The sequence below is a fragment of the Talpa europaea genome, assembly GCF_964194135.1.
Source record: "Talpa europaea genome assembly, chromosome: 2".
NCBI lineage: Eukaryota > Metazoa > Chordata > Mammalia > Eulipotyphla > Talpidae > Talpa > Talpa europaea.
The window spans coordinates 29,125,871-29,270,049 of record NC_140068.1 but is presented as its reverse complement, the minus strand read 5'-3'; the positions used below and the strand labels follow the sequence as shown (position 1 = coordinate 29,270,049).

The 144,179-nt window shown below is 37.1% G+C and overlaps 1 protein-coding gene across 1 annotated transcript; it reads left to right on the top strand.

Moving 5' to 3' along the window:
- Positions 1 to 51,739: 51,739 nt before the first annotated feature.
- RSPO3 (R-spondin 3) lies at positions 51,740 to 129,159 on the top strand. The gene is made up of 5 exons (XM_084228194.1): positions 51,740 to 51,913; positions 82,752 to 82,943; positions 83,957 to 84,103; positions 89,314 to 89,511; positions 128,947 to 129,159. The coding sequence occupies exons 1-5, from the start codon at positions 51,817 to 51,819 to the stop codon at positions 129,138 to 129,140; spliced, it is 828 nt and encodes a 275-aa protein (XP_084084320.1). The 5' UTR covers positions 51,740 to 51,816; the 3' UTR covers positions 129,141 to 129,159.
- Positions 129,160 to 144,179: the final 15,020 nt, after the last annotated feature.

The window sequence follows — 144,179 nt, the reverse complement described above, 5'->3', positions numbered from 1 at the left end:
AACTCCTCAGAATCTACTTCTGAAATATCATCCTATTTACTTCCCAAGTAATAATTCAACATTCTAACCAAATTGGAAAGCGTATGGTATCTTTTCAGAACTCTAATTTTTTATAGCTTGGGATATTATTTTCTCTACCTGGAAAGCATTTACCATCATCATTATATGCCCAAAATCTACTTAGATTACAAATACTAGCTTAAATGACACATTCTCCAAAAAACTTCCTGATTTCCCAAGAGAATTGCAAAAAAAAAATATCCATTTATACCAACTTGTTTTGGAAAAGGGTGGATTTAGATACAAACATTTAATCTTTTTTCCTACTAGCTTATGGGGACAGAGGTCATTGCTGATTAATCTTTATATTCTGGAGAAAATATGAAATATAACTTGAAAATAATCAAATCCAATCACTGTCATTGGGTGATGTGTGATTGAATATTTAGTACAGAGTTTATAGTTTCTATATCAATTTATTTTTAGGAATTCATTTAACAAATATATGTAAGACCTTCACAGGAAAACTTATAAGGAAATAGTTAGAGACTATTCTCTATTCAAAAAGAGACTTCTGAATCTGTCCAAGATAAAGTAAGAGGGACAGACCAGATCTAACCTCCCTCCTTAAATAACAAAAAACCTAGAGAAACAGATGAGAGGTGGCATGGCAACCCACATGACTCACCTGCTGCTCCCCTCAGCAGTGTACTTCTGTCAATCTGCCTGTTCTGCTCCCCACTGTCTCTGGTGAATCCTCTCACCCTCCGCATCTCTGGCCTGTACCCCAGTTCTTGTATGCAAAATAAATCTTTAAAAAAAAGATTTAAAGATATATTTATATTGAATTCAAACAAAAACACTTAAACCTACATGACATTTATGAGACATTGGGAATTTTTACATTATTCAAGAATTATAGTTAATGCTTAAGTATTCTTAACATCACAGCAGTGACTATTTATTAATTTTAGTTTTTAGAAATATATACTGATCTGTAATTGTACAAATTGGGTAATGCTACAGATAAAACAAATTTAGACTTAAAGTAATAATTGTTAAAGCAGATCTATCTATAATGAAACTGAGTTTTTAAAGTTATTTCTCCTATACAAGAGGCTTTTGGGATATAGTAATGTCCTATTTCTTGTCCTAATGATATTTACATGGGTGTGATCATATTGGCATTTGGACCGAATAAGTCTTCATTGTGGGGAGCTGTCCTTGCATTGTTATTGAGATGTTTAACATCTCAGTCGTCCACTTACAGTTGTGACAGCAAAAATGTCTCCAGACATTGCCATATGTCTCCTGTGGGGTAAAAGTCCCCTGTCTGAGAACCACTCCATCAGTCTTCCAAACATGAGTCTTTCCAGCTCCTATTTAATCTCCTTTTACTATGGTGTCATCTCTTTCCTAAGCTTCTTAATTTCATTTCTGTCCTTACAACAAAAATATGAATCTGATTATCCTTTTTAATCATTATTTTCCAAATGTGTATGCTATTTTTAACTTACATTTTGTTATCTACTTTTCCTTGATACCTTGTTGATATCTCTCTAATTAATCATTCAAATCTTTTTTATTGAACTGATGATTGTTTAAATTACTATCCATTTGAAATCAAATTGCAGACCATGTCTTCTTGTATACATTTTTTTTCTTTTTGTCATGAGCGCATTTACAGAGAATATTATTCTGACTCTGGTAATGGTTTATGGTCAGAGGTGTAAAAGTATCATCCGAGTCATGTCTATCTGATGATTTGGTCTATAACTGTTTGAAGATACTTCACTTCATTAGCCTGAAAAATCAATGCAAGTTTCATTTTTCTTTCCAGAGTCTAGATTAAGAAGGGGTATTATCTTTTCCTTGGGCAAGAAATATTAGTCCATATTTTCTCTGAGGTGTACTTCTAATTTAGTTCGGGTTTGTCAATCTTCTCTCCTACTGCTGACCCAATGATTTCTTCAAAAATACCACGCAGATAAAAACATTGTTTTATAATTTACAGACAGATTAGTGGTAATAAAAAGTAAGAAGAGTGATGAAAATAATAGCACAGCAGAATACTTTCTTATACAGAACAGTAGAACAAAATGTAAATTTTCTTGTTTTCTGTAAATAGTTTAAATTAATGAGCAAAAGAATTTCTATTTACCTTTCTCCACAAGGTTTTACATAATACTAGACGAACTGTCTTACAAAATAGGTTTTAGTGTCATCTCTTCTAGCATCTAGCAGGAAGGCCCAAGTCTAGGTCTATACCCTAACTATGCTTACTGTTATGTGTATAGCAGATAACTAACTAGATATTCTAGAAATCCAAAATAGGCTTTCTAGCATTATAAAAAGTTGTGTCTCACTCTAATGATTCCTAGTGGTCCTCTGGCAATTGGCTTAACATGTTCATTCTGGTGCTCCCGGGCCTAGAGTCCACTCAGAGGCTTCGACTTTCTCACTTTGGCAAACATGGGGGATAATGTCAATTTCTTGAGCCATAAACATGATGCTAATCATAGCACTAGCTGACAGGACAAGAGCAAAAATTATAAATGACCTCATACAATTCAACTTCCTTAATGTAGCCTTTCCAAAACACAAAAATGACAAGATAGGCCAATCAACTTTATTGAAGATAGAAATTTTGTGTATTGCTGTCTTTGGCATATATTACAAATAAAGACTACTAATCCATTTCCTATTCATATAATTTGCTGGGATCTATTTATCTATTTATCTATGAATATGATAATCTGACCTGAATTTCTAGAAGTTTGGTGTCTTTATTTAAAGTAAGGAGCTAATCATTTTTTAAATAAGAATTGTGGGGAATAAATTTTCAAAACATATAGCTCAAGAGTAATTGTGATTATAACTGATTATGATATGAGTAATTTTCACTAAAAACAAAGGAATCATAATTCACATTCTAATTCTGATAAGATGGTTAATTTTGATAAATCCTACTTTGTTCTATAAATGCTAATTTATCCTGCAGGCTAATTGGCAAGGTCTTTTTATAGGTCTTGGCATCATCATATGTAAATTTTTGACTATGCATATAGATGAGCATACACACATATGCACTCACTCATATGAGTGAATGAGTATTGGGTATTTCTGTTCAATTTCATTTTTGGTATATATCTCTAGCTCTCTATTACCACATTGATATATATAATCTTGGTTAGGTTTTTATTCCCCTCATGCTACTCTGTGCTGCTTATCTTTGCATTCCCATGTTTATTTCAGTGCCTGGGACACAATAGATACTCAATAAATGCTTGCACAATGAAAAAAATCTGCCTCCTCCATGCTATTAGTTTCTCACCACCAGCAGTTTACCTCATCTATGCAAAATGAATGGCCACTTATACCACTGAAAAGTGTAAATCTTTTATCCTTTTTCACCTTGCTCATATGTGCAAACATTTTTTTTTTAAGCTGATAGTACTAACCACCACCTAGTGGCTAGAATGGGAAACTATCTGATTTGATATATGTTATTTGGCACATTTAAGGGATTACTTGGAACAGTGAGAAATAGAGGTTATGGGGCCTCCCCGGTGGCGCAGTGGTTGAGCGCTGGGTTGCGAAGCTGCCCACAGCCTCTGCAGCGCCGGTTCGATCCCCGGCTGCTCCCCGGCCACCAGAGGAGGGTCCCACATGGCGCGCAGACCTCTCCTGCCGCCCACTGCTCCCCTCAGCAGTGTACTTCGGTCCTTCTGCCTGCTCTGCTCCCCGCTCTGGCTCTGGTGAATTCTCTCACCCTCCCGTGCTTCTGACTGTACCCAGTGCTTGTATAAATAAATAAATAAATCTTTAAAAAAAAAAAAAAAAGAAATAGAGGTTATGAATGACAGCAGGAGCAGCAAGTAAACCCCAGCTGAGTCCTCACCTTAGGGAGGGCCTTAATATAGAATTCCAAGTCCAAATCTCAGCTATCACACATACTCTCTGAATGACCTTTGAAAGATTATTTAACTTTCTTGTCATGGGTTTTTTGTCTATAAAATTGGTGTAAAAATAGTACTAATATGGACCTCCCTGATAATAATATCTACACTGAGGTTCTTGTGAGGAATAAATATAATAACTCATGAAGAAATTAGCATAGTACCTGGTATTCGATGAGATCTCGATGATTGATTACTGTTTCTGGATTGCCCTAGTTCATCCTCCTGGCTAGATTTGATTTTGTTTGTTTGTTTGTCAGTTTGTTTTGTTTTGTAAGATTTATTTATTTATGCATATAAGAGCTGGGGTGCAGGCCAGAGATCCGGGGAATGAGGGGATTCACCAGAGACAGAGCGGGGAACAGAACAGGCAGACTGACTGAAATACACTGTTGAGGGGAGCAGCGGGTGAGTCAGGAGAGGTCTGCTGTACCTTGTGCATCACCATCCTGGCCGGGGATCAAACTCGTGCTACAGGATCTGCAGACAGCTTCATAGTGCTGTGTCTTAACCCCTTGCTCCACCAGGGAGCCCCCCCCCCCCCCGGCTGGATTTGAAGCCACCCCTGATTATGTTTACTATACCCATTTTTCTCCAATTTAAGTACCAGTTTCCATTTTCTGCCTTTGACTGCCCTAGTGTCTGCTTTCCACCTACTCTGTCCTTTCCTTTTGTAAATCCAGTGCTTGACTTATCCTTTCTTCCCCACAATATACTTTCTTGCCTGAGATTTGTGCTGCAGTGAGGCTCCTGTATTTTCATTTTTATGACAATAACCACAATTCCATTGTGGATAATTTCCCCTTGTTTACAAATATACTGCTGTGACCCCCTTACATCTTATGTGTCCCTCACTGCAGGCTCAGTTTCTTCAGAAAAAAATATCAGCCCTTTTATTTATTCCTTTCTTCTATCATATCATCATGGTTACTAGCTATGTGTGGCTCTGGGGAACATTACCTGTACTAAAGAAAGGAAAAGATTAAGAGTTTTAAAATAATATTAGATCTAAATTCTATAAATGCTGTTAATCTTTAAGAATCTTGAAAATATTCATGAATCCATTTAAAAACCTCGTAATTTGCCAGTTTCTAACTCATCTAATTTAAATGTTTATTTCTTTTTTTTTAAAGATTTATTTATGCATAGAAGAACTGGGGTATAGGCCAGAGATGTGGGGGGGTGAGAGGATTCAACAGAGACAGAGTGGGGAACAGAACAGGCAGATTGACTGAAATACACTGCTGAGGGGAGCAGCGGGTGAGACAGGAGAGGTCTGCTGTGCCATGCTGGTCACCTCCCTGGCTGGAGATCGAACTCATGCTGCAGTGGCTATGGACAGCTTCATAGAGCTGTGTCTTAACCCCTTGCACCACCAAGGAGGCCCTTAAGTTTTTGTTTTTTCAAGTACTAATCTGTGGAGAAATATTTTCAAACATTTCTTATATCATTTTATTGTGAAAAATGGAAAATATTTTTTGTAAATATTTACACTCTAAGTATATGTTTTATTGTATAAAAGGGGTATTTGTACCGATCCTGGAAACCTAACCACCACAGTAAACATTGTTATCATGGGCTAATGTAAGCCAAATGAATTTATGGTACACAACTTATTTCTAAGTTCAGAACTGATTAAAGAAGAGCGAGAATGATATCTGAACTGGATTATTCAGGCCTAATTCTGCTTGGCATGTCATCTGTTACCTAAATTAGTTATTGAGCAACTTGATCTTGGTTGTTCCCCAACCCACCCCCCACCCCCAGAAACAACTATGTTCTGAAATTCAGTGTAATAAGAACAGCACAATCAGATACTTTTTACACAGATTCCATCATGCATATTTTAAATATATTACTTAGTGATGACAGTCTTTGGTTCAGTGGGGTGTTCATAGTATTTTGCATCCTGGAAACATAACTCATGGTCATATAATATGTCACAGTAGAGGATCAAACTGGTTATTCTCTGGTTTATTGCCCTACTCAGGTTTATGAAAACTTGTACTCATACATTTGGATAAAGCTGAAGTTACTATCTTATTGATAACTACAGCTATCCAAAGTCTCATTCAGTTGGTTTCCTTCTCAAAAGGGACATTCTTCAAATCATGGACCAAGATCTAATCTGATGAAATGATAGACACCAATCCTATTTTCTTCTGATTTTGTTCTGGGGTGGTTTGCTTGTCTTCCCTTGGTCCTCACACGATGAGCTATAAAGTGGCTCCAGTATCAGATCCAGAGTAATTACCCAGCGTTCTGTCCAGGTCATAACAGATAAGATCCTACAAATTTACTCAGCAGTCACCTTGGCTTGTGACACTCTTGAAAATAACATGGAGTTTGGAAATATAGGTTTATTTAGTGGTTCTAATAAGTCATTAAAATCATAAAAGGTATCCCCAAGTTAGATCTAGAAACAGAGCTATTAGAAATAAATTCAGGGCCTCCCTGGTGGCTCAAGGGGATAAGCACAGCACTATGAAGAAATCCACAGCCTCTATCTACAGCATGTGTTCCATCCCCAGTTGGCCAGGGAGCAACCCACATGGTGCAGCAGACCTCTCCTGCCTCATTCGCTGTTCCCCTCAGCAGTGTACTTCAGTCAATCTGCCTGTTCTGTTCCCCACTCTGTCTCTGGTGAATTCTCTCACCCTGCACATCTCTGGCCTGTACCTCTCGTATGAATAAATTAATAAATCTTTAAAAAAAAAAAAAGGAAAGAAATTCAGTCATAAGGTTTTTGAGATGTAGATTCTTTCTTAAAATGTCAGAATTATATACCCAAGGTCTCATACTGCAGAATTTAAAAACTGTTAGTGGCACTTCTGTTAATATCTACAGCCAGGAATGTCATCTGGGATGCTGGTACTAGGTTCCTCAAGATTTTCCTGGATCCTGTTATTTCTGTAGTTATAATTTGAAAATGTATCGTATCAATACGATATTTATTAGTTCAAAAAAGAACTAATAAAAACTCTGTAAGAAGGGACTATAATGATCTGGAGAAAATATTCTCATTAGAGCCCAGGGAAAGAATATTCCACTAGTTTTGGGTTTAATTCATTAGATTTAAAGTGCCACTATTTAAAAAATGATTTCTCTACTTCTATCAAAGTTGTTACTCCTGTACTCCTCTTTGTGGGAGCATCCTTTGAGTCCTTAATCCCCATTACCTCATCACCCCACAATGCACATTTGAAACAATCACTCCATAGTTGTTCCACCTTGATCTGTCTCTGTTATAACATTATTAGTGGTCTAGGGGTTAAGTCTGAGTGCTATCACCACTACAGCCTGAGCTTGATCCCTGGGCAGGGAACTGGCCCACATATGGTGCAGCAGACCTCTCCTGTCTCGCCCACTGCTCCCCTCAGCAGTGTATTTTGGTAGATCCACCTGTTCTGCTCCCACTGTGTCTGGTGAATCCTCTCACCCCCCACACCTCTGACCTACACCCCAGTTCTACACAAATACACACACACACACACATATATATATATATATATAATTGCCATGTTAAAAAAAAGAACATTTCACATTATTATATGTTAACAACTAAAAAGTAACACTAAGTTCCTTGGGGCCATTGTTTATTAAATCCCTATTGCCTCAAACTATGTCTGGCAGTAGGAATGAACTAGTGATGAAAAGCTGTTAATAAAGAAAACTAGAAGTTTCAACTTGGTCTTGAACTAATATTAGCAGTTCAGATATAATTTATTATATTCCTTTATAGCATTTTGGACTTTTCCTTACTATTCCTTAACACATTTGTCATAAAATAATTATCAATCAAGCTTTTGTTTACTGAGTGCCTTCCCCCACATATTATGATGCATTAGAGCATCTGTCTTGTTCATTGCTGTGAATTTCTGGTTTCCAAGACAACTTAGTAAGAGTTCAATAGATAGTTGAATGAAGCAATGAGTGAATCAATGAGTTTAAATCATTACTTAACTACCTGCTGTTTTTTTAATTGACTCTAAAACCTATATAAAAACATATATGTATATTTTAAGTCACACATATTATATAAATAGGACTATCATATATAATATTATATATTATGTTATATAATATCTGTTATTTAACGTATACTGTACATTATGCAATCTGGCCCAATCAGATAATTTGTGAGGCTGAGCAAAAAACATTAATGTGGAGTCCTTTGGGGGAAAAATGACATTAGGAAGCCAATCCTGTGTGGAGCCCCTGTTTGTCTGTTAAGTGGTCGGATACAATGGTCTTGTAAATGTCACTAGTATCAGCTGCCAGGTGACTTCAAGATCTGAGTTAAGTTGGATCTTGAAGACTTTGATTAATAATTAGTTTGTGTCCAAAATGTTATCTTTCAGATTGTTATCATTTGAAAGCCATTGTCATTAAATTGGTGTCCTTGGATTAAGTCTATGACTTTTAAATTCAGAAATCATCTTTCCACAGTACAATAAAGGTTAATTTCAGAAAAGGAAGATGATGTTCATATAGTTCATCCTGTAAAATACATTTCTTCTTCCAGCTGAGAGTCCCATAAATGAGTATGTTCTCCAGGATTTGTAGATCATGTACCCACCATTCTAACATTTGTAACATCCACCAAAGACTGGGCATTTGAAAGCAAAGCAGAGAAAACCACATTTATTCATATGTATTGTGTGATTTAAACCTCAAAGTAATCTCTAAACAGGATAATATGAGCCCTTTTTTATAGGTGAGGAAGGAAAACCTCAGAGAACTTAAATAATTTTTCCAGTCACCTATCTTATTAGTGGCAAAATGGGACTTGGAACCTAGGTTGTCTGTGTCAAAGCCCAACATTTAAGTCTCCTGAGGTGTTATAATCTTCTAAAAAATGTTGAAAAGATTTAAATTAAATAGGGAAATAATATAACTGATGCACAAAAATCAAGGTTTGGTTGTGTTACAGTCTAGTGAAATATAATTTAATTTTGGACTCCATTTTCCCACTGAACCATACCGTAACTAATAGGCAATATTCTTTTGTGAATCAGAGCCTTAGCATTTGCGTTTTCTTGTGGTTACATTATAAGAAATAATGTGCAATGTTTTGATTTCCTTGTACCCACAATCTAAGCCATTCAAAAACAACAAAATTCCACAAAGGAGGAAAAAATAAATCTTAGAGAATTTTGGAAAGAACAGTATCAACTTTTTATAGCAATCATAAGAAAATCATCTACATTCGTATCAAATATCAGGTTTCCAGCACAGGAAAAGAAAACTGCAGTACCTGCCATTTTAAATTACTCCCTGTCATGTTTTTATTCCTCCTCTTCCCCTGGGATGTTAACGTCTTGAAGAAATATGTGTGCACTCTGAAAATATTTCCTGAAGTCAGTGGATTCCATATGTTCCTAGGGAAACAAATTATTCACTCCGTGGGTCATTCCTGGCGACATTTAGATCTTCTAATCAGTGCATTCAGGCCCTATATACTTTGTATTTTCAGAACTCTCTTAAGTAGACCTATACCAAGCTCAAGAAATAGTTGCATTGATTCAAAGCTCCTCTTCCACTGAAAGAACACATAGGAATACACATTTATACTCTCTTGCATACATACAATCATATACAAATGTGTTCTTTACCGTTTAACTATATTGTACATGAAGTAAGAAAGATGAAATAGTTATTTTCAATTAAGTAAATGATAGTCCCAATTCCAAGGAAAAATTCAAAATGTACAAGAAATATGCTCAACATCCTTCATTCACAGACAGAATTGATCAGAGGGAGGTAGGTAAAACTAACAAATGGAGGATTGTTGTTTGTTTCACTTATATTTAGTCTTTTGGAGGGGAGCTCATTGCTTGGTTCATATGCTTGTTTTACAAAAATAAAGATCAAAAAGGGGTGAGTGAATTTTACATTTCTTTAAAAGACAACCACAAGTGTATAGTTCTTGAAATATTTTCATTTGGCTTCAGGGTGTTACTCTCTTCCTATTATCTGCGTGATGTAGAGTTTCCCCAGATTATTTTCATTGGGTCCTCTTTTTTGTTATCCTTAGAAATTTCAATAATATCAGAGGCTCCAATTGCCACTGATAATATGTAAACTCCCATACATATAAGTCGTTCATTTAATGTACATAGATTTTTTGGGACACTTATATGTCCCAAGAATTTGCGTTATTTATTTATTTTTAAAGATTTATTTATTTATTTATTTATTTATTTATTTATTTATTTATTTATACAAGCACTGGGTACAGTCAGAAGCACAGGAGGATGAGAGAATTCACCAGAGCCAGAGCAGGGAGCAGAGCAGGCAGAAGGACCGAAGTACACTGCTGAGGGGAGCAGCGGGTGGCAGGAGAGGTCTGCGCGCCATGTGGGACCCTCTACCGGTGGCCGGGGAGCAGCCAGGGATCGAACCGGTGCCGCAGAGGCTGCAGGCAGCTTCGCAACCCAGTGCTCAACCGCTGCGCCACCGGGGAGGCCCGAATTTGCGTTATTTAGTTGGGAAAATATAGTCATCACCATCTGTCAACTTCAAGTCAAATATTGAAGTCATATGTTAAATATGCAAAAAATACCAAAAACTGTATTTGTTTTGCCACCAAAAATGATGCCAAGAAAGGAAAAATAAAGAACAAGTGATAAAGAACAAGTGAGAAGGATGAGGGAAAGTTTAAGTTGAGATCTTAAGAATGAGAAATATCACAACTATCAGAGATCAAGGAGAAAATTATTCCAGTTTCTGACATGGAACTTTCTCATACCCTGATCTTTCCCTGAGCTCTGAACATGCTTCAACAATTGCCTAGTGGCGAATCCATTTGAATATTCTCTACCTTCTTTGATTTTAGCATGTATATAACTGAACTCTTTAATTTTCACACAAATCAAATTGTTCTGCTTTTCACAGTTTGTCTTGATCTTTGTTAATGGTATCACTATTCATCCAAACTTGCAAGAATCTTCCTTGTCCCTCACACTTTACGTAATCCTCAGAAAATCCTATGAATTCTACTCTACCTGGAAGTTACTGAGTAAGTACATTTTGTCAATGAATGAATGACTCAACAAGCCAGTGAGTAGAAACTTCTCTGGGCCTCTACCTACTAATGAAAAGATTCTAAATGCCACCACTGGGACTCCCTGGTGGCACAAGGGGTTAAGATGCAATTTATGAAGATATCCGCAGCCACTGCAGCAAGAGTTCGATCCCCAACCATGGAGCTACCCACATGGTGCAGCAGACCTCTCCTGTCTCACCTGCTGCTCCTCACAGCAGTGTATTTCAGTCACTCTGCCTGTTCTGTTCCCCACTCTGTCTCTGGTGAATCCTCACACACACACACACACACACACACACACCCCTCTGGCCTGTACCCCAGTTCTTGTATGCATAAATAAATAAATCTTTAAAAACAAAATAAAATAAATGCCACCACCAAATCTAGCTTAACAACAATAATACACTTTATCATCAAAATATGTATACTCTGCCTCTCAAAACAACTTAAACTACTTTTTGTTGAAAACATCACAATATTGAAGAATCAGGAGAGAAACTAGTTCCCATTCAACATCTTGCCATTCAATCACACTTGGTCAAAAACCAGTTCTTAATAAAGGGGATTTGGAAAAACCCACATTTTTATTTATTTTATTTATTTTTGTATTGCATTAGTTTTTATTGTAGTAACATTAGTTTACAACATTCTGAGATTTAGGCCTGTAGGTTCATACCACTTCAGAAGCATATTACCAGACCAGACCCAACACCAAAGCATCAATAATCTACCATAGTCTGTTGGGAGTCTATTCCCCCTCCTCCTCTAGTAATCTCAATTCTGTAGTCATATTTTTAGAATTTGTTTAGTTTTTTCTGTTCCTTTATTGCTGGTTTTTGTTTTGTTTTGTTTTTTATTCCACCTATGAGAAATCACCTGGTATATTCTTTCCCCTTCTGACTTATTTCATTTAGCTAACCCCCTTTAGTTCCATCCATGTTATAATAAATGGCATGGTTTCATCCCTTTGTGTAACTGAATAGTATTTCATTATGTCGGTATACCACATCTTCTTGATCCTTTCATCTATCACTGGAAACTTGAGTTGTTTTCACAGCCTGTTATTATAAATAGTGCTACAATGAGTATAGGAATGTGTATGTCCTTGAATTAATATTTTTGCATTCTTTGGGTAGATACCTAGGAGGGAAAATGCTGGACTATATAGTAGATGTATTTGTAATATTTTGAGAAAACTCCATACTGTTATCCATAGAGGCTGGACCAGATTACATTTGTACCAACAGTGTGACAGGATTTCTTGTACTCCATATCTTCACCAAATCTTATAGTTTATGGTCTTTTTGATATGGGCTGTTCTTTTGGGCGTCATGCAGGGCTGCTGCCTCAGCAACAAACTCTGGGGAGGGGGGAGCTGAAACAATGTGGGGCAAACCCTTGAACAAGGAGAAACACTGTGGCAGTGCACAAACTGTAAAATCTCAGATTAACTCCAGAAAAGAGGGATAACAGATATGCCACAAACACTACCCAGCCCTCCCCACCCCCAGCACATTACAACCACCAGCAGGAAACTGCCCCCCCATGGACATCCCCCCCTCTCTAGGGACTTACCAACTGTAAGAACAGTTCTCAGTGCTTATAGAAGCCAGCAAATGCCAAAATAAAATAAAATAAAATAAAACCACAGTGACACCTGCCAGAAAAGTAATACTAGTCCACCTCTAGGTAAACTAAGCTCACATTTTTATATTAGGAAGCATTGTTTCTGGGCAAAAGCATCAAAAAATGAGAAAACAATGGCCCCCCCCATATATGCAATAGATATATTAGCTACAATATAGACAGCTCACAGATTGTAGGCCCACGTGTCTTCCCTGAACTGTCTTTGACTTGTATATCTACACTGTATTTCCCTTAGAAGCAATCTTCCATATTTACTAATTCAGTGTTTGTGGTAACCTTATTGAACATAACTACCACAAGTAATGTGAACCAACTACATATAGTCGAAGCTTGTAATACAATTTTTTACAAAGTCTTTTAAATGTTAACCTGATATTATTCCACTAGAACTTTCTAAATAAGATCTAGCTAGACCAAATGATCACATGAAATAAATCTATTTTGCTAAGCTGCTAATCACTGATGCTTCTGAAGAAGCAAATAGAACATGTATGTAACTTCTCTCTTGCTTTTGGGTACTCCCTTCTATTGGATGTGGTGACTGAGTGGTATCTTCCTAAGCAAAAGTTACAACCTTTATGAAAATTAATTCTTTTAAGGACAATAACAATATCATCCCACTGGTAAAAATATGTTACATGAAAGTCTGCAGGTGTTAGATCCACCAGTACAACTGGACTCTTAAAGGATTTTTCTTTATTTTTTTATTCAGTGATTTTGAAAAGAGAACAGGACTTGAATTAAAAAGATTTATGTTTGGAATCCTTGCTTCACCAATTGCTAGCTATAATTACTCAATGTCTGAGTTTCCTCACACAAGAGAGAAAGATCTTCTTTATAAGACTGTTGTAAATATAAAAGTAAATTATAGAGAGAGCATTTGTGAACTATCAGGATTATACAATTATGTCATATCTGATTTAATCTTATCTAATGAAATAATCATGTCATAGTCAAATTCCAAAGGCCTTTCCTTTGCCCTATTTGACTGAAACATTTTACCCTGTTGACCAGCTTCTTCCTAAAACAATATCCCTTGTTTTTTAAGACTGCATCATCTCATTTCTATCCTTTCATCATTGTACTCTGTGGTCGTTTCTGAAAGGATCCAGATTTGAGGCAGGGTAGAGGGTGAGACATGGAAGAGAAAAGAAAGAAAAGTTTTCTGAATTAGAAAACCCAGGTTCAAATAAGGCTCCGCTCATGGTACAGGGGCTTATAAAATTAAGTTTGTTTCTATACCTGCAATTTAATATTAAAAAATGATTATCTTTAAAGACTTTTGTATAAGTAACAGAACTCATTAGCTACATTGCCCTTGAAATGACCACATGATTTAGCTCAATCACTCCTGAGAGGCCGCTTATCCTGTCAACTGAACACATATCCCAATTTAAATCTGTTTAACTTTTAGTCTAACTCAAGCTTCTACAACATGTCTACATCTCAACTCTTGCTCTGGGTACTCTGGAATTTGGAGTTTATCATCAATAAACACTATATTCTCAATCTCATTATCAGATCTGGGATAGTTTGCGTGTCCCTTACTTGATGACTTTCATTCACAGAAATGAGAACAATATTCCCTCTTCCCTTTATTGCCACTCCTAATCTCCAAAAAAAAAAAAAAAAAATTCTAGCTTCTTCCAAGTATATTTTATCACATTAATATGTGATAACCCTTCTTTGTTGCAGATGTTTATCATCCTCCAGCCCACTCCCTCTAATTCACTAAGTATTTTATTACCTGAAGAGAATGTTTATTAGCTCTGTACTACATTTAATAATTTCAGTATCAATCCAAGACCTGGCCAGTAGAATTGTTGAGTTCTCTCTCACTCTGTGCTGTTCCTGTGCCATAAATTTAAGCCAGGCTAAATTCTGTAATATTTGCCAAATATGCCCTGTGATTTCCAGTCGCAGGCAATTAATAAGGTTCTTTTATCTGTTGTGGAGCACCATCCTTTTTCATCTTTATCTGGCAAACTTCGACTCAATCAATCATTGCCTGCCCCAAAGGTCATTTTCCTCATGCAGTCTTTTTGGATCATTTCATTTAGCTGTGAACACTCCTTTGAAAAAAAATATTTTGTCATTCTTATTAGAATTAGTCTTTAATTATACTCTTGCATTCTTGCCTATTCCCCTATGCCTTATGCAGATGTTTGTTATTATTATAGTGAGTCTTCAGATGGCAAGGGCTGCTTCTTGTCCATAGTGGCATAACTTGATGAATCTAATACAGTCATTTTCCTAAGTTCATGCTCAACGATCCTTGTTTACTTAAAGAATTATAACTTCTGCCATGATTGTTAATAATTAAAATGCTTTCAATATCAAATGACTTCTGGTTTCATAAAGAAAATGGAGTCAGGCAACGTGCTAGAGCAGCATCTTTCTTGGATTCTGAATACCTACCACAGTGCTTTTATACTTCAATACTTTGGGTTAAATTAATGAATTTTGTTGTTTCTATAGGTCAGAGTTTCCTAAGACTAACACATTTGAAGTAATGTTATAGAACAGGGAGAGGGGCAGCCCAAGCCCCGCAAACCTGCCTATTCTAAATGGGTTCTGCCATCCGCTGCATCAACATAAAACATAGGAGACTTTAATGGGAAGGATCTTTAATAAAACTAGGAAACCATACAGGTAAGGCAAAGAGTCTAGTTTCTAAATGAAGCATCCAGAGTTACCCATCCCCTCATGGGTAAAAGTCCATCCAAATGGGATTGGCCCAGAACAAGGCCCCAAAGCCTGCTACAAGTCTAAAGCATCTTCCAGTGGGGACCCACAGAAAAGGGTCACAAACAACCAGACAAGCCCGGAAGGAAAAGAGCAAAATCAACATCAAGATAAAAGCTGCCATGGTCACCTCCCCACGGGTCTCACCCACATCTGTGTCACCTAGTCCACGACCAAAAGACAAGCGCAGTTTCTTCACGTGTCTCTAGGCTCCATGCGCCTCCTCCAGGTCTCCTTCTGGCTCCATCCTGCTTCCTTCCTCAGTCTCTTCTGCAGCTTCTTCTGTCCCTGCTCAGCTCCACCCTCCCTTGGGTGGGACAGGGAAACTTCCCCTTTCCTGGGGACCACCCTGTTGCAGTAAGACATACCCATGAAATGCCCAGCAACTTGCAAAAGTCTCACAAGAGAGTAATAGCCCTAAGTAAAAGTGGTGGCAATTGTCTAACATTGTAACTTAAAATCTTACCTAATCCTAAGAATCATCTACAGATATTGTAAACTAAATGCCTGCCTCCCACCCCAATTGTACTATTTCTACACAACCAACCATTTGAATAATTTATAATTTGGGGAGGAGACTATTTTGGAAATGTAGGAGAAGTAACTGAGAGCTGCCTCCATTTCTTACCAGTATATAAAATCTCTAAGCTCCATTCAAAGAGGTTATACATACATGTAATGTAATATATCTATATACTTTTTTTAAAATCTCAGTGTCTGCAACTGATGATTTGAACACCCATCTAGGAAGTATATTTGTGGTAGAATCATTGGGCAATTTAATGATTATTACAGAAAAGGCAGGAAATTTAATTTAAAATAGATTTACATAATACTTATGTGGCAATTTTGATATATGAAACAAGAATTTCCAATTTGGTGTTTTTCCTAAGATTTGTGGAACTCAAAAAAAAACTAGGAAATGTTGGTATGTATTTGATATTGTCTGTTTTTGGCTTGTCATGTATAATTGTGTCATGTAAATAGGTCCAAGCCAAGTAGAGATAATTTAGCAATGTAAAAGTAGCATGACAGTGAAAAGAGATTATTTAAGGTCACATAAGATAGCCAACTAGAATTTCTGATTGTCAATCTTGGGGTTAATCACAGTGGAATAAAAGTAAATTTTACTTAGCTAATCCACATGTCCTCCATTTTCAGAGAAAACAGAAACCACACCTTGTTCTCAGAAATTTAATAACTGAGAACTGAAGTGAGATTGAAATGTCAAGTTATATTTTTCATATTAAAATTAAAAGCATTAGACAAGGGGCAAAAATGCAGAACATTATTCAGTTAACTAATCTAAATTTGGGGCTAATTCTGCCACTAAATTGCTATGGGAAAAATGAAAGCTGCCTTTTTTAAATATGCCATCTTCAAACACTGACTATCTTTTACTTAAATAGTAAATAATAATAATAATAATAATAATAATAATAATAATAATAATGGAAGCAAGAGTTAGATATAAGAAACTCTGATTTCCAAAGACATTTGTTTAACAAAAACAATTTGAGCATCAAAGCACTCAGAAGCCAAAAAATAGACTGCTTTAGCCCTTTGGAGTCATGATCTAACATAGAAGGCAGGAATGTTAAGTGAAAAAAGTGAATATTAGACATCAAGTTTGTATTCCTCTAATATGAGAAATGATTATGAAAAATATGAGAAAACTCTCTGGGGTTTTGTAGCCACACAAATTTTAGGAAGAAAGAAAATGTAGTTGAGCTTGAATAATAAAAGGAAAGATAATGAATCATAGATTGACATTCTAGGAAGTGTTCTGTAGTAATAAACTCTATTTTTTGGCAATCACAAGGCTTCAGGCCCATTGAGAGATGTGATGTCTGTAAGCCACTTAGCCCAGGTTTCTCATCTGAGAAATAGGAAGAATAATACCTGCCCATCTTATGATTATTGGGAGGATCAAATGAAATAATTTCTGCAGAGGTGTTCTGAAGACAACCGCAAAGGGCCATGAATATGCTTGGGAGTATTTCAAAGAGGAAATAATGTGAACAAAGGCCCAGAGAATTAATTTGGTTGGAGACAAAGATTTATTGGGAGTAATGTGTAGTCAAGATAGATATAATTAAGGTCAAATGATTTTGTTTACAAAATTGAGGGGGCAGGAGACAAGTCAAGCTGAAATTTTTTCTGCCAGAACTATGCAGATGAATCAAAAGTGGAAGGAGAGAGCAAATTGTAAATAACAAATTTTCAGAAATAATTTTAAAGCAATCTGTGCTAGAATATTGTCTATAATAATGAAAAGGAAAAGCTGCATCTAGAAGACTTTGTGATGACAGAATTAACTGGGCAGAGTATCTTGTTGCTAAAATGAAATATTACAAGAAGACACCCAAGATATCATATTATTGTTGAACCATGAATAGAAATGGAAATGAGAAAAATAAAATTCCTTTAAATATTAAAGAAAGAGGGGAAAGGCAATGAAGTAGAAAAAAGAATGGGCATAGTGATAAAATTTGTTTTAATTACATTGAAATATTAGAAAAATAAACATAAAGTTTGGGTAAGAGAATTACTGAAGTCCTGACTATAGACTTGATAATGGGAATCCTAAGAAACTGATTTATTTGTATGAGAGAAAGGAAGGTGTGTAGGCTATGGAAGGGAACCGGTAAGAATGAAAATTCTTAAGAAGTAAATGAAAGATGAGAAACAGGAGACAATGAGTAAAGATTTCGCTATTTCAGTTATTTTAGCAATTTAAAATTTCTATAGAATTAAAATGCTCTTAATTAATAAAAAAGAAGCCCTTAAATGAATCTTTAAAAGTATCTGAACCATAAGTTGTAGTGTTTTGTTTTTTTAAAAAAAGATTTATGTTATTTATTTATGCATACAAGAACTGGGGTACACACCAGAGGTGTGGGGGCTGGGGGGAGGGTGGGTGAGAGGATTCACCAGAGACTAGTAGGGAGCAGAACAGGCAGATCTACTGAAATACACTGCTGAGGGGAGCAGCAAGCGAGACAGGGGAGGTCTGCAGTGCCATGTGGGTTAGCTCCCTAGCAGGGGATTGAACTCATGTTGCAGTGACTGTAGATAGCTTAATAGTGCTGTGACCTAATCCCTTGCGCCACCAGGGAGGCCCCTAAGTTGTAATGTTTTTTCAGTGTGTTTTTAAGAAGATAAAGGATGAAGAATCAGGGAAAATAGGAAATTAAAGGAGTTCCTGAAAGAGACTGATGAGATTTTTTTTTAAATTATATTGAGAATATAAAAGTTCATTAAACTTTTCTCTATTACTAAATGATGTCCTTTTTTCCCACAGTGGCACCTCAAGATAGGAGGGAGCCTTTGAGAAAGAAACAAAAAGAAGCTACTACAGCTCTCTTTAGCCACTGGACCAACTCTCCAATGTGCCCAGGAACCACTGCTAGTTGTGGAGGCGAGAGGACCAGGGAAGGTGAGTGAGGCTGAAGGATTGTGGTTTTAACTGGAAGGAGAACTCATTTCATAGAGAGCTTATTAGACACACCATTGTAGCTGCTTTTCTATATCTTAGTGAGGTAGAGAATACTATTCTCATTCTTTGAAAAGCCACCCAGAAGTTAAATAATTTGTGAGAATTCAAACACTTAGTAAGTAGCAAATCTAGGGATTTGAGTATAACTATGTCTAAATCCAAGTCTGTAATCTTTCTCTAACTCTTTCTAAACTTATCTGTAAAATGAAATTATGGGACTAGCTATTCCTTAACAACTCTTTCAACTCTAATATCTCCACTGTTTACTTTCACTGGACAACTCACCTTATTCTTTCATCACTGGTAAAGCAGTTTTAAATTAAGCACTTTGATTTTAACTATCGAACTTCCCTTACTTTCTGAATTCCTTCATGCTTCATACTCATACTTCTTCATTTACAAATGCATCCATAACTTAGTGAACGTTTAGTAAATATGACATTTGTCATTTTGAAAATTAAATTCTGAGAGAATCTTTGTCTATTCCCTGAAAAGTAGTAGCAGAGGTTATAAATTAACTGAAAAATGATCAAGATAGTAATGAATTTGTGTTGAGAAATTCAGATGATATCATTTCTTCTTTTACTCCAGGGATATACCAAAGGTGTGCTTAGGAATTTTGTTTTCTGCAACAGAGTTTTTAAAATAAGTCATATCTAGGGGCCTTCCTCCTGGCCCAGGGGTTAAAGTCTCAGTGTTATCAAGCTATCAAGCTGCAGCAAGAGTTCAATCCCCAGCCAGGGAGCTGGCCCACATGGTGTAGCAGACCTTTCCTGTCTCACCCACTGTTCCCCTTAACAGTGCATTTCAGTAGATCCGCCTGTTCTGCTCCACACTCTGTCTCTAGTAAGTCCTCTCACCCCTCCCCTGCATCTCTGACCTACGCCCCAGTTCTTGTATCCATAAATAAATAAAAATAAATCTTTTTAAAATAATAATAAAATAAATCATATCTACAAAATCATATCTACAGAAATTTCATGAAAATCTACTCTGGTCTTCTCATTTTACACATAAAATAACCAAGGCACAGTAACATTAGGGTGGTAGAATATTGAGTAAATGCATGGGCTTGGTTGGGGATGAGACTGTTAAGACTAAAGGTTGACTCTTATTAGCGTTGGTTTCTATGTCTGAGTCTCTGTAAAATGATGCTGGAAAGTGGGGTTAATGATAGTACCTATCTGACAGAGTGATTGATATGATTAAATAATTTAATGTATATAAGTCACTTACCATAGCTCCTATCTCAATGTTAATCTCATTAAATGTTATTGTTATTAACACTGCCATTTTTAATCATCACCAATACTATCAATAACTTCATCATAATCATCATTGTTATTTAGGGTTAGTAAAGCAACATTTGAATCCAGGTCTAATGAATCTTACCTTAATATTCTTTCACTTTAGTTTTACTCCACAGAATTTCAAGTTCATGATACTGCAAAAGACTATGGTTTGAAAAAATGCCTTCCTCTTGGGTATCAGTCTCAACACTAGAAATTCTGTTTCTGTATATATGGCACTATAGGTTACTTTCCACAACTCTGCCCATACCACAGTTAACTCAGATGAGTATTTTGGTAAAAAGACAACAGCTCTTCTTCACAAATGCAAATACCAATATGATAGAGTTGAGTCAATAAATACACCATCATTTGAAGATACATTGAAGTTGACATTTTTCATCAGTCTGTGGCACAACTACTCTCTAATCCTGTATTTTTTGGGTGATAATAATAATAATGCCCACTTCCATAGTACTGCAAAGCTTTTAGAAAATACTTCACTCACATATTCCTTTTGATTCTCACTCATCGATGTGCAGTAGAGAGTGCAATTATTATTCTCTGTTTATAGATAAGGATAGTGACATGAAGGAAGGATTGCTTAAAAAACTCAGTTGCAGCAGCCATGCCCACAGTCAAGCACAGAAATTCCAACTCCAAGTGCAAGTGTTCTTAGCAGAGGATAAACTTGACACTATTTCAATTAAGTAAGAACACTTGCTGATTGATTTCCTACATTTGCAGAAAATTATTCACAAGACTCTCAACAGTAATGTTTATTGTCAGAACAGGTTCAAGTATGAAAGAGTTGCTAAGTGAATTGTTAGAGTAATTGAAATACACTAGCATCCTGTGAAATAAATTCGTAAATTTACATAAGTATTAGCCTGTCCTTTTGTAGTCACTGCACTCCTGTCAGAGAGAATTTGAAGTCAGAGCTAAGACTCTTCTGGAAGGCCTGGATGGGTGCATAGCAAACTTTCTGTGAAAAAAAAAATAAGAAAAGAAACCCCACAGAGCAAGCAAGCAATGGTCATCTTTCTAAGTTGTTATCAAGACTTCTGTGCAACATCTGATTCTGCAATCTGTCATTGCCCAGAGCCAAGAAATAAAGAGACAGAGGAGTCAAGTCCTCTGTAGAAAGCAGCGGAGTTGTTGGGGGCTTTGTTCCCTTCCTTCTGCCAAATGGGATGGGACTCTGGCAGCAACACTTTTAATAAATCGTGAAAACATTTCTAAAAGCCAAGAAATTACTTCATGAGGGAGAGGGAGGGAGAATAAGAAGGAGGCGCTGGATCCCTGGAGCAATCAATTTATGTGCTATGGTATGAGATTTGATTATCTTTATCTGATTTGTATAACTTCAAATATTATTGGTCACAAAATATACTGCATTTCTAAGATCTCTGACTCACTTTTTAACCCAATTATCTATCTCTGCGTACTGGTTATAAGTTCAATTTCCCCCAACTAATTTAATATATACTAGCTCCCCTGTCCCTAAGAGTATTAGCTTGTCTTTTATTAAGTAGCATTGTCTTTCACTTTTTAATTCTTCAATGCTAATTCATTTTTCAATATCAAACTAACACAATAACAGCAGGTTAGAGTAAAAAAAATTGTATTTGATTAAGGGAGATGTGTATTAAAGCCCTGGTTGTGTCATTAATTAATTTATGACTTGGACCAAACTATTTTTAATCCCTCAAAACTCAGTTTTCTCCTTTTTTCAGAAAATGTTTATTTTACTTTCTATTAATTTAATATATAAATACAAATGAATTTCTGACTTTCAAGAAATCCACAGGACTCCCCACACTGTCAACCACTGAGGTGGTATTCTTAAAGTTACTATACTCTTTGAACTCTAACAGGAGAGTAAAAGAATCTAATGTTTACAGCACATAGAGCTAAGACCATGTTTATTCCAAAGTGTTCTACTCCCAGTGAATTAAATAAATTGAAACAAAATCAGTAAAGATTTTATGATTTATTCATATCTCCTTGTTAGTAACAATTAGCTACCAAAACCTACTGAACCAGCAAAAGCAGTAGTAAGATGGATGTATATAGGGCCTCCATAGTGGCGCAAGGGGTTAAGACACAACCCATGAAGCTACCTGCAGCCACTGCAACACGAGTTCAATCCCCGACCAGGGAGATACCCACATGGTGCAGCAGACCTCTCCTGACTCACCCGCTGCTCCCCTCATCCCCTCAGCAGTGTATTTCAGTAGATCCCTCTGTTCTGCCCCCCACTCTGTCTCTGGAGAGTCCTCTCACCCCCTGCACCTCTGGCCTGTACCCTAGTTCTTGTATGCATAAATAAATAAATCTTAAAAAATAAAAGAGGGATGTATATAGCAATATAGGTCTGCATTAAGAAAGATCTCAAATAGTCTAATCTTACACAAAAAGAAACAAGAAAAAGAACAAAGGAAACCAAAAGTTATTGGAAAGGATATAATAAAAATGAGAGAAAGTAAAATAGAACTCAAAGAATTAAAAAGATCAGTGGAAACAAAAGCTAGTTCTTTGAAAAGATAAACAATATAAACAAGCCACTGGCTAGGCTCACAAAGCAAAAAAGGGAGAAAACCCTTGTAAATAGAATCAGAAATGAAAAAAATTATAATTATTATTTTCAAATATTTAAAATTGAATATTATATCCATTAAAATATTTCTTACAAAATATCTATCTCAATCAGGAAAACCCATGTCATAAACTTTCACACTTCCTAGGTCCTAGATCGTATTTGAAGCACTCAGGATCAGGTTACATGACCTATAAGAAATAACATATTCTCTATATTTTTTAAGTCATATATCTGACCCATACTGAAATAGCTTTTTTTAAATTTTTTTTATAGAGGCATGTTTTATTTATTTATTTGTTTGTTTGTTTGTTTGTTTTTGTTTATACATGCACTGGGTACAGTCAGAAGTGTGGGTGGGTGAGAGAATTCACCAGAGCCAGAGCAGGGAGCAGAGCAGGCAGAAGGACCGAAGTACACTGCTGAGGGGAGCAGCGGGCGGCAGGAGAGGTCTGTGCACCATGTGGGACCCTCCTCTGGTGGCCAGGGAGCAGCCGGGGATCGAACCGCGCCGCAGAGGCCGTGAACAGCTTCTCAACCCAGCGCTCAACCGCTGCGCCACCGGGGAGACCCCTGAAATAGCTTTTAAATCAAGACCGGGATATTTATTGAAACGGTTTTCAAAATGAACCTCCAAAACTATATTACTACTTAGTGCTTTTGAATATGTAATCAACCCAGAAGATGCAGATCAAGCAAAACTCAATGACCATCTGGTAGGTTTCTTACAGAAGGTGTTTGCTTTGCTTTGGGCAACGTCTTATGTCTTTTCATAAAAGCTGGTGAAAACCAGGTGTAGACTTCTTCCCTTCTCAGGCATGAGATAGAATTTCAGGAGAACCTACTGGGTCAGGTTTGCTTTGCAGAGCAGTGGACAACAGATGTAAGCCAAGGAGTAAAATCTACTATTATCACAGGATTACCAGTCACTCTTAGAGAAATATTATTTAACAGAAGATCTGAAACACAACTATTAAGACAGACAGGAAATTAGGCAACAAGTCAGGAGCTAAAGAGATCATAAACAGGTCGGAAATCAGAGTGGAAGGTGGTGGCATGTAATGAAAAATTATGATATTGCTATTGTTACAGGGCAGGGAGAGGGGCTCTCCAGACCCCCCAAACCTGCCTGCTCTAAATAGGTCTGCCATCCACCACATCAACACAAAACATGTGAGACTTTCATGGAAAGGAACTTTAATACGATTAGTAAACAATACAGAAAAGACAATATAGTTTCTAAACCAAGCACCCAAATTTACCCATCCCCTTGTGGGTAAAAGTCCACCCAAATGGGATTGGCCCAGAGCAAGGCCCGAAAGTCTGCCACAAGTCTAAAGCACCTTCCAGTGGGGATCCACAGAAAAGGATCAGAAACAATCAGACAAGTCTGGGAGGAAAAGAGCAAAATCAAAATCAAGATAAAAGCTGCCATTGTTAACCTCCCCACAGGTCTCACACCTGCATTTGTTTCAACCAGTCCGTGACTAAAGCAAGCATAGTTTTTTCACGTGTCTCTCAGCTCCATGTGCCTCCTCCAGATCTCCTTCTGGCTCTCCATCCTGCTTCTTCCCTTCCCCCGTCTCTTCTCCAGCTTTTTCTCCTCTCTTTAGCTACACCCTCCCTTGGTTGGGGCAGAGAACCTGGAACTGCCCCTTTTCCTGGGCACCCCCCTGTTACATTATGTTGGCTGTGAATGAATGAAGCAAACCTGCCATGATTTTTTTTTTTTAATTTAACGGCAAGTATATTGATCAATTTAAAGGAGTTATTAGGTTGGACATTTACTATCACAGATAACCAGTGGAAAGGACAAAAGTGTCAAATCCTCTTAAGATGTTCTGGCCCTGGGGCCACCTTTGCATCATTGCTCTGACAAAATAAGTAATAGGCTTCACAAACTATTCAATAATTTAAGTTTATAATATAGAGAGCAGAGACACATCTCTGACAAATTTTGTTTGTCCATCGTCTCTCCTATTTTTTCACATCCTGTGAGGACAGACATTTTCTATCTTTTTTTTCAGACTGTCTTTTCAAGGATGTTTGTAAAACACAGAGCCTTGGAAGATAAAGAAAGTGTTTCTCACCAAAGCAAAGGGCAGCTTTGCCTGCTGTTTTATGTGATGAAAAGTGTATTCACCTTTAGAATTGAGGGGGAGAAATGGTCACTGTCCATTGTAGAGACTCGGGTTCTCTAATCTTAGGACCCGTCTCTAATACAAGTCACTGAGTGAACAGGGAGAGCCTCATTCTTGCACTGCCTAGTGGGAACTGGAATGTGGAGAACAAACACAAGAAGACACTGACACTCTGACCACTGCTATTATCCAATATAAGAGTCTTTGCTTCTAAAGCAAGAGTCTTGTGTGTTGTCAGCAACTATGAAACTATGGCCCAATAATCGTTAGCTTGCAAGGTGTATAAAACTTTAGAAGAAAAACTAAAATGACTTACTTGTAAAAGGACTATCTGGATACTTGTTCTTTTTAACTGCCTTCTTGTGAGAACTTTACCATAGGCTTTGGGAGAACTTGAAAGGTTGTACTCACCACTATGTGTACTTATTATAATGCTTATCTAAATATATTTTAGATACTAAAAATACTGACTTTATGTAAGTTTACTTCAGAAGCCTATGCATATGTACAGAACAGGTGGATCGACTGAAATACATTGCTGAGGGGAGCAGCAGGTGAGTCAGGAGAGGTCTGCTGCGCCATGTGGGTAGCTCCCTGGCAGGGAATCGAATTCATGCTGCAGAGGCAGCAGAGAGCTTCATAGGTTGTGTCTTAACCCCTTGCACCACCAGGGAGGCCCCCTAAATTCATTCTTACCTAAAGATACATTGAGGATATTATCTCCACCCTAAATGAGATATTCTTTTAGTTGATAAAACTTGAGTCTAAAAGTTCTATAAATTATGATCACAAAAAGGTGTAGGTCCCTCACCTACACATTTTTGTGATCATTCACTTTTTTATCCCTGTGGACATAGTATCTGTTCCAAAAATAAATAAATACAAGTTGGAAAAAAATTTCCCTTTGACTTTGTGTTTAACTCAGTCATCCTTGATCTCTACTCCAATATCATTAAGTTCTTTTTTTTTTAAAGATTTATTTATTTATTTTATACAAGAACCGGGGTACAGGCCAGAGGGGTGAGAGGGTGAGAGGATTCACCAGAGACAGAGCAGGGAACAGAACAGGCAGACTGACAAAATACACTGCCGAAGGGAGCAGTGGACACTACAGGAGAGGTCTACTGTGACATGTGGGACACTTGCTGGCCAGCCTGGATCGAACCGGCACTGTAGAGGCTGCAGACAGCTTCACAGCACAGCTGCTCAACCACCTGCACCACCAGGGGAAGCCCTAAGTTCTTTTGTTTTTAAATGTCCTTGGCATGTTCAGCACATTTGCAAGTCTCAAATGGTAAAATCTTAGAATTGAATCACAACAGGGTAATCCTCAGGGAAAGGGGAGGTTTCAGGCTCTCTGGCCCACCCTCAGGAAGGGTGGAGCTGGGTAGGGAGGTGAAGCTAGAAAAGACTGAGAGAAGGACTGAGAGGTGAGAAGACCTGGCTGAGGAGAAGCAGAGAGAGATGGTAAGGAAGAAGACTGGAGGAGCCACATGGAGCAAAGAGACATGTGAAAAAGCCATCCTTGCTTCTCAGCCTGGAACTTGTGCTGAGAACTTGGGGAACATGGAAGGAGACAATGCAAAGGGACAGAGATATGGATGATATTCCTGCCGGGAAGTTAACAATGACAGCCTTTATGTTCACTTGAATTTTGATTTTACTGTTTTCCTTCTAGATTTGCCTGGTTCCCAACCAAAAGGTGCCTTAGACTTGTGGCAGGCTTTCAGGCCTCAATAGCTCTGCTTTGGACAATCCCTGTTTGGCTGGATATTTACCCACAAGGGGATGGATAACTTTGGGTGTTTAATTGGAAACTATTTTATCTATTCTTTCTCTTCTCTTCTCTCTCTCTTTTTTAAAGATTTATTTATGCATTCAAGAGCTGGGGTACAGGCCAGAGGTGTGGGGCAGGGGGAAGAAAGGCGGGGGTGGGGAGGATTCACCAGAGACAGAGTGGGGAGCAGAACAGGCGAAATGACTGAAATACACTGCTGAGGGGAGCAGTGGGCGAGACAAGAGAGGTCTGCCTCACCATGTGGATTGCTCCTTTGCTGGCCAGAGATTGAACTCGTGCTGCAGAGCCTGCAGATTGCTTCATAGTGCTGTATCTTAACCCCTTGCACCACCAGGGAAACCCCCTTCTCTTCTCTTTATTGCACATTAATTGTATTAAAATTCCTTTCCATTAAACTACATTTAGAGCAGGAAGGCTTGGGGATCCCAGGGTACCCCTCAACCTATTATTTTTCAATTATCAGATCTATACCACTTGTTTGTCCAAATCAGTAGTGTAAGCCTTTTATTAAAAACTTTAGAGAATATAAACCATATCTGTATGATGCTCGTTATAAAGATTCCTTGAAATCTTTAAAATTTTTATAGCTTTAAAGTTATCAGAATTGTATTTCAATTGGGCAGTCACCCTGGAATATAGTTTGAGGAAGATACAGATGGAGATGATGAAGGGAATAGCTATAATATATAAATATGAGGAAAGACACAAAATACAGGAACTTGAGTAGAATGTAAAGCAAAGAGGAAGAGTTCAGCGAGTACCAGAGCAGTCCATGATGAGAGGAAACAGAAGGGGGAGAGGTGACAGTGTAGGTGGTGGCCTGAAGCAGACTTGCTAGTATTTCCCAGGCTTAGACTATTCTCTTTTATCACTTTATTGTTATAAACAACTCAATCAATACAAATACAAAACCCTATTCCATTCAACAAATCCTTGCCAACACTCAGTACATTTCAGTTTAAACACAGCACATAGATGTTTACGTTCAGTAGAGAAATTTGAGAATTTTCATCAGGATATACAAAATTTGAGTCTGGAAGTCTGTGGTCTAAAAAGTCCTCCTACTCAAAAGTAAAGGCATTATCACTAACAAGACTGTTCAAGGACTGAAATATTTCTGAGACAATGGGAAACAAGGTACTCACCCCATCTACTCTATGTGTGAATCAAGCTATCTTTTTGGCTACATAATATTGGCCAAGATCAGGTTTATGTGCTTACTTCTTGGTTTCACACACACACACACACACACATACACACGGAATTGTTTATTTCAATAACTGTACTTTGGAATTTATGGTTTTGATTTTTTTTTTTTCAAGACTGCCTGCAAGGGCCCTCTGTAAGTAGGTTTCTTATTTCTCTCAATGGAAGTTTTCAATTAGAATTTACATTTTAAACTGCAATTTTCCTTTTAGTTTATAATTTTTTATTTCACTATTTATGCAATAAAAGTCATTGATCACCTACTGTAGTTAAAGTATTTTACTCAGCACAGAGTACAAAATGATGAATAAAACAAAATCCCTGCCCTAAAGGACTTAAAGTGGGCAGTTATCTTTGGAAACAGACCATCACAGAAACAAACACATATTGCTACTCTAACAAAAATATTTATGTTGTTAGCTGGTTTAACTTGCCACATTTATTAAGCGATTTGACCTATCAGAATAAAAGACATCATATATATCATCATTACTACAGTTTGCAAAGCTGAAAGTGAAGCAACATCACAAATAAGTTAGGCTCATTATTTTCATTCATTTTTATTAAATTGTAAAGTACTAGAAATAGAAAAGGCAGCCTGGATCAAAAATTAGTTATAATGACATAACTGATAGCTTTTCTATTTTGACTATAATCCTGACTCTCCCGTCATGTACTTGGTTATTTTGACTTGGTCATTCTTTCTGCCTGTGTGAAAAAGTTGCTAGGTCACACTCATCTTACTGTAAATTCATTGCCTTCATGAAGTTGCATTTGTAACATGTGAATCCAAGGGAAATTTCAACAAGCATAGCCAAGATAGAGAGAAAACATAAATGTCGAAGATCCATTCTATAGTCAAGGAACAGTATATGTCATCAGATTCATTTATTGTTGAGGTTCAAGTTTATGATAACTACCTTTGTTGTTATGTACAGTATAATTCCTACATTGACTTATCAGACATATTACAACTAAGAAATCTGCATCAGATCTACAGAAGTGAATCTTGGCCATGTAGATAAAAATGAAAAGCGTTGGGCCTCTCCTGGTGGCGCAGCAGTTGAGCTATGGGCTGCGAAGCTGCCCGCAGCCTCTGCAGTGCCGGTTCTATCTCCGGCCACTGGCGAGGGTCCCACATGGCGCGCAGACCTGTCCTGCTGCCCGCTGCTCCCCTCAGCAGTGTACTTCGTTGGTCTGCCTGTTCTGTTCCCCGCTCTGGCTCTGGTGAATTCTCTCCCCCTCCCGTGCTTTTGACTGTACCCAGCGCTAGTATAAATAAATAAATAAATCTTTTAAAAAAAAAAAAGTGTTTATTTTGTACCGTACTAAAATCCTATATTTGCCCGTTGCTTCAGATAATCAAGCCACCTTACGTTCATTCATATATGAGCTGCATTTAATATTTGAAACAGCACTAAATGGGAAAAAAAAAAGTAAATGAAATCTGAATATAAGCATCTAATTTTCACCATTCTTTGCAACTATTATCTCCTCCAAACTTATTTTAGTAAACTGCTAAGACACCCAATCTTTAACCAAATTAGGGTGTCTGGTCCCCTTACCCATCTTTTCTCTACTAGAGTATTAACTGGTTGATTATCCCAACATACATTGTTTCAGTTGTTTCTGTATACAGTATATGCATCCATAGCCTCACACTTTCATTATGTTTGAACAAATCCATGGTCCATGATGGTTTTGCAGTACTTACCTATTACTTGTATCAAATCTAGCTTCTTCTTTATTAAAACCCAGGAAACAAGGATACAGTTGCTTATTGTGAAAATTGTGGTCCCTATAAAATTCTGGTTTCTGGCCTCAACTAGGTCTACAATGTTGTACTTGACCCTGGCCTTTGCCCCTCCTTCCGGTTCATTATGTTAGTGACTCCAAATTTTCACGTCTTTCCTTTGGCATTATGTTCTGTCCCACCAACTGCAGCCCTCACAAATGATTTCCTCCTAAAAACCTCCCTGTCTGTTTTTATTGTAAATGCACATTCACAAGAAAGCTTCAGGGAATTCGATCTTTCCCTCCATTTGCTTTGTTACTATTTTGGAGAAATCCGTGATCATTTCTTTCCTGGACTATTGAAAATTTCTAACTTATCTTCTTGACTACAGTTTTGCCTTTCCCTGTCATCTACTCCCTTGTATACAATATATCTGTTCACTCTAATCTACTTCCATATGTTGGTAGCTCCCAAACTTGCATCCCCTGTATTGACTGATCTCCTAAACTAAGATCCATAGCTCCAACTACTTTCTAGATGTGCCCAAATAGACATTCAACAAACTCAATATATGTAATATGTCAAGTACTGAATTTTTTAATTTCCTGCCCTGCAACCACCTCATAGCCCCACTAACCACTCCCACCCCTGCCCCATCCCCACCACTACCACACACACTAAGTCATGGGATCAATAATGCAAGTTTAAATCTGTTACTCATTGTAGGTCCCTTCTTATTCACCAATCTCCCCCAGGCATTAAGTACAATTCATTGCTAAGAATTGTTTTACCTCCCAAATATTTCCTGAATCTATCATCTTCTCAGTAATCCTCTTAGTAATGTCTAAGTGTTCATCATTTTTGGTTATAATCTTGAATATAGTCTACTATCCTGCTTCCTCAATCTACTCCCCATGGATGTATCTATCTTAATGACAGATAGAGCAATATTTCTAAAACATTATATATATCTATATCTATATATATGTGTGTGTATACATATATAAAATTCAGTATGAAAAGTCTGAAATCTGATTAAGCTCACTATTCACCATCTGAAAGAAATGAGAAGATAAATTAACACTGGGATTTAAGACTGACAGTAAACTAACACCAGATTTTAAGAACATTTAGGAGGAATCTCCACTAAATGTAAAGTCAGTGGCACTCACCATAAACAGGAGGAAAGAATATGCATTTGCTAAATACTAAACACATGTCAAGTAATCCAATTAAATCCTTTGTATAGGAAACTAATCATCACAACTCATTTGGACCAGCAGTGTACTAGCCAGGATTACCTGTAAGTCCCTGGTGGTAGTTGCAGATTTTTGAAGCTGAGAGAGAATTTCTTCTATCCACTTCCCAACCAACCATTAGGCCCTCTCTTTCTATATCTTATTTAGTACTGCAAATTCTAAGAAACGGTTTAGGGAATAGAGATAGGCCCAATAGTAGTGGCATGTTTATTTAGAGAATGTATACTTCTTACAAATACGTTATAAAAGGTGTAGGTAGAGATAAGATATGTGGAAGTGGGGGTTATAGATTATAGTTTTTAAGGTACTCATGTGCTCAAAATGACATATAGCAGCCAGTGGAATATAAAAGCAGTTGACATCTTAGTAGCTTAGTAGCAACTCCAGATAAACAGTTGCAGATAGTGAAAACTGAGAAAAACCCCCATGCACCAATCAGCTATTATGGCCAAACATCTGAGAAGTAGACCATTTTAAGGCAAACAGACTCTGAAACCAAAGGGCAATGCACATAGCCAATGTGATGGCAAAACCAAGAGTAAATAAATAGAAAAATAAAATAAAACAAGAAAATTGGACTTCTGTGTAAAACATGAATGGCAACCTGAGAAAGATTACATTAAATTTAAAGTCCAAAGGGAAAAAGGAGGATTTAGAAAAACTAATTTAAAATGTAAATATTTGGTATTTTAAGTAAAGCATACTAAGTCAGAACGTTTATAAAATGGAAAAGAAATACATAAGGGTGAGATGAAAAGGCACAAAAAATAAGATATAGATGACACAGAAAGGATTGCTTTTTTAAGTTAAAAATACAATAATAATAAAATTTCACTTGCAGATTCACTGAGAGTTTCACTTTTCTATGTAATGTGCATTTTTTTAACCTTGGCAAACAACACTGAATAGAATTATAAAGACAAAAAGAAAAATTCATTAGTAATAATTTACAAAGAGTTCACTATGTTTTAAATAAGTGCCTTATTTTTATGCCTCAGCTCTAAAGTAGCTTTTTTGCACTCTAAATATTTTTTGTAGTTTCTTTATTATTGCATATAAGACCTAATCTTTTCCCTTTTCTAATTCAGGATCATTAGTGGGTTTTCTAAAGTCAATAGCTAGATCTCTGTGTTAAATGTTCCACAATAGATATGTCTGTAAGCCTTCAAAGTCCTCACCATTTATCCTTATGAAATTTTGGTAAGACAAAGAGGGAAGGTCTTTTTTCTCTTCCTTTATTTCTATCCTTGATATAAACTGTATCCAGAAGCTCATAAATACATGAGGAATAAAAACCATGCAGGATAAAGACAGCAAAGCTTGCCAGGAACACTTTCATGGATGTAAGTAGCCCGTTGGTTACTATGGCAGCTACTCTTTGGCACTAAATATCTTTTAAGGAATTATCTTGACACTGGCCTTATAAGTCTTTGTAGATAAAAGTAATAGCTATGATGTGTTCAGTTCTAGATTCTTAAATTTTTAAGGCATTACTGTCCGTATTCCAAGATATTCAAGCACTAATACCATCAGTTATTCATTTTAGAAGCTTCAAGAAATATTTGAGCTCAGTATGTATAAACTCAGTCAGTTAATTTATACTTCCTGGCAATTAAAAGAAAAAGAAACAAAGAAATAAGGAGGGAAAGAAGGACAGGAAGAAGAATGGAAGGGAGAGAGGGAGGGACAAAAGAAATCTATGATACTGACACAAATCTATGACACAAATCTATGATACTGAAATACTGAGTTTAAGTCAATTCTATGACAACCTAATATAATTTTTGTCCTCCTTATTAATATTGTTTATATTATGTTATATCAATTACTACCACTTACATCTTCATCAATAGTATAAAGAGTCAGCTAAAATTGAAGCTAGCTCTGACGGCAAGGAAAAGAAGAAACCACACATGTTACAGGAGCAGTCAGCTGCTCCTTAGGAAAGCTGCTCCTTATTAATGACTTTAATATTCAAAATATCCCCCTATCTTTTAAAGGCACACCTCAGACTGTAAAAGGATTGCCCAAGAAAATATAGAAACTGTCAAAAAAATCTTTTATTATGTGATTCTAATCAAAATTTTATTGTGAAAGATTAAAATACCTTTTATCTCTGTCACATCAGTAGTTTGATTTTATATAAAAACATCTCCATCCTACAATGAAGATTTAGACCTGGAAGTTAAGTTATTACAAAATCTTTGCAGTCTACATTCTGGTTAGATAGCGCATACTCTCAGTTTAATAGAACTCCAAAAGAAGCAGTTGAGCAGAACATAAATGCAACATGCAGAACTAAATTCTGGGCTGCCATGAACTCTTACCTGAGCTCATTCTTGCAAATCATCTTTATCCCTTTCTGATACTGTATTTCTATCAGCTCTTTAACAGCAATCTTTTTGACCCTTTCTGACTCTGTAATTGGTAAATGTGCCTTCTTTGCTTCATTGCCAGTAAGATACAATATTCAGATGTAATTTTAGATGAGGATAAAGTCTTATCACTCCAGTCATCACAGTGGTTCAGATGACACAGAATGAAGGCGTTTAGAGAAAGGAAAGTTAAGCAATTTGGATGAAGCTCTGCCTTCAGCCCTGGAGCTGAGAGGCAAGAAGAACACACCTAAGCAGAAGAGGAGGAAGGACACTCTGTCTGTGCCCACAGATAAAGCCATGAGTGTTCATGTCATGATAATGTTAAGGGCATGTTGATGTATCAAGGCCCACCTACCCAAAAATTTCAACTCTACCACTAGACATTTCATCCTTCAGATGTTATGCTTTTGTGATGACCAACGGAGGAATCCACATTATACACTGATACACAAAAAGAATGAAAGGACAGCCCCTTGAACACAGAAACACAGAAAAGTTAAAATAGAGGAAGAAAGGGGCCACTGAGAGGGTAAGTAACTGTCAGAAAAGTAAGGGAAAAAAAAGAATTCCATGTATGTCACTTTTTTCCCTAGATAAAATTCCATAACTGATTAAGGAAAAGGAGTAGTGAGAATCAAAGCAAACAAAACATGTATTGAGCACCTAGTATATACATTTTTATGCTTAAAGCTACATGGAGAAATGTAGAAATCAAACTACTAGAGAAGGAGATGTAATGACAGATACCAAAGGTACAACAATAGGAGACTGTGAAGCAAAAACTCCTAATACATTTTATAATAAATTTGGAATTTTTAACTCCACTTTGAAGATTTGATTCTGTCATGATTTGAAAATAAACTGGTAGATGAGAAAAATGATGGTTACTCATCATCATCAAGGTCTACATTTATAGGAAATTACATGAAAATGTTACACAAATCTTAAAAACAGTCATTCAAAATCTGCTGAGTAGAAACCAACTTAGAGTTGCCAGAGAACAAAATTGAAGCTATATGATTTCTTAGTAATAAATATATAAAGTACAGAAGAAAAAATAACAAAATATTTTTTTCCTTCCTCGATATCTAAAAAGAGAATTTCTTAAAATGACTCCCGCACAAACACAAGAGTCATCTCATCATCAAGTATGAAGTCCAAGGAATTGCAATTAGTGATGAGCTCCATGTCTCCTTAAATAACTTTTCAAAAACTAGGCATTCTTTCAATAGAATTCTTTTATTCACTCTGTCATCAAATTTTGTTGAACTTCTTCTATGGGCAAGCTATGAAAAATGAAAAATGTCAAGATTAAACCACTGGATTCTTACACTTCAGAAATTTGAAGAGTTGTTGAAGAGGTAAGCCATGTCCAAAAGACAACTATAAAGCAAGGCAAAAGATGTTAATTGGCAAAAGGAAAATTATAGCAACATGCCAGGAAAGTTCAGAGGAAGCAGAAGTCATTACACAGTGTTGAGGGACAAGTTATCATTTTAGAATTTCATTTAGAATTTTAAAATTTCACTTTTTGTGGAGCACACAGATGTCTGAATCAGGCCCTAAAGAACATGTAGGATTTCTATATAGATAGAAACTGAAGGAATTCCAAATGAAAGAAACAGGGCAGTAAAAGGGTCAAATGTTAAAAAGCCCAAGATGTATTTAGGGGAAGAACTTATTGTCCAGTGTATATTTAGTGGTGATAGAAGTAATTACAAATAAAATTCTTGACTTCCATGATTTTTCTTGGAGTTAGAATTCATAGATTTTTCAAAAGAGGATAGTGCACAAATCATAAATTATCTTCATAAAATCATACCGTAAAAGCACCTTTAGCTCAACTATTCTCTATTTTAGCAGAATTGGAAAACTGAGTTTCAAAAGGATAAATTACATTGTCGGGTTTATACAGCTAATTTATGGCATTGTTGGAGTTTATTGTTCTAGTCTGACAGGAAGATTTTCCTTGGTCTATAAATATGCCCTCACAGCCTACCTCTCACTCTCTCCCCACTTATGCCAAAATGTGCATTGGTTCAGAGGCTGACCCAAGTAACCTGTGGCCAAGGGGAAGGGTATTTTTTTTGTAAGGTATTAATTGGTTCACACAGGAAGTCAGTATCTACCATGTCCTCATTAGCTCCTTGTTGTAATAAACTCTTGATTAACTAACAGGGTTAAAATTGTATTGTCACCAAGAAAAGGAATTTTAAAAAAGAACCAATAGCAGTTGAAATGCATTAAACATAACTTTCTTAGATTTGACTCCCTCTAGAGTATGTTAGAGGAAAAGACTTGATCCACTGAATTCTTTTTCAATACGCATTCTAAAACATGGGAAGTTCTTAGTACAATATTTTGCTTCCCCCACAAAATCCACAAAATTCTTTCTTCTTTAAAAAAGGCAAAAACAATTGAGTCTTCCTTAATAGACAGAGCTGAAATGTTTCCATTGAGTAAACTATTGATTCTTATCCAACTCACCTACTAGTACCAGTCAACTCTAAAGTGAAGCAATTAAATACTGACTGTTTGGTTAGCTTTAAAATTTCTACTTCACAGTAATAGTTTTTGTATGATATAGGGAGTGCTTTTTTTTAACAAGCTATCATTTAATAAATGATATCCAATCAAATAAATCTTTATTTCTACTATTTAAAATTCACTAACTAAACTGAGCGAAGTTCAGTTTTTGATACATAAATGAACAAACAGGCCTTCATAAATATGCAAATGCCTTATGTTCTATTGTGAAAAGATATACACTTATGAATTTCATATTGGGAAAAAAGGGAAATCGGGGACTGGTTTATCCTGAAATCTTGGCGCTTGAATATATTTAAGAAAGATCTTTCACATGTTTTGCATTTTCAATCTCAGGTAGAGCTACTCAACATAAAAATTTTCTCAAAATTATCAAAGCACTAAATATCATACATCAAACATAATAGAAACATTTATGAAATCCCTAATGGGAATAATACCCATCCTAGGAAAATCAAATTATGTTTGTTTCCCTTCCTATTCTATCAGGGTTCCTACAGAGAGTGTATAAATACTTTAAAAAATAGTGATGATAGATAGGTAGACAGACAGATAGACATATAGAGATACAGTTATGGATATATATATTTTTTAGTGAATTTTGTTTAATGAGCTTCTGCTATCCTATGTTGTGAGATATTACTATTATAATATTGCTTTAGTACCTACCACTCCAAAATTTAAATAGTTTACAGATAGAAACTTGTAGATAATATGGGCAAAAAAGCTATAAAATCTTAATTTGAAAATATCTTAACTCGCATCCAAATTTACACAGGAATTCTCTGCAGGAAAACACATTTCATTTTAGGTAGCTCCCATGGTCCAAAATGACACCCCTGTCATTCTCTCCCAGTAGTGCCTTTGCCCGTTAAACAAAAAAAAAAAAAAGCTCTTATTAGACCTTGGGTCCCCAGCTATTAGTTGATAAGTAAAGTACTTTGGCTTGTCTACTAATATTAATAATTAACTTGATTGATTAATATGCTATAAAGGGGCAAAGGAAAGTCATGCTGGTGAGAACCTATAAGAGATTGGTTATTTATTTGGATACTGTGGTGCATTAAGAGTTCATTTTTACTTCTTTGAATACTGCAAAGCAGAAGCTTACTGCCTTTCTACAGGATTGAGAAAAAAATCTTTAATTTTTCACAAGTTGCAAAATGTAATGACTAATCCGTATTATATTGTATGACACAGTTGCGAGATGGTTCCTGATGTCAAGAGACCATTTCCCATTCCACAGACTGGACTCTCTTGACTTTCTATTTATTTAAGTGACACTTGTTTGAAATTCTGGGTGCTTCTTATCCTTTTAGTCACACACTGCATCTGGGAGTCTCTGCTCTGGCACTTTTAGCACCTCATTAATTACTAACTGTAGCTAAGTCCTGCTGTTTTGCAACTCCCCTGCCTTTGTTGGGAAATCACAACCCCTTGCTAGAATGAGAAGGCCGGACAATACTTATCTGCCAAATGTCCAGCTTGGGTGCATATTACAAAGGCTAATTATCCCTAGATATGCAAACAAGATAAGATTACTCCTTTTGTCTCTGAAGTGCCTTTAGGTTTAGCACCGGGGGAAATTCCAGGAAGCATTTGCATTCAAGTAACTAATATTCAGAGAAGTTAAATGATTGTTAAAGTTATAAATGAGAATAGGTGAGGAGATAGAAAACCACCCCCTAGTTCAGAGTTCACTAAGGCACCTTGTAGAGGAAGAACCAAAAGCAGGATGCCCAGAGGCAAAACATACTCAACTTTAGCACTTACTGTCTGAATCCCCCAGTTAACTCTCAGTATATACTCAGCTCCATTGTTGCTTATTTTGTGTGCATACAAGTTCTAAAACTCCTTCCCCCAATAAATTTTAAGGCCTTTAAGGGAAGGAAGTGTTACCCTCTATTTTTTTTTTTTTCTGTAGCACCTAACAGATTGCTCCACACTTCTCTTTATGGAGATGCTTAAATCCATGGTGTCATCCCACTACAAAATTAAGGAAATAAGTATAAGCAATTCTTTCAGTCAATGCAAGTTCCTCAAAGCACATTCAAAAAGTTAGTTTTAAATGAAAACTAACAATTTTTGAATAATTTGTCAAGCCAAACCTGGTATCAAGATGGCAGAAATATTGAACAGATGCAGAGCACGATCCTCACCAGCATTAGAAATGTGGTGTTGCCATTTGTATCACATTGAAAATGAAGAGTCTACATATTCTTGAAATTAATATTCCTCAATCAGGGGGCTAAATGGAGTAAAGGAATCCAAGGGATAGCTTCCCAGAGTCCTCAAGAAAACCTACTCATTTCCTCAAGAAAACCTACTCATATAGAACCTTGGACTCTCCTTCAAGTTAAGCCATTCAGATTTGCTTTCTCTCTTCCTGTAAAAGCTATTGTTATCTTCTCTGAAATGTTCCCCTTCAGCACTAGCCCTTCCCCAAACAAAGAGATTAAGAGTAGTTGAGAATCTTTCACTCATCTAGGTGCAACAGTGGCCCTTGTTAAAGATAAAGGGATGCAGGTGATTCCAGTCCCACCTTCACCTCTGATACCACCCTATCAGATATTTTGGAACCTGTATTTTCTTTTTTAAAGATTTATTTTTTTTATTTATACAAGCACCGGATACAGTCAGAAGCGCGGGAGGGTGAGAGAATTCACCAGAGCCAGAGAGGGGATCAGAACAGGCAGACTGATGAAATACACTGCTGAGGGGAGCAGCGGGCATGGCAGGAGAGGTCTGCGCGCCATGTGGGACCCTCACTGGTGACTGGGGATCGAACCGGTGCTGCAGAGGCTGTGGGCAGCTTTGCAGCCCAGCGCTCAACCATTGCGCCACCAGGGGAGGCCCTGGAACTTGTATCTTATCCCACATTCTCTCCTTTCCATGTTTACCTCTCTGCTATGTGGGTTCATTCCTTCTTGTCACTCGGTAAAATGATATAAGCGCACTGAGACCCAAAATGAGCACTTATGAGGTCACCAGGTAAAAGATATGGAACATGATATGGATTGCCAATGTTTTCCAGACTTCCTTGTTAATAAATGCCACCTCTCCCACATGCACATTATTTATCTATTTTTAGGTTCCAGGGGCAAGTATGATGAATTAGCATAGAAAAGAAGTTCGAGAATAACTTGCCAACTTGCCTAACTGAAAGAACTAGTAGGTACACGAATTTAAGAATATGCCATAGGGCCCGGAACATGAACTTTCAGGAATTGCTGCTAAATATAAATCTGAACATTCTGAAGGCATACACACACACACACACACACACATTCTGGGGTATATATATATATATATATATATATAGTGTAAATATGTGTGTTTGTATATAAATATTATATATGTAGTATATGTGTGTGTATGTGTACACATTGAAAGGAGAGAGGGGAAAATTTGAGCCTAAGTCTTTCCTTTGAATAGTAGTAACATCAGCACCTGAACTTTCCCTCTATCTTCCTCAGATCAAAATCCATTCAAGTCTCAAAGACTCGCACCTTGACTGAAACGACTTAGTTCTGCTCATTTCTCTCTAGTCTAGAATGATCTTTCTCTAGGGTTAAGAGAGTATATATAGCACAACACTCTCATTGTTAATATATTATTTTATATCATCTTCATGACCAAATTATGAGCCTCTAGTGACTTGTGTCCTGCATTCTTTTAATGTTACTTCCACAACGTTTAATAAATTTGTGCTTGCTATCCATACAGTACACACTCAGCACCTCTCACGGACTGGTGCTATGGAAACAGTAGCCAAGTGATTTTTATATATTGCAGTAATTTGAAAAAATAAATAAGTTTAAGATAGTTACTCTTTTCCCCTTAAGTAAGACTACCTATAGAAATAAAACAGGGCTAGCTTATATAGCAAATTCATATTAGACTTTGCTTTTATAAAAATAAACTTGGATTTCAGTAACAAAGCAAAGTATTAGATTTTCCTTCTATTGTTAGGATTGGTATCTCAAAAAATGTTGACAGATTTTTTTTTTTTAGCTTTTACCTATACATGTTTCAACGGCATGTGAATCCAAGGTCAATCAAAGCTCTGTGAGTCTCTGGAAAAAATGTTATCGTAACTTTAAAGAATATAAATTACCTTGGTTTAGGGACATCTCCAGAAACAACACTTTTATTAGAAAAAAACATTCTAGGGCCTCCCTGGTGGCACAAGGTGTTAAGCACAGCACTGTGAAGCTATACACAGCCTCTACAGCATGTGTTCCATCCCCAGTCGGCCAGGGAGCAACCCACATGGCGCAGCAGACCTCTCCTGACTCACCCACTGCTCCCCTCAGCAGTGTATTTCATTCAGTCTGACTGTTCTGTTCCCCACTCTGTCTCTGGTGAATCCTCTCACCCCTCCCCCAACCCCTGCACCTCTGGACTGTACCCCAGCTCTTGTATGCATAAATAAATAAATCTTAAAAAAAAAAGGCAGGGAAGACATCCCCCCTCCTCATCATGTGAGAACCCTACCCTCTCTTTTCTTTGTAAGATTTTTTTATTTATGCATACAAGAGCTGGGGTACGGGCCAGAGGTATGGGGGGGGGGTGAGAGGATTCACCAGAGACAGAGTGGGGAACGGAACAGGCAGATTGACCAAAATACACTGCTGAGGGGAGCAGCGGGTGAGCCAGGAAAGGTCTGCTGCACCGTGTGGGTAGCTCCCTGGCCGGCTAGAGACAAACTTGTGCTGCAGTGGCTGCGGATAGCTTCATAGGTTGCGTCTTAACCCCTTGTACCACCAGGGAGGCCGTCCACTGGTATTCTTTAATGAACGTGAAAAATTCCATTGTTTCATCTTTCACTTAGGATCTATTGCCCACTACCAGTTAGGATCTATTGCATCTTGCCCTACAAATTATACATTATTTACTGCCTGGCTAATGCAATGATATTGTCTAACTTCTTTCCCTTATTTATTCCACTTCTGCATACATTTGCTAGGGTCTGTGATGACTGAAGGAATCCAGAATCTGATCTAAGGAAAATCTCAGTAGCCCAAAGGTTTGTTTCTCACTCATGCTGTATGTACAGCAGTCAGTAAGGGGTAGGGAGTAAGAGGAAACTTTATTACCATCACCTAGGCACTTAGTCTGATAAAGGATTCATTTTGTCATGTTCTTCTATGGTCATCACAGCATTAGAAAGGGAATGTGGTGAACCTGACCTTGCCTTTGAAGTTTTTATCTTAAAGCAAATAGTGTCGCTCCTGCTCTCATTTCTTTCAATTTATATATTTTATGCTTGACTTTAAAGGAGGCAGGGTGAGTGAGGAAATAAAGCCTTTACATGCATCCAGAAAGCACAGGGGAAACCAGTTATTTGTTGAACAATCCCATGGCTACCACACAAGGTCGTGCCAGGGCCAGCTTTATAGAGAAAGTCCCTTTGCTCACCTTTTACCCACACTTGTTATATGAGATGTCTCTAGCTCTCAATCAGAGGTATATTAGGTCCCACCAGCACAGGAAATATTTTTAGTTCATGCTCTGACCTTTGATTATAAGTTCGTTATTGGCATTTTACACAAGGTCCTACATATCCATAACAACCCTAACCCTCCTATATGAAAAGGGACATGGATGATGAAATGTCAAGAAGATACACAACTGTGACTTCTTTGTCCTACTCAACCACTCTCTTTCCTACAGTTCCAGAGGGTTTCCACTTCTTCCCTCTGACAAGGAAATCTTTGAAGTACTGATTCCTTACTACCCTATGACTTTGAGTGAAACTTTATATTTGAACCTCCAATTTTGCTTGAATATTGAAAAGAAAGTTTTGGAGTTTAGAAATCATCTATTTCAGCCTTCATTTTCTGGATAAATTTTCTTCTTTCTTATGTCACAGGGCATGTCAACTCTCAGATGGGTCTGTGTGCAGCAATTTGTAGTTACACAATCCATTGTGTAATCTTTTATATGATCTCTTCCTAATTAAAGGAGTTCAATCTATATTTTTATTAATGCTTGATAGGGTTACCACTAGAGATCTAAGTCTGTCCTTGAGACATTTACACTTCCCTTCTGCTGTTGCTTTTTGTTGTAGCTTCTGTTTCTGCGTCACACTTTTATCTCTCATAGCCTCTTAGCATCCTTATTAGACTCAAGTCTCTCCACACTCCCATTTCATAATGTCCTGTACATATCAGACATTATTCCCTAGTCAAATGTCAGATGTTTGTTAAGAAGAAAACAGTCAAATTAAAATAACTTACTCATCCTGACCTTTTTGTAAAAAGATATTTAAAATTTAAAATAATTAAAATACAAAATAGCATACATATAATGATGTGAATAAATTCAGCAATGAGAACAAACAGATGAAAAACACATGTACACATACACAGAAAAAAGGAAAAGCAAGCTATATATAGGATTATAATTATTGGGGAGACATCCCAAAGTTATTACTTATCTTTAGAAGCCAGACAAGCCTCAAATTCTTAACTATTATACTATGAATTTTTTTTTAAGATTTATTTATTTTTATACAAGAATTGGGGTACAAGCCAGAGATGCACGGGGGTGGTGAGAGGATTCACCAGAGACAGAGTGGGGAACAGAACAGGCAGACGGACCGAAGTACACTGCTGAGGGGAGCAGCGGGTGAGACAGGAGAGATCTGTCCCACCATGTGGGTTTCTCCCTGGCCGGCCGGGAATCGAACTTGTGCTGCAGTGGCTAGGAATTTCTTCATAGGTTGTGTCTTAACCCCTGCGCCACCAGGGAGGCCCTATACTATGAATTTTTAACAAAAAATAAAAGATAACACTTTTTTTTTTAAAGATTTATTTATTTGTGCATATAAGAGCTGGGGTACAGGCCAGAGCTGCGGGATGGGGGGTGGGGGTGAGAGGATTCACCACAGACAAAGTGGGGAGCAGAACAGGCAGACTGACTGAAACACACTGCTTAGGGGAGCAGCAGGCAAAACAGGAGAGGTCTGCTGTGCCATGTGGGTTGCTCCCTGGCCAGCCGGGAATTGAACTCGTGCTGCAGAGGCTGCAGACCGCCCATAGTGTGGTGCCTAACTCTTGCGCCACCACGGAGGCCCGATACCACATCTTATATAATTTACAGCACAACTAAAAAGTTAGTCAAATAATCACTGATAATGAACATTTACCATAAAGTTACGTAAAATCAATGTACCATTCTTTAAAAAAAATTTTATTGAAGTACCATTGTTTATGTAGTTGTTAGTATTTTGTAAGTACAGGCTTTCCTCCTGCCAGGGATAGTCACTGTACTATAACATCACCTATAGTCTACCACCACAGTCCAATGTCCTCTCCCCTACACCATTCTTAAGTCAGGGAACTGGTTAACACAGAGGAAGTAAATTCATTAATTTACTTGCTTCCTTTCCTAACCCCTGAAGGTGAGTCTACTTCTGAGCAAAACAATTATATTTCATTAAATCTTAGAATCATGGCATTTAGTAAGATAGGGGCTTCAAGTTCCTGTGCACTAAAATGCTATTCTTTTGCCAATAAATAGTAGGCAAAAGAAAGGCCTCAGAGCAAGAAGACATTTACAGTTGTTCTTTCTTAATGAGGTGACTTCCATCTTGTATTCACAATTCTCAAGTAACTTATCTCCAGCTAAGAAAGGAAGGAAAATAATAGGCTAAATTACTCGAAATGAGGGAAGTCATTGTGACTTCCTGCAAGATCAGAATGCCCCATTTTTCCTTATGTGTTTCAAGCCAGAATGGCTTTCTGCTTATAGATTTAGGCCAAAAATTCATCCCAGAAGTGGCCTGGAGCTTTGCACTGATTTTATATTCTATGACCTCAAGACTAGTATTGAAACTCAACCCAAAGAAAGAACTAATCTAGAACCAAACACTCTTTACAGACAGGGTATGTGATAAACCTCAGTTTCACACAATTTTTATTTCTATTCAGTGTCCATTTTCTGACCAATGTGAACTTTGTATAGAAGTCAATAACCTAAGCATTAGCTCTGTGATGGGTTGAAAGTAACCAAAAATTCTTTGAGCTCCTCACATCGAAACATGGAATCTGCTGGGTATGTTCTAGAATGTGGGCTGGCTCTGTAACTTGCTTTGACTGACCAAATACAGTGAAGGTGACACTAGAGGACTTTTAAGGGGCCCTGCAGCTTCCCCTCCCATGCATCTAGAACACAGAGAATTGGTGCTCAGAGGATGAAAACCAAATGGGAAAGCAGTCTGCCATCTCTCCCAGCTCAGTAAGATCCTGGTCCCAGCTGACTTGACAGATAAATGGACCTTATGAGTGATCCCAGGAAAGACTAGGAGGAGAATCAGTCAACCAATAAAAATTAAGAGAAGACAAATAGTTGACATTTTAAGGCACTAAGTTTAGGGATGGTTTGTTACACAGCACCATGGAACAGATGTAAACTCCATGAGAGAAAAGCCTTTCATTTCCTTCCATCTTCTTGCAGAATATTCACTGAGCAATTTCACCTTTAAACACACAAAAAAACCCACCTGCTAAAATGGAATAAAAGGGCGAGCATGCTAGTGTTCAAATGTCAGGATCACCAGTCAGCCAGAGTCTTTTCAATTCTTCATAATGGCTTAACATCCCTGACATCTAGGGCGTAACCCAGAGGTCATTGTGAAATAAAAATGTTTCTAGGAATCAGGGATTATCTAGGAGAAGAGGAGCAGAAGAGCAGAGCTGAGCTGAGCTAATCCTTTATCACTAATATGTCAGCTAGGAAGTTTCAGGGCAGGGAACTTCTAATGTGGTGGTGGGGGGAAGCTAGAATGTAGAATGAATGAGACTCAGCAGGGGACATTTGGTAAGGCTGAATGAACAAAACACTGGTGAGAATAGTTGCAAAGGAAAACTGGAATGTGTGGGGAATGGTAGAGCATGCGGGTGGCAAGGAGAATGACAGGCCAGACAACTGGGAAGACTGACACTCATTTTTTTGTTGGGTATGTAAATATACTCAGATACTTCTAGGAAGTAGTAGAAATGAATTGTCATTTTTCTCCCATGAGAGGAATTCAACCACAGTCTAGCTACAGCCAACTGGTCAAATCATTAACCCAACCCACGCAGACAACCCACACTGGTATCAGCCATTACCAACACTCCCACATGGTCAATACTGAACCACATTGAATTGCTAGAGGAGAAAGAGGCCTGATACAACTCTGGGAGTATGGCTGCCTCCCTAGCCAGCAGGCAGCCAGCCGTGACCACTGACCTCCACAAAACAAGGGAGAATAGAGCTTATTCCTCCACCTCGGAATCAATGCCAGTCTAAAGCAAAAGAAGGAATCCTTCTTTATCCACATGAAGCTTTACCATCAATCTTTTAAATGCTGTTGCAATACATCTTAGAGCTTATCTCCCCCACAAATAATTGTTCCTCTTTCCTCTTGCCACAGCATACACATAGAATTTATCACATAGCACTTATTATAAGGAAGCTTTAGTGGTTTATGCGCCTGTCTCTTTCATTGAGAGTTTCTACTTGAGGGCAGGGCCCTCAGCACCACATTTTGTGTCTCTCAATTCTGACAGGGTGTTTGCCACATGTTCAATGAATGCAGAGGTAAGAGTAACCAGCTGACCAGAAGTAACTAAGTGCATCACTAGTAATAAATGTGACCATAAATGATAGGTAAGGATGTAAAGGGAGAAAGGTGCTTTGTTTTTTTTTTAAAATAGAGCAGCTTTGAAGTGATGTTTCCTCAAACTTGTTAAACATGCCCTTATGTGCCTCTATCTGCCATTTTATTTGTCAAAAACTATAACATTGTTTTTAACCAGAGCACCAATACAACCAGTAAAATCATTCCTTCATGACTACTATCTTAAAGACAATGCATCAGATTTCATTTCTTTTTCCTAGCCTGGAGTTATTCATATTTAGTAGGCTCCATCCATCAACAAACACTCATGGGATAAATGGATGACTAACTGACTGAGGTGCCACATTTTACTATCCTTTCCAATAAGGTACCCTTACTAACGTGTGGATGGTACAAGATTCATTTTAGGCCTAGCAGGAAAAAAATGAATAAAAAATGGCTAAGTCAAAACATGCCTTAAGATCAATGTCATCTTTCATCCAGACTGCCTTGCTCCTTCTTTTCCTGTTTATCAACTTGTTTCTGAATTGCCTAGCTACAGTTTTGAACATGAACTGTGCTTTGCTCCTTACCGTTCTGATTCTAGTTATTTGATAAGCCTTCTGGTTTGTAACCCTTCAGCCTCCCCTGATTCCCTGCCCTTCACCCAACTCAGTTTTAATCAAAGTACATTACTCTGCAAAAGCCAGATGACATAGAAGAAGCAACAATGGCTTTAAATCAGACAACATAGTTTCAAGCACCCGTTCCAACATGTATGTGTCACTTAAGGGACCTAGCAAGAATTTTTAGAAGATAATGTTACAAAAGGATTATTTATAATAGTACAGATTTACATTAAGCAGCAGGGAATGTTGAGGCACCCAAGGACCAGAAACAGTGGAAGCCATTTCTACTCTTAGGTCTAAAGAGGCAGGGAGAGCAAATATTTTTGTTGAGAGAGGGGTTCGAGCAAGAGTCACAGAAATGGGGCTGGTTGACAGAACTAGAGTCCTCCTCCCACCCCCAAAGCCACTTCCAGAATGATACCAAAGTTGGGAGGGAGCAAGAGTCCTCTTTCCTCTCAATCTCTGATCTCCTGCTGTGCTCCCATTGACTGAACTCTACCAGAAACCAAAAAGAAAGAAAGCTCTGAGGATTAGTCCATAGAAGTCAACATCTAGGGGCAGGGAGGGCAGAGAAAATAAATGATGGAGGTAACACAAAATAACCAGAATTCTTTCTATATAAATTTAAGCAAGCGACTTTGTCTTTCTGTTGTCTGCTGAATCATCTATGAAATCATGCATTTGAGATTATTTCGAGATAGTATAGGCCAAAGCAACTGCACAAATATTGTTCATTATAATTATTCTTCATTTGACCTTGCACTGCACTCTACACCTTATTGTGCTTTTATGGCTTTGGTAGTAACCACAGCCACTGATGCTTCATTGCTGACATGCTGAAGAGTTTTCTGGAACAAAAGCGAGAGATAGATCTTATATAAATCATCACTCGAAAATGTGAATAGGAAAACGTAAGGAGTCACATGATATGGAAAGTTCTCATTCCATCAAATCCATGTTCCTTCCTTGCATATGATTCCAGACAACAAATCGAAGTCTGCGTAGTACCTCTATGAGGTGCACAAGCCCTTTTCCCTTCTGTATCTAGGAGCCTGCCCAAAATATGAAGCTTAAAATCTGTTCTTCCTTGGCCCAAAGTCTATAAACACCTAGAAAAATTAAACTCATCCTGGACCTATTTTGCTAGACCGGAGTCATCTAGGATTCTTGTAATGGGTTAGGCATTTCCAGAAAATCAACGAGTTTGAAAGCAGATTTCTAAATCTGGACCTATTCAATTAAACACAATTCTGTAAATGAAAGCTGTGATGTCACATAACTAGAAATAGCTTTGACATTTGCAATTACAAGTCTGTCTTTCTTTTTTGGAGATATTTTCATTTCTTTCATAGCTAAAAGGAACTCTGGAGCTCATTTGGTAGAATTCCCTCATATTTCAGATGAAAAAACCTGGAATACAAAAACAGATACAAATAAGGACCTAACCTTGATGCCCAGATTGCTAGTCTAGCACCCTTCTTACTGCAACACATATTCTCTTTATATTTAAGTTCTATAATCAAGCAAAATTTTCTGGGCTATTAAATTCTCTATATTAAGTATGGCTGGATATTCACTTTTTAAATGAGCCCAGCAATTAAATGATTTGTGAGAGAAAGAACTTTTTAAAAATAGGCACAGCAGACAGTGCTCACCACAATTTTATAAGTATCCCATAACTTCATCTGGAAGGAAGAACATTCTTTCTTGTTGACAGAAAGTAATCCATCATGGGCCTTGATTTTCTCATTTTCCTAATGCTATATAAACATTTAATCATTTTAAAAATTGCTATAATAATTCTGTCTTCTTTATTTCTCTCTCTAAAAATAGTAGTTGTCCTTCATGTACTCATTTCAATGGCTTTTAAATACTGCTGTCTGCTCTATATTTCAGGGATGACTTTGAGCTGTGTCAGTTACACAGGCCTGGCCAGCAGTACCCTGTTTGACTTACTCACTCAGATGTCTCCAGATCTGAGTAACTGGAGAGTTGAGCATTTTCAGGATCTGCATGTTAGCTGTGTGGTATAATGACTGATGTCAGCCCGAACTTTGCCAAATATCTCTCATCACTACTAGTTATATCCCATTCCAAACTATTGGGCTTGCTCTCTCTTTCTGGAGCACACCCCCTTTCACATATTTGCAGTATGGATTCAACAATATGACAATCATTTTCTTCCCTTAAAGTGCCACTGCTACAAAGGACAAAAATAACTTGTTACTGTTGTCACTGCCTGGTGGGGAGGGAGAGGGGAGTAATAAAGGAGAGATGAGACATTGTAGTAACTAGTCTGCATGTATTTAATCCCCTATCTTTGTCCAAACACTATTCTATTCTCCTGGCTCAACTTCCTTAAACTTCCTGGGAATTGAGTATTTTCTGGAGAACAATAACAAGCAAATGTTGACTTCTATACTGAGCCTGTGGTTTTTATCATGCTTTTAGACTCAGGACCTAGAAACCACTGGCAATCACAAGCTTCTGTAAGTATTATTTTCTTGATTAAAATAATATTAATAAAAGCACTATGTTGCACAAAATAGGCCAAGGCAGGCTTTCCATAAGCTGCTAGGGCAATTGAGGGAATGTAAGACTTGGCTAGGCAAGTAAACAGGCATTTAATAGTACGGGAACATGGATCAGGAAAAAGTTTTTCTAAAGCATAGCGTCAAGAGAGAAAGAATACACTCGCCGTTTATTTAATGTTTTCCTTATGTTTCCTCAATACAGTGCTTATTCCTTGACAAGCTTTTCCTGCCCACTGCATCTAGTACTTCTTTTCTGAGATGGCTCAAGAACTGCAGCTTCTCACTGTTTGTTTATTTATTTACACTGCCATTCCTGCTCTCATCCAAACTAACATATGTCTGCATAACACAGTGAAAAGTAAATGTCTTTCTTCATGTTCATTTCCCTGAAGTTGTTCACCAAATTGCTTTTTTACATCCCTTTTGCAATCTCATCCCATCCGGCTCAAGTATCCTGGATTAGAAAGGCCGTCTCTGGAGTCCTTTTCAAAGGGAGCCTCCCACAGCCTTTAAATCCCCCACATTTTATGGTGCAGATATTCAGGATCTGAGGCATTAAGTAAGAAGGAAAGCAAAACTGACAGGACAGGCACAGAAAAATAGAGTAGCTTCTTTTTTGGATAATCATTATTGGAATTGTTCTGCTATCTGTAACTTTTTTGGTTCAATGTGATAAACTCAGTCTTTTGCAAGTATGTCCACTAGGTAACAGATAAAAGAGGAGTATGTGTGCGTGTGTGTGTGTGTGTGTGCGCGCACGCACACGTGATGTACAGAAAAGAGAATTCTGTACAGAAAGAGGAATGTTGCAAATGGGAATTCTTAAAAATAAGCCAAAATCATAATCTTCCCCATAATATCAAACCTAAAAAATATATCCCTACCTTCATAGTTCTAATACAGTTTTGCAAGGTTATAAATAATATCTTATGAAGGAATTAGGTTGAAAGGCTAGTGTCAGATTCTCATTTTTAGCACTGACAATAATGCACATTTCATTTGCCTTCCTCGGGCATGCAGGGCATTTCATCTCCTTCATCCTCTTTTCTGTGATGTATAACAACCACAACATTGAAGTGTTCAGAGAAATAAAACCATCTGAAGCACTGCAAGCTTGCAAAATAGAGTGGATAGGAGATAACCCTATCTCCTCTCACTTATCAACACATAAATTGAAGCTAATCCAGTAACAGGGATTATATGGAGAAAAGAGGAAAGAGTACAAATCTTTTCTAAACCAAAATTATTTGTGGATAAGAATTAGCAAGGCAATTATGAATCAGGGACTTTTTCCAGGTGACTTCTCAGAAGTTTGTGTCCGTGGAAAACTGCAGTGCTACAGACGTGCAGTCCTTCAGATACTCTGTTAAATACAGCATGCAGAACAGCTTTATATTAAAATCACTTTGGGGGTCTTGCAACTTTCAACTTCATTAACTACTGGTAAAGCATCGACTTGTGCTACTGGCGAAAGAAGGTGGAAAGCTCACCATTGACTAATAAAAGCCAGGGTGTGTGCACCTCTCAGAAGTGCCGGCCCTCGGTTCTGCCACCCATAGGTGGCCCAGGGAACCTTATTTTCTCCTGCCTCTGGGTCCCCACTTGAGCTAGGAACAGAAGAAAGTAACGGACCCTCCCCTCCTCCCCAAGAGGGAGAAGAATCTTACTATCACCCCTAGTCCCCCAGTTGAGAAACCAAATTACACAGCAAATCCTCTCCTGGAGATTGGGAAGCAGAGGGTGAGACAGCTCCGAATTAGGGCAAGCTGCCTGCAGAGGGGAACTGCTTGAGGGGAGGGGGAATCTTCCCGAGCAGCACAATTGAATTTCCAAAAAGGATGACCTTAAGCTCATACACCTCTGCCTTCGCTCCCCCCACCCCACCCCACATCGCTGACCCCCCGCCTCGGGCTAGTAACTCCGACAGAGCTGAGCGCCGGAGTCCGCTGAGCTTCCTCCGGACGACCAACCCGATGCCCGACTGCTGCTACTTTCATTGGAAGAGATGGAGAAAAGCAAGACAGGAAGGGTTCAAGAAACTGGGAAGAAGTACGCAGCCAGAAATCTCCCAGCCATCTGCCAAGAAGAGGGGCGAGGCGCGCGCGGGCGCGGGGGGTGGGAACGCAGGGGCGCACCGCCGCCGGGAGCGGGGTGCGCCCGGCCGGAGGCTGCGGAGACCGGTGGCCTCCGGAGCGGGGGGCGGGGGTCTCGCGCCCGCCGGACCTCCGGCCTCAGCACTCCAGCCGGAGCTCGCCCCCCTCTCCCGGCAAGAGCGGCCCTTCGGAGGGACTCCCCTCCGCATGTAGTGCTTCCTCCTCTCTCCCCAACTCGCGCTCGCCCGCCTCGCTGCGGTGCCCAGAGATGCGCTGCTGCAGACTCGGGACCCCTTAGGCGCCTCTCCGCGAACCTCCGCCAAATCACAACGCCTGTACTTTTCCAGCTCCCTCTTTCCCTCTTGAAATTGAAAGTTATTGAGGTCGCTCAGGGTTGTTGCTCCAGCAGTTTCCTTCCCCGCCCCCGAGCTCCCCCCGCCCCCCGCAGCCATCCACGCTCTCCCCCTCCCTCGCCCCATCCCTCCTCCCTCCCTCCCTCCCTCCCTCCCTGCCTGCCTCCCTGCCTGCCTCCCTCCCTCCTCCCCTCTGGGGTGCTCCTGAGAGCCCAGCCCGGCACTGAAGCGGCTCCTGCTCAGGAACGGGAGAAGCAGCTTGGGGTCTCTCCGCCGCCCCTTGGCCATGGCCGCGGCGCCGACGGCGCCCGCTCCCCTGCGCTCCCCGGGCCGCCGCCGCTGCAGCCGCCACCTCTGAGCCCACCGGGCCGCCCCGGCCGCCCGCCCGCCCGGATCCTGCTCGCGGCCGCAGCCGCCGCGCACCATGCTACCTGCGGCCACTCTGGCGAGGCCGCTCGCTGCTCCGGAAACCCTCGCTCGCGGCGTTGACAGCCACCCTCGCGGAGCCGCGGCCGCTCAGGGCTGGGACAATTTGAAAGTACAATAGTTGTTCTCCCAGTTCTCCCGACCCGCTTCGTGTGCCATCCCAGCAAGCCTGTCGGATTTAAGTGGAGAAGTCCGCTGCTCGCGCTCGCTCGCTAGCTCGCTCTAGAAACGCCTAACACGCACATATATTTCTGAACCATTCAATCTAATTAACAATCAAAAGAAAAAGGAGAAAAGGAAGGGAACTATTACTGGGTTACTATGCACTTGCGACTGATTCCTTGGTTTTTTATCATTTTGAACTCTATGGAATACATCGGCAGCCAAAACGCCTCCCGGGGAAGGCGCCAGCGAAGAAGTAAGTGCAGGGTTTGTTTTTACGCATTTGCTCCCTCCCGCCGCGTTCACCTGTCGGGTCGCTGGGCCTGTCCTGAGTCAGCGCCCACGGCAGTGGTCCCCCCGCCCTCAACCCACGCCTCCAAGAGGAGGTAACAGTTTTAGCTTCTGGATCCACCGCGTCTCTCACGCCTTCCCCTCGGCGCCCCTCGCTTCTCCCGCATCCTCACGCGTGCCACCGCCGGGAGGACCCGGCGCTCAAGAGGCTCCCGCCCCCTCGATCACTTCAGAGCGCCACAAAGTTCGGTCCTTCCTGAGACTAGTTCAATGGATTTGTGTTTCCCTTCCAAGGTTCAGATGGGCTTTCGAGCCCCAAACTGCCCCGTAGCCTGGCGGGTGGGATGCCCCCGAAGGCTGAGAAAACCTGAATTGAGGGGGGAGGCACTGCCGCAGCGTGCGCTCACCTAACCTGGGTGCCCCGCGTGGGCAGACAGTGCCGGGCCCTCCCGCTGCGCCGGGGTGACGGGGAGCTAGCCCCGGGGTCCGCCCGGACCCAGCCCCAGCGCCTGCGCGGCCTGCGCCCCTGGCCACTCTGTAGTGGATCAGAAGCGCGCGCGAGGCGCTCTTCGGGTTGGCGTGTCTGCGCGCTTGCAGACCCGCTAGTGGTCCCACTCCCGGGGGAGAGCACCGCTGAACCCAGCCAGAGGGTGGGAGCCGGAGGTGCCGGGTTTCCAGTTACAATCTTGCTTGTCACGCGTGAGCGCTTTTACCGTCTCAGACTCTTTCAAGTGGGTCCCCTGGGGTAGACACATACAGAGGGTGGGATGCCCCTAAAGACTCTCGCGTGCATCCTACACGCCCCTTACCCGGACTCCTGTTACTTGGAAGGTTAATTTGTGAAGGCTTCTTAAGAAAGCGAGTTTGCACCCCCCCACCCCCAAGGGCACCCTCAACTCAGGTTTGTCTGTCTGAAAGGTGTTGTCTACTAGAGAAGAGCGTGGAGAAGCTAGGAAGGCTCCCGGTAGCTCTGCGCGCTAGCCACTTTGGCGTCTGTTCCTGGGAGGGAGTTCTGTTGCAACTTGGGGGACGACCCAGGGAGGCTACATCGTGGGGGGCGCCGGTGTGGACTGGGAGGAAGAAATCTAACTTTGCGGGGCGCTGAGAGTGAGCTATTACCTTGACTCTTCGGACCTACGCGACGAGGGAGCTGTAGGCTGTTGGTGGCCTCTTGTCCCGCGCGCTGAGCAGCCTCCGAGAGCCAGCGGCGAAAGCCCTCGGGGCAACCGCGGGTGCGGCACGAAGTACACAGCACCAGCTTGTGTGAAATGGAGATTTAGCAATCGCTTCTCAGTTGCTGTTTGTCTCTGCCCTGCTCGACTTGAGGGTCCCTTGAAAGCTACCTTTGTGTCGTTCTCCTTGAGTACACAAGGTTTGATTCACCTGAAAATTTCCTTTTAAAAACGTGGCTGAGTCTGCGCGCCAGGGGCTCCGGCCTGGCCTCCCAGCCTCTAGAATCCCGTAGCAAGGGGCACGAGGGTGTCAGGGCATCCGATTTATTATTCTTGGACTCTTGAGTGGTTTGTATTCTGCATGACTTCTCCACCAACCCTTTCACTCAAACTGTGGGGCCGCTCAGAGGGGTCGCCTGTGACTCGAGCATCACCCGCATCCTGGTGGTCCCCGCCCCCTCTCCGTGCAGGGTCCGACCGTGAAATTGAGTAGTGTCGGTGGGGACCGGATGTTGGGCACAAGCCCAGATTCTTACTTTCCATCACTTTTTCAGCTCGTGCCCGTCAAGAGCCCACAACCCACTCCCTCTTTCACACCAGGGAGGACCCCGGGCCCCATAATTGTTGGGGCGGGACAGGGTCTTAAAAGTTAGAGGAGTCTCCGATGGCAGTGTTGGGATCCCAGTTTCTGTAAGAAGACTTGGGAAAATCTGCCATCCATTCGTTCCCACCTCTCCCGGAGAGGTGGACGGCGCGGGGAGCTGCGGGCTGACGGCTCCCCAAGACTGCGGGGAGCCATGGGATGGCGCACCCTTAGACTTGGACTAAAGAGCAATCGCGGAGTCAAAAGACAAACAGCTCTGCGACCTGCCTTACTCGTCTGAAGTCCAAGTCAAAGGCGCCCTCTGGTTGTGTGAAGAGGGTGAGAGAGGGAGTGGGTGGGATTGGGTTGAAATTCCAATTATTCTGGGGGAGTGGGGTTGGGAAAGCGCTCTAGTAGTGGGGGACTTACTTGTCTTACGCCTTCGCACTTGATTTTGCATTTGCGGCTGGATTTGCTGGTGCAATTCTGGGAGAGGGGCGACCCCTTGCGTCCTCGGAGGAGACAGACGAGACTTTTGGCAGGTGCAACATGGTTTTTAGAATTGGCAAGAGGTGGAGGGTACTGAGAGATCCTGGTTAAATGTCCAGAAACTCAAGGTCAAATTGCATGTGTTTATACTCGTTTCTTTGGAGGTCTGAGAGAAACATATAAATAAGCCTTTTCTCAATTAGGAGCTAGGAAAATGTTTTTAAAATGAAAAATAAGATTGTAGTCAAAGGTTTTATGCAGTCTTTCTTATTTCTCCTTCAAGGGACAATAAATAAAATGAGTATTCAAGAATATTATTTCTGGCTTGTAACTAAATAGCTTCACTTTCCAAAACTTTTAAAATCATAACAAAAATGTGAGAGAAAGAAAATTAAGGGATAAATAAAACTTATTTTTCATTTTAAAAAATGGTTTATTGAATGTTTTAGTAAAGTTTACCCAAAAAGGAGTCTCATTTGAAGTGTTAAACATAGTCAAACTGAGGAGTCACTGTTAATCCTCGGGTACAACAATTAAAATAATACCAATATTTTCCAGTTTCCCTAAAACGATTTCTATAAGATTTGTCTATATTATTACAAACTAGTGATCTTGTTTCTTATTACAAAAACCACTTTAAGCAAGATTTCTCTAAGTTAGAAAATGACTATTAAGTTATAGGTGCATATAGACAGTAATTTTTTTTTTTACCTGTGAGGATTCATATAAAGATCCTAGAGAAGCTAAATTAAATTTATTCAAGAAAAAATGTAATACAATCTTATTCAAATTTCCCCAACCAGCAATGTTTTCAAAGGTAAATTTTAACTGTATGGGATGCAAAATCAAGAAACCCAAGTTGAGTTTTCAACTCATTTCCAGCTCAGCTTTTGCAAGTTGGTACAGTCAGCTTCTGAATACCTATCTCCTAGTCAAGCTAAAGCTATAATTACCATACTAATAATCACAATACCTTAATATTACACTGATTTTTATTTGAATGATTCACTTGGACCCCTAAACAGCATGTTGAAATATAGAGGTGGTATTAATATTCCCGTTTTACAGAGAAAGAACCTGAGAAACTGAAGCTAAGTAACCTACACAAAATTATACAGGCAGTAAGTGAAACATATCTCCTGCTATTTATAATACATGTTGATCCATAAAGAAGTATGGAATATGAATTATTACATATAATTTTCTCTAGACCATTATTTATTTGATATGTTTGAAGAATAAGTTGTTCTGGTTGACTGAGAATTTTTGAACTGTTATTTTTATGTATTCATTAATGATGGATGTCATAGAGTTAAGAACTAAGTAACAATAGTGACGCATGCTAAATACAATACATTGTTTGGTAATTTAGAAGATATTGTAGAATCATACTTTGCCAGAAGACTATTGTTAGAAACATCAGATATAATTGTAGTATGCTTTTAATGTGATGTCATCAATTAATTGGGTTTTAATTGCAAGCAATTCCAAATAAATGGAAGTTTTGAAAAGTCATTGTACATATAATAATTACAAAGCACACATTGCATAATCACAAAACTTTTAAGTCTTTCATAAAGATATCTGAAAAAAGGAGCAAAGTAAAAGGCAAATAATTGTAATGTTGAAAAATACTAATTTATTGGAATATACTGTTCATTAATCATGGCATTGTTTCAGGTGTTGAGTTATTCTTGGAGATTTTGATATCTTCTTGGTGTTTGTACTGCAAATCCTGGAAAATGTAAAATTAGGTGTAAGATGGCAAAATCTTCCAGTTTACAATGCATATTATAATATTAATTTTAAATTGAAATGTGTTGTAAATATTTGGTACAATGCAATTTTCTTTCCTGTCTACTTTTATCACCAGTCTAACTTGTCTTTGAGAGAAACACTTTAATAGCTGGAGATGAGTAAAATATGCTGGAGAAAGTATACTTTGCAACAAACATATCATGTGATATCTTTATGAATCAGAACACATATTCAAGTTCCTAGGCAGTAATGGTAACATCTAAGGACAAGCAAAAGGCTTTTGGGAAGGGGGTTCCAATTTTATCAGCGTTATACTATCAGAGTTGTTACTTAAAATATCCCTTTATTATATAAATTTAATTCTCTGTTTATTACTTCAGTAGAAGGATTTGTACTAACAGTAAGAATGATAATTTTTAAATATTATCTTTTTACTCCCACGTTATTCTATGGAAAGTAACTGAGAATATAAGAATGAGTGTGAAATTAACTTAGTGCCATAATTTCAATATTTCATTAAGTATGAAATATGAACAGTATTTCAACTTGTAAGGAGATCATTTTGCTAAATCATTTATCCATTCACTATTTCCCTGGCACTTAATATTCTACAAATTAGGTCCCCAGAAAGCGATGAATAGAAATTACAACATGTAGTTAAATTTGATTTTCACGTTATTATGGGGAAACCCTTGCCACACTACTCCATAATGAATTTATTAGTCATCTGATCATTTTAGACTATTGGAATCTGGACAAAGATCTCCAGATTGCTACTAAATGTTTAAAATATTTTCTAAGTAGACGCTAATCTTTTTTTTTTTCAAATCTAATCATTCTTTTAAATCCCATGTATTGTGATAGAACCAATGATCCCTCTACCATAAAAAGAATGAATTATCAAATAACAAAACTGTTCTATATAGTGATTTACTAAAAGTCTTTCTCCCCTGTATCTCTATCCAAATGTTTCATTTTGGACATAGTCCTAACCTCTTTTCTGATTTCATCAGTATTCATTTACCCCATCCCCCCAAAATCCTTTTCCAAGTAGTGAATTCTTGAAATGCCATCAGAGTGGGTATTATGTTTCATGAAATGTAAGAATCAACTTTGGTTACCATTAGGAAAACATCATTCAGTTTTAAGAGCATGGTAAGGATCATGCAAGACAGTGTGTTGAAATTATGTTTTACTTGGTTAGGACTATTTCTTTCCTAACAGTGCATTATACACTGGCATTCTTTTGTGAATCACTATTTGAAAAAAAATGTTGCATCATAAATTATATAGATTCTTTTGTTTTGCTTTTGATTTTGAGGGAAAATGTGGGTTGCTGTTGATTATTAATTTTTGTTAACACTTAAAATGATTGGATTTTCCTAAAATTTACCATGTCTTCAACACCCATTAAGTTTGAAATGCTTTACCATTATATCTTAACAAAATATGTAAAATACAAACTATTCATCTATAAAAGATGCTATCCATTTTGGCTGTTTATTTAATTCCACCCCTTACATCTATATATTCAGCAATATTACTAGCTTTCTGATTAAATTACTTAGCTAACAATACTTAAAAAATGGAGTGTTCTATTCTCAAGGTTTGTGGGGGTGCTGAGAATGTACTAAGTGCCATTTAGTACTAAGAAATCCCATTTCTGCTCTAACATGAAATATTTGAGCAATATATCTAAATTATTTTCATGTGTGAAAAGGTTGATAACTTCATATTTTAAAAATATGATTGCAGGTGCCTCTTTTCTGATAAGAGCATTTCTACTTTATTTGTACACTTAGCAAGGAACCTAGTTACCATTTACTGTGACCAAACTTCTGGGATTTTTTTTGAGGAAAAAAATTCAATGTTACTAGAGAATATAATTCCCCCATTAAATATAAATTTAACAACTTTCAACTGTCTTGATGCTTATATAAGAATATTACCCAGTCTTCAATACATACACTACCTTATTAGGATTTTGTCTGATCTTTAAGAACTTGATGAATAACTAGCATTACAAGTTCATGGTAGAGAGTGGGGATAAGAAGCCATTGAGGAAGATGCCCCTGTGTGTGTTGAGAATGTAGACTGAGAATTAGGTCTGGGTTCTAGGTCCAGTACTGATACTTATATTTGCATATCCCAGACAAGTCTCCTTATCATACTATGCTAGAGTGAAATTAGGTAATTTCATCTGTGAAATTATATGATTGGTGAGAAATTTAGATCTAAGTGATTTCCATAGTCTCTTCAACTTTTAATCTTTCATTATGAGTAAAATGTAAGCCATGACCAGGGTGCTATAATTGTTCTAAACTTAGTAGTCTTTTTTTTTTAAAGATTTATTTATTTATGCATACAAGAGCTGGGATACAGCCCAGAGGTGTGTGGGACAGGGGGAGGTGAGAGGATTCACCAGAGACAGAGTGGGGAAACAGAACAGGCAGATTGACCAAAGTACACTGCTGAGGGGAGCAGTGGGCGAGTCAGGAGAGGTCTGCTGTGCCATGTGTGTTTGCTCCCTGGCTAAGAATCGAACTTGCACTGCAGAGGCAGCAGATAGCTTCATAGGTTGCGTCTTTTTTTTTTTTTTTAAGATTTATTTATTTATTTATACAAGCACTGGGTACAGTCAGAAGCATGGGAAGGTGAGAGAATTCACCAGAGCCAGAGCCGGGAGCAGAACAGGCAGAAGGACCGAAGCACACTGCTGAGGGGAGCAGCGGGCGGCAGAAGAGGTCTGTCTGCACCTGGTGGCTGGGGATCGAACTGGTGCTGCAGAGACTGCAGGCAGCTTCTCAACCCAGTGCTCAACTGTTGTGCCACCGGAGAGGCCCAGTTGCATCTTAACCCTTTGTGCCACTAGGGAGGCCCTAAACTTAGTAGTCTTATTAAACTAAGTGGATGAAGACTAAGAATGCAAACAAGTACAAGCATTCACTTATTATAGGTCATTCATAATATGAAGGTTAATCAGTAAGCTGTCAAAGTCGAGAATGTATTAATTATGGTAATACCCATTCTTCACAATTTCTAGTGCCTGTAAACAATAGTCATAGCATCAGTCAGCATTCTCAATCTCCAGCAGGTTCATCCTGTCCTTGGGCTTTGAGTCACAGGAAATTGATTTGGAAAACCAACCAGAGAGATGCATCAGAGATCTCCCAGCACGACAAGCTGTAAGTGACCCAGGTTTAGAGTAATAAGACCATACACTCAGACAGTGATTGAGCTGGCGAGTCATACAGTAGTAATTTATATTGATCAAATCCATAGATTTTGATAACTAATTGGATATGAAAAGAAAATAGGAGGAGATCACTGCTGGTTATTAAACCTTGGAGTATAAGGACTCAATGTGGGTGAATGGAAACATGACAGAGATAAATAAACAGACAAGTAGAAGCAAATTTGGTTAGAAATTTATTTATCTTTTCTTCAAGGGCCATCGGACATTTAGTTACTCAGAATCAAAATTTTAGAGAATGGTTGCAGCTGAAATAAGTATTTTAAAGTCACTCACATAAAGGGAATAGTTGAATTCATGAGATAAAATCTAGTGGCACCTGTTTATCGTTATTAAAAATGTTTGCAGCACTGACATTGAGACTTATTCTTACTGGTATTATCAAAATGACATTAATTACATTAAGGTACTTGGTGTATTTTAAGAGTCTAGTATATCATCCACAACTGTGGATTCTCATTTTTATAGTACTCTTAATATATAAAAGAATGGTCACAAGTATAGTAAGTTACAATTTTAAATTAGCACATCTTCCAATTGAAGATTATATTTAGAAGTCTCATCTCCTTTGGGAATATAATTCTTTGCAGCAGATCAAAGGAAACTTGAAAAATTTTATCATAATGAAAGATAAGGTTTCTTAAGGTGAAGAGATGATTTTTAAAATACTCAATTTTAAATATTATTCCATTCATATTAGTAGGTCTAGCATCTACTCAAACTAGTGGCATTCAACTTACAAGCTGACTTCTCTACAAAGTGTGCTCTCTTAAAACTGGAGAATATTAGGACTGGCTGAAATTGGAAGGAATCCAGTCCATCAACACAGTGTGTGGTTACCTCTGCAGCATCCCCCATTGAGTAATTGTCCAGTCTCAGTAACAGACAGGTCCCTGGCCCTTTCTTCTTCCTACTCAATTTTAATCTCTGCAGTAGAAACAGGTTATATTTTTTTAGTGTGTTTATTTTCTTCCTACTTCCCTTCTCAGTACTTGGCATAGGCAGGAGATTAGATTTTGTTACCTTAAGACATTTTTCTAAACTGAAGACACAATATTGAAATGTGCTATATTCACTCCCAAAATTTGTCCTCAGGAAACTAACTGGTAAGCATATTTATAATTATACCCAATTCAAAGCACATACCTGAAAATAAGTGTAAAGCAGCCCCCAGTTTATTTTATTTATTTTATTTTTTTTTAATTTATTTATATACAAGAACTGGGGTACAGGCCAGAGATGCGGGGGGTGAGAGGAGTCACCGGAGACAGAGTGGGGAACAGAACAGGCAGACAGGACGAAGTATACTGCTGAGGGGAGCAGCGGGTGAGACAGGAGAGGTCTGTCCCGCCATGTGGGTTTCTCCCTGGCCGGCTGGGAATCGAACTCATGCTGCAGTGGCTGCGGATTACTTCATAGGTTGCGTCTTAACCCCTGCGCCACCAGGGAGGCCCCAGCCCCCAGTTTATAACCACATAATACAAACCACCACACATAATATAAAATAACAGAATTTGTGAACTGCTTATTTTAGAATATTGTTTTCTTAACATATGCTTGATAAGCCACTAAGATTAAGAGCAGATAACTTCTTATTGTTATACTTTTCTCTCCTACCAAGGGACATCAGATTCAACACAGTCATCTCAACAAAGGCTGTCATATAAGTAGAGGAAGTAACTGTCACCTTTTATTGGTAAAAAATAGGTAAAATGTTTTGTTAAAATATGTGTAAATACCTCATGGTAAACTGCAACTCTATCATCTCAGAATCACTGTAATATTCACATATATTTTATCTTAATATACATTTATATGTATTTGTTAAAATGAGTGTTCTGATACTAATTAGTATAAAATAGCTGCCATTGAGGTGAGGGCCTGACCCTTACCTTTGATGTTCTTGTGAATATTATTTCATTTAGTCCTCACAGCCATTAAGGAAGGAAGGTGCCAACTGTTAATTAGTTATTTGAGAACAATAAAAACTCAAAGAAGATATGGCAGCCCTAGGATTCCAGCCCAGGTCTGACTCCCAAGCTCCTGTCCTATATTGATTTACTGACATCACCTCAACTATTGAGGTGCCTTTAGGCAGCTATGGGGGCATTTTCTTAAATCCCACCTGACTTTTTTCTTTCCCTTTCTCCTTCTCATTTAACAAACCATAGTCCTTTAAAATATGTGCTATAAAATTTGCTTATATTTTAGTTCTCTCCCCACAGTTTTTTTCCTCTATCATCTTTCTTAAGCCGGCCCTATTGATGGTTTCTAAACATAAACAGTTGCTTTCCCCCCGCCCCTCATTGGAACAATAGACCAGCACAGTTTATATGAAGTACTCTAAGATTATTATTTCCATCTATGGTGTGCATATCCAAGAGAAGATTATCTTAGACATGAGGATACAGGCAAAGTCTATAATTTTGCAGTTAAATATCAAAATCCTTCTTTGTAATTTACAACCACAATAGATATTTCACTGGCTAGCTCTTGTTATCCAGAAAAGTTATCTTTATGGTGCTTCATAAAATCTGTTATTTATATTACTTTTACCATGAGCATTAACAGTAACCTTCACTCAGAATTCTTGCTTTATGGGCCTTCATACAGTGATTTTCAAACTTAACTTCAAATTAGAATCACCTGGGAGATTAAAAAAAAAAAAAACTGAAAACAAAGAAAGAAAGAGTCAATGCAGGACTCTACCTGAGACTAAATGAAATAATCTTTGGAGATGGAGCCTGGACATCTGTATTTTCAAAAGTAACCCTATGGACTGACTAATGTGTAGACCAGACTGAGAACACTTATTGGACTTTAATTCAAGAATAACTAGTTCAGTTGAGTTGCTGTTGAAAACAATGTCAGCTTCACGAGGGTCAGATGATAAAATAGACTTGTGTGGAGATAAGTGATAAGATATATGTCATTTAAACAGTTTAAAATATAAAGCAATTGATTGCCCCTTATTGTTTATCTGCAGGGTATTGTTAAGCTTGTAGCCCTAAGTAGTGCAGACAAGACTATCTGATAAAGAATTGTCTCAGCCAAAAGCCTAAGAAAAGAGAGCAAAGTACATACAGTAGGACTCTGATAGTGAGTTTAGCAAATATTGGCTTCACAGAATAAGATCACTGCTTCTAGGAGAAGGATGGTCCAGGGCACTTGGCTTGCTGCTGCACTCACATGGGGGAAGCCAGGCACTCCACTGGAAAACTGTAGAACTTAGGGTGTCAGCCACACCAAAGTTTTTTCAGAACTACTTAATAATAAACAACTCTTCATGCCTTAGCAGATAAGTGGTAATGTGCCCTAGAGTTCACTTTACTTTTAGGGAAAAATGTAAATGAACTGCCTAACAAGACATAAACATCCTTTTTAAATTATTTTTTTTTAGTTTCTACAATTCCTGACTAACCCTAGATTGACTACTGGTGATCAGTAAAACTGCTATAAATAGCATGATTTTAACTCTGTCCTAATGGGTTAAGTTTTGTGGTAGGCTGTTTATTCATGAACTTACTGTTTCTACTTCAATCGCAATGTGCTCTTCTTTAAATGGTTGTCTCCATTAAATCTTGTTTATTATTCTTTTCTAGTCCATGAAGCGTTTTCAAACCTTGTCAGAAATGAGGGAAAAGCTGCATGTAGGAGCGAGGTGGAAGTCTGGGCTTCCTGTCAGACCTAATTCTGCTTGTTAAAGGGGCTCTTTGGGAGAATTTGGGTTCTAGTGAGTCACTAGACCAAATCCCAATAACCACAATTGCCAAAAGTAATTAGACTGAGGAAAGCCAGACTCCTCGGGAGGAGGGTCATCACAGCGCTCTTGAGCCATTGCTCCGTGGTCAGACCTCGTTACTTGTCCCAAAGGATTGGGAGCAATCTTGAGTTACAGAGAGCAGGAAATCCACCAGAAAACAATGCTTTCCACCATTTTTTTTTTTCTCAATAGGTTATTCAGCCTAAGCACGCAGGAGATAGAAACTTGTGGCCAGAGTACGTGCGCAGTTCATGTTAAACATCATCTTGTAAACCTCTGTCGGTTGTCTGCCTGCGCCAGTGCAGATGCAGTGCTGTCATCGCTGCAAACTCTCCTCCTCCCTTCCTGAGTAGATAAAAGAACTCAAGGAATTTAGTCTGAGTCTTTGTAAAAGAGGTGTCTGATTAAGATGGAAAGGGAAGGGGGAGAGAACTTTGTAAACATCCTAAGGTCAATTTAGATACAATATTATGAAAGTAACATTTGGAAATAAGAGAAGATCAGTATTTTACACCAGGAGTTCTAAAACCTCTAGAGTTTGGAAAAGACCAACAGCTAATGTGTGATTTCTTGCACTGAAAAGAATACCCTTTAGAAGTGTGGTGCTGTCAGTAGTTGCTAAGGAGAAATTCTCAGTAACTAAGGGTTGCTCAAAGTTTCAACTTTCATTGTGTAGAATCAGAAGATTGTCAAATCTAACTATGAAAAACATACAAGAAACACAAATAGATTCATAATAACCTAAGTTTGCCTTTGAAACTGTTGCCCTGGCCTCAAACACCCAGAGAGTATACTCTGTCACTTCATGTGCTGGATCTCTAATTAAACATAAAGAGCTTCCACTTACCACTACCCTAATTACGGAGAGTTTCACAGTCCTTTATGATTCAGAAAACCTTCATTGTATTTCAGTATTCCTATGACCTTAGACAATTAATTCTCTTTATTTAAACATGTGGATGGATGATAATATTTCAAATCTATGGAGAAGCAAGTGGTTAGATTCTTTTCCTGGCCAGTCTTCTCTGACTACTGGGAATATCCAGGCAACATTTGGCTAATAAGCCCTGACTTGTGCAGTAATTATACCTAATAGTTATAATAATATACTCTAAATATGATCAGTTTATTGAAGCTATATATTTGGTTTTCATTGGTCTTGAAATTGACAATGAGACAATCTAAGAAAAGAAGCAGTCTAACATTTGGAAACTTAACACCAAAATTGTGACCTGTTTTATTTGTATCTTAATGACATGTAGTTTCTGCCTGGAAATATAAAAGATACAGAAAAATTGACTATAAACTAAATGAGAACATGTTGAATATATCAATATTTATTTCTTAAAGAGTTTCTTTAGAGCCTTGTTTTCCAGTTTATAACCAATCTGGTGATCCATGGTCTAAAAAGCTCCTTCATTACTTGTTGACAAGAAGCAAAGTCCAAAGGTAGTATCCTTAGTCCTCCTGGCTGGAATTTACCCATCATTTCATTTCATCCTCAAGATGGTAACTCTTAGTCCCCTTCACATGGTCTAATATCATTTTAAAAGTGTTGTCTGTCTTTCCTATAGCACATTTCTAAGACATTCATCCAGTTTTCCAATTTTTAAAAATATTCATTTATATTATTTATGCATGCAAGAGCTGGGGTACAGCCCAGAGGTGGGGGGGGGGTGAGACGATCCACCAGAGACAGAGTGGGGAACAGAACAGGCAGATTGACTGAAGTACACTGCTGAGGGGATCAGGGGGTGAGGCAGGAGAGGTCTGCTGTGCCATGTGGGTTGCTCCCTGGCCAGGGGATCAAAGTCTTGCTGCAGAGGCTGTGGACAGCTTCATAGGTTGCGTCTTAACTCCTTGCACCACCGGGGAGGCCCCCAGCTTCCCATTTTTGTGCAGAGCTTGATGTAGAGCCAAGCTTTACTAGAACAGTGGGATTCCCTGAAAGGCCGGTTGGGCTTGTAGGATCACATGGATGCATGCCTGGCCTAGAACAAAGCAGTAGTATGTGTCATTCTATGCAGCACTGGACCTGAAGTCCTGGCCTTCATTCATGTGTGACTTCAGACCTATGAACACTATGTGCCCTTACTTTAAATTTTTATTTCTAATAAAATAAGGGAGAATTACAGTAGAAGGATCTCTAAACCAGTTCAGGCTACAGCTGCCATCTTTAACACCCATGTAGGCATCTCACTGACATGACAGGAATTCAGCTGCTGGTCTCCAAACTTAATATATTGCTCATACTTAAAATGGAGAGCTTATGATGCCAGAAACCTTTATGTAATAGTTTTTAACCACAGGCTGCAGGGCAGAAGTGCTATTGTTCATCAGATAAGCCCAAGTTTCAAATGAAAATTGCTAAGATTTTCCAGTGCAGGATATTTTCTCCACCCTAACTAGCCCAAATGCACTTCCTCATCCATTCCCCAAATCCTAAACCGCTACTAATATGAGTTGAACTGTATTAATTTTAGAATCGTCCAAAGAAAAAATAAATACACAGACAGCCGAGTTAACTTATAAAACACTGCTGCATTTATCTTGGCAGATTTCACTTTTCCCCAGATTTCAGTCTGACTCTTACACTGACTCTCTCTCTCTCAGCAACTCGTGGAAGGAACAAGTCATTCCTATATATTAAGCTGTAAGGGCCATTGTACAAATTAAGTTTGCTGTTCCTTCACATTTCTTGTATAAGTTTCTTTCTGCATGTACAATTTATTTACTAGGACTTTGAAATCTAAATAATCCCTTTAGTTTAACCCAAAAGCAAATGGGGAGTCATTTTTACAAGAGCAATAAACGAAAGTGGCTGTTTGGATACTTTACTTGTATTGGTTTGCACTCTGAAGTACCTTTTTGTTAATACAAACCCATCGTGTTCTAGCCAGCAGCTCCCTGAAATTCTGGGGCTGCTTAAATTATATGACCAGTCACCGGGAATCTCCCCTCCCCCACACACCAGCTCCCTGCTCCTGGGAGTATGCCAGCTATTTTGCAGGATTCATTCTGACAACTGTTCTGTGTAAATATTTAGAGAAATCCTTTCCATTAGAGATTAAACAAAGTGTAAGTAACTGTTCCTAAATGATAGATCTTATTAATGTTTGCAACAGCAGGCCTTATGCTATCTGATGCACATTCTGATACTGTATGCTGGAGAAATGCTAAGGGAAAAAGAATCAAGACAGGATTTAGATTGAGCTGGATATAATCTGAACTGCAAAATATTATTTTAAGATTTCACATAGAGATGACATATTTTAATGTGCACAGAATGTAGGGGGCATGAGTTAATTTAGATAGAAAATAACAAAAACTTGCTATTGGTGTCTTAATAGTTTAAAAAAGGTGGACTCTATGTGCCTGGGTGGTAGGCCTAGGTGGTGTGGTAACATCCACCTGAAGAGATGTGATCCTATATCTCTGCTTCATACTACAGAGTAAATCAATGTTATCACAATGAAAAATCTTTCCAAGGTGGGGTTCAATTACAGGTCTTTTTATCACCAATCCAGTTCCTGGCTATTTCTCCATCTTCTCACCAAAATGAAGTAATGCATCTGAGATTGTCTCTGGTACAAGTTCTGGTTTCCACATTATTATTCAGGGACTACTATAAGGATAGTAGCTGGGTTTTATTGCTCATATTAAGTATCACTTGTTAAAATGGGGTGTCCCCTAGGCAAGCTAGACTCAAGGAATGGAAGCTTACCAGTGTTTCACTTCTGTGTTTTCCTGTTTGCATGGCATTTTCAAGTGTTTGTTGTATACTAGGGGATTATGCAGCTAAGTATCAGAAACTTCATTTACTGAATTTCAAGTGAATTCTGCTATGACTATGATTAACTCTACTGTATATTAATTATTACTGTGATGCTTGACTAGAAAGAGGTGTACATTCTTTAAGCTAGCTATGTTTTCCTACATTCCTCTGGATGACTAAAACCTACTTAAAATATAAAAAGTTATCATGTTAATTCAGTTTATTTATTGATGTTGCAATCTAAGATTTTTCATTAGTATCTGCAGTTTTTTCTTGTCTACAGGAGTAGGATTTTGTTTTAACTTTACATTTGGGCCCCACACCCTCACACCCCCATGCAAAAACATTTTAGAAAGAAGCCGCTATGTAAATAATGTTAAAATATCTACAATGGGATTTAACTCCCCTTGCATTACTTCAGACATATAATGACAATCATTCACTGTTGAATCTCCAACTGAATCCCACTTGAATCCTGTATTTGTTCAAGATTTAGCCAAGAAAATAAGAAACAGAGATTTAAGGGAGATAAGATGGAACCATCATAAAGCTTATTAGAGGAGAATGACATCTTTCTAAATGTCTTCTTTAGGATCTAGAGCTTCTTCAGTTTTGACTATAGAGAATCCAACATTAGAGGTCAAGTCGATGACTTCTAATTAGTACTCTATGATGTATTTATACAAGTCAATTAGTCTGAGAGTCATTTGCATCCACTATAAAGTGGGACTCATAACCTTTCATTTATCTGAAAGCAGGAGAAAGATCTTAGGTCCTTCCAACAGAAAGATCAAAGGTTTTTCCTTCTGGTAGCATGCTCTAAGCTCAGATAGTTGTCTGTCAAAATTTCAAGAATGTGGAATTAGAACTTGAATTCAGAAGCATGATTTTTTTTTTTTTTGTATTTTCATTGAGGTTTTTTAGACCATTTTTTTTTTCAAAAGCTAACAAGAGAAAATGAAGTTCTGTTGAGAAAAAAGTATGGGAAATGTTGCAATTAAACTTAACCTTAATTAAAACAACATGACTGGAGGTATTAATTTAATAACTATTTATTGAACTAGATGTATGAATTGGGTTTACAAAAAGTGAGCAAAACACATAAGAAACTACATTTGTAGTATGTCATAGTGGCTAAGGAAAGAAAATATAAAGCCAAAATCAAACAGTTACAGCTTAACATAAATTAGAACTGTTATGTTCTCTTTGTAAACTGTGTAACATTTCTTTTTAAAACTTGTTTAAATAGGATTAAAATCAATTAGATAGTTTACAAATGAGCTTAATGCACACCCATATTTTTCTCTGAAAAACAAAGATAGTAGACATCATGTGGGGTTGAAGCAGGAAGGTGGAAGGAAGATCAACTAAAAACACTGGAATTTATTAGGCCTCCCAAGCATTTCCTTTTCTGAAAATTTATGACTGAGGAATAGGAGTCATCATTTGGCATGACGTTTGTGACAATCATAGGAAGTATGCTATGTACTCTATAAACGTAGTTGGCATTGTTAGGTAAAGTTTATAACAGAATGGCATAGTTTGGCTGAGTGAATTTCCATTTTTGGCACATTGGCTAATATCTGTATTGAACTTTCATACTAGTTCATTAACTGGAATTACTTTTACCAAACAAACATTAAAATATTGTATGTTTAAAAATAGTGCATTTTTGTCCATATCTGGGAGGCATTTCTCATACCTTTTATGGTAACCCCTTAACTAGTACATGGAACATACAATCCAATCTACTTAAAGCATCAGTTTGGCAAACACATATCAACAAGTTATTTGGATTTTTACATAAGTTTGTTGATCTTTCCTAACATCAATTGATAGCTTTATTTATTTTTTATTTTTAAAAAAGATTTATTTATTTATGCATACAAGAACTGGGGTATAGGCCAGAGGTGCTGGGGGGAGGGTGAAAAGATTCATCAGAGACAGAGTGGGGAACAGAACCGGCAGACTGACTGAAATACACTGCTGAGGGGAGCAGGAGGTGAGTCAAGAGAGGTCTGCTGCGCCATATGAGTAGCTCCCTGGCCTGCCTGGGATCAATCCAGTGCTGCAGAGGCTGTGGATAGCTTCACAGTGCTGTGCTTAACCCCTTCTGTCACCAGGGAGGTCCCAATTGATAGCTTTAATGAAGAAAATAGCCAAAATGTAGTCTTATGATTAACTTGATTCAGTTCTTTTCTGTATATTGTGACTAACTTGTGAAGGATTTTGGGTAAAGAAAGTCAAGTATTTGTATATGTGTTATCTCTTGTAACAACCCTCACAACAATCTCATGCTATATTATTAACCATTTTGTAAGTAAAGAATTTGAGGAACAAAACAATTAAGGAAAAATTAAGACCCAAAATGACAGAGGCAGAAATGGTAGAGCTAAGTGTATACCAGCTCTTCTGTCCTGATACACAGCTTTCTCATGAACACTCTGCTTTTCATTAAGCTAGTGAAAGGGAAATGCCAGAGGAAGCTTCAGTGCAAGAGCCTGCTCTCTGCCTCTGACATGAAACTTCTATTACCTCATTGGAGGAAAAGTTGAGTCCAAGAGAGTATACCAGGTTAATTGAAAGAAGTGGTTACTTGGAAAGTGCAATTAGAAGAGTTTAAACTGTTTTTAAAACAGGAGACTGATAAGATCATAACTATTGTTCTTAAAAGATCACTAATTGCTGAATGGTAGCAGAACTGGTGGTAGGAAATGGAAAGATTGTGAACTCTTATTTAAAGAGGCAGAAACCAGAGGAAAAGGTGATTGGACATGGTTTTGTATTTCTGGCTTTAGCAATGGCTGCCATTTACTGAAATAGAAAACACAGGAAAAAGAGTACTTGTGGATCAGGTGTACACCATGTTTTGATAAGTAACAACATTTTTGGAAATGATGTATGCAGCATAATCCCCTCATTACCGAAGAGGAAGAGAGGCCAGAGACATAATGGACTTGAGTGAAGTCTCTTAGCAGTAGAGCCAAGAAAACAACCCCTGTGGCTGTGTCTAACACCAAACGCCACTCACACATGGTTCCCAGGTCTGACATTGCAGAGAAGTGCTCTGTGGATCTTCTGCAATCTGATTTCTTACTTGTTTAATGAATGGTCTTTTCAAAGAGAATTATCTATTTATTGGCTGAAAATTTATTTTCAATCACTGGTTTTTTAAAAGTTTATTTTATTTTATTTTATTTTTTAAGATTTATTTTATTTTATACAAGAGTCGGGGTACAGTCCAGATGCACGGGAGGGTGAGAGGATCCACCAGAAACAGAGTGGGGAACAGAACAGGCAGACTGACAAAATACACTGCTGGGGGAGCAGCGGGCGAGACAGGAGAGGTCTGCTGCACCATGTGGGTTGCTCTGAGGCCAGTGGGGATCAAACCGGCACTGCAGAAGCTGCACGCAGCTTCATAGCGCTGCGCTCAACCGCCTGCACCACCAGGGAGGCCCAATCACTGTTTTTTTTAATTCCTTGAGATCCCAGGTTTCTCTAATCTATCATGATGATAGGGCTCAATTTAAAAAAATCACACCTTTTACACATATCCTCATTAAATGTAGTTGTTACTTTTCTCATTCTATTTCTGGTGATGGTTGATAAACTGTCATTATTAAGAACAGCATAGCTATATAATTTTTTATGGTTTATAAGATGTCTCATCATTCTCTTACTTGATCTTTTCACTGCCCTTGCAAAATGGGCAGAACAGTTTTGTCACTTTACAGACAAAACTCAAAGTTGCAAAAAAAACATGTTTATGCATCACAAAGCAAGTAAGTGGCAGAACCCAGTCTTAAATTTCTTCTGGGGAGATATTTGTTTTGTTTGATTACAAGTTCATGGCCTTCCCTTCTTTGCCACAGTCTCCATGTAACTACTGTGAAGTTCCTACTATTAGTATAATTTTTTCTTCAGGTTTGACCAGAAAGGCATGTAAATCAGGGGACCAGATAGCTAAGAAGGTAAATTTATAGATCATTAAGGTCTGTTTCTGTTTGTATACTCATGTAGGAGCCCCTCCAGGACGGGAAGAAGAGTTACTACTGAGGGAAAAGTTGCTAAATAAGCTATTTTTTTTTAAAGATTTATTTATTTATTTATTTATTTATTTATACATACAAGCACTGGGTATAGTCAGAGGCACGGGAAGGTGCGAGAATTCACCAGAGCCAGAGCGGAGAGTAGAATAGGCAGACTGACAAAGTACACTGCTGAGGGGAGCAGTGGGTGGCAGGAGAGGTCTGCACACCATGTGGGACCCTCGCCCAGCGGCTGGGGATTGAACTGGCGCTGCAGAGGCTGTGGGCAGCTTCGCAACCCAGCACTCAACCGCTGCGACACCAGGGAGGCCCTAAATAAACTATTTTTTAAAAAGACTTATTTATACATAAAAGAACTGGGGTGTAGGCCAGAGGTGTAGGGGCTGATGGGATTCACCAGAGACAGAGTGGGGAGCAGAACAGGCAGATCTACTGAAATACACTGCTGAAGGGAGCAGAGGGCGAGACAGGAGAGGTCTGCTGCGCCATGTGAGTTAACTCCCTAGTCAGGGATTGAACTCATGTTGCTGTGGCTGGCCATAGTTTGATAGTGCTGTGCACCACCTTGTACCACCAGTGTTGCTTTAGATGCTCTCTCATGAGAAGGCTCACTGATCAATTTTAATTTGTGCATACTCTCAGGATCCTAATTCATTACCCCATATCTAGCAGAAATAATGCCCTGTCAGTGAAATAACAAAATGGGAAAGTTGTTTTTCTTAATCATGTTGTAAAATGTCAGTCTCTATTTTTAATTTCTTTTAGCTTTTAAGACCATTAGGGGAGCTACAGACTGAGAATTTTATCCTTAGATTTGAAGGGAGCAGAGGACCCTAAATAAGCTATTTTAAAGGCTGAACACACCTATTTTCAAATCTAAGGATAAAATTCTCAGTCTGTAGCTCCCCTAATGGTCTTAAAAGCTAAAAGAAATTAAAAATAGAGACTGATATTTTACAACATGATTAAGAAAAACAACTTTCCCATTTTGTTATTTCACTGACAGGGCATTATTTCTGCTAGATATGGGGTAATGAATTAGGATCCTGAGAGTATGCACAAATTAAAATTGATCAGTGAGCCTTCTCATGAGAGAACATCTAAAGCAACCTACCTATTTGGGGTGACAGAAAATGAGCCATATCGGATCTCTTTTTGTAATAAAAAATTTGGGCTCTGTAGTCTCAACATGGAGCAATCATTCATAGTTGTTCCTAGGAACATCTGTTTTTGTCAGTGGGGAGGATGGAAAATCAGAAGAATAAATGTCAGCTGTCTTTCTCTGCTCCTACTGGACAATTTTCATGAGTAACTTTCCAGGACCCATCTCCACAATGACTACTAACTCAAAACTGAACAAAAGGGAATGATCCCAAATACAGGAAAGTGTAAGGGGGTATTGATGCTATAAGAAATTATGCTTAGCTCCAGTATTTTTTTTAGAGATTTATTTATTTTTTATACAAGAGTTGGGGTACAGGCCAGAGGCATGGAAGGGTGAGAGGATTCACCAGAGGCAGAGCAGGGAGCAGAACAGGCAGATAACAGAAATACACCGCTGAGGGGAGCAGCGGGCATGACAGGAGACGTCTGCTGCGCCATGTGGGATTCTCGCTGGCCGGCCGGGATCAAATCCGCACTGCAGAGGCTGTGGGCAACTTCACAGTGAGGCGCTTAACCCTCTGTGCCACCAGGGAGGCCCAGCTCCAGTATTTTAGCTGAACTTGACTTTGGAAGTAATTAAATTCCATACCTAAACTCATGCATACTCAGGTGCAATGGTTGAACTGTTTGGTTGGAAGTACTCTCCCCCAACTTTATCTCCTGAGCTCAAATAATGCATGAACAACTTTTCCTAAAACTCCATCATCATTCAAAAACATGTTTCCTTGTTATCTTCCACAAAAACTTCTTAGCTGCTATTGACGCTCACCAGTTTCAGACACTTAGATTTTGTCTTAATTTGTTCTCTCCTATACTTCTTTCTATAAATTTTAATTTTCAGTCAAACCAAAAAAATCTTCAAGAGTGCCACTAATAAGTGATCCAAATCAAAGCATCAAAACTCCATTAAGTGTCAGGGGTTTTTGTTTTGTTTTTTAAGTGAGGTGTGTGTGTTTTATAAAATGAAGGAGTCTATTTTATGTACCTGTTAATATACTAAGTCCTGGCTATGTGTTTGGAATACAAAGGGATAGAAAGACAAGTCCAAGTCCTCAAGTTCTCAAAATACTCATTTTACCTGCTTTTCTCCCTCGCGCTATCATCTATCTCTACTTTGGGATCTGAACACAAAATGTCATACACCTGATTTTTTTTTAAGTTGATATTTATTTATATGTACAAGAACTGGGGTGCAGGCCAGAGTCGCAGAGAGTGAGAGGATTCACCAGAGACAGAGTGGGGAGCAGAACAGGAAGACTGACTGAAATACACTGCTGAGGGGAGCAGCCAGGGAGACAGGAGAGGTATACTGAGCCATGTGGGTCACCTCCCTGCCTGGGGATCGACTTGTGCTGCAGTGGCTACAGATAGCTTCATAGTGCTGATGCTTAACCCTTGTGCTACCAGAGAAGCCCCACACCTGATTTTTTAATGAGTGCCTAGAAGTATGCTAAGTGCTTATATATTCATCGACTTAACTCCACCCCCAGCCCCACTCCGGTATCTATCAAGAAGGGATTCACATGTTAAAGATCAGGAAATTCAGACTTAAAGATGTTAAACAATGTTTTGTCTAAGTAAATAATCAGAATGTGAATTCCATGACACACATTATTGGTTTTATTTGTCTTTGAATTCTCACTAAGTAGCCCAGTGCCTGAATGTTGGATAACTTCTTTAAATGAATAGCTGGATGAAGATAGGTGTTGATGATTAGGCTAGGAAATATCAGAATTCAGTGTGAGTCCAGACTAGTTCTCCACCACCCACTCCCTGTGCTTCTCAGGGCCCCTTTCTGAAAGAGGTAGTAATACAGCAAGCTGGGCACATAGTACAAAAATATGTCCTGCTCCGAAAGGTGCATGTCAACACTTTCTGTTCTGTCAGCAATTTTTGTGAATCTAGGAGAAAAATCAATGTATTTTCTCGGCTCAAGATTTTAGGCATGATATATAAAGCTTCATTTATTTAATGGTATACCCACTATTTGCACATCTTCTTGTGCCTGTTAAAATACCACAAGTCCCTCGCCTGCTGTTTGCTTATGCTAAGGCTTCAGCCAGCAGATATGCTACTTTCGTATGCTATGTGGCAAGAAGATCCAAGTTTGTTCATAATATAACAAAGTAGAGTTTGTTTTTAGCACAAACTGAAGTTTGTTTCACTCAAGAATGCGAAGTTAGTAGTTATGGAATCACACCCATGTAGATTCATTACCATTAAACTATCACATTTTCTGTTTATGTTGATTCTAATTAGTTCTCTCCTAAAAAAAAGTGGAGGGGGGTAACTCTCTCAGCCAGACCAGCACACATAATGATTCCCACTGTTGGATGAACACTGTTGGATCTGTCTCATGAAAAATGCTGTTATTACCACCCACTAACTCATCAACAGATCCTGGCTCTCTATGGAATCTGGGTCTTCGTTACCCCCATCCACACCCTCTTGTCCTCTCTTCACCTCCATTTGGGAACATGGCCACTTGGAAAAGGGGAAGCTTTCCCGTCCTTAGCAAAAGCTTAGCAAAATGAGTATCTTAATTTTACACTCATAGCTGAGTGCATCAACTTTACGATAGATTTTTTATTTGTGATTAGGAAAAAGCAACTTATTTGTGGTTCTACAACTGCTTTTTGTTGCATTTTCGGCAGCAGAATCAACTGCTGTTATCTGTTTAGCAGCTCACAGGAAAACTAATAAGGTTTTCATTATTTTTGAAAGATGAACTTTGGAATTAGCCTACAGGTTCTTAATTTATTTAATGAAAAAAAGCATAATAATTGAGATTCTGAAGGGAAGATAGCATTAGAAGTGAAAAAGATTGTATAGCTGCCCTAAATTAGACCGTCAATATGCAAATGGCAAGAATTCAGAATGATACAACAAAGATTATATGCAAGATTGCAAAACTTTTTCTTTATTTGTTCTTATGACCTCTTATATATTTCATAACTTGCCTGTTTCTCCTCACCACCACTGCCCCATGTACACTCTAGTAAATGAGAATGAAAATTTAAAACCCCAAGGAAAACTAAAATTACTGCTAGAAGGAGATGGGAGGAACAAAGGACAAATGAAATGTTCCCAGGAGCAAAGAACATGTAGATGGATGCACAGTCTTGAATGTAAACTCAACTTGAATGTAAACTCCCAAGTTGTAGTTAATTAAAAGTCTCTCTTAATATTAAAAATTAACAAGAGAACATTTTTTTCATGGACAACCAAATGCTGGATCTACTCCATGACCCCCCAAATTAAGAAAAAGTAAATAACTATCAGGTAAAATGTGTTCTATTCTTTCCTTCTGATATTTACTTAGCAATGCAGAGCCTAAATACACTTGACCTATCTTCTCTGCTATTTACGTTAGTCCTCAAAAGTCCAGAGGGCCTGGCTCTACCTCATCTAGTGCCACTCACAGTGTTGCAGCCTCATTGGTTTGCTGTGAGCTGCTTCTCAGGCCCCGTTCTTTCTAACAATCTTTGCACTGCAAATGCTCCACCTGGAATACTCTCCCTCTGATTTTTATGGCTGATTCTTCCTCATTCTCCAGGTCTCAAGTCTTCTTGTTCATAAGGGGCCTACCCTGACCTCTGTGTTTAAAGGGGCTCCCCAGAGTTAGCCTGTCTCAACCACCTGTTTGTTTCCTTCACAACACTTATCACAACTTTTAATCATTTAATTCTATGTTTACTTGCTTATTAACAGATTAAAGTCACAAAGTCAGGAACTGGATGTCTTGTTCACTGCTGCATTTTCTGTGCAATGGGTAGTACTGGGCATAGAGTGAGGTCTTAGAAATTGATGTTGAGAAATGATCACAGTCTCCCTCATTCTTCTACTATGGAACCCAGTTTTTGTCTAGCTCTCATTTCTGGTCCTGATTCTGTAGCCTCTGGATAGGCAAAGCACAGCCCTTGGCCATCAAGTTGGCATCTGTCTACAATAGTCATCATATCTTAGATTTTAGAATTCCTACATCTGCCATCATTTGCTAGCCATTTTCTTAATATTTCGAGCTGGCTTGATTTTAGTGGAAAGTCTAGCTAATTGCTACTTAATGTTAGGTCTGTTTTATTACTGTGGTTTTATTTCAAAGTATTTATAGAATATAAATATTAGACTCCCTTCAGGAAATTATTATTCAGTAACAGAAAAAGAAAGATTTTTCCAAGTTCTCAAAGAAATAGTTTCCATTAAAAACAGTATGTTTCTCCACATAATAATGGTGGAGCCTTGACTGGGCTGTGTTCAGCAGCTGGCGAACACATTCCTTTCTGAGACAGTTAGGAATTTGGTGAACCCATTGGTATGGGAACATACTTTCAGATTACTCAAGGTTGATTCACTGAGACCAAAGATACAACACTCTATTATCCTCACTGCTGTAAGTCAATTAATGTGTGTGCTATTGACTTTGATAAAAGGCCAAACAGAATATGTTATCATGTGTCTATATATGTATATTTATACACATATGCATGTGGGCACACAAGTGTATTTATGCATTTTTAAATACATTGGCAAATTTTAATTAATGTAATGGCAAAAACATTGATTTATGAAACTATCAAATGATAAATAGTATTTTAAAAAAGCAAAATCTATATACATTTGTATATAAATGGCTCTTTCAACAAATTATTAGTCAAAATAATCATGAAGGAATATGAATAGACCTCCAGATAACATCATGTGAGACTGTAAAGGAGTTTTATATGCCAGTAAGTAATTTTATTCATTCAAAATAGTTTCTGTATGTATTTTGTTATCTACACCTAACACCTTCGGATTGTTCAAATGGTAGTTCATGTAGTCATTGTCAATTCTGTTTTAAAAATTTTAAGTTGTGAACGAATAAGAAGCATTTGCTGTCAATATTTTCTTGAGTTGATTCAAGGGAATTTGAAAGAGATTGCCAAGTGATTCAAACTTTTAGCATTAGATATTTAAGCGTATATTGCCAACCATTCCAGAGAAACCATGAAACATGTCTTTTTGTGAATATCACACTACTCTAAACTTATATATGATTCCGTAACTATCAAGACTGAAGATATGATAGAAATGTGCTGTCTTAAACAAGAACATTTACTTTCTCTCTACATGAATGAATTATTGATGTAGATAGCACATAAAAAAGCTCTTGTTGTTTTAAGTCATCTATTTTATTATTAAACTTTCTCAAAATATGTATGATTTAAAACTTAATTTCTGTGCCAGAGGTTTATAGGCACATCCCACTTAAAAATAATTACTGTTTTTTAAAACATAGTTTACATTTTATATTTATTGCCTTCATTCAATAATCAAAAACTTTTTTTTGAGAAACTATTCAGTAAATTGAATTATCAAGAAAATAATGAAAAAATTAATTAAGACCAACCAGAATCCTATTTTCGAGAAGCTTCCAGTCAATGTGAGTGTCCCTATAAAAGAAGGGAACGTGGAAAAAAGGGCATATGTAAAAATAACTTTTATTATAGAATTCACTAGATTTTTCTCCTTTACCTGTCTCTTAAGTTCACACCATAGAAAAGAGCAGGCAGTGAATATTGTGAATAGAAGAATGCATTAGGGAGAACATGTGTAAAGTTTGCTGGTTAAAATACTTTTATCAAATTTGTGAATTTTATTAATTTTTTTGTTATCTGAATTATAAAATCAATACATCACTTCCATGTATTTAACACTTCCTTTGAACATAGTCAAACCTGTTTTATAAAACTGAAGTCTATTCAATTTTGTACTTCTAGCAGTACTCTAGCCACAAATAAATAAATGTCCATCAAAGGTAATTGGCAGCATGCAATCATGGACATCTTCCACATAGCAATTTACAATAGATGTTTGTATATCTGCATTTGTGTTTTAGAAAAGGAGTAAAGTCAGGCAAATCCTTGTAGCTTGGACTTCTGAGAAAGAGGGCTCAGTTTCCAATGCTGAAATAGGTTTGGTATGTCATAAGCATTGAACAAAACTAGTCAAAGATCATGCATTTGCCAAATGCTTGAGTACTGTTTAAAACTCTATGACCTGGATGTTTTAACAAAGGAGAAAAAAAAAAAAAACTTGAGTTAACTTTCAAAGAGCTCTTATGAGCCATTGCCTCATTTATGCACCTTAAGATTACCAAGTAGAGAATGAGCAGGAAAGCTTGTCTTGTTAGCAAATCTGAACTCACTTAGGGATCACTGACAGTACAGAAATTGAAATTTGGTTTAAATTTTGCATTAATATAAATTGTTATACTAAATCTTCATGTACAAGTCAAGAAAGAAAAAATACTTTCCTCTTTACTAGTTTTAGGGAAAGACATACTAATTTCGCCATGCCGTTGACACCTTTTTTTTTTTTTTTGAGAAATCAAACATTGTACAAAAATGAACAACGGGGCCTTCCCAATGGCGCAGCAGTTGAACGCTGGGCTGTGAAGCTGTCCGCAGCCTCTGCAGCACCGGTTCGATCCCAGGCCACCGACTATGGTCCCACATGGCACGCAGACCTCTCCTGCCGCGCCTGCTGCTCCCTTCAGCAGTGTATTTCATAACTCTGCTTGTTCTGCAACTCTCTCACCCTCCTGAGCTTCTGACTGTATGCAGTGCTTGTATAAGTAAATAAATAAATTTTTTAAAAAAAGAACAATGATGTAAAATATATCTAAATAAATATTAAAAGTTGACATATTTGGAATCAGAAGTTCCCAATTTAGTTTCCATAAATTCTGCACTTTTTTTACTCACCCACTCATATTACACACCTAAAGTTCATATATATGTATACATATATGTGTGTGTGTTTATAAAGAAATTGGTATCAGAGAGCAAAGATCTTGGTTCTAAACTTTGATATAAACTCACTATTTTACAGTCCTTTCTTTGAGTCCTAGTTTGTGATTTCAAAATAAATTATTGTGATAGCTTGTCTCCTTAACAAATACCAGTTAGTATGCTTAATTTAACTTTTTATGAGATGCATCTTTTGAAAGCAAACATGGTATAGAAAGTGCAAAGTATTATTAAAATCAACTGATTTTTTTTTTTCTCTTTTACCAAATGTCTCTTAATTTGAACTGTGCTTTCCTTTGGTGGTAAATAGCTACCATCAGATTCACATGCACCTAACTTACAACCATCCCAATATTAACCTTTATTAAACATCACTTTCTGTTTATTTCATAAAATCTGCAAAGTGAGTTATCCCAAAATATGATTATATTTTAGACTTTTTTATTCTATCTACCTTTCCCCAATCTTCCAACTATAGTTTCCCCCTACCCTCAGCCCACTCCCCAGTTGAACCAGTTGACTGTGTTTTTATTTTCACATCTGTCCTAGCTAAAGTTATATCATAGTAACAAAAGTGTCAGGTGCTTAAAATTATAGTTGTGTGTTTCCTTCTATTTGTTAGCTGGATTAGAAATACGCCTCTTTCATAGTCATAGTCAGTCATAGTCAGTTGATTATCATATTTGATTGACTCTACCTCCTAAATATCCCTGGAATATGCATCTGCTTCTCATGTATTATTTTTTAAGCTATCACCAGACTTTTCCCTTTACCATTTATGAGTCTTCTCCTATGTTCTATGTCTGCCATCCTGCCAAGGAAATTACCTTTATAATACAATTGTGAGCATGTCATTCATCACACTGAAATCCCTTTGATCTACAGAATAATTTCTTTGGTTCACCCCAAGGAAAAATTTCATCTACCTTTTGTTTACAGTCTCTTGCCATTTCACACATCTTTGTTAGCCACTACTTCTGCGCAATCTGCATCTAATTGATGTCAGTCTCCTTGATATGGGTGTCCCCTCCTATTGTTTGCTGTGAACACGTACAAACTGATACCTTCAATTGATTTTCTAAGATAAAATTCCAATGTTAGCTATACTGTGACTCTTCCCTATAACTACCTCCATCATTTATAAGAGAACAAAAATATTATTTGAAAAAAGTGATTCAGAAATACAAAATGAAGTTATTGTTAGAATCCAGGAAAAAAAGTGTGACAAAGTAGAATTCCATTTTTTATTTTGGTATCATAAGTCCTTAAGGCATAATGGATTGTTACAGTCAGCCCAGACCAAAGTTTTCTGTGGTTTCCATATAAAAAGTAAAAGTTCTTGTCTTAAAATGAAATCTGGGAAATTTGCATCTAGTTGTATAACTCTGACTGTATAATCTGAGTGATCCTTTACATCATTCAAGAAAGCAATCATTATGCTATTCAGCTGCAAAAAAATCTAGAATCCTAGAACATGAAATTCAGCATCTCAATTTTTCTCACTTCCCACTGCATAGTACTTACACCTTTCTGAAGAAATTAACTTTGTCATCATTTGTACATGCCCACATACAAATTCCCTTATGAAAAACAGATAAAGAGGAATTTATCTGTTTATAAATAATTCCCAGCTTAGACAATTATATCTTCTTTGCTTTTCCATAAGTCTATTTTGTCAAAAACTTTTGACTATAAAGATAAAATATGAAAAAAAAAAACAACAACAAGCAAAAAGAATGTTTGTAGCACGATGTGTGAATTGACTGGGCTACAGTTAATCAGTAAAAATTTTAAAGAGGGAGTTGAGTAATGTACTATAGCATATTTCGTAATTTTGGTGGAAACTGTTACCAATTATGCATGGGACACATACAGAATTCTGAGCCAGAGAAGTTTCTAGACATCTAATACCCACATTTTGGTGAAATTTAAAAAATATATTTATTGAAGATATATTGGTTTTTGAGGCTTTAAACATATGAATTATGTTTATATATTTTCACATCTGACCTAGCTAAACTTATATCATATTAACAAGAGTGTCAGGTGCTTAAAATTATAGTTGTGCATTTCCTTCAAGCAACTGCCCTTCAGAGGATAGGAGGAGTTTGGCTTAGACCAAGCCAATCCATCTTCATTTAAACCCAGAGTTACTTAATGTTCTGAGCTTGGAGTGATTTTATTTCAAATTGAGGTCTGCTTTTCCTTGGGCAGCTCTTATGACAATGTTTTACACATTTTTACCTTCAACTCTCATTTCTTCATTTGGGTAAGTCAGAGTCTGAACAACACATGGAGCTGTCTTCGTCCCTTTTCTTTCTAGTGTCTTTCTCTGCGTAAAACTCGCACACATTTCCTGTAAGTCTCCAATGCTGACTTACTAGCTTAAAAAAATGACCCTGTAACTTGGAAAGCAGTTTTCCCTTACAAGTCCCCCAGGCCCTATAATGTCTAAACCTGCTGTGCCACTTTACATGATCACCCCACCCAACAGAGGAGCATGGACCGGAAAAGCAAAATTCCCTTCCCCCACACATTTCCTCAGTTTATTTACAAAATGTCTTGGAATGAGAATGAGCTGTTTGTGGTTCTTGTGGCTGATCCAGGGGTGGTTTCCTCTAGGCAAAGGATGCTGGTCAACCCAATGACCTCTCTGTAGCTACCCCATGAACCCCTGTGGTAAGGCTGTTTCAGCTTATGGGCGCCCCTCTAGCTAAGTCTAGAGGGTTTTGTTTTTGTAGTAAAGAACTTACCAATAGCCAAAATTTATTGTGAAGAAAGCTTTAATAATAGCAATCTCCATCACACCCTATCCCTTTCACCACCCACAAAAGAGGTCAGAAATCCACTGGGATGCCTTTACACTCCTGTGCATCAACTTTTGCTTCTCATAAGGATCAATATTTCTTCCCTTATGGATGCCTGAAAGAATAACCAAGCTATTAATGTTGTTTTTGATTAGAGACTACATTAAGATAGGAAATCATCCCAAACACCAACATCATGAGAGTTGTACCTTAGCAATTTTCTACCAGTTCACACATAGGTGTTGATGATTGGTTAATAATCATAAGAAATTTTAGAGTTGCAAAGATCTCAAGTAAACATAAATGTTCCAAATATCTGTTTAAATTTGTTCATACTTCTGATGAAGAGTCTCAACATCCCCCTATATACATCCATGACTCTTGGAAACCTTGGCCTTCTCAGGAATTTGTATAAGAATAGTCCATAGAGTGGACCGGTTGCATCCTCACCAAGTAGACATCTCACTACAGTAAGTGAAAATGAGGGCACAAAAACTATAACAATTCTCTCCTAAAAGGTAAAATGTTAAATGTGAATTATTATATATGCTCACATATGATCCACGTGGATATACTGGTTAGATAAATGTCATATTTTCATCACTATGTCAATTTGAACTCGAGAAGAAATACTTCAGGGAAGCAATATGGGTATATGTGAATAACTATGTAGTTTCAGAATCAATTTGTATTGGATCAAAGAGCAAAATTGTGTTTTATAGTAGACCATAGTTGAAAAAGATATCCTAGAACATAGTGTTCTTAACTGGAGTTAAGCCGCAGTCTATGGTGTCATCATTACTGAAGAAATTAGAGACATGGAGACATGTGCCTATCATCCACCACATAAATGAAAAAAATCAAACTAATATGTATTGATTTCAATGAATGAGCGCAGAATTACCCAGTGTCGAATCTGCCTGGCTGCTAGTTCCATGGTGTGTGTGTGTGACTTATAAATAATTGGAGACAATATATGTTTTAGTTTTTAAAAGATCAAATTCAAATAACTTTAAAATTAAAAACTCTATCTGTATGTATTAAAGATCACAGAAAAGAGAAGGGAAAAATCACAACTCATACAACCAAATTCAAAGCTATTGAGAGAAAATGTATATCCTGGCCAGAAAGTGACATTGAAATTGTGTATCCATGATTTAATTTTTGTTTTTGTCTTTTCACATTTGTCCCCCCAGTGCATCCTAATGTTAGTCAAGGCTGCCAAGGAGGCTGTGCTACGTGTTCAGATTACAACGGATGTTTGTCATGTAAGCCCAGACTATTTTTTGTTCTGGAAAGAATTGGCATGAAGCAGATTGGAGTGTGTCTCTCTTCATGTCCAAGTGGATATTATGGAACTCGAAATCCAGATATAAATAAGTGTACAAGTAAGTGTCTGCACAAAATGATGTTTTATCTCATCCTTGGGGACTTTCCAGATTAAAGATGACCCCTAGCATTTTCGGAATAGTCAATGTTAGGTAAATAATGACATTTACCTGATAATGAGTCTAAACCATACTTAGATTAAGCTGTCAGGGCAGGAAATTTTTCACCACTTGCAAAAAACACTCAAGTTTCATGTTGTTTTTCATTGTTAAAGCAATACTGAATAGTTAGTACTCGTTGAACCTATAGAAAAGTTACTGTAAGCATTAATGCCTTCTGAGTTCCTATTAAGATCACAAGATTCAAGTATATAGTGACTTAAAGAATATTCACCTAATTTGGCTTCAAGGAAGATTCCACTACAGCAACTGAAACATCAGTTGCAAATCGATGTTGGAAGCAACCTCACATCATGTCTCCTCCAGACCCCAAGAGTCTACTCCTAACATTGTAGACCAAGTAATCTTTCAAAACTTTAAATTACGAAACACCAACTCCTGCCTGATGCACAGATAGCCCTGCCTCTCTCTCCTACCTCACATCTTATGACTGTTCCTCAACGACTCTTTGCACTAATCTCACTAGCCTTAGACTATCCCACCTCAACACTTTTGCCATTATTGTGCTACACTCACTGTTTTGACAGCTTGGAAAACGTTTTGCCCACTCCTTTGCTTGTCTGTATCGCTCCTTTTTTTTTAAATTCAAGATTCTGCACATTTGTCACCTTTTCAGAGAAACATTCTATGACGATCTTAACCAAAATAATCAATCTCTTCTCCTTACAAGTCATTTTTCTGTATCTTTTTCCTACCTTTTTATTGTTGTTGTACATTATTTTTTCCATCACACTTGTCACTCTGGCCCACCTGCTCTGTGGTCCTGGATGGCAACATGACCTCCTTTTAGTTGACACAAAAGTTGTATGTGTTTGTGTTGGAAGATTACAGAACTGCACCCACAACAGTTTACTGAAGATCATTAAGGCGTGTTTCTCCTTTCTGTCTTACAGAATGCAAAGCTGACTGTGATACCTGTTTCAACAAAAATTTCTGCACAAAGTGTAAAAGTGGGCTTTACTTACACCTTGGAAAGTGCCTTGAAAATTGCCCAGAAGGGTTGGAAACTAACAACCATACCATGGAGTGCATCAGTATTGGTGAGTGAGGAATTCTAAGATTTAGAAAGGAATGAGAAAGACCTCAGATGACAATGTTAGGCTCTCGGAGCATGCTTCTTTAAGTCCTACTTCTAAAGAAGCTGAGGGACTGTCTCTAATGTTCTCTCCATTCTTCTTTACAGAGATGTCATCTTAGTGGTGTCCTGTAGCCTTGCCCACCTTGTACAATTTAGCTCCTCTTGTGCATTCCATTATTTCTTAGAGACTACCCTTAATTGTTTCAATTATTCAGATGGCATTATTTAAAAGTTTTCTTTATAGAGATGTATTATATATATTTGCATGGATATTTTTTCTGGGTTTGAACTAAATTTTCACTTTAGGGCAAGAATTTAACAAAACACATAGGTCAAAATTCAACCAGGGACAAAAATTATTTTCCAAGGGGAGGAGACATGTTCTCTTGATAAATCCATTAGTGCCCAGTAGGTGGAACAGACACTTAGAAACTGAAACTGGTATAGTTAAAAATCTCACTTTTTTTCTTTCATATTGCTTTGCCAAAATGTCTTGCTTACATAGGTTTTCAGACATAAGGAGAGGATTTGGACTTACTCAAACTGACAGAAGGACACAGTCTCAGGATCTGATTAATTGCAGACTGAGTTTCCTGGAGGGGAGGTCCCTCAGACAAGTTGTTTGTCTAAATAACAGATCACTGTCAGGCTATATTTTCCCTCTTTTAAATGTTGTGCAGCTACTACAACTACGAGTTTGATGAACACTTGGGAAGCAGATGCTAAACCAAATGGGAAAACAGCATGCTAAATCTCTAAGTCCCCTGGGCAAGAGCTACAAGACCCTTTGATGCTGCACTGGTGCTGGCATATGCACACAAATGTCCTCCTGATTCAGTACAAGATAGTCTCCAGGACTCCCCTGGGGTTCCCACAGACAGATCCATTAGAATCTAAAGTGCTGGAGTAATAACTCTAAAATGGTGGTGTAGCCATTTCAGGTCCATCACAGAACCTTTACTTCTAAATGAAGTTTTTGGGAGAATAAAATAAATAGATGACATTTCAAAGATAATTCCAGAAGCATCTGGAAAACAATCCTGAATCAGTTCATGGATAATTTTGTTTAGTCATTTTATTCCTCTAGTTAATAAAAATACAGAAAAACAGATTAGAAACAGGGTAAAAGATACCTAAAAAAATACTTTGAATTGATCTCTTTGCAGGTCCTGAGGGCTGATAAGTAGAGGTCATAAGTTCCAAACTTGGGAAAATAACTGGAATATTCAAGGATAGAAAGTCAGAATGAGTTGCAGAAAGTTGGTGGTATTTCTCCATCCAGGGCGAAGGACACATATTTAGATTTTCTTAATTGTTGAAGATGCAGGAAAATGAATAACTATCAGAAAGTGAAAATCAAAATCAACAAAAAACTATGAACCAGAGACACTTTTTGGGGGGTGGGGGCCGGGAGGGGAGGGATTGGGGTCAGAATGGGGCATTTGCAATTGTATGGGGAAATATAAAAATTTAAAAAAAAAAGAAAGAAAAAAATTGTTGAAGATGCAACATTCAGGTTATTTAGGTCTTAAATATGTTAATACTTTCCTGTCTGAGAAATTATTTAATACCTGATTCTGCTGGATTAGCTATTAAAGATTATTGGCATTCTATACTACTGTTAAAACAAGTAAATTAAGAACTATATGTATTTTAGAACAGGGGCAAGCAATCTAATGGATGTTTAGTGAATCTGACTCATTAAAGAGGTCATAATAGAGCTAAGACATAATAAAGCTAACCAGCACTTTTGTTCAGAGCTGGCTCTTATTCCTTGCTTCATAAGGGACATCTCCTATTAGGCAGTGCATAACCTACAAACATTATGCAGGTCACGCCCATCAGCTTGCCCCAGAGTTTCAGGGAAAATGATGAACTATTTGATTATCACAAGGAACAATAAAGACTATTCCTTTAACAAATATTGAAACAAGGACCCAGATGACCGAGATGATCCCGAGGACACATTGTGAGTGACTGTCAGTGCTATAATTAGTACCTTCACTCTAAGCTCTCTTGTGCTCACCCAGAGGTTGAAGAATGCCACTCTCCCTTTGCTAAAATCTACACTGTATGATTTCAGTCTTACTCAGATTTTTAAATTGAGAAGAAAGTTCATAACCAGGAAATCCATCCTGATACTCCATCAGGAACCCTAGTTTGGTATCAAACCCTAGCTTGGTATCAGGTTTGCAGGTTAAATTAAACATAATTGTCTACTGAGCCCAATTCTACAGAACATATATAGTCCATTTTGTGCTCCAAATATTTGCCTTTCTGTCTCTTTTCTTTAAAATTTTTTAAAAGATTTATTTATTTATACAAGAGCTGGGGCACAGGCCAGAGGTGCAGGAGGGCAAGAGGTCTCACCAGAGACAGAGCGGGGAGCAGAACGGGCAGATGGACCAAAAGCACTGCTGAGGGGAGCAGCGGGTGAGACAGGAGAGATCTGCCGCACCATGTGGGTATCTCCCTGGCTGGCCGGGAATTGAGCCAGCACAGCAGAGGCTGTGGACAGCCTGACAGCACTGCGCTCAACCCGATACACCACCGGGGAGGCCTATTTTTGCCTTTCTGTCATGTCATGCCTTCATCCTCCTGCTCCTCTTGGAGATCTGACCTTGTTCAAGTCATCACAGGAGGAAGATGCTCAGCTCCAAACACTGAGTTGCAAGGAACATGCCCTTGCTGTGTTCTCTATGGAACCGTGCAGCTAGTGAACAAAATGAAGAGCAAGTGAAAATGGTGTGATAAGGCCCTTACTGGGGGAATATCCAGTTCAACTTTCCTGATTCAAGAATGCCTTTTACAGCATTCCAGACTGATGATTAACCACAGCATAATCACTTCCAGGGAAAGATAGCTAGTTACTTTCTTGAGACACTCGCTTTGTTAGTGAATATGTAATTAAAGATTTCCAGTGTTAAGACGGTTCTTAATACAGAAAATAGAATACAGAAGCTGAATAGTTCTGTTTTTTCTTAATTACCTCTTAACCAAATAGTGCCACAGTTCTACATTGTTCATTTAATGAACTAATACTTAATTCATCCTTTTTACTGTTTTTTTTTACATGTTTCTCAAAGTTTTCATGTTTTTCTCAAAAATATTTTTGGGCACCAAATTTATAGGTTTATTCTACAGACTTTCTCTAGAAAAAATTCTCTACCTCTCAAGGCTTTTTAACTAGTCCGTCTTATTAGAGCCTTTCACACCCTGAACTTTTAAGTTTTTAAATATTTGCTTCCTTCCTCAATAAAATTATCTAAGATTGCAATTAAAATTTCATTTTTAGAACCATTCATCACCTCAGTAAGGACCCATAGGTACCGATGCAGTAACATTTTTTACTGTTTTCTAAAGCCTAGGTATACTTTTGCCTAGACCACCTTTGCTATTGTGAAAAAGCACCAAAGTTTTAGTAACTTCCACATGTTTCCTAATATAGTTCTCTTAGTTCTGGCATTATAAAGAAGACAAAGTGATAGACCACGAATTTTAATTTTCCTAATTGCATTAGTGGACATGTTTTATTTGTATATGCTAAAGATATACTATTTTTTAGTGACTAACATAAGATTGGGAGATATAGCTTTAATTGGCAAGAAGTTTATGCTATTATTAAGTGACTTGATTGTTCTATTCTTTTCTTTTTTTTTAAAGATTTATTCATTTTTATACAAGGGCTGGGGTACAGGCCAGAGGTGCAGGAGGGTGAGAGGATTCACCAGAGACAGAGCGGGATGCAGAACAGGCAGACTGAGTGAAACACGCTGCTGAGGGGAGCAGCAGGCGAGTCAGGAGAGGTCTGCTGCGCCATGTGGGCTACTCCCTGGCCGGCTGGGGATCGAACTCATGCTGCAGTGGCTGCAAATAGCTTCATAGGTTGCCTCTTAACCCCTTCCGCCACCAGAGAGTCCCGGTTGTTCTATTCTTTAATCAGAATTATAATGATAACTGAACATGAAGATTGTTTTGAAAGTGGTTCAATTAAGTTCATAGAAACTTAAGTTCACTTATCTAATCATTTCTATCTAACTGCATTGCATTCAGATACCTGAAAGTGAATGAAAAAAACATGAAAAATATAGAATAATTAACTCTAAATTTCTAAAACATTTAGGTCATATTTCTTGAGGTTGAATGAGGGATAGCATTCTCATAAGGATTCTTTAAATTATCAGGCAGCAAGAGTTATTAAAGAATTGTTGTAATGGAAAGTCATATTATTTTAAAGAGTTATTATTGAAAGCTGTTTCATTTGTTGTAAGCTAGGATGTTTTATTGAAATAATGTAAGGATAACACCTTGCAAATATTTCTTTCATTAGAAGGGCAAAAATGTGTTTTAAGACCTTGAAACACATGGTTGAAAAGAAGAGATTTGTACATACAGTAAAAGGAAAAAAATCTATATAAATATCTATATAAAATATCTATATAAAATATCCATCTTAGAAATCACTAGGTCCAGTTAATTCTAGGAGCAGAGTTCACTTAAAATAAGAGTTACTATGCCTGAACCATAGTCATTAATAAGGGACAATGTTAAAGTACATGATAGCACAAGAAGTAGAAAAGACAGTGAGCTGCAGGCTAAAGACCTGAACTTACATTTTTGCTTAGTCACTCTCAGTACACAAGTTCTCATAGTGTGTTCCCACTACCTACAAATCAGCATCACTTGTATTGTTAGAAATGCAAATTCTTAGATACTACTACATTCAAGTGAAGTGCAAACTCTGGGTTTTAGCAATCTCTCCAGGTGATTCTATTGCACACTACAATTTGAGACTCAATTCTTTACCACATAAAAATGACTACTCTATCAAGTTGAGATAAAGATCAGACAGTAATTTATCAGTGCTTTAGAAATTGTAAAATATTGGTTAGTTGTGAGTAATTATATTAGTAGCTGGGAAAATCAAATCTAGAGTAAAAAGTGATCCTAATACAAGACTAAGTCCGATAATATGAGCACTAAACTGAAAACATTCTATACCTGCCTTACTGTATTTTTTGGTTTATTTTTAAATCATCTTACCCAACCTGGTTCTTTAGGATACCAGCTCAGAATTTAGGCAAATATTGGTAGAAGCAAAACATTTTGTTTATTTAATAATCATGGCAAAGTTTGGAGCCAGCTAAGACTGTTCCTGCTATTCTGTTTCAGTGCACTGTGAGGCCAGTGAATGGAGTCCTTGGAGTTCATGCATGAAGAAAGGAAAAACATGTGGCTTCAAAAAAGGAACTGAAACCCGGGTCAGAGAAATAATACAGCATCCATCAGCAAAGGGCAACCTATGTCCCCCCACCAGTGAGACAAGAAAGTGTACAGTGCAAAGAAAGAAATGTCAAAAGGGAGAACGAGGTACAGTCATGCTAACAAAATGTATTTGTTGGAATCCTCATAATTTGATGCAAATTTCACTTTATTTCTTAGGAAATATCGGCTATTTTTACTCATATCTAAAATCTAGAATACATACCTGTAGGGTAAGTGGAAAAACTATCAGGCTTTTCCACCTTCCCACCATTAGCATTAATTATCCCTGCCGCGCTGCATGCATGCCTGATGGCGGGCACCTGGGTGTGGGCAGGCATAGGTGGGCACACCTGGGTTGAGACTGGGCTTATAAGGGCGGCATCACAGGGACGCCAACAGAGAGAGAAAGAATAGCAGAACGAGAGAGGAGAGAACGTGAGAGAGCCCAGAAAGAGAGAAGATTCCCTGGGGGTTGGGAGGCCTGTCTGCAAGCCTCACAGGCCCCCCCTGCACCCCTGCCTGCTGTGTACCTGGTAAAAGCTCAATAATAGCCTGAAAAAGCCACTGAGGGCTCCAGGGCTCTCCTTTACCCGTCTGCTCAGAACATAGAGATCCTGCACGGGACCATCCTGGCACTACAATACGAAACCATGATTATGTTGGCTGTGACAGAATAGAGATGTGATAATTTCTTTAAATGAAGACTGGTATCAGAACTTCACTATTAAAAATGTGCTAACCCTGACCAAGGGGCTGCACTGCAGGTGTTTGGTCCTATATCTTTCTTTGGGGCCATATTTCTTTTATCATCCACATTCCTAATGACTAGAAATCTATTGGAGAGACTCATAAACATAAGACCTAATGCCATTTGGTACAAGACCATGAGCAACTGTCATCAACTTACTCCTGTCTTCATTACCTACAAACCAAAGTCTTGCAAGTAAGTGGTAAGCTTTTGTGGCTAAATATATATGTAGTTAATGTGACTTAGGACTTTTAAAATATTTATATGACTTAGCATAATCCCTTCCAGCTCTATCAATGTTCCCTCAAATGGCATGAGTTTGTCTTTTTTGATTACTGAGTAGTATTCTACTGTGTATATATATCACATCTTCTTGGTCCAAAATAAATCAAAAGGAGAAATACAAATACAGGATGGTGTCACTTATAGGTAGAAAATAGAGAAACCAAACAAAGGGTCAGATAAGGCCAAACTGAAAAACTAACCCTTGAATATAGACTGTAGAACTGAGGAACCCAGGGAGGGAGGGTTAGGGTGGGGTGAGAACAAATTGGGAAGGAGTAATGACTATGGTGGTGGATTACAAGGCTTTGGTGGTGGGTGCACTGTAGTGATAATACCTGAAATGGGGGAGAGGCAGAGGGGTATCATATGTTCTCAAAATACAAACATGATTTAAACCAACATCTCAATAAAAAAATTAAATATTTAAATAGATATGTTTTTAATATTGACCTTACATTTAAGGTAAATTATGAAAGTCATATTTTATGACTAAAATACAGATTACAGAACCCATAATTAATATTTAAAAACTATGTTAATATTAAATAATTTTTCAGGGCTTGTTCTGAAGTCTTATGATTTCCAAGAAGAAATATGCCATATAATATGATGCTTTAGGGTTATTAAATTTCTACTTAAAAAGTCTTTAGTTGTTGACCTTTAAAATATAATTTTTCTATCTTTCTCTCTTTCTCACTATTGTCCTTGGTACCATTACCAAATCATAGGTTTTGAACTCATATAACTGTTGATAGTTAGCTGGTGAGCCAATAAATAATCCTCTTGACTAGGTACAACTTCAAAAGAGCTTGGCTGCCTGTGTATTGAACTTCTTTGCTTCTTTTATTCACTCATTCATTCATCATCATTTTAAGTCTTGTTAAATGGCCACAAATCATGCTAAGTCCTGAGGATTCAGCGCTGAATAAGATACTGTTTTTGTTCTCAGAGACCAATGAAGTGTTGAGATGTGCAAGCAAATAATTATAATTTCATATAGTAAGGGAGATTAGAGGTGTGTGAGCAAAGTTCAGTGGGAACAGAGGAGAGTGGTGTGCAAATGTGAACACTGCTTATATAAGGAAAAGCTTGGTTTCACCTGTATTTTGCTGTGTTTCCTAAACCAAGAGAATTGACTGTCTTCAGAATGTCTAAAGCCTGTTGCTGCGATTAGTAATCAAGTAGTTAATATGATAAAATTCTTGAAGAGATGGGTTAATTTAAAGGAGTTTTTGTAAGTTTGTAAGCGGTTTTGATTAAAATTACGTTTAAAGAATAAAAGTTGGCAAGTGAAAAAGGTCTTTCTGGCATTTGTTACCAATTAATTTAAAACATCTTAGATTTTAAAAGTTGGATTTAGAAATCAAATATTTCATCACTCTACTTGTTGGTAAGTTCCCCTAGCCGTACATTTACTTATGTTTACTAAGTTTTCTTGAGATTTAATGACTTACAGGTGGTCTTCGCTGATATTCTTTCCTTAGATTCTACATTACTAATTAGCGTTCAGTACAGTTTGCTTTTAAAATATAAGTGAATAGAATTCAATTGAAAATTAAATTATGTTACTAATTAAGTTTATTTCTTTTACTTGAGAATGTAGTCTTCTAATATATTTTGTTAGCACTTGAGTTATACATTAACACTGAAAATGCCAGTTTTTAAAAGTAGCAAAAAGAAGAAAAGTGATACCATAAAAAGATTAACATAGTAACCTGTGACAAAAGCTTGACTTAAAAGTTTCTTTCTGGTATTTTTTTTCTACCACTCTGATTGGAAAACAGTGGTGTTTTACACGTACAAGAAAAAATTTATACAACTAGGAAAATGTAGGTGCTTTATTATTTTTCAAATCTGACAATCCATGGACTTGCCAAGTAGGAAATGTGGATCTTATTTATAATCAAAATCAGATTTAGTTCCACTTTTATTTAATATTCTTTCAACATTTCACGTCTGACAAAAATTTGTCTCAATCGCCTACAAATTTAAGATAGAAAAGAAATAATTTCTACCTTTATTCTCTACTTCTCTAACCTAATAACTATCTTAATGTAAGCTTATCAGAAATCAAAAGTCCTATTTAAAACATTAAGAAACCAAATGGAAAGTATTTAAAAAAAAAACTCAAAATGTCACTTTGTCAAATGTAACATCAAAATAATAACATTACCCAGAGTGCTCTCTTTGAAGTTTTAAGATATATGCATGCAGATAAACATAATAAAGTGAAGATATGATTTCTCCATACTCCTATACTCCACTTGAATAGTTATAGCAAGAGTTGCTCTCAAATACTTATTGATTCATAAAATAAGATCTTTCAGGTTCATGACATGACCATTTAGATGAGTATGCTAAGAAATAATAATTTTTAAAAAGAAATTTAGCCTAAAAATCTTGAATTCTTGAATTTAAACTTATATATATATATCATCCCTGCCTGAAAGATTAATAGGTAGATACCTCATATTTGGAAAAGGTATAGAGCTTGTGTTCAGCTTTTTTTTTTTTTTCTGTGCTATAATTGCCAAAGGCAAAGTCTCTGGGGGAAGAGTGATAAGATCCAGAAATGACTTTCCAAAATGTTCACAAAGAAGTTGAATAGAAGGAAATAGTTTTTAGTAACAGAATGGATCATTCTAGTTGTGAGATGCTTTTTATAGGTCTAAGTTGGAGAATTCAATTGTAAAATTTTACACACACACATTATGCTTTACTAACATTCCTCTCATAGTTATAGTAAATGAATTAAAGATATAAATGTAATTTTCCCCTAAATCTAAATTTTTATCTAATGTGCTATTTGTTCACACACTTAGGATTATTTCACTCTGTCTCTTATTTATTAGTTTCCAATTCTCTATACATTACTAGCCTTATTAAGAAGTTAGTGCTATTCTATTTACAATAGCTAAGTTTTGGAAACAAATGCCCAAAAATAGATGACTGGATCAAGATGATGTGGTACATATACACCATGGAATATTACTCAGCATTTAAAAAAGATAAACACATGCAATTTGCAGCAACATGGATGGCACTGGAAGGGATCATGCTCAGCGAAATAAGCCAGAAAGTAAAAGAAAAATACCAGATGGTCTCACTCATAGCAGGAATCTAGAAAACTTAAATAAGGGACCAGGAAAAAGAATAACTATAAGAAAGAAAATATCAAAATCAACAAACAACTATGAACAAGAGACACTTTATGGGGGTTGGGGGGCGGGGAAAGGAGGGATTGGGGTAAAAATAAGGGGGTTGTAATTGTATGGGGAATATAAAAATAAGATTTAAATTAAAAAAAAAAGTTAATGCTATTGCAATAGTTTCTACCTTGAACTTATACTTGATTTACACATTTGCAATGTCAAAGGTGTATATATATTTTAAGCAATTGTAAATATTCTACAAATAAACTAATATCTAAAACTCCTTAAAATGTACTGATACAGAATTAAACAAGGGAAAATGCACTTATTGATTGCCAACATATTTATTGACTTTTTTGATATACTGTGTATAACCATTTTAGATAAGGACAAGTGAAAAAGAATAGAGAAATATATTATATTACATGTTTATATAATATACAAACCTGCATTTGAGGGAAATGGGTAGTTTTTGGGAGGTGGGAGGACAGCAAAAGGAGGATCACCAAATATGTTTCTCATTCATTTGTATATTTATTTATGAAGAGAATTTATTTCCTGTAGATACTGTGTTTTAAGGAAAATCGTAAAGAATGAAATCATTTTGTTCTTTGGCTAACTGCATGAAGAAGACCGATTAATTACATGTAATGCTTATTTTTGTGTTTTTATAAAGATTTATTTATGCATATTAACTGGGGTACAGGCCAGCAGTGGGCGAGACAGGAGAGGTCTGCTGCACCATGTGGGTAGCTCCCTGGCCCGTCACCGTGCTGCAGAGGCTGCAGATAGTTTCACAGTGCAGTGCTTACCCCCTTGTGCCACCAGAGAGGCCCTGTAATGTTTATTTTTGAAATAGAGAGGAGAGAGAAAAGCAGAATCATGGAAGTAATGGGACAGGATCTACTTTGTTGGTGTAAGGAAGAAATAGCTTTCTTCCTAGCAGAGAAAGAGAAAAGGAATCCATTAAAATATAAACAAATAAAAGGTCCAAAGACATTTCTAGGAAAGAAACAAATGTGGGAACTCGTTTATTATTTGATTTGATACATACTGTAGGTCACTCTATGTGACTTCCCTAATTTAAGTAAAAGATAAAGATTTCCTTCAGTCTGTATTGCTTCAAAAAATAAAAGTGATACATGACAGCTTATAAATTGCTATTAATCCTGCCCTGAAAGACTAGTATTATAAATATGCATTATGCTTATAATGAGCACAGTATTTTAAATTACAGTAAGCTCAGTTCTTAAAATCAAGCAGATAAGATGACTCTGATTTATTCCTAGATTTACTCCTGAGTTTCAGTTGTGCCCTAAAATCTTTGTAACAACAATTACAGTGATGAATGGCTACATTTTCTACAGGAAGGATTTATATTAAATATTGATTCAGATTCAAAACAAAACATTTAGCCAAGATTTCCAGAACAGTTCATTAAAATCCAAGTAGATGGATTCATTAGCTCAAAATTGTAAGATGCTAACTGGCTTACAGCAGTTTGATAATATGCTCTCCCCACCTTCACCTCATAAAGGCAGGCCAACTGACCTAGAGACACCTATTTTGTTTAAACTGCTTAGAAGATGTGCACTTTCTGCTCTCTCCCTACACCTAATCCATAGACTAGCCATTTGACACAGGCCAGATAAAATTCAACAAAGTACAGAACTAAGATAGTAAAGGCATTAGACACTGTGGCTTTCAACCAGGCATGATTTTGCTTCTCAGGGGACATTTCACTGTATCAGAACTTAGGGAAGATGAATGCTACAGGCACCCAATGGGTGGCACTCCTAAATAGCCTATCATGCACAGTACAGTCCTTCATAACAAAAATTATCTACTAATAGTGCAACAAATGAGACCCCTTAGTATAAACTCAATAGTCTCTCTTTGTTATTCCTTCCTGGTGTATATTTTGCTCCTACACAAATGAGTAGTTTGTTCAAATTCTAGGAAGGACCACTTGAAATGAAAAATTGCACATGGTGCAAAGCTTTGGTAACAAGGACAAGATGGTGGAACACAGGGGAAGATTTTTTTCCCCTAATATAAAGGTGGTAATCACGTTTATTAACAATCAATGTTCCTTTAATTTAAAATATCTCAATACCAGGCAAAAATATTCAACAGTTTAAAACCTTTGAGAAAGGTAGTCTGTTGCAGTAAATAATACCCTTCACTCTTAGAGGAACGATCCTTAATGTGAAAATGTACTTCCTCTTAAAGGCTAAGCTCAATATTTCATTTAATGTCCTCCGTGAAGAGACCTGCCAGTTGTTTAATCACTGTATTCCTTTCTCATCATCAAGACTAATTGTGTGGCTACAACTTTCTCTTGTTTTTTAATGATCTCCTATCTTTTTAGGTTGAACCAAATGAAACAGCCATTTTTAGGTCATAAAAGACCAAATTTTAGCAGTTTATGTGGGTCAACCTAATACTTCAAAAATGTTCCCTTTAAGTTCTGTAAATAGTAAACCAGATCTAGAGTACAGCTGTTACTGATAGAAAAATTACAGTTTTTAAGATATCGCATCTTAATTTAAATATTAAGCTTTTAATAATACAACAAGTGTATTACTATTTTTGATGAATGTAAGATCCACCAGTATCTAAAGATCCCCATAAAAGCATGGTTCATCTTCAGATCTTTTTCAGTCATGTCCACTGACTTTATTTACTTTTCTCCTTAGTTAGATTGCTCAATTCTTATTCTTTTTTGTTTCATTCCCACCAACTCCAGTTTATTTCTTAAGACATAAAATCAGCTTACAAATTCGATGAATATGTGTCAGAATGTATTGTCTTAGAGATAAAAGAATAGCATACCCTCTGGGGCAGACCCCAGACTTGCTCATTGTTTCCTCTGACAGTGACTTTACAATGGCAGAATCTTTGTGAGGATTCTCTGTTGCCTAGGTTTGTAGGTTAAAGACCATGTCAATTTTACGTACCTTGTATGTAAAATTTACTCAGCAATGATAGAGCAGGATTACAATCAGCACCTAGATAGTTTTGTAAAAAGTGAAATAACAGTAATTAGGTTTCTTGCCTCTGACACATTTTCAATCCCATTGTATGTTCTTGAACTTCTCTATGTTAAAGAAAAATCTCTGCATAAAATATTTTTTTTTAATTCATGCCTTGCAATCAGTGGCATAGTCATTTAAAAAATAACTTAACCAGCAGGTATTGTTTCTAGAATTAATACCAAGTTAATATCATGCCATTTTTGTAGACTGTAAGATTTTGGGGACATTATTCATGATGGTCATAATTCATGTTGTACATTAATCATAGTGAGAAATTCTGCTATGTAAGTAGTCCCTTGTTATGGTGGCAGAAAAATTATATTTAATGTTTTCAAACTCTGCCAGTGTGTTGATAATGTGTCCCTCAGCATTCCCCTTCTAAATCAATCTTTACAACAAATTATCTTTGAGAATGCCTATATTTCCTAAGGTTTTTTTTTTTGATATTTATAAATCTAATGCTTTCATCTCATTAGTGTGTGTAATATAACCCGCCCTCTTCAGGTTATTGAATGGAGCAGTGGCTGTAGTATACAAGCATTCTCAGCCCCTAAACACTGATGTTGCCCTTTTTTTGATCTTGTACGTGAGGTCAAAGTTATTTCAGTTATCTCTGACTGCATAACAAGTAACCCGAAAACACAGAAACTTAACGCAACAATCATTTATTAACAATAAATGTAAGTAAGCAATTTGGACTGAGACTCACTGCAGTTCTTCAGGCTCCCTTGTGTGGTTGACTGACTGAGGACTAAGAAGATTGTGCTGTTTCAGTCATCACCAAAATGATGAGGTGTTCTAAGAGAAAGGGGGGTACAGTTCCTTATGTGGGTCATCTCAGAACCAGCACAAATTTATGTTCATCTTGTTCTGCTAGCCTATGGAAGTCACAAGGCCTGTCCTGATTCAAGGGTTGAAAAAATAGATTATACCTCTGAATAGGAGAAAGCCAAAGTTGCTTTGTAAATGGCATTCATTTACAGGGATGAGTGGAGAACTGTAACCATTTTTACAATCTACCACAGAACTCCTTCTATTGTTTGTCATTGGATGAGTGTAGTTATTCATTCAACAAACATTCTCTTACTGTCGAGGGTACTGTCCCTTCCTTTGTAAAAACATAGTGAGTAACACAGGAGATGTGTAAATTATTTCTGTTGTACTTGTCAAATTGTAGAGAGAAGGATAAGAAAAATAAATCAAAGGCTAGGTCAAGATACTGTCATACATTCAATAGATATTATTATTAAAGTGCTATCTATGTGCTGGGCACTCTTAGAAACTAAGGATATAGGAATTAAACTGAAAGATAAAAGTTCCTTTCATCGTGTATCTTACATTCTAGATGTTGGCATCATGGTTTTGTTTGGTCCTCAAGGTAATGACCATTGTAGGTACACCCAAGTAAACACGTTTTTCTTTGCTGTATGCGCCAGTAGTTGCAGTCTTCATTAGAGTTTCTAACACATACAACAACCTTTGTTTCCCATTTCTTTTTGTTTGGGTATCAAGGCAAAAAAAAATATATATATATGTATATGTATGTATGTATTTTTTTCTATGCCACCATGTTGATATGCTAATATGTGTTTGTAAGATGGCTAAGTAGGGTTAAAGGTACAACTTGTGGCTCTGGAACAGAGCTGAGTTAACCGGCTCTTTAGAGAAATGATCCCAAGACCTTGGCTTCATTTAGAGCCTGTTCTAGCCAACTGAGATCCCTGCCAATTAGGAGGGTTCCCTAGAGAGAGACTCAGAGAGCATCAGCATAAATTTAAATTCTGGACCCCCAAATATAGTTTCCAAAAAGGCCTTCTTGTCCTTTGCTAATTACAAAGTAAACATTTCTCCAGCAAAAAGACACTTCCTTCTTTCAAAGCTCCTGTCCTCCTTCCCACCTCCCTTACACAGTCACTCCTTGAAACTGCTAGTGTTGCTGAAACCTCTTTGGCAGAGAAGACATCCACATTTGAAGGCACAAAAGAATTATTCTTTTCAGAGATTGTTATCTTGTTCTCTTTTTATCTACTCCAGCTACTTCTTCATAGAAGCATTACAGACTAACTTTGTAGATTGTTACAGCCTGACAGAAAGGACTGGATACCTGTCCTTAGGCCTCCTAAGTCCAAGCAGTTCTGACCAGGTTGCAATTAAATGCTGTGACATCATTAAAACAAAAATATTTTCAGACTTTTTTTTTTACATTAGAATCATGTCATTTTTAACATGATGAATGCAATGCACCACTCAAAAGTTTTCATTCTTATATATTGCTCTAAAGCCAGATCTCCAATAGAATGAGGTGTACCTGTATATGTTTTCTCTGTTTATTACCCTTGTTGTCTCTTGCTGAGTGTCCCTTCCACTCAGGGGAAAAGCTGGACCTGGGTAGCCCTTCCTTTATATCTACATTGCTCCTGATGCAAAAGTATAGTTGCTTTCTCTCTTTCAGTGTCCAATCTGAAGAAAGGACTCAAATTGACAATATGTGCGTCACATAGCCATGCCTTAAACCAATCACTGTCACAGGGGCACTCTGTCTAAGTCTATCTAAGTCATACACCCACTGTTGAAGCCAAGAAACCATTTTGATTGACACCTAAAAATAGGAGTGCTATGCTGATAAAACCAAATGTAAATGACTGCATTCTAAAACAAAAAAAAAAAAAGGAGGGTTCAAAATTTGCAAACTCTAGTTTATCCACTTTTGTGTGGTAATCCCTGTCTAATATTACTTACAGGAAAAAAATTTAAGTGAGGAAGAAAATTTTGCTACTTTAGACTAGGGAGACATGTCTAGCATAATGCTAATATTATTTTCATTTAATTTTTTTCTGCTTTGTCAGAAACATTTTTATGTGGCTAAACTGGCTCTTAAATGAATAGCAAAAGAATCCACTACTCATATGAATGGTTTCTGGGATTGATTTGTATGAACTTAAGTAAAGACATGTCCATTTCCATTTCTAGCTGCTGAGTGTTCTGTGTAAAATGTCCAGTGTGGGTAATGACCTTTTGCTTGATTAAGCATCAGGCCACTGAAACTTTAAAATTAACTCAAACCTAATTACTGGACTTTTGTGTTTATACTGTGTATACACCACTCGGTCATAACTCCTGTCTCTGTGAGCCCAGGCTGCCATAATTGAGAAATAAGCCTTGTAAAGGGTTGTTTTGTTTATTTGTTGTTTCTGCTCAAAAAGCCTGTTTTTGCCATTTTTGCAAAATATCAGATTTAAGAGTTTCTGGACAGAGTACAATTATTTTTTTACATTTCAATGCAAAACATATTTTTCAATGAACTATTCCTTTTACTTTTGCATTACATAAAAATCTAATATTCTGAAAGAACCATGACACTTTTTCACTGATGTTTTGAATAACATCACATTTTAGGAAAGGAAATATTAGCATAGCAAACTGACTCTTGGGAAATATGAAAAATTGCTATTTCCAAAAATAAAACACATGGAGATGTATGTATACATAAAGTCAGCAGTTAATATCTAAATATTATAACCTGTGAACAAAAATTATCCAACAGAACCAATAACCAGTTTTTTATAATGTAATTAGTAGAATGCTGTTTAGACAGAATTATTTTTATGGATTATGGACATATGGTAGTGAAATTCCCCTTAGAGTAATAAGTATAATCCATAAATATCTTATGTGATATTCATCTGGTTTTGAACCAACATCAAAATCATAAAGGAATTTTGTTTTATTTCAATTTTGATTTGTTTTCAATTGCAAGGACAGTTTATTAAGGTATTTCACTAGCAAATCTGTGATGGATTTACACTTGTCGTATTGTCAAATTTAGTTTTGAAACATGTAGGAGAAAGGAGTTTTTATATTTAATTTCTCTGCCCCTGCCCTTTTGCCTCCTACTGTGTTTTATGCCCGGAGACCTCTTCCTCCTGCCTACTATCCTGCCTTATCATCCTCCCCCTACCCCATTCCTGCAAGTTTCCTAAATTTTCAAAGATTTATCTGCTTATAGAATCACTGTTTTTTCTTGCTTCTAGTCTTCAAGATATGATGTTAAATATTTGTATCAGTTTAATGAAGTAAGAAAGTACTGGATAGTTTGAAAAACAAAACCATCTCAATTCAATTCTGGATTTGCTATTTGTTTAGTCTTCAAAAAAGCAATAATTTTAATTATCAAGTACTGCCTCCATACTATGGTACTTATGAATACCTTAATGGTGCACATTTGTATACCATAATGGTGTACAGGGATAATCAACATTGGTTCCCATTTTTTGCTTTCACTGCTGTAATAAAAATCTCTATAACATAAATAAATGAATGCACTAAATTTCTGTCAAAAGGAAAAGAGGTGATTCATCAAAGTATTTAGAATACAGATTCTGGAGGCATAGTACCTATCTTCAAATCTCAGTTGTGCTTTTAACTAGCTATATGACTTTAAGCAAATTACATAGCCTTTGTGTACTCTATTTTCTCATCTGTAAAATGGGGATATAGCAGAGTTATAGTGAGGACTTAGGTAGTGTGGAGTCAAAACTTAGACTTGTGGTTGGAACATGATAAGCACTCAATAATTGTGAGATGTAGTATAAAATGGAGTCCCATTTTGGCTGGATGAATCAAAGTCTATGAATTTTTAAACATGAATGCATTCTGCCAGATTATTTTTTTTAAAAAGGTTTTAATGGTTCATATTTACAGTATATCAGAAATGGCTAGTTTCTTATGTTTTTGCCATTACAGATGTTATCAGTCCTTTAAACTTTGCCAATCTGATGGGTTAATAATGGCATTCTCCTGTTTTATTATTGATATTTTTCTAACTATTAGTAAGGCAAATAATCTATATAGGATAGTTACCTATTTACATGTTTTCCCTATTTTTAGCAATTTCTTTTCTGAATCGGTTGTAGGAGTTTTTTGTATAGGAGGGCTATTAGCCTTTTGTCATGTGTTTAGCAAATAATTTTCTTATTCTATTATGTTTTAGTGGATTTTTCCTATCTTTTAAATAACACAATGTTTCCTTCTTGGTTGATCATTTTTTTAAATAATTTATTAGATACTGTAATCTTATATATGCAATAAACATGTATTGTACAGCAATTATTGCCTGACATATTGATAGCTTGGCACACTAGCATAAATGTATTTGTGTGTACATATGATAATTGATTTGTCTATATCTATATCGATCTGTCTAAGCTATCTTGCCCTATATCCCTTAGAAACTCACTACTCCTTTGCATAGGTAATTATGAGGACATGTGTATTAGGACTAATTTAGCCCTTTTGTATAGTGATAACAAAATATGAATCATCACAATGAGAAAAGCCAAAATGATCTAGGTATGTGTAGCTCATCACTTCATCTTGTCAGTCCTCCTTTGGCAATAAATGATACCAAGACCTAAACAAATTAAGTGATTTTGCCCACATGTGACCTTATCATGAGATAAGTAGAAAGGAGAATAACTAAAATGGGTCTTTCTCAGTGAATTTGTCCCTCTGCAGGGAGAAGGGGGAGTTGTGGCCAGATACTCTGGAAAGTTAGGTTTGACCTTTAAGCTAAGAGAGTTTTCCCTGAAAAGACATTCTAAGAAAGGACACTAAAAAAGTGGACCAAAAATGAAAAGAAACAAAATGCAAATGGGGAGAATTTTAAAGGGAGAGTGGTGACTTTTAATGGCACTCTAACTGAATCTTGCTTTGCTACTGATAACAGATTGTAGGATTATCTACAGATGCTTACAAAAAGAGGGAAATGAACTAGCAAAGTTGTTCTAAAATGTCTTTTTGTAATAGAACCCTCTACATTAATGAAATCTTATGTAGATCCCAATATATGTAATAGGCAAAATCAGATGTGTTTATTGTTAGTGAGGATATGAGTAATTAGAAATTCAGTACAGTGTTGGTGGACATGTGTAATGGCCAAGCCATGACAGAAAATAATATGGTGGTTTCTCAAAAATTTAAAAATAGATTTGCCATATGATTCAGCAATTCCACATCTAGATATCTCTCCAAAAGGATTGAAAGCAGAGTGTGGGAAAGGCATTTACATACCTATGTTAATAGCAGCGCCATTAGCAATAGCCAAAAATAGAAGAAACCCAAGTGCCCATTAACAGATGAACAGATAAGTAATATGTGTTATGTACATATAATGGAACATTACTCATCATTAAAAAAGGAAAAAGATTCTGACTGTGGTACAACATGGATGAATCATTAAAATATGATGCTAAGTGGAGTATGCCAGTCATAAATAGATAAATACTGTATGATTCCACTTAGAAGTTATTTACAGGGGCCTCCCCTGGTGGCACAGTGGTTGAGCGCTGGGCTGCAAAGCTGCCCACAGCTTCTGCAGTGCTGGTTTGATCCCCGGCTGCCCGGTGAGGGTCCCACATGGCGCGACAGACCTCTCCTGCTGCGCCTGCTGCTCCCCTCAGTAGTGTATTTCATCGGTCTGCCTGTTCTGCTGATCCCCGCTCTGGCTCTGGTGAATTCTCTCACCCTCCTGCGCTTCTGACTGTACCCAATGCTTGTATAAATATATAAATAAATCTTTAAAAAAAAAAGGAATAAAGGTAAAGCAACAAATTAAAAAAAAAAAGTTATTTACAGTACTCAGATTCATAAAGAAAGAAAATAGAATGTAGGATCCAGGTGGGGGATTACGGAAAAGAATGGACAATTGTTATTTAATGCACACAGAATTTCAGTTTTGCAAGACAAAGGATTTCTGGAGATGGATGGTAATAGTGATTGCACAACAATGTGAATGTACTTAATGTAACTGATTTGTGTTCTTAATCATGGCTAAAATGATAAATTTATGTATTTTACCACAGTATAAAATAATAGAAATACATAGAAGTGCTTTGTATTGACAGGCTAACCAACCAAGAGTTCCTTGCTAGAGTACTACATATGAAAACTATTAAGCAAGATGGTTTCTAAAAATCTCTTTTATGTGTTTCAGTTATATTCATGCTAAAACCTGAACTTGAGAAAATCATATTTTTTGTTAGGAAAATTGCTCAAAACTCAGAAGGGAAAAATAGGTTGGTAAAAATAAGTTGGTATGCTCCCCCAAGGTATCAAGCAAAGGTTATGTCAGGTATCATAGTGTAATAGTATGCTGTAACTGTAGAATGTAAGGTGACAAGAAATAAGTAGCTATGGATAGTAACTCTCTCAAGATATATTAACATGCTGAGCTTTGTGTTTCTCACATTTTCCCCCTTAAATTTATGGAAATGTCCCGCATTTGTCATGCAAAGCAGTAAGATTATGGAAAAGACTTGAAATTTTGTAACATTCCTAACTTATAAGACTGTACACATCATCTTTAGCTCATAGTAATGGTAAACGTATGGCCCCGTGTCATTTTGACCATTGCTTCTTGTTATTTGTCCCACCTAATCCCCTAGCACAATGCTGGATTCTGGGTTTCTGTGATTTATCTCTCCTTTCTGATTGCTAAATGCATAATCTAAAACACTAGATTGCAAACTGGCCTTAAATTGGCTACAGCTTAGGAGAACTATTCTGAACACTTTTTATATAAACTCTAAAGAGGTCAGATTTAGAAAAATCTCAGCTGCTGTACTTGGATCCCATGAGCCACTGACCATTTATAATTAATATTAATAAATGGCAGATGACAGATGTTTATTGCTTAACTAAAAATGTGTGTGCAATACTAAATTTAAAAAAAAAAATGAGTTAGTTTAAGACCCAATGGACTTGAATATATGTATTTGGAATTGTGAAAGGATAAAACATGTGATCCAGAATCCTCTAACTGCAAACACCTAAACTCCGAGGGATGCTTAAAAGTGTTTTTAATTCACCATATTAAATATTTGATTACCATGAAACTCTACTCCTTTAAACTAAAATGCCTATTTCACAAATTTTTATTTCTCTGGAATGGAGACTTAGAAATCTTCAACATGCCCTTAACTATTGATATCACATGTGAGATCTCAGAATTGCTTAACATGTACAACTTTTGTCATCAAAAAAATATATATATTACACACACACACACACACACACACACATCCATCTCCAAATACTGGGTTGCTTTAAATTCCAGTGTTAGCCACACTAGCTATAACTACAGGCAGAGAATTTATTTACCTCTAGACACTAAGGAGTTAGGACACAGCAATTTAGTTACCTACTTATGTTATTCTGAGAACTGGGTAAGATGGATAGAGATTCGACTTCTAGTTGCTGAAGAGGGAAAAATAATTGTTTTCTGGGGGAACAAAAATGGGCCCCAAATCATCTTATATAAGTCTAGAATACAGGAATATAATTTGTTTTGGTTGTATGTTGTCCTTACTCAAATCTAATAACCATACCCATTACCATATTTTTTTCAGTTGGTTGTGATTTAATAATATGATTTATCTAAATATGGCAGTTCTATATAATTATATCATGTAGTTCTTTAAATATTCTGGCCATATCTGCATTGTGGTTATCAACTCCATGAAAGATAAAGAAATTAAGACTTTGAATGTGAGTAGTTGACTCAAAAGCACACACAGAAAGAGGTAGACCCAAGACTCTAGCCCAGCCCTGACTCCAAATCTGGTGAGATTTCAAGTCACTGAGACCCAAGAGCTTATAACTGTATTAGCGTGTAAATAAGTTAATCAGGATAAGAACATGGATCTTTTGTCTATTAATCCAGTCTACATCCCATGTTGTCTCTTTCAACACTTTTGCCACATATTCCCGATGAGCATCTATTTCTATTTGTCTGACCTTTTCTAATTATGCCCACCATACATGTGGTTGGCATTAGCCATTATTGCTTATTATTGTCATTGTTACCGATAAAATTAAGAACATTCTATTTCTACCACCAAATCCACTAAATCTTTCTGGTTTACACCCATTCTGTTGTTCAAAGAACAAACTTGAATTTAATGAACAAATTAGGCAATGATTCCCCCCCTTGCTACAAATGACATGGGTGTTTTAAAGCAAAATGGTTTTCAGAAATTGCCACCATCTTATTCAAATGCAGTAAATGATTATGTTTGTGGCCTCATGTTGCTTAAACAAAGATAATGTCAGCCAATAGAGTATGTGACCTTCAGATCTGCTTTATAGAGTTTTCACAAGGTTATGTTTAAATATGAATCCTTGTTTGACTGTTTTAAAGTTATGAAAATTAATACCCCATCCAACTATTATAACAGTGAGGACATAAAACTCATTTAAAAATACATTTCAAAAGCTCAGAATTTCAACTCAATTTATGAAGTATATATGGTCTCCTAGTGTCGTGTGAATCAGTATGCCAGACGTAAAGCAAAGTTCCCACCCTGGGAGGCTTCCAAGCCTGAAGCAAGCTGTAAGTGGATAAAGTTCCAAGAGAGAACACAATGTGCATGTGTGAATAAAGCAGATGCAGCATGACTCTTGGTTTGTTCTTTGGGAACTCACGACTATATGAAAAAATCACATGCTGCTCTCAATTGCTGTAGACATCTGTTGAAGGCACGTGAGATTGACGCTAAGGCAATGATGCAAAATTCCTCCTAGAATATAGTGGCTTAACTTAGGAAACAAGAGAATCTGGCTCTTAGCAGAGTAATAGTTTTGCTCTAACATAAATATACAGCATGCTCATCCAAGTAGGCAAACAGAAGGTGGTAAGCTATTTGTTTGCAGAGAGAAGTGAGACTTTATTTTTTTCTAGTGGTATTATTAGGTATCTAGTTACAGCCTTCACTTTGGGCAGTCAGAGATCAGCCCATCTCTAACAGCACGTGTGTTTGTGATACCTTGCTTTTGGCAAAGATTTAAAAATTGAAATAGGCTTTTAAGTATTTTTTAGACATGAAATTAAACTCACAAAATGAGCTTAATGGCAAGTTAGTCAGAAACACATGGATATGTTTCCTTTAAATTATATACAGATTTTCAGAATTAAGATGTGGTAAAACATACTAGTGGTCTATTAAACCTTCTAAAGCACTTAAAGCATAATTAGAGATTTTCAAATTCAAGGAAGGCCTAATGGAAATAAGAACAAATTGGTGGTTGCCATTTTGGCATTGCCAGTATATTTTTACAAACACTTCATTTAGCCTAGTTTTGAAATAGTGGATATGTTCCCATTAAGAAAAGATCAAGAGGTGTGAGGAGAGCAAAGGAAACATGGAATATTAAGAAATTCGGATTGTAGATACATTATGAAACTTCTGCTATACAGGACTGATTTGTTGTGCTGTCCTATGGGAAAATGGGGTCTGTGGTTTCTCAGGTTGACTTCACTGCCACCAAAGTTGTAGAACCATTAGAATGGGATTAGTCTTACTTCATTTCCCTCGAAGTTTAAGAGAGAGAGAGAGAGAGTGTGTGTGTGTGTGTGTGTGTGCATGCACGCTACACAGTAATTAAAAATAATGCTTATGGAGTCAGAAAACTGGACACATAGTCACCAACACATTATTTAATAAAATCAATTTTATGATCTACTTGTATTGATTCTCAGTCATAGAATAGATTTCCATTTGAAGTACTCAGTAAGATTTTCCTAAATCAGTTTGCAAGGATGTCTGACAGAAATAGTGTTTGGCTTATGGAGAAGCTTTCTGCCTTTGGGCATCTTTATCTTAAGTGTTTGAACTAGGCATGGAATCATACCAGTAAGGAACTCTTAATCTTCTTTTGTTTCTATCCTTGCTGTCAGGCACAGATGTATGAAAGTGTATTCCATTTGAAAACTGCTCTAAGGAATAGATTTTGTAGCACATTTCAGAGTGAAAAAGAAATGTTTTCCCCAGCTATTAAAAATTATTCATTGCTCATCTCAGTCTCTTTACATTCTGTAATTCTTGTCCACTGTCCACTAATGTGTTCCCAGAGTAAGATTTTTTTTTTTACTGATTTGTGGATGAATCCTTTTTATTTGACCCTTTGCCTCTCTTATGGACACTTTTTCTTTGCTTTGTTCATTTGTCTATCTTTGCAAATGAAATTCCTTTAGTAAAGCCCCAAGGCATATCATTTAGGGTTTTTTTTTGTTTGTTTGTTTGTTTGGGTTTTTTTTGGGGGGGGTGGGGTATAGAGGAATAGGTGGGAGGGACATATCTCACTGAATAACGAAAACCCAGAAAATCAAAATAAAGAAAAGTTTTATTTGTGTGAATTACAGAACATATTTGAAAGACATAATTGTGTTACTTTTGTCAGTTGCATAAGGTCAATCTATTGCTGCCATGTGGAAATCAGTTAAGTGACAGCTTCAGTTATCAAATAATAATTAGCAATTTTTTTTTCATGAGCATAAAGTATTGGAAAACTTTACATTTTTGGATAATTTATGTGCCTCAAAAACTGCTGTTTAATATTAACTTGCTTCACAAATCCTTTCTCTCCATGATAATTCTTGCAAGTGTCAATTTTAGCACATTTAGCACATTCTTCTCTAAATCATAGATTCCAAATCCAGGAACTAAAGCTGATTTTTTTATTATTAGTCTCAGTTTTGTATTTTCTTACTAGTCTTAGTCTGGAAATTTGTAAGAACTATTTAATATCAAACCTGACTATTCTTTAAGACTATATTCCTAAAGACTGGCTCACCAAATATTCTAGTACTGGTACATGAGGGCACATTACGTGGTAGTATTGTTAGCGATATTCTCAACTAAGTTTTATCTAAGTATAAGCTTTGGGTATTTATAAAAAAAAAATCACTATTATTTTAAAACACTTATAAAGTGCCCATCTGAAAATGATATACTGTTGGATGCTTTGTAATGTTAAACAGATGCAGACATAAAGACAAAAGCAAATTCCAGAGTATTTTTGCAGCCATGAAACCACCATAAAAAGAGGTTTGTGACCCTAATGTTACCTTAACATTGTCTTCAGCATTTCATATTTAATTATAGTAGATGACTCACCATTATAATAAATATAGATTTATGAGATACTTTAATGTTCTTAAAACAAATGAAAACCACCCAAGAGGAGCCTCACCAACCCTGAGGTTGTCCAGATTGCATTGGCCAAGATTAAGTGGAAGATCATTCATCTCCAAGGGTCATGCAATTAATCTCAGAGTGGGAGTTAAAGCAATGACTAAGCAGAAAAGGAAGCTGAAGTACAAGTCTGTAACAAAAAGGGTTGGAGCTCCAACTTCAGGGAAATTGTTATTTCCTTTCTTTTTTTTTTTTTTAAATAATAAATTTTATTTTTATATTCCCCATACAATTGCAACCCCCCCATTCTGATCCCAATCCCTCCCCTCCCGCCCCCCCCCCCCAAAAGTGTCTCTGTTTCATAGTTTTTTGTTGATTCTGATTTTCACTTTCTTCTAGTTATTCATTTTCCTGGTCCCTTATTTAAGTTCTTGTGAATAGACCTAAAATACTCTTTACCGTCAGCTTCTTTGGGTCCTAAAATCCCACTTGTTTAGTTCAGCAATTAGTCATGATTTTTATTAGTATGGTCAAGCAGACAATGAGAATATGCTGTTAAAAGGGAACAACAGTGTGTCTTCATGTCTAAGGAGAACAGAACCCCACTATTTTAGGAGTCACAAGAAAGAAACATAGGATGAATTTATGACATTCCAAGATTTAGAATATGAAGACACACAAAGTACAAACTATTTCTTTAACAGTATTCTATCCAGGGTTTATGTACTTACATAATATTGAATAAAAATCAAAGTCCATCTTCATTTAGCTCAAGTGACACCTGTTGCAACATATGGTTTCCTTGTAGCTGACTTTATACATTCATGGTAATTCTTATGACTCCCTGTGGCAGCAAATTCTTATTTCAAATAAACACTACCTGTCCCCCACTCTACTATGGGGAGATTCTCAAACCTTTTATTTTAAAACAAGAATTCTTTTGATCTTGGCCCTTCCTTAATGACAGGAACTTCCTCTAACTGGGGAGAATTCTAGCCCAAGTTTTGTCTGCCTTTGGGGTCTTTAATATGATGTGCCACGGCTGACAGCCCATGAAAGTGACGGCGGAGTCTACCGCTCACGTCAGTGTTCCCTCTGGATTCTTTGCTCATTCCTTGGGAATTTAAAAGAATAACAAATAACCAACAAATCATCAAAAACTATAACATGTTACCCAATTCTTGGGAATAAGCCAATAAGACTGAAATCTGCTCAAATATCACAGATGTGAAGTCCAAGCCTTTCAAGCTACCAAATTGCGTCAAATACTCACCAATGACAAGCTCGTGTTAGCTGAACAGAAGACACAATTTGAGGTTCCACTACTTCTTAAATGTAGCAGGCCTTACAATGGGCATGTGCTCATGTTGACACCTGCCAAAAAGAAGATGAGGATGCAAATGTAATCTGGAATCAATCTGAGGTTGACACTGAATGTTTCATGCCAATAGAAAGTTCTGGTCTCAAGAACTTAACTCTCTTCAAATTACTGATAAGATGTGAACATAGTATGTCACAAATTGTAAGAACAGATAATCAGAGCTGGGTGGAAAACTAGCATAAACACCAAGTAATGTCAAACAAGAAATGAAAAGAAGTTTTGAAATATAAATCAAAAATGCTGTGTATCTACTTTCTCTCCTTTTTATAATGAGTAAATGAAATGAAAGATGAAGGGAGAAAGGACTCACAAGCAGCCAAGCTTTTCTACAAATGTTTGTTTCCTCAAAAGTCGTTGTAACTACTATCCAGGGAAAGGGTCAGAGAGAGCCAAACAGTGGTCTTAAAGTTTTGTTTTTGTTATTTGGTGGTGCTGGTTTTGTCGTTGTTTTCAAAAGTAGAATAGTGAAATAAATTTTATGACAGTATTAGTCTCATAATCTCTGGGATACAATCCTTCTTTTACTCATTTCTAAAATAGAAATGAAATGTGAAATGTGAAAGAGACCTAGCATTCATTGAATATCAGTAGATTCTTACTTAGCTTCTTCTGTAGGGCTGAGCAAACTATCAGAGGATCTTTCTTGAAATCAAATATCAAAAAGGTAAATGTTTTACTGCATAGATTTTTTAACAGTAGCCTATATAATATTATCATTTTGTAGAATTGGGCTGGATAACAACTATAAATGCCACAGACAGACAACTCTAAGATAGGCATACAAGGGTTTTAATTACTAAACTCATAACAGAATATATGCCTTAAAACAGCTTTAATTTGAACTGTATTTTTTCACGTTATCAAAAACAAAGGATAAGTAAAATAATTTAATTTGGGGCAATTTAGTTTTATCTATGTCTTCAAAGATTTCCCTGAAATGAATGGAAGTTTGATAAATAAAAATTTTCTCTATGCTATAAAAAGTGTTCATTTATAAGTCAGAACAAATAGTGGGATATCAGTTCCCTATCAGTTTTCAAAGAAAAACACAGTGGGCTAGAGCAACATCAACATGATATAGCATTTAATGTCTTAAATTACATATTGCATGTAATATTATATTTATTTTATATGTATAAAATCTTAGGCATTTCCAAAGGATGTTTATGTTTTGCGAGCTTTTATAAATGAAAATAAATATATCTGTGGATGTGAAAAATACATATTGTTCTAGATTTTAGCTAGGTTTTTTCATATATACTTTCACCAGCATGAAAATATTGCTGAGAAAGGCGCATCTGTGTCTTTTCACCTATAACTTTTCCTGATTATTTCTAGGAAGGCAGACTAAACATGCAGTTCTGACATAATGCAGCATCCCATTTTGATTTCTGGTTAGCTCAGGAGCATTTACCAGCTGAAAAAAAGCCTCTGAAAAGGGCAAAACTCTCTGACCTCAGAAGTTCTGATAGGAAGAAATGAAGCAGTGAACACAGAGTAGAGAAAACACTGAAATAAATTCCCCTAAGTTCCTAGCCACATTGGTGTGGTACATGGAGGAAGGCATAATTTCATTCTTAAGAATCTTCTTGTTTTCATGGTTTTTTTTTTCTTAAAGCTGATTTGCAGATGATATAGTCCAGATGAATTTCTGCTTAATAGTATATTCTTGTTCACAAACTGACATTGAAAATGTCTCCATCTTATGTATAAAAGTAAGATGAGGAGGATCCAAGCATACTACAATACCATGTTTCACAATTTGGTTAATAGTCAGATCAATTTTAGCAAAAGCAAATTTTGGTTCTCATAGGGACTGGATGAATAATAGAGCCATGAACGTCTAAAAAATTTAAGATGTGGTTTCTTTCTCACACTAGGCTGTCTTTGATCTATCATTTTGCAACTGGCCATCAATAAAGTCAATTTCTCCACATTTCTTGGAATAATATTTCCAGAAAGTAAATTGAGGTATTTATGTTCTAACAGCTGTATAGATCAGTTAAGTGCCATTCATAGCTAAGATTATTCATTCATGTTACTTAGAATATTTGAATAATGGGATAGCGGTCTTCAAAACTGTTTTTAGCATGTTTATGGACTGAACTTATTTATTAGATAAGAAATATAATATAAAGTTTGAGCCTGTGATGGTTTTCTAATACTGCCAAAATTACAAAAAAAATAGTTTTTTAAGCAACTCAAATTTATCATCTTATGGATGATAGGTCAGAAAACAAACACAAGTCTTTAGGCTAAAATCAACCTATTGGCAAAACCATATTCCTTTCAGGTGAGAATCCATTTCCTTGCACTTTACAACTTGTAGAGTCTTGTATTCCCTGGCTCATAGCTTCTTCCTTGTCTTCAAAGCTACAAATGGCAGGCATTTCTGCTTCTTTGTCTGCTTTTAAGGACCCATATAACCAGATTAACTCTCCTAATCTCAAATAATCGCTCCTTTTTAAGGTCAGCTGATTAGCAACCTTTACTCCATTGGCGATCTTAATTGCCTTTTGCCATGTGCAGTAACACAATCACAGGTTCCAGGAGTAAGACCTGGTCATCTTTGGGAAGCTGTTGTTCTGCCTACCACAGGGCTGTTCTAGAAAAATAGGTCATGCTTCTTGGAAATTTGAAGGACACCCACAATTTACATGGTAGTCTCTTAATGGACCCCAAGTAAGTGGTCACCAAGCCAAGGACAAACACTGATTGGCACTGCTCATTTTTGTGAAGTGGACACTCATAGGGATTTTTTTTTTCCTATGAGAATTTGTTGACATATTTAGCTAGGTCTATCCAGTTCCTTCATTATTCTCTCTGTTTCCCCTTTAACTGTCTTCACTGGTTTAGAAAGTTAGTGCTTCTCATAAACAGACTTGAAAAATATGACTAAGTCTATCATCCCCACCTCATGCATGCATGTGTTGTGCATATTAATCAGAGGACAGACTAAAGCCTAGAAATTGGAAGCTGGATGTGATGGTACCGTGAGTAGGACTTGTATCTTTACTGCTCCCAGCTGGGGTGATGTAATGATGCCATGCCTCATATAGAACGATTTTATTTACTGCATCACATCATCGCCAAAACCAAAAATTCCTTTACTAAGAACAGTGTAAAGAAACTGACAAAGCAGTACAAATGTGAAAAAGAAATAGTAAGTCTAATAAAATTACTTGATGTCCTAGAAAATTAGTTTTTTTGTGAATAGAATTGACATTAAACTGCATAGTTGTTTAAGGTTGGTGGTGCTATCACTTATCTTGTGTTGTATGATTCTGGCATTGAGCATTCTGCTTATTCATCCTTTCATTTGACTTTCTACATTGGATAACTACTACATGTCAGGAGCCATGCTAGTTGCTAGAAGTGAAAATTACAAGGAAAGTCTACAAATATGCATGGGATTCATTTGAGAATGAATTCATAATTTGGATTGGATTTGAATGGATTCATAATTTCATGGGAGAGGTGGTTGAAAACAAATAATGGCAAAATGGATAAATAGATATGGTTTCTGTAAACAGAAGAAGCAAATTGTTATTGGTTCTATAAGCCAAGTAGAATTTTCCAGTTAAGGATGCTTTCTACTGACGAGCAGGCTTAAAGGTCCAAATGCAAGAAAGAACTAGATGGGATCACATAATTGTAAGAAAAGTAGTATGGCTGAAGCAAAGGCTAAAGGAAAGAATAATGCTTTCTAAAAGAGGCTGAAATCAGAGTCTGACTCCACTCTGGGATTACAGGCGCCAGAGAGCTTCAACATCAAGAGACCAATTGGAACAACAAGCCAGTCCTGTGCTTTAAAAAGATTAAATGGAGGGCAAGGTGGGGGAAAGGGAAAAAAAAAAAAAAAAACCATGTTCCCCCCCGCCTTTTTTTTTTTTTTTTTTTTTTTTTTTTTGCAAAACTACATTCTAGAATTGATAGAGGCTTGGCTTGGAAATTATGAGGAAATAACACATTTGAGAGAGAGATAAAAGGTAAAATTTGGAAAATTTTACTAAAGCAGTTTGACTTGAATAGCTTAATGAAGTTCAAAAAAGTCTTAGAAGAATTAAGCCTCTTGAGGTTTTACCCTAGTCAAATTTAGACTTTTCTATTTTAAAAAGTGACAATTCACACAACCGTTTTATATTTTCTTAGAAACCATCTGATGATAAGCAAGGAGTGATCTTCAAAATATTTAACAACTAGCATATTAAAATATGTAAATATTAATTCAATTATAAATCAAAGACATTAAACATTAACATGTAAAGATTACAACTGCTTACCATGTGTTGTAAATGGCAGTGAGAACCAGCTGTCATATTATAAGGTTGATCTCTGAAATACTTGTTGATTTTTTCAAGTCATGGGTTATAGTTTTTGTTGTTTAGAGCAGCTACACAGATACGTGCCCAGACCTATTCACACTTAAGGAAGTCAGACCAGAGGACCTTTTGTACTCAAGGCCTCTGCAGCTAAAAAGTTCCAACAGAGTTTACAGGCCCCCAAAAGAGCTTGATTAAGAGTGGCCGAGGTGTGATGGGGTACAGTGGATTTGTCCTTCTCTCTCTCCCCACCCCAGCATAGAAGAGAAATAAACATTCCAATCTGACTTCTATCTTCCTTAAACATTTTTACTTCACAGTATTTTTCATCACCTTCTCACTGCTACCCATTTTCCTAAAAACTCCCTGGAAATAAGGAAGGACTTCTATACATTGATCACATATTTCCCCTAATACTTTAATATGATCTTCAGACACATAGGAATGATTCACTTTGCTTAGAAAAACCAAAAACATGGGTTACTGAAAACTACTTATCCTTTTGAAGTCTTTTCCCCCCCATTTAATTTGGCCTTTTTATTTTCAGAATCATCTTATTTGATTTTTAAACACTCAAATAATAAATATTCATTTTTCTAGCGGTTGAATAAGACAGTTCTTTTCTTTAGAAATTGTCATAATTTCTTTAATTTTCAGCTCATTTGCTTAAGTCTTTTCCTAGGACTTTTCCCTCCCCATTAATTGTATTATACATGTCATCTGTTGCCCTTGCTACACCTCCTTAAATTGGAATTTTCATCATTCTACCCAAAAGCCCTTCATTTTGGTGGAATTCCACTGAACACAGAATTCAATGGATTACAACAAAAGCCACAGTCATTTAAACTCAGAGGGAAATCAAGCCTCCGAAACTGTATAGTGCCACTTCAAAAGCCCCAAGGCTGGGCTAAGATGAGCCAGGGTCAAGTTTCATTATTTTGAAAGAAGACTACATCCCAACTCCACCAAACAAGCCATCTTTTATCCTGCTATTGAAGATAATTTAAGGAAGAAATGGTTGTTTTTTCATGTTTTGAGTTTTCACAATCATTCAAAGTCCCTCTCTCTTCTTTTTTTCTTTCTGTCCCTGACCAACTCTTACTCATTTTCAGAAGTGTTTTGTTTAAATCAATCTGCCCCAGTTTTGACTGGATGAGAGACTCTGGCCCATGCTCTCACTCTCTGTAAACTATTAAGCCTCCCAGCCTCTAAATCCTTGAAATTGCTCTAGAATTTGAATTCTCTCTCTCAAAACAGCAGAGTAAGACCTTCTGTAACATCTCTGCTGTGAGCCAGGCTTTCTGGGCCCTCTTTTTGAGGCAGCCTTGGGGCAACTTAGTATTCATCTTTGGTTTTCCTGAAGATAATGTGGAGTATGACATTATTTGACAAAAGTATTTCCTTTAGACCATGATATAGCTCTCTGGACTGGGCTGTAGCCTCTTGAAGTTAGGATTGCAATAGAAGTGGCTAAGGACTCCATACCAATAAGTGGAACCCACTAAGAAAGCTGTTCAAAATATTTGGTGATCACAGAATACTTTGTATGTAAGAATAACACCAGAGGCATCTGTATGTCTGTCCCTCCTTACCTATCCCTCAGATGGATGATGGACATAAGATCAAGGAAAAAAGACCATTTTCCATCTTTTCATTTAATTTTTTTAGTAAATATTTATTGAGTAGCTACTGTCTACAGTCTCTTCACAAAGAGAAAGGCAAAGTTACCACATTTTGGGAGGGGGGGTGGAAACAATGATGCTATGCTTCCCAGTGTACCAAGTATGTGACCTCATACATCTCTAAGGTTCTCTGTACACAAAATTATGCAGATGAATCAGAAACTCAAACTGCCTGAAATCTCAGATTATCATCCCACCCCATCCCCAAATAACCCTTCTTGTGAATTGTATTTCCTTCTTAAGTATTTATATTGGAAAGCAAAATTTGGGTTGAGTTTTCTATAAAGACAAGTTCATATTTTCAGTTATTATCACATTGTTCTTCTGTGGTTCCATATCATCATGGCAAATTATAAGAGTCTAGAAATATAGATCAAAATTCAGTAGTTGATATATATATATTTTAAAGATGTATTTATGCATATAAGAACTGGGGTACAGGCCAGAAATGTGGGGAGAGAGGATTCACCAGAGACAGAGTGGGGAACAGAACAGGCGGACTGACTGAAATACACTGCTGAGGGGAGCAGTGCGCGAGTCAGGAGAGGTCTGCTGCACCATGTGGGTTGCTCCCTGGCCGGGGATTGAACTCATGCTGCAGTGGCTGCAGATAGCTTCATGGGTTGTATCTTAACCCCTTGCACCACCAGGGAGGCCCAGTAGTTGATATTTTTAAGAACACAACCCAAAACAGTTGAAAGAACGGGAACTGGTTAGAAAGAGAAGAGAAATTTGTTTTCTAATGATGATGTTGTGTTGGGAAGGAAAGTTCATGTATAGAGTGCTGAGCATTCAAAGAATTAAAGTAATTCTTTTATTTCTTTTGCATTAATCAGATTCTTATTAGAGGATCATAATTTAATTTCCATCACAACATTTTGAATATTTGTGAAAAAAGATGAAAGTATAAATTTAACATGGGGAATAATGTATTTGATAAGAAAATATTAAAAGTCATAACCTAGCAAAGTCTCAAGATCAAAGTTTCTGAACGATTCTTGTAATAGGATATTTTTATTTCAGACTCATTGAAAATTAAATTGGAAAACAGGCTATCTTTGGATTGATATTTTTAAATCCACTAGAAAAGTTGAACTTTTCCATCTGTGGTGGGAAGGGACCTATAAATAAACACACACACACATACATACGTGCACAAACATACAGACACATTTGTTGCACATGTGTCCACCCTCCAACTCTCCTTCTCCACCCTAACACGCATCATTGAAATGACAGATGAAGCACAGTGTAAAGCTATAAAATGAGATACAGTAAAATCTTACTAATTTTGCTTAATTATAATGTTGAGATATAATGAAGGCCTCAACTACCAAAAAAGTTTTAAAGAAATAAAATCAGTTGTATTCCACTCAGGTGTATGTAACCAATATTGATGAAGTAATTACAAGGAGCTATCTTGCCAGTTATGGAAACAAAGATGGAAGGTAATTCTAAATAAGAATATATATTTTCACTAAGGAATAAAGTGGAGAAAAAGAATTTGAAATAGCTTTCCATATCTACCATAGGTGAAATATGCATCTTATGGTCTTATTACATTGTGAATAAAATTTATTTATTACCTACTTTGATATAGTAGAGGCAAAGATAGGTTTTGTTTTCCAAACTAGCTAAGAAATTAATAGTTTGGGATAGAGTCTCTTACCAAAAGAAATATTGAAACTAAATGGAAACATTTAAGAATGTATTGAAGGAAAATAAAAATTAGCTGTACACTGTCATCAATAAGTAGCTGAAAATATGAAATTATAAAACTGTATATCTTCATTAAAGCATCATGAGCCAGCATACACTAAAGGAGAGACTTGATAGCTGTGTTCCTCTTATGATGCAATTCCAGATTAGAGATATTTTTCCCCCATAGAACAGTAAAAATCTCCAAAGAAAATAGTAGATTTGTGGGAAAATGAGGATTAGGCAGCATAATCAAGTAGTGCATATGACGATGAAAGAGACTAGCATAATATCAACATTTCTTGTATAATCAATCACTGCAAATGTGTCATCAAGTAGGAGGCCATCCCCTCTGTCAATACAACCAAGCAGACAATTTGGGTAAGGGAGGAAGTATAGCACAGCCAAACATGGCTATCAACACTTCTTTTTTTGTCTCAGAAGAACTGAATTCTAGACAAGTTCTTGGAGCAAATGGAAATTTATCCAAATGAAAATCAAATAATAAATGCCAAGAGAATATTCTTTCTTTGGAATTATTTCAGTTCTTCAATTTAACCAGCTGGAATGAATTTTCAAGTAGCATTCTGTTCAGCCTTTTGAAATAAAGGACTTTCCTGTTAATTGGAAAACTATATTTCATCAAAGATGAAGACAGTGGTCTTGGCCTAGTGATTCCCTTTTTTTTCTTTAAAAGAGGCATTTATGGATATTTACCATAAACATATTCCAGAACATATATTTCAACCATGAAAGACTGAACTGTTTGCCTATGCACCTAACTAAAGGAAAATGGGGAAAATTCAAATACTCATTTCAATCTAAACTATACACTGTAAACTTGCTATTACTGTGCTCCTTCCTGAGAGAAATATGTAAGGATGGAAAAATATTTAAGAAATAGTATTAGCTTTGAAAATCAAATATTGATACAACTGAGGTTTCTGATTTTCTACCATAACTGAACTGGGTAAATCAACAAATTTAAGTGTTCTTTATTGTGTTAGTTAAATATGTGTTAGTGGAGCTAGGTTTGCAAGAAAATAAAAATTCACCAGAGATAAATTGTTTTTAAGATTCAGATTTTCAAAGCAATCTGCATTGTAGGCAGCATATTAGTGATACATCCAATAAGGTGGTTACATTTAAATTTTAAATTGATACACAATTAGGCACACTCACTTATCACAAAAAAAATGTGAGAAGTTTTCAAAATGAAAAACTATAATGAAAGTATTAAGTAAATAATTTTCCCAGACTGCTTAAAGAAATCACTTAATAAGTTGTCTGGATGAAAATTGTATATTCTACTTTAAAATAAATTTATTGGAAAATCAATCTGTGATACTATTTAAATATTTTTGGCAATATGTGTATGATAGGAATTTTCAAAGAGGTTATTTCACTGGTGGTGTAAAAGTATTTCAATTGTTCAGAGGAATTTTTTTAAAGGATCATGTGAAAGAAATATTTGACATAAACATTCCATAGACTCACACATACTCTCAAACTTCGGGTATAAGAGGTTGATCTGTCACAGTAGCCAGGCTGAGCAGGGATAAGCAATGAGGAGGGAAACATGGAAGAGTATGAATGTTACCAAAAAAAGTAAACACATCAGTTATTTTTTTGAGATAATCATTTATTGTTTGAGAAAACTGATTCTAACTGAACATTGTGGGTAGAATAGTAACAATGGTACAAGATAAGATTTAATTGTTTTTGAAATGTTGCAGCCAGGGGCCTACCTGGTGGTGCAAGGGGTTAAGCACTGCACTATAAAGCAATTTGCAGCCTCTGCAGCATGAGTTCGATCCCCGGCCAGCCAGGGAACAACCCACATGGCACAGCAGACCTCTGCTGACTCACCCACTGCTCCCCGCAGCAGTGTACTTCAGTCAATCTGCCTGTTCTGTTCCCCACTGTCTCTGGGGAATCCTCTCACCCCCCGCATCTCTGGCCTGTACCCCAGCTCTTGTATGCATAAATAAATAAATCTTTGAAATGTTGCAGCCAGCCAACACCGTTGTCTAAATTTCTGAATATAAGAAATAGATACATAAATCCTCCTATTATAAATTCATAAACAGTATGTAAAAAATCAAAATATGCACAGAGGCATTTTTTTTCTTTTTAAGAGCAGTAATATTCACCAACTAGTCATGAATTTAATGGCCAAAGTAATAAATAAAATTTGACTAGACTTAATAGGCACACCAAAATACCAACACACCCTCTAACAGCAAGGGATCAGAATTAATGCATTTTTACACCACTGACACAATTGTATAAGACCCAAGACTGACTTAAAAAACACAGATTTAAATCGAGAAATTTTCAGCATGTAAATGAATGGGTATGATTTAGTTTCCAAGACTTTTGTGAATTAACCAAGTATGGTAGATAGACTTTCAAAGTCAAGTTAAGAGCTTTTACATTGAAAAAACAAACAAACAAAAAAAGCCTGACATTACTAATTTTCAATGGAGTTTAAATGAAAAGGTAGTCGATTCAAGAGAAATATGCCCATATAAAAGAATACTAAATTTAAAATAGCAATTTAATATAAATGGCAAGTCCTTGCTATGTTTTTTTAAATGTTATAAAATAAAATATGAGATATTTTTTACTTTTATAATGAATTACTTGCTTTTATAATGAATAGATTATTGCAAATAGTAAAAAAATCTGTGGGTAATTTTTCCTCTCTGTACTTTTTTTTTTTTTAAATTCATTTATTTATTTATACAAGCACTGGGTACAGTCAGAAGCACGGGAGTGTGAGAGGATTCACCAGAGCCAGAGTGGGGAACAGAACAGGCAGACTGACAAAGAAATACACTGCAGAGGAAAGCAGTGGATGCAGCAGGAGAGGTCTGCGTGCCATGTGGGACCCCCACCCGCTGCCTGGGATCGAACCAGCGCTGCCGAGGCTGTGGGCAGCTTCGCAGCCCAGCGCTGAACTGCTGTGCCACCAGGGGAGGCCCACCTCTCTGTACTTTTAACAGTTTTTTTTTTTTAAAGATTTATTTATGCATACAAGAGCTGGGGTACAGACCAGAGGTGCAGAGAGTGAGAGGATTCATCAGAGACAGAGTGGGGAACAGAAGAGGCAGATTGACCGAAGAACACTGCTGAGGGGAGCAGTGGGTGAGTCAGGAGAGGTCTGCTGTGCCATGTGGGTTGCTCCCTGGCCAGCAGGGGATTGAACTCGTGCTGCAGTGGCTGCAGATAGCTTCATAGGTTGCGTCTTAACCTCTTGCACCACTAGGGAGGCCCTTAACAGTTATTTGAATTGTGATTATTTATTATAGGAAGTCACCCTAAATAGTAATATTCAATAACTTTAGCAGTCCTTTTGGACTCTACCTGATGTCCTCTCTTAAATGCAAGGCACTCAGACTACTGATTCTGGGCAGCAAAAGCAATGAGGTGGAATAGAGATACCTTAGTTGAAAGGACCAGGGAAGCTTCTGTCATGATACACAGCCAAATTTCAAAATTTCAAGTCCTGAGTCTTCAATGAGTAATGAAATTAAGCAACAGAAGAAAAATATACATAAAGACCTACTGACAATAATAAACTCATAAGAAAAATATTTGATTTGGCAAAAGAAAATTCATTATGTAATTAGAGCCCCCAAATTATGATTATTTATATTTATGATACTTGCTATAAAATAAAATGACTTATAATGACTGCATTCAAACCTCAGTGTATGGTTGACTTAAGAGGCTATTGAGTGGGTGAGGAAATGAATAGGCACCAGCTCAGGGGGAACAAGGCACCTGAGTGCCCTCATGTAGGAATCTGGGTTTATCTGCTTTCACCACCTTAATTTACACTCAGTGTCTTATAGTCAGGACGTGCTTATTTCAGAATTCCCAAAACAATGTGACACAAATAGATTATGTCTCAAACTGACCCTTTACCACTGCTGGCAAATGCTATTTCAGTCTCTCTCTCTCTCTCTCTCTCTCTCTCTCTCTCTCTCTCTCTCTCTCTATATATATATATATATATATATATATAAAATATATATAGCTATATATAAATGTTAAAATATATATAAATATATATAGCTGTATATATATTTTAATATATATATTTTAGGATCTATTTATTTATTTGTGCATACAAGAACTGGGATGTAAGCCAGAGGTGCGGGAGGATTCACCAGAGAGAGTGGGGAGCAGAACAGGCAGATCCACTGAAATACACTGCTGAGGGGAGCAGTGGGCGAGGCAGGAGAGGTCTGCTGCACCATGTGGATTGCTCCCTGGCCGGGGATCAAACTCGTACTGCAGTGGTTGGCGACAGCTTAATAGCGCTGTCTTCAACCCCTGCACCACCAGGGAAGTCCCCAGTCTTAATATATTTTCATGATGAGAATTGTCTTTGCAAAAATGAGTTCAAAGTAATTTTTCAAATTAACAGCATTTAGCAGAGTTATATTAATATGTCATTCTTTTCTTTTGCATAATTAATGAGGAGCATCTCCGAAGTTAAATAGAGATGTGGTAAATTAATTCATGTATTTGAATACAGAGTAGATAATTCAGATAACTTTAAATTTCAATTGGGATAAGTGATCTGCCTATTTACCAAAATAAGCTATTCAGGTTTTCATATTTTCACTAAATTGGCTGTCAATTCCTAGGTTAAAACAATATCAAGGAAATAAGTGTTTCTAATCATTAAAACAAAGACAAAAAGGTTGGATGTATTTCTCAAGTGACTTTTACTTGATAATAATAATCCTGAGAAGAAATTTAGCCTTGCTGACTTTGAGCCACGTTCTCCACTACTGGGTAGAGTTGTCCTATATTTACATAACCTACAAATTTTATGGCCTTAAAATATGTATCTACACATTAGGTCATAATTGCTGAAGAAGTTATACTGTGGCAATTTCCTCTCCTTTTCAATTTATCTCCAGTGATATCTTAACTAAAAGGAAAAAAGGTTGGAATTTTCATTCCCTATATATAAAAGTCAGGTCCAATTCTAGATTAAAAATCATCAAATTCACACCATTTGTGCTTTTTTGAAGGTATAAAGGCATGGGTTTCCAACTAAATTTCATTTCACACCCAATAAAGAGAAAAGACCTAGAAATAAATTTTATATCTTAATTGGATATTTATTTAATTGGTTTGAGTCATAGACTCAGTGGTATTTAGTCCTCAGGCTACAGTGTGAGATACATTTTTAGCTTTTTTGTGAAAATTATAACTCATTTTGTCTTGGGAAGCGGCATTACTAAAGCTCAATGGCTCCCCTTAGTGGCCTCTTTGGAGAAAATCACCAAGAGGCAGTTTTTATAGACCTAAGCTGTTATTTCTAATGTCAAAAAATTGTGAACTTAAAAAAAACTTTGAGTCATTTTCAATAAATAAATTCTATTTGTGACTTTAAGGAGGACAATTCTTTTATTCATATTGCCATTACATTTTGAAAGGTGACTGATCATTTTCTGCAATTTATATATTTACCTTAAATATGTAATAATAATTAAGAGAAATCAGGATTTCCTTCTCTCTTTGGTTTTACATGTTTATTCTTTTTTAGTACATATTTAGATTTGAATAGATTTTAAAAATACAACCTGCAACTGATTTTCATTTTGTATCTAGGTATCTATTTCAAATATACCTAATCAAAAACTTGATTTTAAAAATTAGTATGTAGGGACCTCCCTGGTGGCACAGGGGGTTGAGAACAGCGCTGTGAAGCTGTCTGTGGCCTTTGCAGTGTGAGTTCGATCCCTGGCCGGCTGGGAAGCAACCCACATGGCACAGCAGACCTCTGCTGTCTGGCCCTCTGCTTCCCTCACCAGTGTATTTCAGCACATCTGCCTGTTCTGCTTCCCGCTCTCTCTGGTGAATCTTCTCACCCCCCATGACTCTGGCCTGTACCCCAGTTCTTAAAAATAAAAGTTGTAAAAATTAGTAGCTACAGTAAGTCCAAAAAAAAAAAAAGTTTGATATACATTGGGGGGAAAACTAAGTAATGTGGAATAAATGTTTGGAGTATATGTTTAAGGAAAGTAGATCTTCAATGGATCTACAGCTGTCATTCTAAATGTAGCTGTACATCAGAATATGCTAAGGATGAACTTACTATTAACTGAAGGTTCCTGGACCCAACATAAGTACAACTGAATTATAAGCTCTAGGAGTGGGGTCTCAGCAGCTGTATGTCATTTATGCTTGGAAACCTGGTCAGCAAAAGGCCCTAGGAAGTGCTTATATAAGTGACCATATATTTTTGTGTTTAATAGGAAATAATTTCGGAATCTCAAAAATGTCAGTCACCTATTCAATTATCACTCTGGTTTTCAACAAAATCTTAAATAATATGTTGTTATATGCACAGCGTAGAGATTTTAGCTACTCTTTTAGAACATAAAGTTCAAAAATAAATATGTCACTGCCTACACTCCCTTTATGGATTCTTCTTACTTACAAATATGTTTCCAAAATAGCAAATAAGGTCACATGTCAGACTATTCGATTGAATTTTTCTAAACTATTCACAGAAACAGCCAAATTCTGCCCTGCTCTCAGATTCTGATATGTGCCCTTCTGCAGTTTTCAGTCCTGCTGGTGCTCAGGACAAATTCCCAATATGGCAATTGAGTCTTGCATATCATTCCAGCTTCTTGGGGTAATATCCTATATATAGACTCTGATCAAACCAAGGAAGTCTCCTTTCAGTTCCCCAGATTCACCATGTCCTTGCATGCCTTCACGCCATTAACATATTGTTCACTGCTGGACATGCCCTTTTCCCTCATCAGCCTGGCAAGCCCTCGCTCATTCTTTAAGCCTCAGCTCAAACATCACCCCATCTGTGGAGTCTTTTTCAATATCCATTGACAGAGTTCAATGCTTTCCTTGATGTGTGCTCCAGAGGGTCCTGTGCATGTCTCTGTTTTAGTGTTAACTTATGACTGCTGTTATTATGTCTATCTCCGTATCTCACTTGTACCCCCAGGTTTTAGCGCACATTTTGGCACGGAGTAGGGACTTAATTTATGTTTGTGTAATGAGTTAATGATGCTAGCTTTCATTCTCTTGTGATCACTGTGTGCCAGACTTTATGTTAATGCTTTACAAGCATCTCATGCAAGCCTTACAAAGTTTAGCATGTAGTAATGATGACCCACATTTTAAATATCAGACAATTAACACCAAGAGATTTCAACATCTTGCCAAGATTCACCCAACTAGATGGTGGCCCACCTAGAAGAATTTGAACACTGTGTTTTTCTGATTCTAAAGATAGTGTTCTTAAATGTTACAGCCTAGTGCTTCCTTGCAAGGGCTCAAATTGTACTTGAGTGCTAATAGCAAGTTCTCTTTGATAGTTTATCTCCAAGCACCACCCTCTCAGCTGGAATACTGAAGAAGAAGAATAGCATTCTTTTAATGATTGGAATGCTCTACAACCTAGTTCTGGCACATGTGTGCACAGGCACACATGCACAACAATGAATGACAGAAAAGACAGACAGACACACACACACACACACACATATACATATACACACACAAGATTGTGATAACTGGAATGCTTAATTTGCAAAAATACCCTAAAAATCATAAAAATAACTATTTACCACATCAATGAAAAGTCACTAAGAATAAAAAAGTCCCCTTTAATGAAAACCGTATAAAATTTCCCAAATTGCACGTGATTTTTAATGGGCTACAGCCATTCTTCTGCACTTCTATTTTATTTCTTGAACAAGAGGAAAATATATTATTTATGCAAAAGGGTAGTTAGGATTTCCAACCACTAACACATGGCCTATAAAAAATAATAATCCCATTTTTCTATTGTGCAATAACCCTCTGTTGGGCAATAGCAATGTACAATGTGCTAGTTTCCTGTTACTTTACTAGAGCCTCTCCTTTCACTCACTGCCCAGACTAAATAGTTATCCCTTGGATAATAAAACTATAATACTGAGTTTCAATCTACTTCCAAAAATGTTTCTGTCTGTCTTTAGAAATAGTCATATCAGTTTGCTAATAAGCAGAAATGCACTGTAAGTTGAATATGTTGTCACATGTGGCTACAAAACATATAAATCTTTCTGTGACCAAGAAACAGTATATTTCTTTTGTATCTAAAACATTATGTGCGATCACAGCTGTAAGATGTTGGACCATCATCAAGAGAACAATGTCAAACACTGAACTTCTGGAGGATTTCCATAAAAATAACATTTTGTTTGGGGTCAGTAGTTTTTATGGAACTTTGGAATGAATTCACTGACAATTTTTTTACAGTTGAACTTGAACACCTCCAAAATGTTCCTAAAAATGGAAATATTATATAATCTAAATTTGCAGCCCTGCCCTTCTGAAAACCAACTATATACCATGTAAAACAGTATTTCTCTTTCACTTTGTGTAGTTTTATAAAACTTAAATTACCGTACACATTCACTAAAGTAAATTTATGCTTCAGTTTTCTCTATTTAGTTACTAAGTTCAAGTGTGTAGTAATTCAAATGGGTAGTAATTAAAGCCAGCATGAGAAAAACATAAAATAAAAACTCAACCCTGGATTCCTTCCATAGAAATCTTACCAACCCAGCAATATTCTTTTAAGGAACAGTTCAAGGTCAGGGGCCTCCATCAGTTTACAGCTAGTTCAACCTACATATGCAAAACAATTTGATTAATATTTGCTTTATATTCCTCCAAATTCTCATTTGTGGTAATTGTACTTTTTTTTGTTGTTATATTTTTGTGGTTGTTGATGTGACATTGGTTTACAACACTGTGTATGATAGGGATACAGTTTGTTCCTCTTCAGATGTATGTCACACCACACCCAACCACCAAGGCACCCATATCCTCCACCATAGTCCAATAGGCCCTCTCTCCCCTTCTCCAGAATCTGCTCTTTCCCTCTAGTAGCCTCAATTCTACAGTCAGAGTGAGCATGAGAGAGAGAAATAGTGAATGATTTCACAAACATGTGGAATATAGAGAAACCAAACCAAACCAAATGAACCTTGCAAATCTGAAAAATTGTCACTTAAAAATCTAGATTTTAGAGATGCATTATATTAAGGCTTACAAGGCAAATTTTTATAAAGTAACTGAAAGGTTTTGTAAATAAAGTTTCAGACAAAGCTAGTTGTGGTATAATATCACTAATCTAAGGAGACTGTATTGGCTGAGGATATCTATGCAGTATTAATAATATTGTTCACTAAGATTCTGTAACCCGATCTCAAGAAAAGGAAAGCCAAACCACCAAATTCAATATTTGCAGCCTATTTCAGGATGTGAAAATATTTTGGTTCTCTCATGCAAAAAAAAAAAAAAAAAAAAAAATCTCTATTACACATTTGTCCAAACTGACTTTTTTTTTTTTTTTTTTTTTGGTGGGACCCTCGCTAGTGGCCGGGGATCAAACTGGCACTGCAGAGGCTGTGGGCAGCCTCACAACCCAGCGCTCAACCGCTGCGCCACCAGGGGAGGCCCCAAACTGACTTTTTGTAGGCAGAGACTAATTTCAAATTTTACATGACTCAACATGAGGATAAGTATTATCAGCATTTGTTCCACATCAAGTTTTCATTTACTATGACATAAATTTAAATTAGTATTTTCTAATTGGGATATGTATTAATGGATGGTAATGGAGCCATGCCCTCAGAAACTATTTTATGCTATAGATTGTATATATAAAGTGCTTAGATGGTAACAAAACATCTGTTTAATTCATTATTTAGAAATAAATAAAAACCATCCATCCAACATTGTCCCAACACATGCACTTCGATCAAATTTTTCTTATCCTCTAAAACTCTCACCGTTCTCCAGTGCCAACAGAAGGAAATTCAGTTCTTCCTCTCAGCTTCTGTCTACCTTGCAGTATGACTTTCTACATTGAAAGCTTGAAAGTTGTGCTGGTTTGGGTCTTGTTGGTGGCTTAGGGGCTAAGTCTCAGTGCATGCTGGCCTGAGTTCAATCTACCCACATGGTGCAGCAGACCTCTCCTGTCTCACCCACTGATCCCTTCAGCAGTGTATTTCAGAAGATCTGCCTGTTCTGCTTCCCACTTTGTCTCTGGTGAATCCTCTCACCCCCTGTACTTCTGGCCTACACCCCAGTTCTCCTATACAAAATAAATAAATAAAAATCCTTATAAAAAATAAAGTTGTTCTGGATCCACTTTTTTAAATCCATCATAGGGTAAATCTGAATTAAAACCTATGTTTCATACCCATTTCAATTCCTCCATGGAATAGGTATATCCAATGAATATCTACTTATTTAATTGGTAGAGACACAAAGTCCCTGCTCTTATAGCTCATGGCATAGGATTATTGAGAAGTTATAGTCACTGTCACACTTGAATGTAGGAAAATTGCAGTGGAAAGTAATTTCAACCTTTAAATATTTGTGATAAATTACAGTTATCCTGGTATTCCTCAAGGACCATTATTTGCATATTATAATACAAATTAGTTATCTTCTAATAGATGGTATACTAATATATTCAAAGATTACAAATATGTAACTGCTCATAGAAAATCTGAATATAAAATGGTGCCTTAGGTAAGAGTCACAGAACATATACACTTTAATAAATGTCTATGTCAAAACATCCATCAAAACATTAAATATCTGTAGTAGCTATCATGTAAAATTATTACCAAACTTATAATTTTTTTTAAAGAGGCATGTATTTTATTCATTTATTTATTTATTTATTCTTGTTTGTTTGTTTATACAAGCACTGGGTACAGTCAGAAGTGTGGGAGGGTGAGAGGATTCACCAGAGCCAGAGCGGGGAGCAGAGCAGGCAGAAGGACCGAAGTACACTGCTGAGGGGAGCAGCGGGTGGCAGGAGAGGTCTGCGCGCCATGTGGGACCCTCCTCCGGTGGCCGGGGAGCAGCTGGGAATCGATCCGGCGCCGCAGAGGCCGCGGGCAGCTTTGCAACCCAGCACTCAACCGCTGCGCCAGCGGGGAGGCCCCCAAACTTATAATTATAGAACCTGCTAGAGTTCAGAACTATAGCTTCATTATATTTTGTTTGTATTTCATGTTTACATTGCTTGAAATATAACACAGACTTAAATAATCAAGTGAGCATTTCAAATAGCAGGTATTTCATAGCAAAAGGTATGGTATGTAACCTAAGAGAAATTTAATCCATTTTTTAAAACTTCAAATAATCAAATAGAATGTGATTGAATTCATTTCTTAAAGGTGTATCCTTTCATTTCAGGAAAAAAAGGAAGGGAAAGGAAAAGAAAAAAACTTAATAAAGAAGAAAGTAAGGATGCAATACCTGATAACAAGGGTCTGGAACCCAGCAGAGAAACTCCAGAACAACGAGAAAACAAAGACAAACAGCAGCAGAAGAAGCGGAAGGTCCAAGATAAGCAACAGAAATCGGTATCAGTCAGCACTGTACACTAGAGGGTCCCGTGAGATTTTGTAGACTCATGATGCTGCTATCTCAACCAGATGCCCAGGACAGGTGCTCTAGCCATTAGGACCACAAATGGACATGCCAGTTATTGCTCAGTCTAAACAACATTCCAAATAGTTGCTATATTCTTCATACAAGCATAGTTAACAACAAAGAGACAAAAGTTCAAAGAAGGGATGCTTTCTAATGGTTATCGTATGTGCTTCTGTGCATTCTTAAAAGACAAGAAATTTTGTACATAATTATCAGTAGGCTATAAGATGTAACAACATAATGATAACATCTAGAGAAGCAACATCTCTTCCCTCTGAAAATATTTTTTTCAAGCTATTGTTTTAAGGAGCAAAAGATAACTCTGCCATTTAAAGATTCAATATCCCTTCAAAACAAATAAGACATCAGGGGAGAGAAACATCTTTCAAAGGACTGTGTTGTTTGTCTGGGAGATCTAGAGAGTGCTCAGATATTAGGGCCTGGCATTTGGAATCATAGGAATGATCATCACAGAAACAACTGTTTTAAGATCGGTTCTATTGCCCTCATCCTGTCCCTCTGCAAGAAGCGTGAGCATGCACACCAGAGTTAAATATACTGTATGGGATTGGAGAAAGGCAAAAAGTGGAAGAAACCATAGAGTTGGAGATGACTTGTGCTTTACAAAGCTGTGAAAGGTTGTGATTACCTGGAACAGGTCTCCAGTCTATGCCAGCACTGTGTGGTTCAGCCTCTGCTACCCCTTGGGTTATATAAATCTGTAAACATGTACCTGTAACTTCCAAAAAAAAAAAATCATACTTTTTAGAAGAAAATTCTGATTTCATAGAAAACAAAAACTAGAGCAAAGTGATATAACATGTTTGCAAAGTCGTGTTTTCTTTCGCAAGGAGGGAAGAACAGTTTTATTACCTGCTTTTGGTCCACCTGGAACTAAAAGGGACACTACTTTCTAACAAGGTGTATCTAGTAGGGGGGAAAGCCACCACAATAAATATATTTGTTGATAGTTTTTAAAGTTTTGTTCATTTTCCTTCATTTGTTGGAAAATTGTTGCTCTTAGAAACTCATGAATTTTGAAAGAGGATACTGTATGCTGTTACAACTCACGACTTACTACATTTCTCAGTGTTTGCTTTTTGAACTCATCTTTCTCTAAACTAGTAGAGATTGACTGAAGGGTATTAGGAGATATTTATTCACCTTCTTCTTATTTTAACCAATAAAATTCTAGTAATAGATAATTGGGCGTCCCTAAAGATTTCACTGCTCCCTGTTCTTTGCTTAGAAATTAGCTTATCTTTTCTCGTGTGTTTGTTCCTCCTGCATCTTGAACATTTGGGCTTTTCTTCTCCATATTTTCTCAGTCTATGGATCTCTTTTGGGGAGTGAAGTCACCCTAGCTGAAGGCCTCGCCAGTATTGCACAGAGAACACAGCCAACCCAAGGCAGGAGGAGACACCTCTGAGCTTGCAGCACAGAATCTCATGACCCACCTTAACCTTCCTGTTGTACTGGAAGGATGCAAGGCTTCCCTGTCCCCCACGCTTCCTAGTCCTCTAAAGATCACTGCTTTCTGAAGAATTTGAAATGAATCTGGCTTCTGACTACCTATCTCTGGACACTCTTTCTCAACTACTGTACTGCTCATGCGGAATACTTAGCTTAATTGGTTTTCCACTTCTTTTCCCCTTCCAAGATATAAAATTTTTGAATGATGTATTCTTGCTTCTTACTTTGGTGTTTTCTTTTCTTGTTTGTATGAGATAACTGTTTCAATTAACTAGGTCTATTCCCAACGTGTGAAAATAATTCTATCTTCAACTACACCTTTGTCACCAAGGGGAAGTAAACCTTCTCCTATGGAACTATTTTAGGTGGAGGAATAGTCTCAGACTCTAGAAATTTGAAATCATTTCAAACACAATCCTTTTCCCTCAATCTTATCTACAGGAGCATCATGAACACATTTTTTTTTCTATGTTTAGCATGTCTTCATTCTTTCAACGGGTTATTACTGGGAAGGTCTATGCCTACATATACAATGCTGGAAAAAAATAAATAAAACAGGACACAACTATAGCAAACGACTACCATGAATTCCCATGCATTTTAACTAAGGCTTTTTTCTCTCGTGGCCCAGCTAGACAATCTAAATACATGATGCAGTACTTAAATAAATGTAGATCATTTCAAGGGAAACAAAAATTAAAGCTAGCATTACTAATATTCACTCATTAGGTGAAATATGAAGACAAAGATAACATCAACTTTAATTCCAACTCTTAATCTACCTGTAATAGAATTTTAGGCACATGGAATCATTTTGATCTTCAAATAAGGAGTCTTCTCAATTTTGAGCAAAAACTCCATGATCAACTTGGGATAAATTTCTTGCACTAGTTACAGCATTAACTTTCTGCTCTGATTTGTCTCTAAGATCTGTTAAACTGTTGATGGTAACAGATTTTGGCAAATTCTTGATTACAAGAGAATAGAGAAAGTGGGGCCTCCCCGGTGGCGCAGCGGTTGAGCGCTGGGTTGTGAAGCTGCCCACAGCCTCTGCAGCGCCGGTTTGATCCCTGGCTGCTCCCCGACCACCAGAAGAGGGTCCCACATGGCACGCAGACCTCTCCTGCCGCCCGCTGCTCCCCTCAGCAGTGTGCTTCGGTCCTTCTGCCTGCTCTACTCCCTGTTCTGGCTCGGTGAATTCTCTCACCCTCCCACACTTCTGACTGTACCCAGTGCTTGTATAAATAAATAAATAAATCTTAAAAAAAAAAAAGAATAGAGAAAGTGCAGCAACATAAATCTGTCTATGTATATGGTCTACACTCCAGCTCCAGTGATCAAATTCTGCTTTGTAACTCAGGGAAGGTATCTGCTCTATTGACAGAGTTAGGTTCCAGTCCCAGGTATTAACCACTGGCAAGTCTAACTACTCTCCCCATTTCTTATGTGCAACATGAAAGCGATAGGCTGGGGATGATCATTGTATTTCCAAGCAAGAGCATGTATGACTTCTGTTAGTTCAGGCTGATGCCCATAATGAGTCTTCGTTATGACCCTGTCCTTTGAGTCCCCCAGTCCTTCATTTTCCAAGAGTGCAAATATATAGACTCCTACAGGACACAGATTAAACTCTGCTGCTCTGACGTTACTGAATTAAAAGTTGTTCACATTAATAGTTACTAAAATATCAAAATGAATAATAGTGAGAGGGCAAAATAATATGACTAATGCCAGGAGTCAAAGCTGACTCCACAAAAGGAGATAGCATCATCACTGAAGTCAGAACTGTAGATGAGAGCACCGTAGCTGGGTGAATAGCTCGTGTGACCTTGGGTAAATTGTGTGATCTCTCAGAGCCTCCACTCTTCATCTGCAAATCAAAGCAGAAACAATTGTCTTGTTATGAGAATTCAAATGTTCTTCACTCAGTAAAATGAAAAGCAAATATCAAGTCACAGATATTAATCAATTTCATTTCTTGATCAACAGTATGATAATATCTATATAAATGTACACATAATTTCAAGGGAAAAGTGGATACGTGAGAATCATGGAAATGAATAATGGCAACTAAAATGTAAATACCACTTTGTCTCAGATCCTCTTAAAATATGAAAATATTTGTTTTTTAAAGTATGCATGTTTATAAATGGGCATAAATAAAGACATTCTGCTTTAACAGCAGAGGAACTTATTAAAGTCTCAATACAACTTAAATGTCTGGAAAAATGGAGAGAAAGAAATCTTTCTAAAATTAATTTGTTAGAAAGAGGGTGTTACTTCTTATAATGCCCAGAGACAATTTGTCTGCAGGCCAATGAAAGTCCATACTTGGTTGAAAGAAGAGTAAATAAAATGAGTGAAAATATCAATTGAGATTTTCCCTATTGCAAACAATGACACCTCACCTCACGAACTTAGTAAAATCTGTTATCATTCTTATTATATTTCTAAATTTATTGGAAATATAAACAAAAAATTGTCCATACCTCCATTATGCTGGGCACTTACTCTGACTAAGTTATGTTATGTAATTATGCCAAAAGCTCTTTGAGGGAGTTAATTGATTTTGTTATTGAGAGTCATTGCTTCAAAAATGAAGAATTGAGGTACAAAGAAATGCCCAAAGTCACACTACTGGCAGCCAGGGAAACTGGGAAGTCACTGCCAACTCTGGCTAACACTAAAACCCATACTCCTTTTTTAATTTTTTTAAGATTTATTCATTCATGCATACAAGAACCGGGGCACAGGCCAGAGGTGCGGGAGGGTGAGAGGATTCACCAGAGACAGAGCATGGAGCAGAATAGGCAGGCTGACCAAAATACACTGCTGAGGGGAGCAGTGGGTAATACAGGAGAGGTCTGCTGCCCCATGTGGGTTGCTCCCTGGCCAGCCCGGGATCGAACTGGTGCTGCAGAGGCTGCGGATTGCTTCATAGTGCGGTGCTTAACCCCTTGCACTACCAGGGAGGCCCCAGAACTTATTATTTTTTTAATTAATGAAGTACCATTGTCTTATGTCTTTGTTAATATTTTGACAATACAGTATTTCTCCCTTCAGATGGGGGCATTGTAGCTCTCCCACCACTGAAACACTCAGTGTCCTCCAACATAGCTTGTTATGCTTCGGTTTCCATTCCCCCTCCCCCCAAGTTTTACTTTTAGAATAGAGAATTATTACTATTAGAATCAATAGATGAATATCACATAGTGACAAGATACAAAATCAATGTAAAAATTCAGTCCTTTCGTATATACAAAGAACAAACACATAACAAAAGAAATTAACAAAGTAGCTCCATTTATAATTTTTTCAAAAAGTATATTATATACCTTGGAATTAACCTGAGGAGGTGAAAGTTCTATATAACAAGAACTACAAGATTTTATTAAAGGACATAGGTAGGGACTTGAGGAGATGGAAGGGGTGAATCAATTTAATTAAAATGACTACCTAAAATGATATATAAAATGAATACAATACAACTAAAATTACAATAATATTTTTTAAAGAAATTGAACAAAAATATTGAAATTGAAATATTGAAATTTACATAGAACCACAAAAGGACTTGATCTGCAAAAGCAATCCTGAGGAAAAAAATAGGAGAAAGATATCATGTTTCTTGATTTCAAACTTTATATAAAGCAACAGAGTTAAAAATGATATGATATTAACACAAAAGTAGATACATGAATCAATGGAATCGAATTGAAAGAAAGCTCAGAAATAAAACCATGTACATTCCAGCACCTAATCTATGGTACAGCTGCTGTGAACCTAAGTGGTGCTTAGGAAAATTGGAAAGCCAATATAAAAGAATGAAATTGGATTCTTTGCTGACCCATATGTAAAATAAAGTCTAAATGGATTAAAGATTTTGATATAATAATTGCAACAATAACGCATGTAGAAGAAACATCAACAATACATTCCATGACATCAACAATAACAATGTTTTTGTTCAGTCGAACTTTATGGCAAGGGAAATAAAAACAAAAATAAACAATTAGGATTACCTCAAATTAAAAAGCTTTTATACAGCAAAAGAAAGTATAAGAAGATTAAAGACACCCTTTTGAATGGGAGAAAATATTCGCAAATTTATATAATTGACAAGGGGTTAATATCTCAGACATTCAAAAATCTTACACAACTCAACAACAAAAAAGCAAATAACCCAATTAAAAAATCATCAGCAGAAAGAAAGAGATAATTTACCAAAGAGAATATCACAGTAATCCTGTGAAAATTTTTCATCATCATCTCCAATAAGAGAGATGCAAGTTAAAATCACAATGCAATACCGTCTCACTCCCAGTGAAAACAGCACATATTTAAAGCTCACCAACCAGTGCTGGAGAGGTTGTGGAGAAAGAGGAGCCCTGTTATACTGTTTGTGGGAATGTAAACTGGTGCAATCATTATGGAAAATAATCTAAAAATGCAAATACTGTATGACCCAGCCATGCCACTCTTGGACATCCATCCACAAAATAGGAAACCATTGATGTGAAAAAAAAATGTATCTTCCTATGCATACTCTTGTTTGGTCTCAACTTTTCAAGATGTAGACCTGTCTGCAACAGCTCAGTCAACGATCTGGCCATGACAATCTTCAAGTTTAAAAAAAAAGAGAAAAAGAAAATTTCTGATCTCTCCCAAAATGGGAGTCCTTTTACCCTGATAGCTACTCAGAGACAATCAATTGAATGCCTCTTACCCAAAAAGCTATGCTAAAATAAAAGTCATGCTCTTAACCTTGGGACTTTGGTTCTCCTTGGTAGTAATGTCAACCATCTGGCTTTTGGCCTCTTTCTCTGCTACTTTGGCCCTGCACTTTGTTTATTTACAGCTTTTGGTTGGTTTATTTGAGAAATCATTACTACCTAATGATTTAAAAATTAATCTAAGAATACATTGGAGATAAAATAACTTAGTAAGTTCCTCTATTTTTAATACAAAACTAAGGAAAATATTACCCATACTTTACCAAGCAGTAGTCTAGTAAAACATAAAGAGGTAAGAAAAACAGAAATAAAAACATGGTATTTAACATTCAAGGGATTGTCCTCATGTGGTAACTATCTAAAACACATTCTATTTATCACTAAGTATTCCCCTACTGATCTTTTTCCCATAGTAAAAAGTGGTAATGACTCACTTTAGGAACACATGCAATGCTACAGAAAAATAGATTTTAGTTTTATCCAAACCAGCAGAGAGAATTTTATTCCAAAAAGACTAATGCAAGCAGAGTCCATTTAGGAAAACGGGTAATTTTGATGCAAATGAATTCTATCTTTTTTGATGGCCATCCTAGTCTGCATTTAAATGTTGGAATTTTGGGGGAAGAGGGAAGAATGAATAATTTTGATAAACCAGAATTTGCACTTGTTGACTGTGAAATATTTAAAGCATAGATTAATGTGAAAGGTCAAGAGAATAGGGCTTAATATTTATATACATATGATCCAAAACGGTATTATTTATAGAAAGGAAAAGACCATTAGAATGTTCTGTTCTAGGGTCTCCAGATTTTCCAAATTTATTATGAAAATTATTTTTTTCAAAATCATCAAAATAAATTGTTTGGTCATAGACATTCCTGTGGGTCTAAGCAATCTGAAACTCAGGGCCAGTATCAGTTTCCATGTTGTCACCCTTTCTGCCCACTCAAAACTACACACAATTAGATAATAAATTAAAATTGACAAGCAATTACAAATTAATAAACTTAAAGAGAATTGACTGTCAAAAAGCATCATTTGTTTCAGGTGTAATACAGCTACTTTGGGACATGAATATAAAACAATCATTACAGAATGCCTTGGTTCATTGAGGCTGCTATACAGAATACCAGAGACTAGATAGCTTATAGCAACAGTTCTGGAGGCTGGTAGCCCAAGATCAAGATGCTACCAGATTTGTTATCTAGGAGAGCCCATTTTTTGGCTCCTAGACGGCATGCTCTCATTGTGTCCCCACAAGGGGAAAGGAGTGGGGAGCTTTCTGTAGCCTCTTTTATAAGTGCACTACTGCCAATCAAGAAGGCTCCAGGCTCATGATCTAAGACCTCCCAATAGCCTTATCTCCTAACACACTCACATCAAGCATTAAGATTTTAATATGTAAATTGAAGGATAGGAGGAGTAAAACATATTCAGACCATAGCATCACCCATTAATGAAGTATCATTTAAGTGAATATATAATCCAACTATAGATTCTGCATCTTTCTTGCATAGCTAACTAGCATCAGTGCTTGGAGGGGGCCAGTTGAGCTGCCCAATTGGACCTAGTATTTTCATATAGAGAGTCTACATAAATATTCTCCCCAAATTTTCTAATAGGTCTCCAGGTAGAGGATAAAACTTGAGAATTATTTTGTAATAATTACCAATAATGGCATCCATAGTACATTTAATGTTTTCCAGTCTATAAAACATTTAATATTTTCCAGTCCAATAACAATAAACTTATTATTGTTTTCATATAAGTTTTGATATAAAAAAAAAGAAAATGCAAAAATGCAGATGCCTAACTTTATAAAGAGTTAACAAGGGATTTATTTATAAATTTGAAGGGAAACAACTCTCTCTTAAAAAGCAATCATGAGTAGGGCCTCCCCTGGTGGCGCAGTGGTTGAGCGCTGGGCTGTGAAACTGCCCACAGCCTCTGCAGTGCTGGTTCGATCCCTGGCCGCTGGCGAGGGTCCCACATGGCCCGCAGATCTCTCCTGCCACGCCTGCTGCTCTCCTCAGCAGTGTATTTCGTCAGTCTGCCTGTTCTGTTTCCCGCTCTGGCTCTGGTGAATTCTCTCACCCTCCCGTGCTTCTGACTGTACCCGGTGCTTGTATAAATAAATAAATAAATAAATAAATCTTTAAAAAAAAAAAGCAATCATGACTAAACTTGCAAAATGAAGGCCTTCATCAGCTACCCACACAGTGCTGCAAAGGACTGAAACACATAAAATATGTCTTTGAGTAGCATTTCAAGTAGTCAGAGGTAAGATTACTCCAGATCCTCAAAGAAATAGCAGTGTATTGTCTTGCTTACAAAGCCCAATCAATAAAAATGGATTGAGGAAAATATTTTAGAAAACAAATTCATTCTCAAATTACTAATTAAGTCACAGAAAAAAAGATGAGGTAAGTTAGGGCAAAATAATTAAAAGTGGAATAACCTATGCATTCTAATTCACAAGAGGAAGGTTCAGTCTCACTGCAAAGTGTTGATTACAGTTGCAAAGACATCACACCAGGCCTTTTCCAACACTTTCCCCTGTCTTCACTGAAAAGCAATTCCCAGCTTGTGTTTTGCAACAACTTCAGTGCGCACTTACAAACTAAGTTCTGGATCTCCCAAAAGAAAGGCCGAGCACACTCTGAGGGACTCAGCAAAGCAGGGGTAAGGAAACACAATGAGGGGAAGGGGACTGTTGTTTCCTATTACACAACAGTTTTTGAAAAGATAAAAAAAAGCTCTTGAATATTACCAAAGTAGCAATGATGTAATCAAGATGGGAAAAATTAGAACTTTGTGGAACTTTCTCATACTGGTTTTACAATTCAATATTGCTTTATTTTTCAATATTTGAAAGGAAAGGCTAACAGAATCTTCGAGCACATGGGGCTTCCTCCACAACCTTGTGGGAACTCTAGGCACCAACAACCACCCCTACCCCACCGGCTTCTCAAACCTGGTTTGAGAAGCACCCACAATCCCATCACAACAGAGCAAATTGTTCCCTATCCCTGGGTGCCATGGGAAAGAACATTTTCAGCTTTTCCAGTTTCACCTTTGACAGGAACCAGGTTTGTAGCAAGTGTGCCAAGGCCTAGTCACCCACGCTGCCTTATGTTTCTTTTCCTGTGCAGGGTAACAGCTTTCAAACGGGGTAAATCATGTAAAGCCTTAGAGAATTTAAAGAAAGAGAAAAAGAAAGAAAGCAGAGTCATCATCATGAAAGGAAATGAAAAGGGTATTGAGAATACATTGGAGGCAATCAGCCTCACCCATGTCTTTCTCTGCTGTTTAGTTTACCCCTCACCCACAGAAAATTGTCTTCACTTCAAGAAGCTGTCTCTCTATAAATAAACTAACCAATGCATTGTTAAAACATAAATGGTCAGACTGTCATAATAAACACTGCAAAGTAAATACCAAATAACATCTGGTGGCAAGGGTTGGATGGGGTGGGGTGAGAGAGAGTACTAACTTTGCTTAGTTTTGATGATAGAGTATGGATTTCATTTTTTTAATTTAGGAAATGCTTTCCCCTTATTAACCAAACACAGACCAAGGACCAACTGATTTTATTTTATAGTAAAAATAAACATAATACTGTCTTACATAATGTCTTTTCACAAGTTGGGCTGTTCTCCTTAGTGATGTTTTTATTTCTTGTTTTCTACTATTTGAAACTGGGATAACTGTGCAGTTACTAGTCCAGTTCATCTGGATATGAAAATAGTTTTTATTAAACTTTAATTATTATTGGTACATGTAGACAAGGAAACTCTCCTCTTTTTGCCTTGGAAAGCCAAGATCTCTAATGTAACACATTAGGAAAAGCAACATTTCCGCTGTGAAAGAATATTATAGCAATTATTACATTTCATTGTTATTTGTCATTGAAATGACAACAACCAAACCCATGTTTCATGTGTTTCTCATATGCATTCAATTGGTGTGTAGCAATCACATTCAATTAATATCAATTAATATTTGTACCAAGCCTATGACCATTAGTCAGATGCTTTTCCTGTATAAAATAATTACATGGAACGCTTGAGACTCTCTTGGTAAATTTAAAAAAGGTCATGTGGTCACTTTTTTTATGTAGTGCTCTGATAAAAATTTTTGAAGGTAATGTAATACATGCCATATGTCCAATGCCAAAGAGACAAAAACATTAGAATCTTATGTTACTTGTGAGTAAATCACATAATCTCCTAAAAAAAAAAAAACATGTCTAATTTATAGCAAATGATAGTATCAGTCATTATAAAATTATATACCCTCAGTTATTCCTTGTTCTCAGTTCATCTTTTTGATGAAATAAACCTGTTAACTACTAGTTGGAAACATATTTTTCATTAGTCAGATAATATGTAGGGATATTTACATTCATGTAATTTTTTTTTAATGTACATTTTTCTCTTCCATAGGGAGTGGAACATTGGAAAACTATTGAGATAAATTCTTATCTGCTAACAGTCTGCTCCTGATGACACAACATTTACTTTATTTGGTCTAAACTCATATGGTCTAAACAACGCACCAAAATATAGAACTCAGTTTTCCTTTAAAAAAAATTCTTTTTAGGGCCTCCCTGGTGGCGCAAGGGGTTAAAATGCAGCACTATGAAGCTATCAGCAGCCTGCAGCACAAGTTGGATCCCCGGCCAGGGAGCTACCCACATAGCACAGCAGACCTCTCCTGTCTCACCTGCTGCTCCCCTCAGCAGTGTATTTCAGTCAGTTTGCCTGTTCTGTTTCCTGCTCTGTCTCCAGTGAATCCTCTCAGCCCTGAGGTCTTGTACTCTAGTTCTTGCATGCATAAATAAATAAATCTTTAAAAAAATAATAAAATAAAAAAATTCTTTTTAGAAAATACCAGCCATTTTCTTCCTCTCTTTCTTCCACTCTCCCACCTTCCTTCCTTCTTATTCTGATTAACCCAAATGCCAGTTGTACCAGGTTACATTTAAAGGATATTCTAAATTCCTGTCTGTTTCATCAGCTATTGCAAAAAATAGAGCTAGGTGAAGTTATAAGTTGTAGGGAATTTAAGAAAATCATGTTCAGCTAGAGTGATGAACACTTTCCTGTCCTTCAATGAATAAAAATTTTACAAGGGAAAAAAAAAAACACAAAAATTCATTCACATGGTAAATTTTTTTTTAAAAGAACATTTTCTGTTCATTCTACAAGATTTAAATGTAACAGAATAGGACATACTCAGTCAAAAAGAAATATTTTGTAACTCAACAAAAAGCAGGGCGAGGATTCCAGACATGGTGCACATAGTGCTAGCTTTTTAAGTAGCTCTCTTCATCCAGTCCTCTGGAGGCCTTCTTCAGTGACTCCTGACTCAAGTCTCTCTCACGATCAGTAGACTCCATTTGCCTGCATCATGTGACAATCCAAATGCACGCAGAAGAAACAGTCAAGATGAATAGTTAGCTGGAATCACCGGGGTTGTCTTAATAAGTGAAAGTTAGTGGAAAGGGAATTAGCTTTGGAGACAGGAAGATTGTGTTTAAGTCCATCCACCACTGAATAACTGCAGGCTTAGAAAAATTATTAAGTTCTTTGAGGCTCCTTATCCTCATATAAAATGAGTGCATTACTATAGACTATATAGAGATGTAAGGATTAAAGATCACAAAGAATATGACATGCCTGGCATGTGGTGGGTGCTCAGTAAATTACTGCTATCAGCAAATTTTATATGTGCTTTATTCAAAATATTCAGAATTTCCAAATCACTCTGAAACATTTGCTTATCAAATATACATATATACACACATAGATATATGAGATAGACATATATGCCCCGAGTAATTAATAGTTCTGTAATATTCAATTTAATCAATGAGTATTACTATAGTCTACTGTTTTTCAGGCAACATTCTTGATACTGTTCATACAAATCCACAAGACAGAATTCTTATCTTTGAAACTTCCTCATGGGAAAATCACATAAGACGCTCAAATGCCATTTATGTGTTTTACCTAAATATATACCTATTGGTATGGGGGCCAAGAGGAATGAAACCCGAACTCGGCCTTGGGAGCAGGCAAGAGAGGGCCAGTAGTCGGTAACCTCATCTGATTCCTCAAGTATGAGTAGATCTTTGCCAGTGAAACCAGGTGGGAGAGGACTGATGGCATCACAGGCCTTGAGAAGAGTCTGGCATAAAGAGCATATGCTGTTTGGAGAACTGAAAGTAGCTTTCGTGTTCTCTGGCAAGGGATCTGGGACGTGTGTGGGCGGGGAGCAGATGACAATTGGCGTTATATGCTGTGTGAAAGGCTTTGGACTCCTATTGCTTTACAGAGGTGCCTTTAGTATCAATGAAGGGATGAATATTTTAAAAGAAGGTAGAAAACAAGACCTAGATGAGCATGAGTTTTAAGTTTAGGGGTGTTGAATTATATTACTCAACTCCAAAATAAGCAACGCCTCAATTAATGCAAAGAGAAAGGTAAAAATTGGGGGTAGATGTCAGGCATCATTTGGCACAGGCAGACACAACATGTGGTGACTATTAGGAAAAAAGACATGACTGGGGAGAATCTTTCTTTTCTGTTTGATGAGGGCCTTGTATCTCCTCAGAGAACAGAGCACAGGCAACAGTGGGATTGCTTTTTGATTTGTTGATCTTGAGACTTGTAAGATATTCAATGGAGATAAACTTGTGGGAGTCTAAAATATAGCCGTCTCTGATTAAACTGTATGAAATGTACAGACATTGATTTAAGACCTAATAAGCATGAGTGGGTCTGGGGATAATACAGTAAAACAGAAGAAAAGAGATTCAACACAAATAACATTATTTAAAGAATGAGTAGAGGAAGGACGTTATGAAGGAAAATGGAAAAGTCAGAGTGATAGGTAAATAGATAAAGAACAAAAAAAGTGGTAATAGAAATGTTGGGGGTGAGAATTCAAAGAAGCTGTGATTATACCATATGCAAAGCAAAATCAATCTGAAGACCCTCTGTTCCCAGCCAGTCTGCTAATCGTTCAGAAGTTGCCTCAGCAAAGTTGTGAGGCTAGAATTCACATCTCAATGTGTTGAGAATGAATAGGAGGTAGGGAATTGCAGATGTGAGATGTAAACAATGCAACACAGCTCTTCTATTAGCAAATGAGAAAGGAAACTTAAAGTAGGGTTCAGACACAGTCAATGGTGATTTACTTCTCTGCCTTATGAAAGAAGAAATTGGACTACAGCATGTTAATCTGCTAAAACAAAGAAGGAAAATAATTTTCTTGCTTAACAGACAAAGAATATGCTAACATTATGCTAACCTGTAATAAAATTAAATGTGCAAATAAAAAATATTGTGTTGTCCAATATTGATTTAAATAATATTTCCAAACCTGTTTCTCCCAATTCATCTTCCAACTGGCTCTCAAATACTGTGTCACTTCATAATTCTCAATGACATTTTTGCTTTCTCTATGGGTCTCTTTTTCCATTTGGTGATACTATTTCACCTTAACTTTTTCAACTCAAAACAATTGATATCATTGTCCTCCTTTATGCCTAAGTTAAGATTCTCAACTTTAAGGCAGTGTTGCCTCTCAATTTTGCCCAAAATGCATGTACTATATAACTTCTATTTTTTAATGTGAAACTTTATTTTTTAAAAATATTTATTTATTTATGCATATAAGAACTGGGGTACAGGCTAGAGGTGTGGAGGGGTGAGAGGATTCACCAGAGACAGAGTGGGGAACAGAACAGATGGATTGACCAAAATACACTGCTGAGCGGAGCAGTGGGCGAGACAGGAGAGGTCTGCTGAGCCATGTGGGACAGCTCCATAGGTTGTGTCTCAACCCCTTGCACCACCAGGGAGGCCCTTAATGTGAAACTTAAAATATGAATTTTAAATAAAATTAAAATGGATGTTTGAGTTTTTTAAAATGTAGAATATGAAGTATAATAAAATTTATAAATTACATAATTAATTAAAAGTATAGTAATGTTATTATCCATTTAAGGATGCCTTATCTTCTTTTTTTGTAATCTAAATTAATTCCTTTATTTGATTATGCAACAGATTTTTTGGCCTTTGGTAAATTATAACATCTTCATGGACAGGAACCATGAACTTTTTTTTAAAATTTATTTATTTATTTTAACATTTATCATTTTTTAAATTTTTTTAGACAATATTTGCTTCCCCCCACACCTTAAGATTGAGTCCCCATAGAATTTCCTTCCCAAGGGCACCCATGTACCATTACCACAGTCCCCTGTGCTCCTCCCTCCCTCCCTCTGATCCCTCTCCCTCCTCCTGCCCTGCAGTATGTCTCTGATTTATAATTGTCTGTTTTTGTACTGTTATTATTTTTTTTTGCACTGATGTCTTATTTGGTTTCCCTATATTGCTGTTATAAGTGAAACCATCTTATATTTTTCTTTTTCCTTCTGGCTTATTTCACTGAGCATAATTCCTTCTAGCTCCATCCACATTGCTGCGAATGGCATGAGTTAATCTTTTTTGATTGCTGAATAATATTCCATTGTGTATATATGGCACATCTTCTTGATCCAGTCATCTATTTTTGGGCATTTGGGTTGTTTCCAGGTTTTACCTATTGTAAATAATGCTGCAATAAACATATGTGTACAGGTGCTCTTTTGAATCACTGTTTTTGTGTCCTTTGGGTAGATCCCTAATAGTGGAATTGCCAGATCGTATGGTAGCTCCATTTTTAGTAGACTGAGGAAACTTTAGCTTTCCACAGTGGTTATACCAGTTTGCACTC

Coding starts and splice junctions, on each gene's coding strand:
- RSPO3 (XM_084228194.1), top strand. CDS start 51,817: ATGCACTTGCGACTGATTCCTTGGTTTTTTATCATTTTGAACTCTATG. Junction 51,914..82,751: donor GGGAAGGCGCCAGCGAAGAA/GTAAGTGCAGGG, acceptor TTGTCCCCCCAG/TGCATCCTAATGTTAGTCAA. Junction 82,944..83,956: donor AGATATAAATAAGTGTACAA/GTAAGTGTCTGC, acceptor TCTGTCTTACAG/AATGCAAAGCTGACTGTGAT.